We start from the raw sequence: 140479 nt of genomic DNA on the forward strand, positions 1-140479 counted from the left end.
CACAAGTCCTTGTTAGTTTGATGCCATGATTATTAGCCATATTCTGTTTGTGATCTTTTTGTCTTTAACAATGATTGTGTCTCCTCAGGTGAACAGGGAGATAGTTTCAGGTCTGAAGTATGTGCAGCAGACGTACAGGAAAGGAATGAAGAGTAAGTGAACTCTTTCTGCCTCTGAACACTAAGGTCAACAAAGTACTCTTCTTTGCTTCCCCCCCATCTGATCGTTGCCCAGTAAGAATATTATTTACTGTCCATATGAACTGTCGACATGGGGCTATTTAGTTTGACAAATTCCAAGTCTGATGAAATATGATTATTTTGAGTCCAGTTAATGCCACTGAATAATCTGCAGGATGAAATGGAGCATCCCTGTACAAAGACTTTAGCCCTCGAAGCAGCAGGCTCTCAGTCATTTAAAGAGGTCATATTCTGCCCTTTTTGGGGTTCATATATTTAATCTATGAACTTCTAAAGTATGTTCACAATAGCTAAAGTTTAAAAAAAGTCTCTGTTTTCATGTACTGCCGCTCCATGCACCGGCTCTCTTCTGACTCTCTCTCTAAGGCTCTGAAGTGCCCACGTTCAGAGTCCCCATGTTTGCCAAGTCTGATCTGATTGGTTGGCCTGTCGGCTCTGCCGTAATTGGTCAGTCGCTCAGCCACTCTGGCTCCGAGGGGAGTAAAAACATTAGCACCTTAGCACTACTGTGCTACCACAGGCTACAGCATATCGTGGGCGTGCTACAGAAGTTAACGGGCGTGCAACATGAGCTGCAGGGCTTGCTACAACGAGCCAATGGGCTTAGATCAGTGATCTCACACTGACAAGACGTCACACTAACAGTTTTTCAAGGGGGGCTAGAACCGAGCGTTACATGTGGCTAATGCTGCAGCTAACAGGAGGAGGTAGGAGAAGCCGCGTTTCCGCGGACTTTGAATTTTTTCACATAGATGTACCTAAACATGCACAGGACATTTGGAAAACACACTAAAGAGCATATAAAACCAGAAAAAGCAGAATATGACCCCTTTAACACATGTCTTCTTCCCACTCTGTTCTCCCCGTCTCTGACTCTCACTGTTGTGTCCTCTACATAAAGGCTTGTAGAATGTAAAATGTAGCACATTCTTCCTATAAAGAAAATGTAACATCATTATATATATGCATAGAAACATTAGGACTATCTACACATACTAGTCCCCTATTCTCCCTAACTGTTAATGTCCGCTTTCATATTTGAACAGTTGATAAATCGGACTACATGGTGGGCAGCTACGGGCCTCGTCCTGCTGAATACGACTTCCTGACCACGGTCGAGGAGGCTCCTAAAGGTGTGCTCGCCCGAGGCAACTATGTCATCAAATCCAAGTTTACTGACGACGACAAGCACGACCACCTGTCCTGGGAGTGGAACCTCAATATCAAGAAAGACTGGAAAGACTAATAGAGGCCTTTTTGTTTGTGGGGGAGGGGGGGCGAGGGAAAGTCCCCCATCATTCCTCAGCCGCTGCCTCCCCCGCCCTGTCCCCTCCACCATTTCTGCCTTCTCTGTTTTTACTTTGTCCTTCATTTCATGCCTTATCACCCTGACGTCCTCCACTCCTCTCTGTCAGCAGCAGTAGCATCAGCAGTAGCAGCAGTCTCCCTCACCCCCCCCATCTGTCCGTCCACTCATCACCTTCCCACTGTTCTCCCACCTCTGTCCTCACTCACTCCACACCGCCTCGTCCACCGAGCTGTGCCGTGTAGCACCTTATTTCCTCACACCCAGCCCTCTTTTCATCACTTCTCACAGATTTCCTCGCTGCTTGAAGAGATTAACCCCGCCTTCCACCTCTCCTCCAGAATTGTCTTCCTCTCTCAGTATGACTTACATGTGGGAAAAGCAACTGTACAATCAACTTTTGTTTGCCTTTTTTTTATATAATTGTATCAATGGTTGTGTCATGTGGCTATATTCACATCACTGTTAATCAACTGTTCATTTAAGGCCCCACCACGTCCAACTGCACCCCCTACACACACACACACACACACACACACACACACACACACAACCTTTTGCTACAGCATTCCTTTGATCACCTACATGCTTACTGTCTTTTGATATGATTACCAATACCTGCCTTGGAAAAACAATCCATTCAGATCTGCTCTGCGGCACCTCACTCCCTTCCCTAAATGTATTCACCCACTCCCCTTCTGAATGGGGACTGGGGGCCCAAAGTAAACAAGGGAGTAAAGAATATAAGGGTAAGAAAAAGCTGCCTTATGTTTTGAATAATGTCTAAAAATGTTCCTTCTGCATGCCTTGTGTGTAAGAGCAGCACTATCAGGAAGCCTGTATATCAAGGGCTTACTCTCGCTACCAACTCACCTGTAGCACTTACTCACCTGCAGCCCTATTCTGGTAGAGACTGTTTATACAGGTGACTCAGATACAGCTCTGCACACACCCACTGCCCCCCAAAATAAACGTACCTTGTAATGGAAGGGGGCTGAATGTTCATAATCTGAGAAAAGGTACTAAACAAAGTATTGATGAATCTGGGCACTCTTTGTTCCTCTGAGCCATGAGGCCTTAGCACTAACTATGAGAAAATCAGACATTTCTTTTGCCTTTTTTTTTTAATTTGTTGTCCCTGTTTGCCTTAACATAAACCACCCCCCCCCCCCCCCAACAAAAATCTCCTTGACTTCGCTCGTTCAGAACTCTAAGCCAGCCAGTCACAAGAGTCTCCCTGTGGAGGAGTAGTACCAGAGAGAGGAGGAGGCTGAGCCGGACACCATCTGCTGCTGCCAGAGACCTCGGTGGTGTCTGGTCTCACCCTCTGAACAAACACTGAAAGTAGAGAAAGGAAAAGTGACCAGGCACTCTCCCTTTAGCCTCACAGAAAGAAAGCAGTGAAAGGAAAGGTCAGGTGACACTACAGGCGAAAACACATGCTCAATTCTTAATGAGAGGCGAATGAGAGTTTAAACACAACTGACCGTATCGTATCGTACCGATCGTAACAACAACTCTAAATCGACTCGTACTGTACCAGAACATATGGATGTAAAACCTTTTTTTTTGTTTGTTTCTTCTGATAATGATGTACTTCCTGCTCCATACATTCCTTCACATTGTACAGTTTCTATGAAAACGCTGGCATGCTGGTGGGGTTGTATATTCTATCATCATTTGTGATTGCTCTTCTCGGTCAATAAAGATTTTGCTCAACCTGGCCTCCAACACTTTGCTGTTTTTGCAAATAATTTAGTTTTTTTCCTGCAAATTATAGGGGTCCAATATGTTAGCTGATATTTAGTTTTAAAGACAATACATCTTTAACTTAACGCTCAGCATGAGTATGCTTGTGAATTTGGTTGTATTATATCTGACTGAGGAGGAAGATGACTAAAATTCAGTCTTAGAGACTAAATACTAAACACAAAGCATCCATCCATTGTCTGTGCTGCTTTTTCTCTGTTCGGGCTCTTGTGGAGCTGATCCCAGCTGTCATGGTGCCAGAAGCGGGGTACACCCTGGACTGTCCACCTGTCAATCACAGGACTGACATAAAGAGACAGACAGCCAGCCACACTCACATTCACACCTTCAGGCAATGTAGTCACCTTATAACCAACGAGCATGTCTATGGACTATGTGTGAAACCGTTTTGGTGCCGTAGGCAAGATTTCAGCCGTTGCCCCTTAAATTATAGCCAGTTTGACCACCAAAGACTATATTCATCCAATTCATCCACTTAAAGAAAACTGTCATTCAGCTTTATATTTAACAGAATGTCTTTATTATAGAGCCTTTTTAAATATGTGATAGTTGTGTTTTCGTGGCTTCTTTTGGATCATTATTAAATAGCATGAAAATGATATTATATAAATCATATTTAGTGATATTTAAACGCATTTTCCTTCTATTTCTTCTTCTTATCATCAACTTTTCTGCCTCACTCATTTGGGGTGCCAGCAGCGCCCTCTATAGAGGCTGGCGCCTCTAGCATTTGCCTATACTGCCCCTATGGCACGGGCCGGCCCTGCTCACAACATACAGCAGTCAGTATGTTTCGGTGTGTCGGTCCATCTGTCATTAACAATCTGTCTCTCTGTTTGTAGAGTCTTGGAGTGATTCTCTTTATTCTGTGTTTAGGTTGCGACAAAACAAGAGGTTTATGTCCTCACCACTAGCCTGAATTATTTGACACCTTGACCATATAAAGGTCAAAAACTCAAGCAAGACAGAGACGTGGTTCTAAAAGAAAATTAAAATGAATTGATAATTAGTTAGTTCACCTGGAGATGTCGAATTGCAATAAAAAAGTTATGGATTTATAGTCAAGTGGGAGATTACGCAGTGATAGATCTCTCGATATCAGGCAAGCAGACATTGTTGTTATTTTTGAATATTGCACAGATCGAATATTTCTAGTTTTTCACATGGTCTTACATTAAATGCAATCAGCCGTTAGTACAGTTTTATCATATTAATGGTAGCCTATGTAGCCTATAAAGTATACTAAATAGTTAGATTCTGATATTGATTCAGTGAAATTAAGGTTTACCTGAAATTGATTCAACGATGTTTCAATAATCTTTTATAAAAACGTATTGTGTGAAACAATAGGGCCTCGTCTTTTCATTTGACATGAGGACAGTTGATGTGAGGCATGGTTTATGTTCCCAAAACTCAAGAAGTTACAGACAATTTGCAAAACTTGCAATCTTGCAATATTACTTTTTTCAAAGATAACAAATAAAGTTTAGTCATTTATGATCCAGTCAAAAGAGGGCTTGCTATCTCTCACTTGTAATAAGTCACCTGCCCTCCTCCTCCACAACCAGCAGGTAAACGAGCAGGTAAGGAGCAGCTGTGTTGTGATGTGAGGTCAAGCAGGAGGCAAGAAAATATAAATATGTGAAGTAGCCTTGTTGTGTTTTCATGGCTTCTTTTGTGTCATTACTAAATAATAGCATGAAAATTATATTAGATAAATAACATTTAAATGCATTTTTCCTTCTATTTCTTCAACTTTTCTGCCTCACTCATTTGGTGTGGAGGCTGGCGCCCCTGATGTGTGGAGTACCTGGAGTGAACCCCACACATGCATGGGGTGAACATGCAAGCATCACACAGAGAGGCTCTGTGTCCGATACGGATTTGAACCAGGAACCACTCCACCACCGCAATGTGAATCGCAGTCTGACAAATGAGGGCTTGAATATGACAGGGACATCCCTCCCCATATTGAATATTGCATTCACTATTTTTTTTTTTTTAAATCAATAGCTTCTAATAATTACATTTTATAGAACTGTTCAGGGTACCCAAGAACACTACACTTCCAGCCATCCATACCAGGAAAGCACTTCTTCTTCTAACTGCATTAATGACTCCACTTTTAACAAATTCTAAAGGGTTAGCAGCTTTAACTTTTGAAAATAGTGCACGATATGTAATCATTTTCTCTATGCAAATGTAGTGGTTTCAAACTCAAATATTGCATATTTTATGTATGTCTGGTGCAATTAAGATCAGTCATACCTGATCAAATTTAAAAAAAGACATGCATGGGTTTTTTTTTTTTTAAAGTAAAAGTAAATACACCATGAGGTGTTTTGTGTTGGTGAAGGTGGACCGTTTTCTTTTAACCCACTGCCTGGACATTTTAGGATTTTATTGGGAATTGTTAAATCAAGAGTTAAATCGATCACCTCAGTGTCTTAAAGTATATCCAAGTAATTCACAAGAGGGACACTTTCATTGATGCATCCAATGATGGGATCATGGGATGACTATGGATTAGTGCTCGATCGAGTCGTCTTCTAAGATTTCCAGATTCAGCACCTGCAGTCCAGTCATACCTACTAGTGTATGAATATGTTTAACTATGTAAAGATAGGCAGTTTGGTACATGCATAGCAGCCTCTAAAGCAGTGTGTGAAAGTGTGTGTGTGAAAAGGTGACACAGGGTTGAAAGGCTCTTAAAAAAATTAACCATCTTCTAGGTAATGGTAACACATTCTCTCACCTACCTTGCAAATATTTTTGACACTTATTTGCCAATGTGACAATTTCATCAAACCAAACTATACTGCTTTCTTATACCGTTGTACCGTGCTTTTAAAACAAACGTCAAAGACCACTAAAGAAGTCACAGAGGCTTTATCATTTATGCCCATACTGTATTCTATACTTTACAGTGTTTGTTTACCAAAGCAAAATAGAAATATCACTTAGAAATGTATACTGAAAGGCACAGCATCAAAAAGACAATTTGACATGCAGGTTGTTTGCTTTAAAACTGGAGTAAACATTCAAGAGTTGACCCCTCTGGCCTGTCTGTTGAAAAATCTACAGCTAGCCGTCACAGGGAGAATACTTAGCTTAGGGTTCACTGCTTTCAGAAGTGTCCAGTCAACATGGCAAAGTGAAATAACTACTGATTTACGGTACTGAAGGATAGAGCATGCGTTCTCCTAAACCCCTTGAAAGACATATCTTGTTTGTAACGAACAATTTCTGTAAAATCCCCTCTGAATATGACCTTACGTCCTTGATTTAGCACCCGAAAAATCAACATAGTTTTTTTTTTTACAACACAAACCAAGAAAACACCTTTACATCACTGTCAGGACAGATGGCCCCTGTACATAAATATACATCTTAAATATACATTCGGAGGAGCGGGGAGCGGAGTGAGCATGCAAAATTTGGTCCACCTTTTCAGAAGCCAGCCAGAACAGAAAGCATCGACCCGTCACTCATCCTGAGAAACAACACTGACCACTGCGTTATCCCCGAAGGACATGCAAAACTAGAGTTGGTTTTTTTGGCACATTTAATTTTTTGTCCCCCCCCCCCCGGGTAACCAAGCCTTACACCTGACTGGCATTTTTTGTTGACCTCTGAAGAGGTCACATCACCGTTAGCTGGCACTGTGCATGGCTTTAAGACTCTTAATACAGATTCTATACAAAGCATCAAAGGAGCGAAGCACATTAAAATATTCCAGTTAAAAAAATACAACAATAAAAACTTAATATCAAAGTGGATGTTGAACAGGAAACGCCCTGTCAGTCCACAGGAGGTGCAGTCCAGCTTGTTTTACAGTAGATCTGCCAAAACATGAAGACCCAAACACAGGTGAATAACCCTGAAATCTATCAACTGTTCCAGTTACTGTTGAATGTGCTGTGCTGTGTTCAAGGCTGTCGTCTCCCTTCCTGGTCTGTGGTGTCTGAGTTGGGCAATAGAAGAATGTAATACTTTTATCTCCATACTGGTTGTTTTGTTTTTTTATCGACAGCTCATCTTGAGAGTTTGCTGATGACTCGGATTAGGGCGGCGTTCTCATCCTTGAGCCTCTGGTTGTCTGCTTTGAGATCCCCCACAACCTGCAGAAACATCATCAAACATTTGTTTTAGCTTCAGTTCTGACAGCCTACTGCAGCTCCTTGAAGCTGTCCTGAAGATAGTTCAGTTTAGAAACTCTGTAAGGCTGTTGAATTTAGCTCATTCTATTTCTTTCTGGTAATAATTACAACTGCAGTTTAGGCCTCTACATGTAAAGATTCACGAGGTAAGAGTGGTTTAATTCCCACCTTTATGAATCAACACATTGTATTGTTGCTGTCTCACTCAGCATCACTCATGCTTAGTTGCAGATAAGAATGGGTTTGTCTAAACTGCAGCTTAAATGTATTTATGATGAGATTACAAGATTATAAAGTGAATAATGAAGTCCAAGGTGTAAAACCTCTTTGGTTCCTCAAACAAAGTTTCATTAGGTTTGACAAATTATTTTACTGCACCAATTTGCAGGATAACATTTGATCAATTTGATGCAGAAGAAAAAAAAAGAAAAAAAGAAAAGAAAAATACCCAAATTTAGTCCGTCTCAAATGAGTGATTCAGAGCAGATAATTCAGCCTCATTTAGGCAGAGAGAGAGTGGTGAAGGACATGCAGGATTCAAAACCAGGCTGTCGCTCAGAGGACTAAGGCCTCTGCACATGGGGCGTGCACACTAACCAGTAGGTTACCAGCGCCCCGCTTCTAAAATGAGTAAAAGCGAAGCACCTCTTACATGCTACCTGATGAGTAAATTCTACAATAATTATTTTAGGCTAATGATTTTAGCTGCTCCAGTCAGTCAGTGATCTGTGTTGAAATGAACATCCGTACCTTCAGCTCGTCCTCCAGTTCCACAGCTTTCCTCTGGAGGGCCAACTTCTCCTGTTAACAAAAGATTGAACATCACAAACTGACTGAGAACAAACGTTTCCCTGCTGCTATTTAAAGAACGATGAGTGGCAAGCCCTGCAGATATATTTGATACGTCTGCCTCATGCTCTGCTGAACCGGCTCTGCTAAAAGGTGCTAAAATGCAGACACTCTCACATTGCATTTGATCTAGTTCCACTTCAAACTTCACGGGTTGAACTCAAGAACAGGAAATGAAAGTTCCATTTGAGACAAAGTCAGTTATCCCCCATCTTTGTCGTTATAACCTACAAAACAAATCTTGATTTGAACAGCCACTTTTTCAAAACCAAAATCAGTCTAGTCCCACCTGAGAAACAGGATTTCATGTGTTTATAATTTTATATTGTAATGTTGCCTTTACAGGTTTCAGGGTAAAAAGCATGCTAACAGGAAACATTTTGTAATCCTACAGCTTGTCAATAAAGCATTAAATGGTCTTGAATAAATGCCTGATTTTACGTATGCGTCATGAATTGAACAGACCCTTCAGGATAGCTGGGACAGGTTTCCTCATTGTTCTCAAGATGAAAACAAGGCACAGTGAAGTAGCCTTTAGTTTCTATGCCCCCCTCCTGTGAATCAAGCTGTGGATTCTATTGCCTTTACAAATAAACTTGCCTAATAAAAAAGGTCTACACTCTTGAATGTACTGCACTTGTTGAAGTGATTTATAAATATATATATATATAAATAAACACAGGATCTGTTTCTGGAAAAACTGACACTTACAAATCGCTCCAGTTCCAGCAGGGCCGGCCTCTCCGTGCTGCTTTCTTGACTCTGCAACAGAGAGAAGAATTAATTTACCAAGTTTTTGTTGAGGTGACTGTGGGGCCACTCAGCTGCTTAAGTCTAAATCAAGCACCAAAGACTTGTTTGCATAAGAAGAAAAGACATCCACATCCTTGAAAAAACTAAAATTAAACATCAAGCAGAATGTGTTTTTTTTTTAAACAAGATATTCACATTCTTAAAGTTGTTATGGCTGCCTCAGGCAAACGTCAGAAAACACACTTATGATTATGTCACACACACACACACACTTAAAAAAGGTCAAGTGCAGAACCAAACCTGCCCAACCTGTCGTAGTCGCTCCAGCTCCACTTTGTTTTGACTCAATAGTAGCTCCATCTCCTGCAGCTTGTCCTTCAAAGACAGGTTCTCCTGCAGCACCTTGAAGTACAGCTGGACACACACACGCACACACACACACACGCACGCACACACACACGCACGCACACACACACGCACACACACACACAGGTAAAAACAGCTGGGTAGATGCCACAGTTCAGCCCGCCGGGGATTTCTGTTCATGTTTCTTAAAGCCAGTTGTGTATCATTCCTGTTCTGATCTTGGCTTTAGGCCCTGACTTTTTTCAACAAGAGAAGGGTCGTACACATACCGTTCTGTAGCCAGTTGATGAGTCTCCCAGTTCACTCTCACTGCAGAGACACAAAAATAAAACTTCAAGCTAAAAACAATGTACTTTTAAAGCCTAAAAATAACACTGCTTTGATGTTGGCTACATGGCAAACCAGCAGGTACCCATAACAACAAGAAGTCTTCCCCTGCGGCTGTTTAATAAGAATTTAAGCCTTACACAAGTCATAACATGATACACCACAAATACAGACTTCCTCTTATTAAATGACAGAAAGGTAGGACTTACAGAGCTTCTGTCATCTTTGCTGAAGTGAATTTACACAAAATGTCAGAACAGAAGAAAAGTGAATGACTGAAAGAAAAAAGAAAGGACACTCACTTTGGAGTACTGTCACTGTTTGTGTCCTCCAAACGAGCATCATCATCTTCATTCTGAAAGATATCACTTCAGATTATCATCACTGCAGTCAGAACACACTTTATTTACCCGACTCATTCAAAGATGTGATACACACAACATGGCAGAAGAAATAAAAAGAGCTTGTTTCTTTCCTCAGTATGGTGCTTCTCTCTTATTTTACTTGTATTAAAGGTCACATGTTATACTCCTTTTCAACCAGTTTAAATACACCCCAGAGCTCCTCAAAGCATGTCTGTGAAGTTTCTTGATAAAAATCCACTCTGATCCTGTATTTGCTCATGTCTATAAACCCCTCCACTCAGAACAGGCTGTTTCTGTGTCTGTACCTTTAAATGCAAATGAGCTGTGTCTGACCACGCCCCCTCTCTGGAAGGGGATGTGACTTGGGCTTTCTCGCTTCATGCCTTATTGTTTACGGTGGGAAGGCAAGAGCAGACAGAGGGCAGAACAAACACCTTACTTGTTAGAGTGTCACCCACCTGGGGGAGGGGTTACTGCCCTTTGTGATGTCATGAAGTGAAAATCTCCAAATGGCCTGTTTGAGCACACGTTTATGAAAAGTGGAGCAGGCAAAAGATGGAGATGATGGACTTTTCTCATCATTGGGGGGTTTGTAGAAAGGAGGGACACACATGATAACATGGTAAAGTGGATGTTGCATAATATGTGACCTTTAAAATGTGCAGAAGCAAAAAAAAAAAACCTTACCACCAAAACTCAGGTGGGTTGCAAATGTTTACCAATTCTTTATCACATATTATCATAGTTTTGGCCCCCTTCAAAATCTCTCAATTCTAACTTCAGTCAAAATGATTGAATCATTTCTATCTTTAAGTCGTCTGCATCACGTCTTCTGCTCTTAAATCTTGAAATTTACAATTTATTCCATGAATTTAGTCAATTCCATACATGTCTTAAAAAAAAGCTGGGCCATCTGCTCCAAAACAAAGTCAGGATGATCTCCTGACTTCACTGATGGGAAATAGATGAGGACAGAAATCAGACCCTTTGGATAGCTAAGGTGTCTTTACTGAAGGTTTATAACTTGGATATATGTGCATACCTGACAACATACAGTGATGAACTTGAATTGTTTTAAAAGAATCAAGAGTTTTTATTTATTTATTGGATTCAGAGAATTATGAAAGTTCATTAGTGTGATTAGTCCCTGTGTGAAAAGGCTGTATGACTTACCCAATATACAAAGTGAAAGTTTGCACTGATTTTACAGCTTCAGAGTCTTTCAGTTCCCAAATCAAACATGTCACAAAGTTGTTTTTACAAATGTATTTCTCTGATACTTTGGCTGGATGGCTCTGCTCAACAACCTCTGAAGGTGTTTTGAGGTTTCTCAAGCAACATTTAGTCACCAAAACATTTGGCTCTAATCTTTTACCTCTCATGTTTTCAATATCAGGACAACAAAGTTTCATCTATAAAACACAAACAAGCAGTTTTCTCATCAAAACTCCAGTTTATCTATGACAAAGAGGAACTGGTTGAGCTATCCTTTCCCCTGCTTTCAGTACTCACGCAGCTCAATGAAAATGAAAGAATACTGAGCTGGTCTCTAGCGGTAAAGCAAACCTCTGTTCAGCAACAAAACCTCCTACCTAACTCCTGGTAAGGTATCTGCCTGGTCTGTGATGATGTTAAGTTTCTTACCTCTTCACCCGGCAGAACAATGCCAGTGGAGCGTCTCTCCCTCCTCCCTCTCCTTCTTTCCTTTACTCCCAAGCGCTTTTCACCCTCCGGCTCCGCTGGCTTCACCGGGTCTGTATCTGAAACAAATAGAGGTTGACAGAAAACTCTGTATGGACAGAGAAATCAACGTAACAACATCCCATACCAGTGTTTCCCCTATATGCATCTAGCAGTGGTGCTGAAATATGACCCCCTTAGAAACTAACATTATATTAATTTGAGCTATGGACTCAAATGTGACCACCGTTTTGAAACCTCTCGTCTTTTGCAATTATCCACGAGCCAGGTGATGACAATAGGGTGGCTGTTGGTTGATTATTATGTCCAATAAATGTTAATAATTCTTTAAAAGAAATTTAAAATTGCACGCAACTAAAACATTGTTCCACTTCACCTCCTGTGTTACACTGCATACTCAACATCCCATACTCAATGTTGAGATCCAAGTGCACATACTAAAGCTGTTTTGTAAAATGACCTGTAGTTATTTGGTTAACAAGTTGATGTATTTAAACATGCTGTCATTCAGACACATCAGATAGGAAATTAACTCAGTTACGCGAAAAAGTGGATTGTGTCAGTTGTTTACCGTCATGGTTCACTCAACAGCAATATGAGAATATGCATAGTAGCCACCCTGTGAGATGAACCACACCTAATATTCTTCACAGCAGTAGCCCTCGGAGCCAATGTGAGAAATACCTCATTTCCTTTTTGAACTCCAGAAGAGCACTCCACCCAAAATCCACATCATGTTTGTATTTAGCAGACCTTTACTTCAGTAAACGGTATCAAGACTCACATGATGTGACTGATGAACAGTTTACACCTCGCAGAGTTCTATTTATTTTTCTTGATAAGGGCCATTTTAATCTGGTGACTAAAGAAAGGTGGTTCAAATATGCAGTGAGAAAAGACATGTTGTTTTGAAATTAAACTTCTCCACCTGTAAATAAGCCATATTAATGTATTGTTTACTCGTGTTTTTTTAGTCTGTGCAGACTTTTTATTCCTGATACACAGGCACAATGATCAATACATTTTAGTACAGCTTCCTAAGAGATACTTTTTCATAACTTTTCTGACGGCTATATCACAAATAATGTGATGACGCCCAAAGATAAATTCACAAGATAATATCATCAGAGCTTTATTTGTGAATGTGGCCACTCGTTTTGTTCTCATGGCTAATAACAAGAGACTGTGCAGACATTTAACTCCCAAAAATCAGTCCAGCTGGTCAAACAACAGAAGTCGCTGCTGGTGCATTTCTCCCAACTTACCCCTTTCAGCTGGTGTGAGGGTAACAATGGGGCTGACAGGTTGGATGTTGCGAGGCTGTTGGTCTGTAGCTTCCTTCAGGTCTGTCAGAGTCACACCCTGCAGGCACAGAGCAAAAAGCAAAGCCACTTTGAAGCCTTTCTGCTGTACTCACCACAGTTACCCCTCCGGAATAATAAGATATTGGTAAAGTATTTCACCTGTGCGTTGTACAGTAAGAAAAGACCAAGCATCAGTATGAATAGAATAAAAGTACCTGTGTGGAGCGGCGAGACTGACGCATCATCCGAGAGCGGGCTTTCCTCTGAGACTCCGACTCTTCATCTCTGACTGGAGCCTGGAACCTAAACACACAAGACATCCATAAATCATGCTGCAATAAATACATTTTGTCAGTTGTTATGAGATTTATGAAATTACAGAAGAAAATATGAGAGATCTTTAAGATATACAGAACCAATTTGGTATGGCACAGAGAAAGAAATGAGTTAAGCAGAGGTCCATGTTTCTTACTTGCGCCTGTCAGCGTTGGGGGTATTTGGGCTCTCAGCTGCAGCATCCCTTGTCTGTGGAGTGGGTTGGACTCTGGCAGTGCGGCTTGCTTTGTCCTGCTCCTTCTCCTCCTCGTCCTTCTCCTCTGGTGTCTGAACCACATTAGTCACGGGGGGGAAACAGGTGAATTTAACTGTAATCAACTGTGTCCGAGTAAAGTTAGGATTTATTTCCTCAGAGGGGAAATTCTTCTTAGAAGATGTGTTTTTATCTAGACCAAAAGCCTTCATCACATGTCCACATGTATGCTGGGTAATGTGGGTTCAAACTCTCGGATGAAACGGGCTCATTACAAACCTATTTTGACTGAAAAACTTCTGCATTGGGGAATATGTATTATTGCCATTGTTCTGAAAGAGCAAGACACAACCACACTTCGTCTTTCTCATGGTTACTTGACTTGAAAAATGTTGTTCTCCGTCATACTTTGTTCTTTAGACGATATTTGTAAGAAAATGTAGATGTCATATATAGATTTTATAGACACGGGAATACATTTAAATTTAAACAAAAGCTATATTTTCATTCATCTGCTGCTAAATACTCAAACTTTTGTTACTGTCATTGAGCCAACAGACCGTGCTATGCTTAAAATCAAGAGCTATTAATGCACTCTTCTGGTTAACACCAGTCAGTTGTTTCTGGTTTTACATCTGTGTAGAAAATAGGTTGTTTATCATATGCATGGCTGCAGGGAAGCAGATGATCCATGCAAGTTTTCTTTTTAACAACATCGTAAAACATCTTAAATTGTTTAAGCCTTTTAAGGATGTTTCATCACATTTGACCTCTTCTATTTCAGCTTATCTACATGCACTTAGTATTGTGCATGACAAAACTTGGTTGAGAGAGAGCTACTTCTTGGCATACAGGATCATGAAGGGTGATTTATACCTTGTCAGCAGGGCTGACTGTGGATGTGGTCACACTCTCAGTGTCTGGACTGGACACGGTGGAGCTTTCTGTAAAAACAGAACCAACATCTTTTGTAATCAGAACAACCACTAACATTAAAAAGAGTATTTCCTGCTCTCTGTGAAACTGTAAAGACTGCGCCTAGTTTACCTGGACTGCTGTCTTTCTCCTCACTCAGCTCCAGACCTCCTGAAACTCCCCTCTCTTTAGACTGGTCCTGAACGTTCATCTTTTCTTTACTGCTCATCCTGCACACGGAGCTCCTGGGAGACGAGTAAGGACAGATAATGGCAGTGAGGGATCTCATAGGTTGACAATGCTCAAAGAGACTCTTAAGGAACTCTTTATTATTCTGTGTCTGACTTTTGTTTAAAAAAAAAAAAAAAGGCAGTGGCTGTTTATATGAATGAGCTTTCAAAACATTTGAATTAGCATGAACATATTTTTACTCAGGATAGATACTGACCTCCGCCGTTTGTTTTGTGAATTTGCTGTGTTGGAACCTGGTGGGTTTTGCTTCTCAGATATGGACTGCTCATTACGCCACTAAGAGGCAGAGAAAGGGCAGCTGTAAGTTTGCTCAAGAATCACATTTAATGAATACATACGATACCAGACAATAACCACTTTCTCACATTGGCTTGCTTCTGTGACAACTCCTCCAGAAGCTCCCCAACACTCTCATCAGCTACATCGAAAGGTGTCTGACCCTGAAAAGTTCAATCATAGAGAGGAAGTTACATGATCAAATTAAACAGGAAATAAAGAAATATATTTCCACAATTCATCTTTCTCTTCAGTGTTAATGCACACTGTTTTAGTAATAATCTAGTCTAAATGTTATGGGAAATGCTCTTTCCTGTATATGAAGTAACAGAATAAAACACAGAACTATGCTGCCATTAGGAGTGTTTTCATTATTTATGTGTACTTACTGCGTTGCTGCGGGCCTCCATATTGCACAGCTGTTCAGTCAGAACACGACAGGCCTCCCCCTGCCCCCAATGTGCTGCTGCATGGAGAGGCGTCCAGCCATCAAAGTCCACGGCTGACACATCCAGCCCACACTGACACAATATCCTGGACAACAACAGTGTGACTGCATGAGACAATGTATTGACATCCCCCAGAAGAAAATATGGTAAAAGTATATCAAAGTAAATCCATTATGAAAATAATAAGGATATGATTACTTGAGTGCCTCCAGGTATCCTTTGGCGGCAGCAACATGCAGGGGTGTGGCTCCGGTCTTGGGGTTCCTCAGATCAGTGGGTGGACCATCATTTAGCCAAGCTCTGGCATCTTTCATTATCTGCTCCTCCTCCAGCCGCTTGGCTGCCTCCAAGTCAACACCTAGACACCAAAAATGAAGTCAAATATATTCATCCTTTGAGTGGTCTTTGTCTACAGTATGAGGCACACACACATTCACATTGCATGACATTTCCCTAATTATTTCAGACGGTATCTGTTGCCAACTCTTTATTGGTCAATAAACAAGGATATTATGGTACTGTTATTGTTCCAATATTTGATTTTAAATTGATGGTCAGTCATATTAATACAGCACGTTGTTGGCGTTGGTGGGATTCAAAATGTTACCCAGATCTACATGGGTATTCTAAACTCTCTCCATTTGTTGCTCTCTGTGTTGATCCCTGTTTGCATAACTGTGCCGCTGAATATATCTAGTTACATTTTGAAAAACTTTGAGGCTGGAACCAAACAGCTCCTTCTTTCCACAAGTCGAGCTAATAGTTAAACCATTCGGTTGTCCAACAGAATGTTAAATTATTTTCTTCTGATTTTTGTACTCCTTTACAAACAAAGAGATTAGGTTTGGCATTAATATATCTATATCAGCAAATAAACACATTTTAACCCAAACAACTGTTTTTATGACAGAGTGTTTTACAGCAAAGCTACCTTAAAAGTATTTATCATCATTTATGTCAAACTGAGTACAACAATATCAATGCCTGGAAACGTTGTGAAGATATGGTAATAACCTGCAGATTTATCCCCATATATCGACATGTGTATGTCTCCTCACAGTTTAATGAGAGAGGCCTTTAAGTGTGGGAAAAAAAACCTTTTGCCTTCTGACATGATCCAACATTTCATCAAACCAACTTATTGTCTTGCCTTCAATCTTGTCCTTTAATCTGTGAACAGCAAATCAAGCAAATCACCAGGGACCATTAACAGGCTGGTTGAACGCAGCTCAGTTTGAATATGCAAATTACAGTATGTGCTGTTGATTTAGCAGAATGTACTTTGAAACAAACACATTTCAAACCAGATTAAGTCCAAAATCCTTTTCAAAAGGAGTGTGCAGAGTTTTGGCCAGTGCATTTCAAGACTGAGAGCCGGCCAGGCCTAAGTTGACCCATGTCCATCCTGGGCTTTGGGGATTTACAAAAAAAAATGTGTGTATGATATTTTACAGTTACAGTAAGGACGCTCAGTTGCTCACATAGATACAATGGATGGAAGGCTGTGAGCCCTCATCAATAAACACTTTTTTTTTTACTTGTAAGAACAGCACTCACCCTGTCTTAGAGTGTAATCCTGAAGGAGGGACTCAGTGGTCTCATCCAGAACAATGTCCAGAGGAACATCGCCATCACAGTTCACTGCAGAAAGAGAGGCCCCTTGCTGCAAAAGAAATCTGACGAAAAACGAGGGAAGTGAGAAAATCTATGTAGCTGCATAAATGTTTACAAAGCCAAAACAAGATTTACAACTCAAATTTGGGAAGACGTAATAATATCACATTATCTGTTTTTGGGTTGCCAATACATTTGATCTTAATTGACACAAAAGATATGACAGACAAGAAAAGATTGACTGTAAAAAAAGAGGTATCCATTTAAAAAAAAAAAAACATAGAGCATTTAAGTGCCTGGCAAGTCCGCTGAAGCTTAAGCTGCGTTATTGTCCAGCCAAATGCGACAACAATGTTAGTATTGTTAAATACAAAAATACCCCGGCACCCACACTGCATTCTGATGTCCCCAAAGCAGCACAGATTTAAGTATTATACAGCAGAAATGCTGTTTTTTTTTTTGTTAACTGTTGAGACATTTAATACACACTCTGCAATGTCAGGGTGACCACAGGAAGCAGCAACATGTAGTGAAGTCCATCCTTCACTGTCAACCTGGTTCACGTTGGCACCACGCTCCAACAGGAAGGACACAATCTCCATGCTGCCATCTATGCAGGCCTTGTAGAAGACAGAAAACAAAAAGGGAAAAATGATGCATCACAGCATCAATAAATAATCATCATCAACTGAACCTTTGATGGAGAAGCTCCCTCACCTGGTGGAGAGCAGTGATTCCATCTGCGTTAGCACAGTTTATTATTTCTGTAACATCCTCCCCGTTCCTCAGTTTGGTTTCTTTGGCTTCATTCAGCATCACCTGGGCCTCCTCAGTGTCCCCGCTGGCACAGGCAGCCAGGAACTCTGCAGCACTGTCGAATCTCACCCGTTTCCTAAGCCGGAGGATACAAGGAGCTATTTTACTTCAGTAGTTTGCCGCATTTTGTCTATGCACAGAGAAGAACTGTGCCTTGTTAGGTGTTACATCAGATTCAGTGAACCAGTGATTATTCAGGGCAGCAGGACAGAGTGTGTGGGAACAACCCAAAATAAACCAGTGTTCATGTTGCTGAAGGAACATGTCCTCCATAGCGATACTGTGTGAATCAATGTTTGATTTAGTTTTTTAGTTTTTAGAAAACAACAGCCAACAAAAGCAAAATGAGGTTGTGAAAAAATAGCTAATAATGTCTGCATACACAGCTCATTGATGATTTGGGTCTTTAAGGTCTCCTTAACCATTATGTTGTCATGAATATCCAACATTATTAGTGTTAATACATAAATGTCCCTCTAAATATATATCAGTCACTGTTGGTAAGGGTTTATTCGTGACCACTACATTCAAACACAGGTGATGTCATCATAACTTTAGATATATAAGGAACTGTTTGACAACACCTGTAGCAAAGCTCTACATGAATGATCATTCCCCACTTAACATATTGTATGACGAGCTGGACCCAGGTGAATAGCACAACATTAAGGCCTATCTTATCACTTCACAAACAAGCGCTTAACGTTTTGGACAGAAAACCCAAGCTTTACCACCACTGTTACATTTTTGACAAATATAACTTGCTCAGCTGGGAAAATATTTTAAAACACATTGACGCATGCCTCATTTTTAAGATTATCAATGGCAAGGCTCCCCCACCACTCTGCACTTTTATACAGCAGAAAAAATCCAACAGCAGAACCACATGGTCTGCCCTAAGAGGAGACTGTGTAGTCCCTCTTAGGTCCAGCTCCTTTGGTCAATTATATTTCTCTGAGAGCCTCTAAATTATGGAACCAATTGCCAGTGGAGATTAGAAATTGCACCTCCCACCATACATTCACTCACCGTCTTAAGGACTGGCTTTTAGGCAATCAAAAATGTGAACACCTTTGATAGTATTTAATCTGAGTGCATGTTTGTCTGTTGTTATGTATTGTTGTAGCTGTGCTGTCTAATCCATGGTGCTTTGTATGAATGGTTGTATGGTTATATGTTTTAATGGAGTCAGTATATTGGCATCATGTTATACTGTTGTTATCTGTTGCTTGTTTTCCTTGACATGTTTTTATTTTTTAGCCTCCCTGTGCCTAGCTTAACATCTTGCCAAAGGACTACAGTTGAAAATTAGCCTGCTGGCTAACACTGGCACATTTACAGAAATGTTGATTAATGTGCACTGTCCTTTAAATAATGAAATGAAATTAAACTGTTGACTTTTTATCAACACTAATCCCTGTTGAAGTATGTGTGACAGATACTGTAATACAAGATTCTATATAAAACTATTAGCAGTGGGCTTAAAGGAAATGGTCAATGTTTATATTGTGGTTACACTGGTTGACAAAAAAAAAAAACACCAAAAAATGTAAATTGTATGCCATAGCAGGATATTGGTATATGAATAGGTCAGGGATGGGCAACTTTGGTCACAGCAAGGGCCACATTCATCTAATTCTCACTGCTAGAGGGCTAAATTGTAGAATACAAAAACAATTAAGTCTCAAATTTAACTCAACATATACCAGTGATCAAATATTATTATTGACATATTTTTCTGGTTTTCATGATTTCATGGCAGATTTTTACATGTTTTCTTCATGTTTCCAATTAATTGATATGTAAAAATTGACCTGAGGGGCCACGTTGAGGGTTGATGGGGGCCCGCATGTGGCCCCCGGGCCGCCAGTTGCGCCCACCCCTGGAATAGGTGATAATAATCAAAATGAACAAAGACCCTGCAGCAGATCCTCACAAGACTGACAGGATCTTTGTAAGCTAGCTCAGACAGCTAACACAAAACAATAGCACACTACAGATTGTGTGGCCCCAGAAAATGACTATTTTCGACTAAAGACTGGACAATAGGAGATTTCTTTAACTGTTAACATTGTTTGGCAGATGGAGAGTTGGTGCAGTATAATGTATTTTTGTACTTCTGTCCATCATCTGACCACCTACGCACCTTCCTCCTTCAGCATATCTGTAGATGTCTATGCTAAGCTAAGCTAGCTGTAAGCTGGACGTTATTGTAAAACTGAGATGTTTTCCTACCGCCGTTTTAGGAGGGGGCTTGTTTCGGATCCTTGCTGGTCCCTGGGCGGGTCGCTGAGCTCGGCGTCGTCCGGATCCCCTGCTCCATTCTCGGCGTCGCCCCTCCACCTCCGCCTCGGCACGTCCGACGCTTTGTTGGTGCAGGACTCGGCCCAGCGCTTCAGCTGCTCCCGCCGCTTGGTCCTCGCCGAGTCCCCCATGATTTATCCGAGGAGGACGGGGTTTTTAAAAATAAAACATTCGCTGCTGGCAGGGGAAGACACACCCTCCATGTGTACACTTTCACTTCCTGGTTCTTTGCTGTTACTCTCTGGATGTGGAGGAAGAAGCCTCCTCTGCTTCTGCGCGCAAAGCTGCTCAGGGCAGGCTTGTCAGTATGACGTCACCACGCTGAAGTAGCTGCATGCCTGGGCATTGTGCAGACAGTAACCACTATACTTCCTGTTATTGTGCTTCTTCGGGGGCCAGCTCTATGTTTAATACAACTGAGAAGGCAAAAATCTGTCTATTTGTCTGAAAATATGTATTTTTTAATTCTCTTTTAGCTTCAGGACAGAGTCCAATAGAAAAGTAATTTGGGTGACAACTATATCTTTATATATTATACTATATAATATATATACTATTATTCCTTTTAAAAGTATTTAGTGACATTACTGTAACACCCGCAATGTGACTACTGGCCTAATGTTTTCGAAGAAGGCTCCCTTTAATTAATTAATTAATTAATCCTTTATTAAAAAAAATATATATATCCTATGGACATGCATTAATGGAGAGGTCTCAGAGTGAGGGGGCTGCCCACAGCGAGCGCTACAGAGCAGTTTTGGGGTTCGGTGCCTTGCTCAAGGGCACCTCGGTAGTGCTCAGGAGGTGGACTGGCACCTCTCCAGCTACCAGACTGGCTTCCGGACTTGGTCCATGCTGGGACTTGAGCCGGTGACCCTCCGATTCCCAACCCAGGTCCCTACAGACTGAGCTACTGCTGCCCCTTATGCTTTAATAATGCTTTAATATCAATTGCATCCTAATAAACTAAAGCAGTGATTCAAAAGCAGGTATGTGTAACACTTGTGCTATGAAGATGAACTTTATTAATAAATTAGACCGACACATTTCTGCTTGTGACCTTCATCAGGGTCATCATCAGGGATTAACCTGGGACTTGGGTCTGGAACCAGAGGGTTGCTGGTTGAAGTCCCAGTACAGAGCAGAGTATGAAAATTGGACTGGTTGCTGAAGAGGTGCCAATTCACTTTCTGAGCAAGTCACCAAACCTCCAATGTTCTTGGGCACTCTTTTGCATGCAGCCCCTCCCTTACTCTGACATCGCTTCACAAGTGCATAGGACCGTGTTAGTACATGTGTGTGTAGCATGTTCAATAACAGAGTGAAAAAAATTTATATTCCCTCTGGGATTGATAAAGTATGTCATCTTCTTAACAAAAGCTTAAAAAATCAAGCTACCAGTTACTATTTTAAACCTTTTAAGTGACTGGACTGAACTGAATGGGTCTAATTATCAAATGTGAAGCCACGGTTTTTAGACGTATTTGAACATTTCCTCTACCAGGTTTATGAAAACAGCAGAGCAATGCAGAAATGATAGTTCACATAATCTTCTTTAAAGGGGAAATATGCTTCTTTAGGCCTTAAGGCAGCAAGTATGGAGCACGTCTAACCACTTTACTGGGCCTGTCTCCATCCTGTACTGCTCATCCTGATGAGCTGTCTACCTCGCAGAGGCTGCTAGCCTGAGGCTGAGAAAACTGCCGCCCATAAAGTCAGCACATGTGTTTAAAAAGTTTGAGCTAGTAAAACCAATGCTGATGATAATGTTATCAGCTGCAGGTTGAGTTGTTTTTACTGTGTTCACTCTGGTTAATGTTGTAATCACTTCCTTGTGTGATTACAACATTAAGTGAGCACACTGCAGGTCACCACACCCTTAATTGGGACACAAAGGGAAAGCAAGAGATGACCAAAATTGCCAGGAGTGTGTCATAAATGAAATCAATTCTAAATTAAATACCTGATTTATCTCCTGTGTAATACAAATTGTAAAACTATTCTAAAGTAAGATATTTATTCAGTTATAGAACTTAAAACTTCAAATCCACCTCAGTTAATTTTCGTAATGCACTCTGTTTCTGGCCTTTGCATCAGCCTTGGTTAAAACAATCAATATTAAGCAGAAAATGCTTACTCTTAGATAGCTTGTAAACATTCCAACATGGACACAGGGTCAAATTCCACATTACATTTTTCCTGTGGCTATGTGTGCTCAGAACCACAACTCTGCCGTCTGAGACCAACAGAAGTGGAGCCTTTAAAGAAAGTAAGTTAATATCTTATTCGCATTTACTTTTGCTCGTCTTGAACTAAAAATACTATGAAGTTGTCCATGTTGTTATATATTGCATTACAATAAATAAGCGTTATGCTCACCCTTTTGAGGTTTTTTTTGCCACTTTGACTGAAGGAAAAATTAAACAGAAACAGTCAAGTACACGTCTCTACTGGAATGATTAATATAGTCTCTTTAAATGACTTTCACCCAAAAATGTTAATGATGAAGAATGTTTTCTCACTTAATGGGTGTTCAACTGGTTTCTTATTTCTGGTTTCTGGTGTCTTTATTATCCCTGCTAGAGGGCAATTTGTTTTGCAGTCAGCAGTAAAACACACACATAAATACAGCCATGAGCAAACAACATAGAAAGGACAGTAAATAAATACAATAGATCAGAAACAGAAGCAACACAAATAGTGGTTTAAAAAGGTGATGGCAACAGGAACAAATGAGTTTCTCGTCCTCTTCGTCCTACATGCTGGCAGACTGACTCTGCGGCCTGATGGCAGCAACTTAAAGTCCTTGGACAAAGGATGACTTTGATCTGCCACGATTGACTGAGCTTTCTTAAGACACTTTGTTTTATATAAATAAGAAAGGTCAGAAAGGGACGATCCTGAGATTCTGACACACAGTTTGACAATGCGGCACCATGCAGAATGTTAAAACTGATTCAATAAAACAGGAATAAAACATCTTCATAAAAGTGCTGTCAACATTAAAATTCCTAAGCTTCCTCAGAAAGTGCACACGCTGATGAGCTTCTTTGCAGACAGCTTCAGTTTGGAGCTCGAAGGTGAGTTTTTCATCGATGATAGTCCCCAGGTACTTGCATTGGTGCACCACCTCAACAGCCTGGTTGTTAATAAAAACAGGGGAAATGACAGAGGGATTTTTCCTAAAATCCACTGTCATTTCTTTAGTCTTCAGGACATTAATGTCCAGGAAGGATGACCTACACCAGTCTGTGAATTCACTCACGACTGGGCCGTGATCTGGGTCAACAGTGCTCAGGAGGGAAACGATCACCGAGTCATCTGCAAACTTGATGATGTGCTGGTTCTCATGTCTGCTTTGACACTCATTTGTATATAGTACAAATAAAAGGGGAGAAAGGACACATCCCTGGGGTGATCCAGTAGAGGAATAAAGAACATCTGATACGATGCCAAATCTGTGACCTTCTTGTCAAAAATTCCATCAGCCAGCACATAAGACCACTGTCAATGTTGTGGATGGTCTTGAGCCTATCTGCTAAGATGTGTGGTTGTATGCAATTAAAAGCTGAGGAAAAATCAATAAAAACTAGGCATGTGAGGGTCTTAGCCCCCTTAAGGTGTGTCAGGACTGTGTCTAACAAAGTGCCCATTGCGTCCTCAATACCCCTGCCTGACCTATATGCAAATTGTAATGGGTCTACATTTGCTTCCACAGTTTTTAAAAGTGTTACGGCTGTATGTGTCCCTGTACTGTTTGTCCCTTCTCCCTTTCTGTTCTCCAGCCCAGGTGAAGCCACTAATTGAACAACGAGGCACACCTGGCCTCAGAGCTTAAAAGGCTAGTGCTGGTGGCAGGAGGTATTTGGAGTTGGGACTGCTGTGCCTCTCAGTTAGGGAGTGGCTGTTGTCTTTGTGGTCTCATTTGATCTTTGTTATCATTTAGTGTCATATTGTAATAAATCCCTTTGTTCTGACTTTAGTCTAGGTGTTTAGTGTCTTTTATTGGGTCAGTGTATGGTTTGTTGTTAGCCCCATAGGGCAGCCTTACGGTGGGGCGTAACAAAATGGGGGCTCGTCCGGGATCGAACAACCATGAGGTTTGTTTTGTGTAACTTGTGGCCTTCGTTGGGTTTTCTTGTTTGGTCACGATTGTGTTTCCTGGCGAGTATCAGTTGAGTTTAGTGTCTTAAGTGCTTTGAATCTCCCTGGTTAGTGAGGGAGTGGGCCAGCTGGGCTGATTTATTTGTCCTTCCAACGGTCCACAATTTGTTGTTTTGCCTTTTTAATTTCTGGAGGTAATCCTAGGTGGAGACCTGTTCTCTGTTGGGGGTAGGCGTGTCAGACCTTTCAGTTACGACTGAAACTCTGATGTTTGTCTCGAGCCCGGCAAGCCTCTGAAGAAAGTCAGGATTTAGTTAACAGTACCAGGTGAGATTACTTTTTGTTGCAGCACTCAGGGGCTTGCTCACTGGTGGAAGCTGTTGTACATTTGTTAGCTGCAGTAAGTGCTTTGTGCGCAGTAACTTTTGTTTACTGTGACATTTTGGTGGTAACTGTACTCCGCATTCGTTGGGCCACTCTCGAGTTGCTACTGTGGTGTAAGTATGCAACATTATTGTGGTGTGACTACAGGGTGGCCATTGGGTGTGGTGGTGTTGCAGTCCATATTTAGATGTGGTCACTTGTGTGTTACTGTTTTGTACGTTACTGTGGCAAATTTAGTGTGTGACCTTTCATGTTCCATGATGGCACGCCACAGATCAGTGGATCTTCGAGTGGTGGGTGTGGCCTCCTGGATTGTTGAATTGTTTGTGACTCCTTGCCTATATTTTACTATTAGTTAAAAGTTTAAAATTGATGTTATTTTGTAGTGTTTTTATAACAAACTATATACTCATTGTTGTAAGAGTGGGGGTGTTATGGCTGTATGTGTCACTGTACTGTTTGTCCCTTCTCCACTTCCTGTTGTCTCCAGCTCAGGTGAAGCCACTAATTGAACAACGAGGCACACCTGGCCTTAGAGCTTAAAAGGCCAGTTCTGGCTGCAGAAGAAGAGACATTTGTGGTTGGGACTACTGTGCCTCTTAGTCAGGGATTGTCTGTTGTCTTTTCTTTCTCATTTGATCTTCGTTATCATTTAGTGTGTCATATTGTAATAAATCCCTTTGTTTTGACTTTTAAGGTGTTTAGTGTCTTTTAATGGGTCAATGTATGGTTTGTTGTTAGCCCCATAGGGCAGCCTTATGGTGGGGCGTAACAAAAGTGAGTCCTTGAAAATTTTCTCAAATGACTTCATTACAAGAGAGGTAAGCGCTAAGGTCTAAAGTCATTGAGTGCTTTAGGAAAATGATTTTTGGGCACAGGTACAATTATGGAATCTTTCCATAAACAAGGAACTCTGTGGATGTGGAGAGACAATTTAAAGATAAAACAGAAAATCCCTGCCAGCTCTACAGAACAGTTCTTAAGGATGCACTCTAATTCCATCAGGTCCTGGACTTTTCCTTTCTAGTTTTACGTAAAGTTTTTTTTTTTTTTTTTTTTGGGGTGGAGGGGTGCTCAAAAGTGATTTTGTCACTGTCTTCATTGATATTTTGCTAACAAGAGCAGTAACTGCTTTCAGTTTGCACTTACATTTACTCTCTCTGTCTCACGCCCCTCTTGCTCTCTCTTGTATCAAGTAATTATTGAGTTATACCAGTGTTTTTGGTGTTGAATTGTTAACTTTGAATCATTTTTTTTTTAAATTTGTGTCAGTGTGATGGAACTAGGAAATGTTTCCTATAAACGTTTCTCAATAATCTCATAAGATATGGGCTGTGTTGAGCAGCCAGACACAGAGATAAACATTCATTCATGTTAACTGGAAAAATAAAAAACAAGTTCACTCCTTTCTCACATGCGTTACAGAATGTCTCCATCCTCACAATCAGCAGCACACACAATTCCACCTCACACTCTGACAAGGCTGGCTCGAGAGTGGCTGGCAGAGGACACACCAAACTTTGACCCAGCAGGATTGTGTGTGGGGTCCCAGGAAGTGGAAGCCAGGTTGCTGTGTAAAACACCACGCAGCATCCTGGCAGGGAGCCCCTTCTTCACAGCAGTGTTCACTGAGGTCGGCTGCACTGTGGACTGGATTCATCAAGAGGGAGCTGCGATTGGTATGCACTTCACAGTTACATCACTGCACCAACAAATCAAACATTTAAGAGAGGAAACCACATGAGTCGGCCATCTCTCAATCAGAGGGTTGGGGCTTCCATTTCCAACTCCTGTAGTCCTTGGGGAAGACAGTGAACCCTGAACTGGAGCAGCCTCTGCCATCAGTGTGAATATGGGGTTAAATGTGACATGTATTGTAAATATGAAGAAATGAAAGAAATGCCACAGCTCTTTGTGTAGCCAAAAAGCCAAAGCTATTAAACAAAAAAGCCAAACATAGGCTCTCTAAAATGAGACCAGAAAAAAAAGACATTACATAGACAAATAAAAGCAGAAAATTAAGTAATCATGTCTTTCATATTATTCTGTTGGCACAAAATACCCAGTACACATTAGACATAAAATGTTTTGCCTGCCATTTTAATGTAAATGTTAAATTTACTGGGAAGCTTATGGAAACTTTGTAAACCCTTATTGAGGTTTGAATCTGATTATCAAATAATCAATTTAGTTTAGGAGCTACTGTATATTGTCTAGGTCAAGAATTATTTATTAATGCTTATTAGCATTAGATTAGAAAAAACAATGATACAGACAGAGCTCAACGGCTGGTTTAAATGTTAACAATATATTTTAAAGGCAACTGCATGGGACATAAATACAGGTTTATTAACAACCATGTTAATAGGGGCTTTAATACATCATTCTCAAAACATTTTTTGACATATGATCCAAGGGTTGTAATAATCATTTTAATCATATCACCATTAAGATTAAAATGAACATTCTTTATTTAATCCGTATAATACATTTCTATGTATTGATTAGAAAATGTACTTATCTTAAAACATATCTTCTCTAAACTACCAGTGGCAGATTGGTTACTTTCTATTTGATGTAGATAATCTGAATACGTTTTTTTCACCTCCACAGGCCCAGATGCCATCACCCTAACCGCTGTGGTGAGAGGCCCAGCAAGGTGCCTCCTCCTGGGTGAAAGGCCCGCTCTCAACTGCCTTGCCCGGGCATCAGGGATCGCCACTCGCTGCTCTCAGCTCCGGGCAATAGCAACAGATGGAGTCTGGCATGGAGAAGTGGCTGGCACACGCAAAACCACCCCGGGCTTCCGTCTGGTGGAGAAGTATGCCATGCTGGTTGGCGGTGTGTCAATGCACAGGCAGGATCTGAGTGGAATGGTGATGCTGAAGGACAACCATGTGTGGGCATCAGGGAGCATCACACAGGTGACAGTTAAATAGCTGCCACAATGTATGGCCATACAATTTATTGAGGAAAAAATAAAAAATTAAAACATGAATTAATTTCAAACTACATGTCTACATTGCACTGGCGGACTCAGGATGCTTGAGGTGCAGGGGTAAAAATAATACAAAGGGCACCTGCTCTATGCAGTAGGGCACCAGTGCACAAAAAGTCATCATATTGCGTTTTCTCCACTAAAGGAGCACACGACCGGAAATTCCTTAAAGATCGAGGTCAATTTTTAAATATAAATACCTCTCATTGACATCCATTGGGTTCTCATTTCAACCGTTCCATCTAAAGGCCAGTATGAGAACGCACGCTTTACACAAAATGTTTTTACATAAAAAATGAACAACTAAATGTTGTTCATTACATTTTCCAAGTTATTGCGGTTGTGACTTGTCAATCACAAGGTAGCTTTTCCATAAAGCGTACCCTGATTAATAGTTTTAGTACTCTACATGAGCTGTATTTTGAGATGATCTCAAATAAAGGATTGGGATGAGTTTTTTTATGTTGCTAACAAATCGAGTCAGAAGTGGGCCCTTTTTCTAAACTTATATACACTAATACTTCCTTTTGCAACCAGTGGAGTATCTAGAAAGAATCCAGGTTTAGGGCTCTTCTACATTAGTTCACTTTTAGACCCACTTCTTATGAACAGTCTATGATACTAATTTGTTTAGCTCTTCACAAAGTGCAGTAAAAGCTGATTATATTATATGATTATACTGTCATTGGAAGTCTTTGATAATAAACCAAAGGATTGGACAAACTGAGATTTTAACTTCATAGAACGGTTGTTCAAAATCCTCACTTAAAATCAGTTATGTCAAAGGAAAAGTCAACACATTTCTGAGATACTGGGACATTGCCATTCCTAGAGCCCTACAGCTTTAGCATGCCTCACAGAAACTAGATTGAAGTTGCTAAAAAATAGTGCTTTATTTTTGTTTCAAAGTCAGATACCTTGTAGAAATGAAAAAAAAAGTTTAGTTTAGGTTAAATTTAAGTATGTAATCTGTAAAATAATCTTAATTATTAATTAAAAAACTAGTGGTCGTATTTGGAATTACAATCTTTATCTAATATTAAGTATTGGTTAAATTTAATATTTTGAAGTTCGAAGTCTTCGGTTGGCATAAAAAGAAATTCTCCCCAACAAAATACATAGCAGTTATATGATAATTACATAATTATAAAAGTTACAAACCATTAAGGGAACTGATCGTTAGGGTGTGGGCTGAAACTATGTCCACCCTTTTTAAATGTTTTGCAGCTCTTTTAACTACACAAAAAATGTTCTAAAGGATTCATACACCCAGTACTTTCTCCCATAGTCCAAAGACATGCCTGTTAGGTTTACTGGCTCGAAAGATTTCCCCTGAATGTGAATGTTATATTGCCTCCATATGTCAGCCCTGTGTCTGATTGGTGATCAGTCCACAGTGACAGCTGGATCAGCTCTAGCCCCCCAGCAACCTTTAATTGGGTAAGCAGTGTAGATAATGGATGGATGTCTGAGAGCTGAACGCTTCAAAATAACCAATAAGAGGTCAAAGGTCACATATACTTGTTCTGTTTATTTTTTACAATGTATTTATCTAAGTTATCATTAATTGGGTTATATGTTGCAATCATTTTTTTCTGGATTTGCCACACATAGACAGAGGCCTGCTGAGGTAGGAGCTTACTTAAAGGAATACTTCACCCATTAGCATTAATCTTTGTATCATTAGAAACCTGGTAGTATTTTTGAATGGTCATGCATCCCGCCCTCATTTTCCCCTGAGATGGGAAATCTTTGTATTTCTGAGTCTGAAAAGGAGCTTCCAGTGACGCAAAATGATGATTTAGAGTCTGTTTTCTGCCAGGAATTTCCAAGATACCAATTCCTTCTGGAAGAAATCTCTGAATCAGTTGAGGAAACGGCCTTATGTGTTGAAGTAAATATGTCTGTAAATGTTTTTATTATTATATTTCTACTGCTATACTGTATATTTTGGAGAAACTGTATCGATCGAATTTCCCTCTGGGATTAATAAAGTATTTGTGATTCTGATTCTGAACTAGAGGACCTTGAGTGGCCTGCAGTGCTGTGCATTCTGGGATTTGGTGTCTTTCATCCACATGAGCCAAAAAGACATTTTCTGCCTTTTCTCGGCCAAGAAGGCACCAACTTCAAAATGTATTTCACATTTCTACTACATATATGACCCAATGTCAATACAGATTCATGTTTCAACAGGTGAAGTATCCCTTTAACTGACTTGAACAAGGCCTGATAGAGAAGACTGATATCTGTCACAAAGACAACATACATTGTTTTCTCTCTATAGGCTGTGAAAGCCGTGCGGTCAGTGTGTGGCTTCAGCAGCAAGATTGAGGTGGAGTGCCGCTCTGCAGAGGAGGGCAGACAGGCGGCCCAAGCAGGAGCGGACATCGTCATGCTGGACAACTTTGTACCTCAGGTAGAGAAAATTAAAATAATCACAATGCAACTTCTTATTTTCATTGCCTGATATGCACACACTTATTAAACCATCCTCCACCCTGTCTTTCACCTACAGGAGCTCCATGTCGCAGCGTTTGCACTGAAGGAGGACTTCCCAACTTTACTGGTTGAAGCAAGTGGAGGAGTGACCCCAGAAAACTTAGCTTCTTATTTCTCCCCACACGTGGACATAATTTCCCTTGGCTGCATAACACAGGGATGCCCAGTGGTGGACTTTTCTCTCAAAGTTAAAAAGCCTTGACTCTCTAGTCTCCAAGAATGATGAGCATCACAGATATCCTGATCAGACATATCCGCACTGAGTAAATGAGAACAATTTTTGAATCTTGTTTCAATTAAAATGTAGATACTTATTTCGAGATGTGTCGATTTATTTTTGACAGCAACTGTGACAGCGCTCTATTGTTACTTAGGATTGTGAAATATTTGAGGTTCTGTTTTTGCCCTGTCATATGATAGATAAGGAATAAAGGGGAATAGAAAGTAGACAAAAGTAGATTTTCTTCCAGCCCTATGTAGGCCAAATGACAATGTCAAGAAAAGAAGAAAGGCAGTTTTAAGTTTTAAAGGTCACGTTATATCTTTTCAACAAGTTTAAATAAATCCCAGAGCTCCCCAAAACATGTGTGTGAAGTTTCTTGGTAAAAATCCACTCTGATTCTGTATTTAATCATGTCTATAAACCCCTCTATTTCAACCCTGCTCAGAATAGACTGTTTCTGTGTCTGTACCTTTAAATGTAAATGATCTGTGTCTGACCACGCCCCCTCTCTGGAAGGGGATGTGGCTTGGGCTTTCTCACTTCATGCCTTATTGTTTATGATGAGAAGGCAGACTCAGAGGGCAGAACAAACACCTAGCTGTGGGAGCATCACCCACTTGGGGGAGGGGCTACTGCCCTTTGTGATGTCATGAAGGGAAAATCTCAAAATGACCTGTTTGAGCACACATTTATAAAAAGTGGAGCAGGCAGAAGACGGAGAGGATGGACTTTTCTCATCATTGGGTGCTTTGTAGACAGGCTAGGGACACATGTTAATGTAAGAAAAACATGGTAAAGTGTAGCTTGCATAATAAGTGATCATGATTAAGTGCCGTCAAGAGGGCACATATCTAATCATGTGCTCCTTTGGTGGAGAAAACGCAATATGATGACTTTTTGTGTGCTGGTGACCCACTGCATAGAACAGGTGCCCTTTGTATTATTTTCACCCCTGCATCTCAAACATCCTGAGTCCGCCAGTGCAATGTAGACATGTAGTTTGTAGTTCAGTCAGCAATAACACTTTCTCCCCACCAACAACATAAAAGGTATGAAAATTTGAAATAAATAAGAAAATACTAAATAAATGTGTAGGCAAAGTTTCCACCCATTACGTCAATCCTTTTTAACGTTTGACTGACTCAGCATTAAATGCATCATAACTTTTATACGGTACAGTTATTTGAAAGTTCAGTTTACCCTGCATGTCATGTTTGTTTTACATTTGACCAAATAAAGAAAACAACAAAAAAGGAGAAAATCCCAGTGATATAAACAATAAGCATGAATATGCATCACTGTGTGGATTACCCTCTTCTCTGTGTTTTGACTAGTTGAATTGTTTAGCACAAAAAGCAGTCTACAGCCTGAAACTGTGTTGTTTTTTTAATAATATTTCAGACTTCTGTTGTGCTAACAATACTTTTAATTCATTGATAAATCAGAGCGGGGCTGGCTTTCAATAACTACAACTTTCTTCATTCTGTGGCACCTCTTTTTCTTTTAGGAAAAAAAGGAAATCCCCCTCCACAAAAGTACAAAACAAAGGGTTCAGGAATTGAAAAATAAAAGGAGAAGCACAAGCGAAAAGACACTTTTTGGTGAGAGCATTTGCTGTAAGAGCAGAAGTGTCACAACCACCTGTTACGGAAACGCCTATATAGAGAGAGAAAAGAGCACACAGGAAATAGGTTCTTCTCAGGCAACAGCAGCAGATCTGTCAGTCAACAGAAGAGTGATGTGAAAGATGCATGGGCAGGGTCGCATCTTTCTGCTCACCTACATGGTGGCTGCTGGTAAGTTCTATGATTTAACTATTTAAAGTCATCGACTAAATTCCTCACTAAAACAATGATAAAGAACTTTTTGTTTTGAAAAAAATTAGTGAATAATAAGGATAATCCATGACTAATGGAAACAAGTGATGTTAAACATGTAGTGGCTCATTTCACTTTATTGTTCAGTATTTCCAAAAACTAGGGCGAAAGCTCAAGACGTCTATGACTGTGAGTTAAGTAGGCAGGGCTTGACCACAGGCTTTTCTTGCTTGTCATCATTTAGTTTCAAGTTGAGAAAGTAACTCTGATAGTTTTCATTGTAGCAACCTTTTTTTTTTTTACAGAAGTTACTCTGCTAATGTTACACTGCAATACAAGTGTGCAATATTAACCTTAAAAACAAAAAACAGTGTAATTATATAATGTGAAAAATATGTGTGCAATAAGCTCAGGTGTAATACGAGATGTAGAAAGTAGAGACAAGAAAACATATTTATATTTTCATTTCATTGTACAGTGTTTCCCATTTTTTTGTATTATATCTTTGAGTTAATACAGTGTATAGCTTCTGTACAGTTTATACAGAATCACTTAGCTGTTACTACAACTTATTTATTTATTTATTTGATTTGATTTGTACTTTTCTACTCTTTTTTTCTTTATAATGCTATTCTATTTTATATATAATTTAAACTTTTTTGTAGAAGCTGACTCAGGGAGAAACGCACAAAAATTCTAATGTACCTGTACTGTCCTGTACCTGTGCAAATGGCAATAAACATCTTTTCTATTCTATTCTAATAGAAACTAGAAGGTCTTTGGGTTGGAGCACCCAGAACACATTTTTTTAAGGAAACAGACTTCTCTTCTGCTGCTGATTATTGATCTTCCTTAAAGAGCTGATATTAGCGTGACACACCCAAACCTTTGACTAAATTGATAGCAATCGAGTTGATTTTAATGCCAGGATCAAGTTTTGCCCATGATCTTTTCTTTGATATATTTTATTATTAGTCGGATTTATCTTTATTTTTTTATATCTTCAAATTATCCAGAGTTTAAAAAATGTCATAGTAGTGTAATGCTTTGGTGGTAAGGAACTATGTCTACATTCACACTACAGTCACACCCTTGTGTGTTGTAATGTTTCTATCTATTTCTATCTGGTGTTTCAGTGATGACCTTAAGAGTCGACAGTTCAGTAGTACATTTATTTTTAATTTGTATGAAATTGTTTTTGCTCTCAGTTGTTCGACTTAACCTATACATTTTGAGGAGAGTGGCCTTCTTTGTTAGGAGTTGAGATAATTCAGAATTTATCCATGGTAATTTACTCTGCCTAGGTCGACCCTTGCTGGCAGTGGTATGTTTATTCTGTATTGTCTGAAGTTTAGTGTGGAGTTATGTTAGAATTTGTTCTGGATTTTCTAGCGACAGTTCATCATTCCACTCAATAGTACTAAATTCAGCATTGAATTTAAGTAGTTTTGAAATTGGTATTTTTGTAATATTATCAACTGTATAGAAGAAGTTAAAGAGCTCTATTATATAATAAGCGCAACCACAACGTATCAAAGATTTTTTCTCAATTTCACAAACCACAGCCATCCCCACCTTGCTGGCTTTCAACATGGATGTAAATGATGCCACTGTCTATAGTGGTGAACAAAAGGATTTCTTTGGATACAGAGTGCTTCAGTTCATGTCTGGCACAAACAAAGGGTGAGTTACAGAGTTCAGTTGATGTTGTATATTGCTCTCATTATCAATATCCATATTTCTCAGTTAAATGGCAGTTTCTAGACTGACATGTAGGGTCGTATCTGATTGGTCAGAATTTGCCTCTAGTCGATTGACCATCAAATGTCTTTTTTTTCGTTCTAAATGATCCATGTTCTTATTTGCAACAAAAAAGAAAACCTATGTAATTTCTATGAATATTTAAATGTACTAACTTTAACTGTTTTCCATCTAGACTTGAATCACAATTTCCACTATAAAGTGACAACATTTCAGGGATTCTCAACTAGTCTAGCTGAACATTTTTCACCAATCAGATGAAAAACTGTGCAGTTTGGACATCAGTGGGTACAAAACAAGGAATAAAAAAACAAACAGAATTAAAAAGTCTCTTTAAAGACTTTTTGACACAAGTCTTTTTTCAGACACACATTTGCGACCCACCAAAAAAACGCCTTCCTACGACCAAAGTCACTTTTTAACAACTAACCAAATGAAATGGGCTACACTGAAAAGTAAAGGAAGCCACCAGCGGCATGTAACACAGCAGAAATAGTGGGGCCCTGGCTCTGCTCCTGCCTCTAGATCTTAGCCTGGTATGAATGACACATGAATGTGAAGAGGAAAGATAAAAGTTGTTTCCTGTGTCAGAGGCTATGGCGAGTTACAGTTACTGTGTGGTTTTATCACTCTGAATTATACGTAGTATATCCTGTGTTAAATCTTTCAGTGTCATCAGAGAAAGATCACTTTCACATCCTGCAAAACGAGGAGCATTTTCTGTGTTTCTTCTGTCAGCTGACAACTTAAATTCTTACATTTGTTTTTAAATCTATTTATTCATTCATTTTTATTATCCACAGGATCATAGTTACTGCACCGCTGCAGCTAAATGGAACCGGGGGAATATGCACACATGTTGTTCAACACCAAACCCCCAAGTGCTTCAACCCCAAAGGTATAGAAATGTAGCTCAATAAGCAATATTACACAAAGGTTTCATGTACTCAAACAGGACTACAAGATGAACTCCATGTCATAATATAGCTGTGTGTATTTTTAAAAGCACTAATGGAATGATGTTGTTGATACTGTAGAAATCTCGCCGGAAAAGGCGACACTACCAGTCAAGCACTTTGGCTTGTCGATAGCTGAAGATTCAACAGGCTCCCATTTCACTGTAAGAGAGCAACACATTCATTAGTATAGGAAGAAATGCCTCTATTTCTTTGCAAACTAATCTTTTTTTTTAATTTTTTTTTAATTTTTATTTTTTTAAAGGTTTGCAGTCCAAGTGTCGTCCATGAATGTTATGGGAACTCCTATCTGAACAGTGTGTGTTACAATATGACAGATCAACTTCAGCAAGTCTCCTCATTCACACCGGCTTTTCAAGGTAAAAGATTTTTAAAGTTTACACTTCCACAAATTTACAGAAGAGGATTAGGGCCACTGAAAAAAATATTTTTTTGGTTCTGACTTCTTTTTTTTAGAATTCTGAATTTCAGAATTCTGAAAAAAAAAGTGAGAACCAGAATTGTTTTTTCCAGTGGCCCTAATCCTTTTCCGTACAAATTGACCTTACTACATTTTCTATACATTTTTAAACTGTGTATACTTTCAGAATGCACAAAAAAGACAGTGGACCTAGTCTTTCTTTTCGATGGATCCGGGAGTATGAAGGAAGAAGAGTTCTCCAAAAATAAACTTTTCATAGTGGATATAATGAAAACCCTTTCAAACACATCAATCAAGGTAACTGGACAGTTGCAATGTCAAAGCATTGATAGCATCTACCTGCAAACTTAAATATAAACACTGTAATATTTATTCTGTTTCATAACATCTGTTGCATCATGCTGTTTTTCTAGTTCGCAGCAGTCCAGTTCTCCTCAGACTACCGCAAAGTCTTTGACTTTAATGACTATGAAGCCGGCACTGCTCACGATAAACTTATGAAGGAAGAACATTTGAATACTCTCACCAACACCCACAGCGCCCTGAAATATGTGTTGTAAGTTCTGTTTCATTACACAAACTCTTTACAACTGAAAACATTTAAGAGGCAAAAGCTGAACACTGAAAGTAATGGAAGGTATAAATATAATATTATGAGCATCTCATGTTTGAAGTCATGTTCATTCATTTTACAGATCACATTTATTCTGAGCATTAAAACATTTGTTTCAGGGAAAAACTCTTCCAAAACCCAGGTGCAGGTGCCTCTAAAGATGCTACTCGAGTATTGGTGCTAATCACTGATGGAGATCCCAGTGACAAAGACAGACATAATATTATTAAAAGATACGATGAGAAAAACATCATTCGCTTTGTCATTGGGGTAAGCTGTGCAATGGTATCAAATGTCTCAATGTTCTTCTCTAATCAGTACAATAATACATCTTTGTAGCTCAATTGATTTTTTCATGTTTAAAGATGCAATATAGAGTATTGGAAAAAAAAAGAAAGTTGTAGAAATGTACAGATTTTGTGGTATATGTTCATAACTCTTTACACAAACTTTGTAACACTGTCTGAAGATAAAATGCTACATGAGAAGTTATGGTGGGGGGCCTGCAGCGGTGAAATCGTAACTCTCCTGGTCGCTTTTTAGCTCCAAACAGTGTTCAGGGATCAATTTTTTCCTTTGAATAAAGTTTGTGCATTTATTTCAGAAAAAACAGCATAGAATTGTTTCACCTCTCCAACTTTCAAATCTCACCACCAAATCTACATAGTGCACCTTTAACAACAACAACAACAACAACAACAACAACCCTGTATCATGATGTCATGTGCCACAAAATTATAATATATAGGCCGCTACATGGGCAGGATTTTTTCTCTTTTTTTACCATTTCTCTTTTTGGTATAGTTGACGTATCATATTAAGGCTGAGGGTCTCAATCAAACTGAACTTTTTGTGTCTTAACATTACCAAATGAAGACAGGTTTCTCACATCTACATGTCAAATGTAGGAAAAGGTCAGGACTGAAATAATAATCATCGAGCAGATGAAGAAAACCTTTTATAGGAAGCACCGCCACCCCAGATGCAATCAGATGCAATTTAATGACCTTGAAATGATAAGGGTGTTGCATGAACAATCATTTCCTTTTGAATAACATTTTGAAATTCATGCTGACTGCAGCACACAAAGTGAACGGTGTACATCTAAAGTATGTAACCACACACACATACATTTTATTTTCATGACTATTTGACAAACTATTGGGAGTAATATGTTGTCAATCTTAGTAATCAATCTGTGGGGATGTTCTGTTTACCGCTATGCAGATTATTTTTTATTAATAAAAGTGAAGTAATGATTAACAAGCATGGGAACATTTCAAATATTTATAAACCTAAAGCAAAAACGCTAACAATTAACACAGCTAATCCCCACATTAAACAACTTTCACTCATTTCACTGCCAAGTCCAGTATTGTGCAAAATGTATAATATGTTTGTGTCATGCATGCATAATCTCAAACAGGATTCTGGTTTTAGGTCAAAGATGCTAGTCTGGATAAATTCACAGCCATTGCTTCAGAACCGAAAGAGAAATATGCCTTCAAAATTGAGAACTATGACGGACTTAAAGGAGTGCTGGAAAACTTCCAAAAAAAGGTTTTTAGCTTGGAAGGTGATTTATTATTTTTTCAAACTCTTTTCACAATTGTTCTCAAATTGGATCTTGCATAGAATCTACAATAGTCATTTCAAACTATATTTGTTTGTGTTTTAGGCTCAAAGGTGGCTCGGGCGGGAAACATGATAAATGAGATGTCACAGAGTGGATTTAGCGCTGTCTTCCACAAGGTGAGGACAGTCAAAATCCATCGTTGCAAACATTGCATACAAGCAGATTCAGTTATAGATGCAGCCATTATATGACTATTCATTTCTTTTTGAATAAGTTTACACACAAATGACTATATTTCAAACTTTACACACGGCTCTTCTCAATGTAAGAAAAGTCACTAAACATGTCTTATCTCAGGGTTTTTTTTGAGCCTTACTTGTACTATGAATGCTTGGACATCACAACCAATGAACACAAGGCTCATAAAACCACAGAAGGAATGTGTCAACGTTTCACACTTGAGCAAGAAGATTCCACTGTGTGTGACAGTTTGATTTGTTGGATGTTGGTTAATTGTGATGGATGCCTCACTAAACAAACCAAGCCACAATTAAATAGTCCGACTGCAGCAAATGAGATTACAAAATGTTGTCTGCCAACACTATATTGTCCGTGGGTCCTTTTCTTTTCGTGCTTTGAACAGTCATTTCTGTCAACAGGACGCGTTGATTCTTGGATCAGTGGGAACTGACAGCTGGAGAGGTTCAATTCAAGAGTTTCATGGAGAAAGTGAAACAAATATTAAAGATTCAGAAATGCAGATGGACTCCTACATTGGTACCAAACATGAAGTATTTTTTCTTTTCAGATAACTTGACAAGCATCTCTTTGATTTTAATCATTTTTTATTCTGCTGAGGTAGCTACAGATGTTCTGATTTATCGAAGGCACTGCCACAGTAAATCATATTTATAAGTTTTTATAACGACTTAGAAGTGGCTTTGTGGTGAAAGTTGCAAAGCTGTGGGATCATAAGCTGCATAAATGTGTATCTACAACTACTTCATAACAATACACGATTATCAAGAAACGGAAAACTTCTGTCACTGTGTGATGATCATAATAGCTTTGACTGGAGTAAAAATGGAGCCCTTTGTCACATGTCTCACACTGTTACAGGCTACTCTGTCTCTGTTGGACAGAGGAGTAACGCTCCTCTATACTTCACGGGAGCACCCAGATTTCTGCACATCGGACAGGTTGTACTTTTCCAACATAATGGAAAGAAGTGGGACGCAGCACAAAGAGTACTCGGGGACAAGGTTGGTAAATGTTTCGAGGAAGTTTCCTGCTTCATCAGCCATATTCTGAAAATTCATATTTGTTTATTGTGTTCTTTAAAGTCTTTCTATTTTTCACACTTAAATATAATATAAATCAAGTATCTCCTCTGAAAATAACTCTGTGAGTCATGACTGTCTACAATGGGTGTAACACCTGAGTCCCACTGTCTGTGATGTTTTCAGAGTTTTCAGAGTCCTATCTTCACTTTGTTTACATCGCCGGGATGGCCAGCTGACTCCTCCCCTCGTGTATATAAGTTGTTTAATTGAGGGACTAGAGAAAAGAAGAATAACATACTGTACTCACTGCTTAACTGTGTTTCTAGATCACACTCATTTCAGGTAAATTTACATGCAGTGTGAAGATATGAGCATAATAAAGATCACTAGCATTAGCATGCTAACACAACAATGCAGCGCGAGTTGTTGTGGTTTCATGCTGGTGCTCAAGGGCGACATCTGCTGGATCAAAAAATCGCATATAAAGCCTTTAAGAAGTACTCTATCTGCCATTGCAAATGACAGAAGGACTTAATCTCTGTCAGAGCTGGTTCAGAGATTGCCTATGAATTTGGTTCTAAATTCAATGATGCGAGACTGCGAGGAATTTTAGTCATTAAAAAAACACCCACTTTTAAATCTGCTGCTTGATCAGATTGAACTTTTCAGAGTTGATCAGTAAGTTAACCATTTTCTTGCAAGCTGCAGCAATAGAAGAAGTCTATAAACCATGTTTTCAACAAAAGGAGAGATGGCTGCGGTTTCTCAAGAAACGACTTTGTGCCAGTGCAAGGAAGTTTGTCTGCTTCCTCCTTGTAACCACTGACACATGAGGCCTTTGGTAGTGCAGCATGTTTCATAAAGAACAGTATTCGAGCAAGCTGGAAAAAAATGTAGGAGATGGAAGTTTTTGTTTTGTTTTTTAATTTGTATTTTGGGGAAAAAGTTGAAGTCTTTTGTATACGTGCCCTGACATTAGAAAAAAAAAGTTACTTAGCGAAGGATTTTTTTTATGTGTGTGCAGAAAACAATGAAAATATAGTGAACAAAGTCGATCATTTTAAGTTTAAAGTCATTTGGTTCCAGACATTTATATTGCATTTAGAACTGCTGTTTTGTAAAGGTGCCACATATTGCACCTTAATAAACACAGACACAATATGTTGGTGGTTGGAAGGAAGACACCCACAGGTTGCTTTTGCAGATTAGGGTTGGGGTGCAGGTGTTTCTCTAAAATGATAAATGTAGTGCTACTTTTTTTTTTGTAACCATAGTGTTATTTGTTTTTTAGTTTGGTTCCTACTTTGGTGCGGAGCTGTGCTCAGTGGACGTCAACTCGGACGGGGACACTGATTTCCTTCTGGTGGGAGCTCCATTGTTTTACCAGCCTACGGAGAAGAGGGAAGGCCACATCTACGTCTACTCACTGACTGATGAGGTCGGCTCAGATTCTGTTTGAAAGTGAAGATGGTGAAGTGGGGAGATGATTCATTCATTGTTCTACTTTAATTGCTTAACATATATATTTGATTACAGAAGCAACTGGTAAAGGCACTTGATGTGAATGCACCTTCAACGGGGAGATTTGGCACCACTATAGCTAGTCTGGCAGACCTGAATGGAGATGCACTGCGGGATGTTGCTGTAGGAGCCCCCCTGGAGGACGAGAACAGGGGGGTTGTGTACATCTACCTTGGTGATAGACGCAGAGGGATGCGCAGCAGTTTCAGCCAGGTGAGACATTAGAGAAACTTGACTTCCTTTCTTTGCTTACCCAGCCCGCCCCATCCATCTTGGGAGTTGGCGCTGGGGGGGCTTTATGTGCGGGGGTGGGGCCTCTTGCCTGATTCTGCGGGGACCCTGTGGCCCCCTCTTCTCTGTTCTTCTTCTTTACGACATCTCTATGATCTTGGTACGCATGTATGTGTACACCTATGGATGTACGTGTGTATATTTATTATCATATATATATTTATTACCATCACCTCTCTTTTTATGATGGTCACATTACTACATTTATATAATTTTATCTTCTTTCATTTTTCATTTATTTATATTTTTGTTTGTTTTCTCGCTTCTCCCCACTAAGCTCTGCACTTTAATGCATCGCGCTGCCACGAACACATTTCACACCTTTCTATCACACTACCTGAACATAAAAATCATTGCTTGACTTTCATCTCATTTAAATGTATTTTGTCTGTATTGTTGCTCTCGTATCTTTGCTTATGTTTTGCTATTTTGTATCTATTTTTATTTTTTGTCTTTGTTTGTTTTTTCTCGCTTTAGTTGTCATGTCTATATATTCTTGTTTCATTTTGTTCACCTTATGAGCTGACCTGCAAAGCAAAGATTTAGACATTTTAATAATATGCATCATGATGTTGTGATTTGGGGAACCTTTGACTTGACATAATTGAAAGTTTTTAGGACCTTTCTAAGAACGGTTGATGTAAGGGTCTATATATACAACGTGTGTTTAAACAAATTGTCCTGCAATCAAGTTTGTCAGTAAAGCAGGGTGGTTTATTTTGATCCATCATCATGGTTTATCAGGTATATATATTGGTGCTAATTCTATATTTAATAGACTTTAATAGATGCTTTAGAGAAAAAGGACATGTGGGCAGAGAGACTGGGGGATGTCATGCATCAAATAGCATCAGGATCGGGGGTCGAACCTGCGCTTTCACTACCAACTGACCTAAACAGGCTCCCCGGCACTTACTATTCAAACTTGAATCTTTCCCACTGCTGTGAAACATGCACTCTTTGAATTGTGAAGTCTCTTTTTTTCAGAAAATCATGGGTAAGAACATACAGCCTGGTCTGAGATTCTTTGGACAGGCCATCGATGGAGCCATGGACCTTGGAGATGACGGGCTCCCAGATATTGTGGTCGGATCACAGGGCATGGCTGTTGTTTTAAGGTATGGATATTGTGTAAAAGTATGTCTATCAAGTGAACACTTATCCTATCAAACCAAACATTTCAAGTCAAATCGTACTTTTGAATGGATCTTATTAATGTCTTTCAGCTCCAGGCCTGTCTTTAATGTCATAGCAAGTCTGTCTTTTCAACCTGAGGAGATCAGCACTGAGAAAATTGACTGCCTGAGCAACAAAGATGAAATCATACCAATGGTTGACATAGCAGCCTGTTTTAAAAAAGTAGAAACCACAAAGAGCAAAACAGGTCAGTACACCCAAAAATATACTCAATGCAACCTCTATCCTGTGGTTTATTTTAACCCCGCTTTGTGCCTTTGAGCAGTGAGCCCTGGACTGAACATCACGTACACGCTCGACGTGGATCCGATGAGACAAACTTCTCGGGGTTTCTTCCAACATGACAGGAAAGTCAGGAAACTGAGCTTTACCCACGAGCTGGGGGATGAAGACACCTGCTTCAACTTCTCCATCAACATGACAGTATGGAAATGAAATGATGAAATTCACCCTCACTTTATTTTATCTGCATAAAAATTCATCTTTTTGTACATCTCTCAATATTCTTCATGTCACTGAATCTTTCCTATTTAACCTGTGCGAAGAAATTTAAATAAAAGAGTGAGAGAGCAAAGTATACTGATTTCTCCTACTGTACTTGGTAGGAAATATTAAAAATAATGAGTAGTAGCCCAAAACGTATGCTCTATGCATCGGCCTCAAATTGTGATCAAACATTTCTTCAAAAACAAGAAAATGCTACTATACTTTTACTTTCAATCTAACCTTTAATTCAGAATCTGACATTAAAGTTGCATTTTTTTTTATCAAGTATACAGCCATCGGCTATAGGTAACTTAATCCATACAGACCCACCTTCAGTGTAGCAACGCCTTTCAGTCTCAGTAAGAATCACTTACAACTCACATGAAGAAGAAGCACAGCACTCCTCTTCATTATTTACTATTTGAGTGAAATCTGCAAAACAAACTAATTCAAATGAAAAGTGTTTTTTGTCGACATTGTTTGAATCTCTCTTCAACAATATGCAGATTACTCATGTTTGTTTTTTCTTTTCAGAAATGTGTAGTAGACACGTTATCACCCATCAGTGTCAAACTACATTTTTCACAAGTCGACAGTGAGGGTGCAAAAGCTGTCCTGAACGTGGACAGCAAAAGGGAGTCTGTTGTGGAGGTAAGCACAGTCTTTTTTTTAAATTTATGTTGGATCTTTTTGCCTTTATTTGATAGGACAGGAGGAAACCAGAGAGAGAGAGAGTGTGGGGAATGACATGCGGGAAAGCAGCAGGTGTCAAGTCTTCATAAAAATGAAAAAAGTCTACTTGCAAATGTCATGCATGACTATATTACTTAGTGGGGACTGATCTTTGATTTACTCAGTGGGGACTGATCTTTGATTTACTCAGTGGGGACTGATCTTTGATTTACTCAGTGGGGACTGATCTTTGATACAGAAAGCAAGATTCTCCTCAGGACATAAATGTTACAAAAGAACTGACTGTGACATTTGACCTATTTTCCAGTATTTGTAGTCCTGATACACACTTTCTATTAGGGCATAACACATGTTTCAAAGTTTAAACAGAACAAACACAAACACAAAAATCTATAACATTTTTATTTATAATATTGTGAGGAAATGTTTCCATTAAAGATGCAGATAGTTTAAGACCAGTCACAAATAAAGACAAAATGTGACGCCAGGAACTGGGCTTTGAACAAACTTTGAATCAAAGATAGGCTTGTTGAGTCTTCCCTCTTCTTCTACAGTCACATCACCACAAACATATGCACTGTTTTTTTCTCAACTAACCTGGTCAACAAAAAAAAAACGGGCTGTCGCCATGTTTTACACAATCATCTCTGCATTGCTCAATTTGGAAGTGTGACACAAAACAGAATTTTTTTTTTTTTTTTTTTTTTTTTCAGATTCCCTTTGAAAAGCAATGTAGTGGAAACGACGTCTGTGTCGCTGAACTCGAGGTGGACTTCAACTTCACGTATGTATATTTGACTAACACTGCACAGGGACTGCTATATTGTATTGTATGTCTTTTAAAATGGACCTTGAGTCTAATAATAAAAGTTGATGATGATGTTGATGATGATGATGATATACTCACGTTGAATGCAAACATAAAAAGCACTTTCTTTCTTTTAGGACCCCGACACTACTGGTGACAGAAGATAATTCCTTCAACGTGCTTATACAACTGTCTAATCATGGGGATGACTCGTACAACACAAGCCTCACAATGCATTATCCCGTAGGCCTCTCCTTCTCCAGGATGACTCTGACAAAGGTGAGATAAAAAAACATACTTATTTTAGTGTTTCATTCCTTAAACCCCATCTGTAAAGTTGTCTGACACTAGAATATCAATTTAGCACATGGTGTACAAAGAACATGTGTCTGAACAGGAAATCTTTGGAGGGGTCAGTGGTGTAGTGGTGCCGTCCAGCGGAGGATAAACAGCCTCTGACTCCTCATGCATATTCATTTGTGTATACTAGCCAATCAGAGATAGAGTAGTCATCCCTTCACCATCCTATATATGGCTGATTTCATTTGTTGTATGACATTTATGTTATTTTGACTCCCTTAATGTTTCTGTGGCTTTCTATTTGTTTTGTTCACTGTGTATTAATGTGTTGTTTTTAATCGTGCATTACTCACACTTAAAGGTGGATTTATGATTCGAGTTCATTGTTACTTCATTATTGAATTCAAAGGAAATGCTTTTATCCTGAAGGATCTCACATCCACTTTTCTTTGAACAACAGTGGACCAGACCAACACTTCACGAGTGTCTTGATCTGGACGTGTTGGACAGAACCGTGTGTGGTGTCAGCCGCCCTGTGTATCGCAGCCATTCAGTTGTGAGTCATACTGCAAACCAGACAACCCCTCAACAAACAGAAATTAAAGTTTCAGAAACGAGAAGTGCCCTGATCTTTCACACTTACAAATCTCGGGTTACTTCCTACATGTAGACATGTATTTTGTATATACATGTATTTTCCTGTGACACTTTCTCTTTGAATCACGTCTAACACACTTGTCTTCTTTCTCTGTGAAGGCAACGTTTAAGTCCTCTTTCCGCATCTTGTCCGACTTCGAGTGGAATGACACAATTTCAATGAACATAACAGGAAATAGGTAGAGACCTTCTCAATGCAACACACAGAATAAAGCACTAACATTTTCTTTTTGTTATAAAATACTGGTTATAATGTTACATTGTCATGTTTAATATAAACAATTCATGCTTTTAAATCCTCAGTGATAACACAAACTACACCAGAACAACCTCCCTCATCAAAACTATCCCCGTACAGTATGAAGTTAAACTGGCAGTGACTGTGTAAGTGGTGCTACTCCAATAAATAACATTTTGTAACTAGTTAATATATGGATTTTTTTTCCAACTACCTACACATTGTAATCATCCTTTGTTCTTTCAGGGGAGAAGACTCAATAACCTATCTCAACTTCACAACAGACGAAAAGACTGCGCCCAAAAAACTGATCGCACTGTACAAGGTGAGGCAGATAATTCAACCATATAAAATGTGTATCTGATAAAGTTCAAAAACATTTCAAGAGGGGATTTAACCTCCTCTTTGGGGGCAGCTGAGAAGCACCAAATACCATAGACTGAATGTAAGACGTGGGAACAAACACTAAGAAGTCACTCTTTGGTCTGTGGACTAACTTTAGGATTTAAATTTAGCTTTGACCAAAGTAATCTTGTTATTTTTTAAGTGAGTCAGAAGTGTCTATATTGTCTTTGTCTATAAATGCTCAAAAAGATGCTGCAATCATCAAAACTCCAGTATCACTTGTTTTTAGCAGAAGTGGAGTCGCCCCCTGCTGGCAGTCATAAATAGCTGCAGGCACTCTCTATAGCTACCGTTTTAAACCAAGAGGTTACGTCCATGTTCTTACGTTCTTATGTTTTTCCACATAAGAAAATGCAATCACTTTAAATCTTCTCATCAAACTCCTTGCAAAAAAAAAAATGCACATGTTTTGGTGTGTTTTTTTAATAATGAAATAGGTCTTTTAAAGTTGACAAACTGTCTCTCACTCTTTGCAGATAAATAATCCTGGCTTTAAGGGATTTCCCATCACTGTGTCCCTGTTTTTCCCAACCACACTGGAACATGACTTTGAAATTACAAGCTATCGAGTCTTTGTCCCACAGGTAACCTTGACATCATTTAAAAATATTACCTAACCCCAAAGGTTGCCTGTGTTGCATCACTAATCATTTATCACTTTATCTTTCAGAATAAAACTGAATGTTCCAACGTTGTCGACATGAAAACTGAAGTAAGTTAATCATATTATTATTAACTTAAAACTAAACCTTAAAGGTGCACTATGGAGTTTTGGTAGTGAGATTTGAAAGTTGGAGAAGTGAAACAATTCTATGCTTTATTTTTATTTTTATTTTTTTATTATAGTAACACCCCATAGACAAACAAAAACACAAGAGGTACACTTCACCTCTCCATAAAGCCAGGACAAAACAAAACACAGTAAAACAAAGGAAAAACAGACAAAACAAACAAAAACAAACAAAAAATAAAAAAGCAAGACCCTTCCCACCTCCATCAACCATCAAACCAGTTCCTGCACTCCCCCATCCCACCCCAATCTTTATAAATGGAAGATAAAAAAGATAGTAAACAGAAGGAAGAGTCAGTTACTCAACATGTCAGCGAACATTTGTAACCGAACAGGTTTCATCTAACCGTAAACCAGGAAAGGTAAAACTAAGAATTGTATTAAAATAAGCGGTGGAAAAAGAAAAAGAGAATCACTATGCTCTATTTTCTGAACTGAATACACAACATTTATTCAAAGTTAAAAATGGGTCCCTGAACACTGTTTGGAGCTGAAAAGCGACCAGGAGAGTTACACTTTCACTGTTTCAGGCCCCACATCATAACTTCTATCCATCATTTTTTATCTTCAGACAGTGTTACAGAGACCAAATTTTCCTCTGAGGACAGTTTGTGTAAAGAGTTATGAACATATACCACAGAATCTGTACATCTCTACAACTTTCACCTTTATTACATGGTGCACCTTTAAATAAAGGTATGAATACATGTAATAAAATGCATTGGTGTTGTGTTACAGTACTGCTCTCCTGATAAACACTGCAAAATGGTCAAGTGCGACAGTTTCATCCTGGAAAAAGAATCTGCTGTTGAAATTGAATTATTGGGAGACGTACAATTTAGGAATCTTCAAGAGCATGCAGCGGTACGTGGCAACTAAAACACAAGCTCACATTGAAAAGACACACAAACACAGCTGCTGAGTTTAGTGAACGTGTTGTTGAAATTGACACGCTCTTGTTTTGCAGAACGTCAGCTTTCTCAAGCGATACATCGGGGATGGTGCAGAGGTTAAACTGAAAAGTTTTATACACGTTGACTTCGACAAGCAAAGATATGTGCTGAACTCAAATAAACAAGAGGTATGTTATCTTTGGAAATTATATTTCTGTACGGCTTCTCACTAAACTCCATTGATCATATTTATTCAACAATGAATTATGATAGAAAAAAAAAAGGTTGAAGCGAGTGCTGCACCAGGTCAAAACATGTCGATGAATCAGGTGCTCTTGGAGAACAGGGGTCAGAGGTCAAATAGCTAAGACATAAATGATAGTCCTGTTTATAAACAGAGTTCTTTGTGAAGAAAAGGCAGTCTGAAGTAGTATAAAAATCCTTTATTGAGCAGGGATGTGAATGAATTATAATGTTTTTCCACAGAAGTCTGATGAAACTGGCCTGAGGAAAGACAAAGATCCAACTGTGAAATGGGTATGTTCTCTAAATGTTTTCATCTAGAAGAAGTTTTAAATCTTTATTTTCAAAAAGTTTAAACATTTTTTTTCTTCCTGCCAAAAGATTGAAGTCCACATTGAGCTGATAATCCCTCCTCATCAACTCCAGATCATTTTAACGGGAGTAGGACTGGGACTCTTGCTTCTGATCATCATCACACTCATCATGTTTAAGGTGAATGAACAGTTCTCTTTCAAATAGACAAAGGACTAAGTTACCACTGAGAGCTGTAGCTTCAGTCTGAGTAACTGAATTATTATATCAGTACAATGTTTCTTCCAGCTGTTGTTTTTCTTGATCTGTGTTTGTATTTTTCCTGCCCCAGTTGGGTTGCTTTAGAAGGAAAACCGTCCAAGATTATCAAGCAGAAGATGATGCTTTCGAGGCTGACAACCCTACAAAGTTCACCCCACTTCCCACCAGCCAGACCGTGGACAAATCGGACCAACCTCCAGAGGAAAAAAAGCTTGTTGATGATGGTGAGGCAAACAGCAATTCTTTTGCTGCCTGATATATAGAGAGAAGAATTGATGCCTATATGAACCTGCCGAGTTATGAACGATTCAATTATTACTGAATGAAACTGGAAGGCAAGGCAAGTTTATTTATGTCGCACATTTCAACAACAAGGCGATTCAAAGTGCTTCACACAAGACATCAAAAGCATCATGACAGAGGAAAGAAAATAAACATTCAAATAGAACATTTAAAAAAAAATCACTGAAATTATTCAATCCTAACATATGTTCAAATAAAAATAATTCAAATGAAATAAATAAAGTAAAAATATAAAAAGAGTTAAAAGTTACAGTGCAGACTTAAAGTTTAAAATCTTATTAAAGCTGTTTGATTAAAGGCAGCTGTAAACAGGTGTGTCTTCAACCTGGATTTAAAAGAGCTGAGAGTTTCAGCAGACCTGCAGTTTTCTGGGAGTTTGTTCCAGATATAAGAAGCATAGAAACTGAACGCTGCTTCTCTGTGTTTGGTTCTGACTCTGGGGACAGAGAGCAGACCTGTCCCAGACGACCTGAGCGGTCTGGATGGTTCATAATTAATCAGGAGGTCACTCATGTATTTTGGCCCTAAACCTTTAAGCGCTTTATAAACCAGCAGCAGGATTTTAAAGTCTATTCTCTGACAGACTGGGAGCCAGTGTAAAAACCTAAGAACTGGACTGATGTGATCCATTTTCTTGGTTTTGGTGAGGACTCTAGCAGCAGCGTTCTGGATCAGCTGCAGTTGTCTGACTGATGTTTTAGGCAGACCTGTAAAGACACTGTTGCAGTAATCAAGACAACAGATTGACTGACAAAGCTTAAGAGTATCCAACAATGAGGTCCATCCAAAGCATGCTCTTTTTAAATTACAAGTCATACTTGTTTGTTTTTTTTACAAGTTTTTCAAAAATATGTAAAAAAAAACAACCTGATTAGCGTATAAAGTATATCAGCTCTGCCAGGCTTCGTCCAGTGTTTCTGTATCTCTAAACCTAATTCACATTCACATTAGATAAATACAGGTTGATGACGATGGTGAAACAGTTACTTAGTGTTCTGTCCTTTGCATTGCAAGTGTACTAAAGAGAAATGTGAAGTATTCAGAAAGATCTCTTGAAAAGCAGCACAGATGAAGTTCAAACGTTTTAAAGTAAACATGTATCAGAAAGAGAAGAACTGAAATCACTTAATCAAATCAGAATGTTTAATAATTTAACTCTGCAACGAGCATGTTGCTGCTCAGAACTGTTTGAGTTTCCTAAATGATACTGTACACAGACACTTACAATTTAAACTTGAGTGTAATGCTTCTGATTGAATACCCTTCATACCTTACTTTTACTCACCCCTCTCACAAGCTGAGGCTGCTTTCTTTTTTATAGCATCTGATCGTGTTAATAAGTCATAGAAACATGTACTGTAAATGTATATCTTTAATGTTCATGGGAATAAAATCTCTATACAGACTATAGAATTTGTGATGTGTTGATAAAATGTCTCATTTGTCATTGTCCAACTTCTATCTTCTGTAAAAGATGGCATTGAAAGAAAACCTTGAGTTGAGTCCTTTTTTGTTTTACTCTAGAGACCAGCACACATCTCAAACCTGGCCTGTGACTATTGCAGGAGATTTTCCTCATTGGAGATCGGATATTAAAGAAGGAGTGCACAATGTTTGATGCACCTCTAAATGTAGAGACACACACCACAGTGCAGGTTTAAATTAGGCAGAACATATTACGAGTGTTTTGCTCTCTCTTGCATTGATACACACATCTGTGTACAGACAGTTTTCTTCTCTGATGACAGAAAACAAACAAAATGTTCATGTTCTATAATAAACAAAAAACAATTCACAAGATACAATCCTGGTGGCTCATACAGTTTGTTGATTTTAAATAAACATAGTGAAGTTTTATTATGCCTGTGCATGTTTTCATGATTCAATATAATATTCATCAGTACTTTTGTTTGATTTTACACCAAAAACTCCCGGAGTTTAATAACTTTGGTGTCTAAAGTCTTAAAAAGCTCCATGAGTGGTTAGGTCACCATGTTCTCATTCGCCCGTCCTTCCTCTGATGTCATCCGATGTGATGCTGCGTCAGCGTTTTCAATGGGAAGTTGTGCTTTCCAGAGTCTCTCAACTGATATAATCCTGGAGTGCTGAGGGTGGACACACCTGCTGCCTGCGGGGAGATGTGATGAGAGGACTGCTGTTCTGTTGTCTCAGTGGTCTGTGGTGTCTGAGGAGCAGAGGACAAACATCATAGAAGATAAAAAATAAATCAGCTTGCTCTTCAAGTTCTAATGCAATCTTTTATCCAATGTTTGATTCCCTCTAAAACTAAAAAGGCATTTATTCTTTGTCATCAAACATGAAAGCAGAGCTGAGCAACACATTTCAGAATGACTAAAAAAATAAACCCTTTGTCTGTTGCACAAATATAACCAACTCCTCTTTGTCTACGTCCAAAGACTGCAGCAGTGGATTTCACACAATATTTTACTCTCAAATTGACAACCACAAGCTCAACAAAGAAGTCTGCAAAGTAACCGAGAAGTCATTTAAATGACTCCGTCTTATTGTTACTGTAACAGACGGTGATGTCCTACAAGAAAAGGTTTGTTTACAAAACAGCAAAATATGTCTGAATGATGGCTAGTCAGCTGCCAACTTTTATTTTTGAAGCAAGCGATGAGTAATCTGACTGAAGCAGGGTGAAACCTGAGTAGCTCACAGATCTACTAGTTTAGTGTTGCAGTAAAGCTAAGTGAGCAAGAAGCAGACATTTCTCACACTTCCACTCGGATAGGTTGCTGTGCTCTTTCCCAGCTGATGGCCTACCATCTCCTGCCCTTTGCCTTTCTCTTCTTCTGTTGCTTCTCCAAGACCTCTATATTCATTTTGTCCTTAGTTTCATTTCCTGAAACACATGAAAACAATAACAGATGAGTGTTCACGTCTTCCAGGATGACATCGTATACCGTGTATAGATATTAATACAAATGCTGGTGGCATACCGATCTGAACACTGTCCTGTTGCTCTTCATTCTGGTGGTACGGGCTCAAGTGCAGAAACAGAGTCTTCAGAATTGAACTTGCAGGGACATCTTCAGAACCAACAACATAAGAAAAAAAAAACAACACATTTAACAAACTTACAGTGCAAACCAGCATTTCACCCTTGTATTTCCTGAACGTCTTGTGTCATGTCCCCTTACCTTTACCGAGTGACATTTCAGGCATTTGATGATCAGCACGGGTTGTAGTTTCACTCGTAATACAAGGAGTTGGACTGGAAGACCACTCGCTGACGGAACCAGGTACAAGGCCACAGGCGGGATTCATAATCAGATTTTTACGTTCAGCTGAAGTGCCTTCATTTTCTATTTTAGGTTTCGAGGAGATTTTAAGGAATTTTGGCTTACGAGAGATTTCTTTCAAATCATCGACCGTCTGGACTGTCTTTTCTGAAGCAGAGGAAGTCTTTGGATAATTTGGTGTGGATACTCCTGGGAGAGGAGCGTCATTGAGAGGCGCTTCAAAAAGGCTGACAAAGGACAGAGTGGGGGCTTTGTCAGGGTTAACCACAGTAAGAAGAGGATTACTTTTCAAACATGCCGACTTTAGATCAGGACCAGGAGATTGAATCGAGCCTTTAGGAGAAGTGGAAGTTGTTACAGAATCACTTTTAGGCTTCATGGAGTCAGTGATCGGGCTTGCAAAGAGGTTATGAAAGGATGTTCTCAGGGCCGGTTTACATCCACCTGCCAGACGACCAACCTGCGGCCCGTTACTGCTGCAGCGTGCCGGGTCGCTCGCGGGGGGTCGTTTGGCTGCGAGGTGACTGGCAGGGTCGGCAGATTCACTTGACTTGACAGAGATGGAGACTGGTTTGGTATGAACAGCAGCTCTACTTGAGAACTTTGTGAAACCTGTGGGAAAACCATACGGCTTAAAAGAAGCTCCCGAGTCAGACGTGAGAGCAAAGAGATTTGGCTTCATCTGATTTTCAGAAGATAGACTAGAGGCACTTGGAAAAACTGTTCTGGGCTTATCGGGTGCCACTTGAAAAATACTTTTACAGTTTACAGAGGGTTTGTTTTCTGTAGATAGATGCACACTTTCTTTGACGTCTCCTTTGCTATTGGAGAAAAAAAACTTCTGAGAATGAAACGACTCAGATTTGACTTCATGAACAGGTTTCGGGGATTCTTGCATATTCAAAACTTGTGTCTTGTGATCCTCAGAGTCCAGAATAAGATCAGGAAGTGCCTTTGAAGTCAGACCTGTGTGTGTTTGGAGGGATGGCAGGCTCTTGAACACTTTGTCCTGGGATTTGTTTCCTTCATTTACTGAATACCAGACCTTCTTATTTTGTATATCCGAGATTAACGGAGAATAAGCGCTTTCTGCCAAGTTGGCTTTTGGTGTATAGGATAAAGTTTGTGCAGGAGGAGGATTGGGTGTTTCGACTGATTTGAAAGACTTGAGAACAGCTTCAACAGAGTAGGGAATCAAGCTTTGGTATGCGGACACCGGGGTGCTGTCAGAAGGAGGCTGGGGAGCAGATTCTTGACTTCTTGTAGATGTGAAGAAACGAGAGAAAGGTTTTGATAGTTGAGGTCCGAGCACCGCTTCAACTGAATAAGAAACTGGCTCCTTGTGATCGGAGTAAGTTGATGGAGAACTGGGAGGTTGGGCAACGTCTGACGAATGTGATTTTTCTTCTTCCTTTACGTTTTCAGTTGGTTCTTTTTCCGATTGCGTCGACGAGGATTCATTCTCAGCGTTTGTCTCTACATGCTGATAAAAGTTAGGCCTGAAATTAAAAGGAGATGTCATAAATGAGGATGAACTTTTATTAAAGTAGAACATCCAATATATTGGACAGAATAGCAGGAAAAGGTTTAATTTTCTACCTCAGTGGTTGAGAGAGTATATCAGGGGGTTCATCTGCATCTATATTTTTGGACTCGTCTGTATTCACTGGCTGCTCCAACGACTCTCGTTCAGCTTTCTTTGCCAGTTCATAAAGTTCCTGTTCTCGTTTTAGTGCCTGCAACAGAAGAAGTAAAGTACATTAAATCATGTTCACACACACGTTTAAATAATTTAAACAACATTTTCATAACCTGGACTTTTTACAAACACACCTCATCCAACAGTCTCTTGGTGAGGTCACTCAGAGGCTCATGGGAAAATTTGCAATCTTCTCCCTGCAAACATTTTCCTCTTCTGTGGAAGAACTTGCAAGGGAAGGACTGTGCAGTTTAGTAAAGGAAAAACATTAGGTGTTCAACAGGCTGCGGTGTGAAGCAAAACGCAGGAATAGGTCTATTAAAATATAAAGAAATGAGTTTGTAGATGAAGGAAGCCGATCAGATAGCTGCCATCCATCTATCCGTCAGGTTGGGTGCAGTGGCAGCAGGCTGAGCCAGTCGATCATCCCTCACTACAGCAACATTTTTCTAGCTCTTTCTAGGGGCATTTCAAGGCCTTACCAAGCCAAATGGTAACAACAGTACAGTACAGTACAGTATACACAGTACACCCCGGGGTCCCCTCCTGGTTGAATGTGCCCAGAAAATCTCCGAAGAGCAGCAACCTGGAGACATTATCTCTGATACCTGAACCATGTAAACGTGCTACTTTTGATGCAAACGAGTATTTAAGCCAAAGGATATTGTGCATGTAGGGGCAGCTCTCTCCTTTAAAGCAGGCTCCTTGGATGTAAAACTTGCACGCTTCCTTAAAGAGATCGTTGTAACCCTGAATATGTTCCAGCTGGCAGTCGCCATCCTGCACACAGGAGAGGAATGACATCACACTACTCTCCTAAAACTCACTTTGACAATTGCACTAATTTGAGTTTCATATCAAGAGATTTTTTCTTTTAATAGATATTGTAAACTTCACCTGCCTTAATGCACTTTCCCAAAAGGAAATGTTTACAGAGTAGGCGACCATCCACACACAACGCATTCTGCTCCTTGAACTCCTCTGACATGAATCTTGTGCGTTTCACCTCGGAGTCCTGAGAGGAAAACAAGATCATGACTGTTACATTCACATCTTTTTTGGGGGAAAACAAAAAACAAATTAACATTTAGATTGTGCTTTGTTTTTTGATGCAGAAACTTAAATTTGAAAACTCAAATTCAGGGAAATTATTTGTAATATCATGTGATAACCTTTGTCAACACACAAAATCTTTCAGCTATAAATGGTAGGCACATAGATATTCATCTTCACTTACAGACAAGGCCGTCCATAAGGGGGGATAAAGGGGAAAGCTTGTTGGGGCCCAGTCACATGGGGAGGGCCCATGGAAAAAAAACATCAATCCTAATTTTAAGCAACTATGACCAAATTTTATTTAACACCTTAACACTCATTACAGAAATGACTGAGAGAAACAAAAACACATTAGATTTATTGTTGCTTCAGTAAACCCCTACTTCCTGAATTGATATGAGCCTTTTTTTTTGGTAATGTCACCAACGTAAGCGTGTGCAGCAAACCTAAGTCGGAATCCGCATAGCACTTCAAGGACCTGCACAAAGTTAGGATGACAGAAAAGACAGAAGAAGAAAAGGAGGCAGCTGGCTAGGGCATTTGACCCCAACAAGATCTAGTTAACAAACTTTTTCAGTCAGCTCCAAAGGCTGAATGGAGCCAGGCAGAGGGAGCTAATGTTAGCCAGGAGGCTAGCACTAACAGCACTGATCGAATGCGCACATATCTATATATAGATTCTATCACACAGGTGCAGCAACATATACAGGAGGACATTTCTCAACTGGCACAAAACGTTTATAATATCACTTTATCATCGTTGGTGCAAGTGATCTGCTTATTCTTAAGTTTGTTTCTTCTCTTAGGCAATGTGGCACGTCTGACTGTTTAATACCTCATTTCATCTGCAGCTCTGACCATTTGTTTGTTCATTTGGATCCCTGTTAGTTTCAGCATAAGTGACAGCATTAGCTAGAAGCTCTTCATCCTGGAGCCTACACTCATCTCTGTTGCTCTTGAAGTTCAGATCAAGCCATCTATCTTGATCATGGCTTTCAGCACAGTATCTTCCTGTGCGCTTTATCATCATGAAGCCACAATGTCATGTCTCCTTAATAATGGAAAAACTTTCAGCCTCATGTCTGTTTATATAGAACTCAACCCCATTTAAAAAAAATAAACACTGTCTTGACTGTCAGAGAGGAAATGTATGAATAGCAAGAAAATGTGGGATAACATGAATAAAGCATCACAGGTCAGATCTTAAAATGAATTCATCTGAAAGCCTCTGCTGCCACAACACTAGCTGAGCTTTATTTATCATCTTGAACTGTAAGATAAATAAAATGATAAATTATATTCAACCAGACAGGCAAAGCCAAGTGTCTTCCATACCTGCTTTTCCTTCGCTTTGCCCCGTCCACCTTTTCTTGAAGTATGTCTGCCCCCTCTGTACGCAGGTCTCCACCCATCCCTCTGACGATGTTGATTGTTCTGCCACTCCGTCCTCTCCTTTTGCTCATGTTGCATGTTCCAGTTATGATTATTGTTGGTTCTGTTATTGTGAACATTGGGAGACGTGTTATGGTGGCCAGCTTTACCCCTGTGGTTGTGTCTTCCTCGTTTGCCTGCATTAGTATGTTGACTGTTCTGCATATAGTAGTGTTTGGCTTTAAGGTCGTCATCTCTGAAGGATGCGGCTTCATAGCTTCTGGCGCTCTGGGTCTGGTTGCATGGCCTCTGTGGGGAGAAAATCCTTACAATTTAAATGTCAGGGAAAGTCAGATGTCAATTTGTAAAGGATTTATTTTAAAGAAAGTCAATAAATACAAATGATTAGTTTTTCCCAAAAGCATCATTAACATCAAACTACTTAACTTTAACTACTTAACTTTAGTTGCATAAAATGTATTCTGTAGGTACTGACTCAACTTCAACTGCTTCGTATTTGAGTATGACTTCATTTTCAAGTCCTTATGTGTGCTGTGGACAAAACTCAAATTTAACAAACAAAAAACCAAACATCATAAACGTCATCCAGTTAGCCTTAGTCCATCATACAGTCAGTCACAGACCAAAAAGGCTTTTTTTTTTTTTTTATTATTATTTTAAAATCGCATGACAAAGGGAGATACATCTTAATGGAGGAAGGAAAAACACTGCCTGGCTCACACACTCTAAGATCACACACTCTAATATTTTGTTGGAGCGCCTTTAGCTTTGATTACGCCACGCATTCGCTGTGGCATTTTTTCGATAAGCTTCTGCAAAGTCACAAGATTTATTTCCGTCCAGTGTTGCATACATTTTTCACCAATAAACTGTATTGATGATGGGAGAGTCGGACCACTGCGCAAAGTCTTCTCCAGGACATCCCAAAGATTCTCAATGGGGTTAAGGTCTGGACTCTGTGGTGGACAATCCATGTGTGAAAATGATGTCTCATGCTCCCTGAACCCCTCTTTCACAATTTGAGCCCGATGAATCCTGATGAATCATCTTGGATCAGCCCGTGCCATCAGGGAAGAAAAAATCCATTGATGGAATAACCTGGTCATTCAGTATATTCAGGTAGTCAGCTGACCTCATTCTTTGGGCACACAATGTTGCTGAACCTGACCAACTGCAGCAACCCCAGATCACAGCAGTGCCCCCACAGGCTTGTACAGTAGGCACTAGGCATGACAGGTGCATCTGCCTCTCACTCTGGAACACGGTAAATCTTCCTTCCAGTTTCTAATAATGCGTTGGACAGTTCTTAACCCAATTTCAGTAGTTTCTGTAATCTCCTGAGATGTTTTCTCTGCTTGATGCATGCCAATGATTTGACCCTTCTCAAACAGACATAACATCTTTTCACAGGATGGGTCTTTCAACATAGTAGTTTAAGAAATGAGAAGCTACTCATTGCATCAGTTTGGGTTAAACAACTTGTTACCAGCTGAAAGATAATCGCCCATGCAGTTATTATCCAATGGGAGGCTCTTACCTATTTGCTTAGTTAAATCCAGGTGGTGACTTCTTTTTGGACAGGCAGTGTATATTGTTGAGGTGTTTTTGATATAATAAACCATTTAATTCAACTGACCTTTTCCAAACAGCCCATCTGCTCACCCTGAGGTTTCCTCTTTCTTGCATTGCCTCTTTTGCCATTACCAGTCTCGTTCCTTTAAAACAAACATGTGTTAGTAATGACTTTGTAGATGAAGCCAACACAATAGAAACGCTCATCAAGGCTATGGATATTCATTTTTAAGATACCTGTGTGCCAACAAGTCTGGTTGAAAAGGACTCTTCACGTCTACTTCAGCAGCAGACAGACGAGAGAAAAGGTTTGTGAAAGCCATTTCTTGTTAGTTTTTTTTCTTTTGGAGAGAATAACACCCAGATATTTAACTTTAGTTCAAATATAAAAACTTGTATCACTGGAGATACTCACGATGCTACCATGTAATAAAAAAAACGCTGCATTAGTCTTCTACTGGTATAACAATTGTTTGAAATGTAGTCGAGCAAACTGTAATTCACATGGCTCTGCATTCATCACCCCTTCGTTTCCATCTTCTTCCGTGTTTGAGACTGACGTCACAGAACTTTCTTCTTCTTCGGCTTTATAGTGGCTGTAGAGGAACCAGCTAACAAAAAAAGGGCCATTACCGCCATCTACAGGTCTGGACAAACAAAAACAAACAAAACACAGACTATTCTTTTCCTTATTATGCATGTATAAAGGTCATAGACTGTACATGCTATCTGTCAGGTTAAAGCAGTGTACTTAGCTATTATTCACACACACAAAAAACACTCGACAATCACTACAGACAATAGAATAGAAAAGATTATAATAGAATAGAATTACTTTATTGATCCCAAACTGGGAAATTGAAGGTAATGCAAACACACAATATTAGCAAATAAACACAATATAATATTAAATACAAAGTAAATAAGCACTAAAAATATCAAAACTAAGAACGAGAATATATACAACCAGGATTTAACTTAGCATTACTAGTCTTAAATATGAAAAGATTAAAAACAAATACATAATAATAATACAAATACATAATAATAAATACAAACATTAAAATAAATGTTAAAAATTAAAAACTAAAATATTAATCATTTGGATACAGTCTATGTGTTTATGGTTAAACCCAATAGCAGAGACAAAAAATTAAATGAAAATAAATATTTTAAACATGTTGATGGAAATATTCCTCATCCATAAACACAAGTTCATTAATAAAATTGGATTACATAGTGTTAAACTACCTTCAAATTCAACTTACAGAAAGCTAAGATGCAAAAAAAAAAAAGAGGGCGACACTGACTCATGCACCAACAGGAAAGGTTTGTATAAACTGGTTTAATTCAGTTCGGTGGCCTTAAACAGGTAAAAAAATGGAAAACAAAGGTTTAAGTTTCAGAGCAAATCAACTTAGTATAAAACATTTTAATCACCCTATCTGACCCAGTTTCACATGTTCTAAGTGTGTGCAGTTTGGACAGATGTATATTCTGAGAAGTGACCAGAACCTGTTTGAAGCCTTGAAGAATAGTATGATATTATGTGGCCTGGACTGACTCACTTAAAGTCTTCCAAACAAATCTTTGTGGAAAATGCACTAACAATTAAATTCATATACAGATAAATAAATAACTGGTATGATGAAATTAAGTCAATTCATCAATCAGTATAATAAACACTTAAGCAAACAGACTCAAGCCTGTGCAGCAGTTAGGATTACAAATCTATACAGATGTGATTTTATCATGAGAATAAAAAACACATTTGGACACACAAACACACATTTGAGGAGTGTTTAGATTTGGTTCTCCTCAGTCTGGTTATTTACATGAAATCACTTTGTAACAATGTCAGAAAAAAAACTCCTTAATGCAGTTTTGCCTGAAATACAGTAGATGTGTTGAGTTGTGAATTATAGAATAATAGAATGGGTAATACATGTTGGTGGTATGATAAATCATTTGCATTAATTTTATTACATTCAAAGACCAATTTTAAGTTAAAAAGCTGCGCAGCTGGGCAACATTAACTCAAATCTTCTTGTATCCCCTTGGCTGAATGTGTTTAAAAAAAAACATGCTCTGCCTAATCAATCAGGGAGAATGATAAAAGCTCAGACATTTCAAAAAGATGAGATAGAAGCTGAACTTTGTTCCTCCACATATGAGGCTGTCCCTGCGTCTGGATCAAAGTCCATGGCACGCAGGCAGTTTCAGTATTGCCTCTGTGAGTGTGTCAGTGTTTCTCTTCAGTCTCTAAAATCTGTGTTCATACTGGGAAACAAGATGTCCCGTTGGGCCCTTCTTGCTCCCCTCCTGCTCCTGCTGGGGCTCTTCATCATCAGTGCTGTCAGTGAGGAGGCCGACGACCCAGCAGCGGTACCACCAGCACCAGGCCCGGCTTCTGATGGCACGCAGGCAGAGGCTGAGGACGAAGAGTGGGGTCTTCACTCCCTGAGAGGAGGCTTTGAGTCAGCCGGCAGTTATTTTGACTCCATGCTTGAGTTTATGGGCGGACGTGATGGAGTGTGCCAATACCGCTGTCGTTATGGTAAGTCTGGTCTATGGTTACAATGATATCGACCCCATTGACCCTTTTACCAGTAAGTTTGCTGCACAGACACACCTTTTTTTTCTACCTTTCTTTACATTACAAGTATGGTATAAAATGTGATTTTCTATGAACGTGTATCAGTTTCAAGTATTATTTTTTGGCTTTTTATGCCTTTATTATAGACATAGGACAGTGGATATTGTCAGAAATCAGGAGAGAGACTGATGACTGATGCCTCTGTGCATGGGGCACGCACACTCATCACTAGGCTACCAGTGCCCCAAGTCGGCTCTTATTTTAATGTGTGTTTTTAAACAGTAGTTTGATTTTTTTTTTTTTAAGTTTCAGCAAGATTTCTATTTAGGAAATTCTGTCATTTTTATCCAAAATAGAAAGTTCATTATCTTTTAATTTCAATTAACAATTTGTTTAAGTATTGACATTTTATCCAGATCCAGACAAGATGTAACTGCATTACTAGTATAAAAAAGGGGGGGGGAAAGTAGGCTATCACTTATGCCCAAGACAGGCACTTCATAAACAGAGTATGCCATAAATATTATATCTCAGTGATGTCTTGTTGTTTAAAAAAGAAACCAGGCATATAACAGAGAGTTTGCAATGTAGCCTACCTTTAAAAAAACACAATAATTCAAGTTGTATCAGTTCTGTAAATTGCCTGATTGGAACTTAATGAACACTTCAGAGTCAACAACAAGAGCACTCAGATCCTTACCACATGATGGGATTTACTTACTTAATGTACTTATCTTCTTTGTTATCATCTGGAAGAGGGCCTGGACTCGGACTGTGACCTCAGCACCAGGTTTAGATTAGAAAACGTTATTATTCCCCAGCAGGGAAACTCATTTACCACCCGGTCAATTCATACACACAACAAAACAAGTTATCGACATGCTGCGACTGTGTGAATGTGTAGTATCTTTCTGTATGGATATGAATATCGCGAGTAATCTTTGTGTGTAATCATGATTTAAACTCTCATGGATGTCAAACAGAGTGCAGCACAGTTGTGAAACATGACGTCTGATACGTTGCTTTTCCTCATCTCTTAGGTAAAGATCCTATTCCTCGTACGGGCTACGAGATGCCACAACCAAATGGATGTAGCTCCTATTTCTTTGGCCTTCCTGTTCCAGAGGGGGTAAGTTTCAAAGAGATTTATCACTTGTTACTTTGTCACTTCCTAAATTATATCTATAGTTATGTTCTAAGAGATTCAACCAAAAACTATAAGAGTGTTTAAGAGGGCCAAAACCCACAGAAACCCTGCCCATAACTCTTTAGATCAGCCCTTGACTCAGACACCCTTTCACCAAATATCTTAATGACTTTATTTGATGGAAGCAAAGCAACAGTTCTGTGTTGCTGTTTAGGAAGGTGTGGATTGAAGGACAGATTTTCTTTTCTTTTGAATTGTTTGAATAAAGCTGAACTTTAAATGTTATGCTAGATGTAAGAAAAAATACATCCGAAAAGGAAGACTTTTCAGTCGCGATTTCTCTTTTGCCTGACCTTTTGCCATTTTATTCTCAGTGAAAATGACAAATTTCATCACGCATTTACTCTCACTCCTGGCCTAGTTCTAATGTTTTATCATCTTGAACACTGCGGTAAGAGATGGCAGTGTCAGTTAAATTAGTTTTTAACACTGACTCAGCAAAATTTCAGGACTGGTTTTAGCTCTGTAAATCTTGACTTCAGACATCAGACCAACATGTTTTTTTTCTTTTTGACAAACTATTCAAGCATCCATCTCATTTTAGTTTTCAACCTTCTGCAGAGGAAAAGATTCGACTCACTATAAATCTTTTACCCTCTCAAATGTCTAAAAAAGTCCACAAGTGTTTTAAGTTTTTAATATAAACCCCACAAGCACCTTAATCACCTTTTTTATGCGCATCAGATGGACATGGGAATCCCCGCCATGACCAAGTGCTGCAATCAGCTGGATATGTGTTACGACACCTGTGGCTCCAACAAGTACCGCTGCGACTCCAAGTTTCGCTGGTGCCTCCACAGCATCTGCTCCGACCTCAAGAAGAGTCTCGGCTTTGTTTCCAAAGTTGAAGGTCCGTAGCCTTTTTCATTTTCAGCACCGTTCATCCTCTGCTTTTACCTTTGATCATTTTACTAAATTAAATTAAAGAACAAATTAATTAATTAATAAATAGGCCTACATGAAATAATCAAACTGATTTAGGGAGCTGCTCTACTACTCTACATGAACTACTGTGAAAATGACCTGGTTTTATGCACATTGTAAACTGAAGAGAATCAAACAGGTCTAATGAGGCTTATATTGAAAGAACCTAAAAGCTCAACATTAAAAAATGTAATTCTAAAAAGCTGTCAAGAACTAAACATTTTTTAATATTGAAGGGAATGTTCAATATTAAAACATTTCAATAGTGTTTTTTTTAATCTAAACTACTTTTATTGTAATTGTTTAGTGTACTTTTAGAAGTGATTTGAAGAGACTTTTTAGGAACATTTATATGCAACATCTTTTCTGTCACACTGATGGGGCTGTGGGAATGTCTGTTGGATGGATGCAGATAAATTATTGAAATGACAAACAGAATCTTAAATGAACTGCAGGCTGAGTATAATCTCAGATTGAAGGAAAACGTCTTTTCTGATCTGTACTGACACTCTTTTCCTCTCCTCAGCATGTGAAACAGTTGCAGACACCTTGTTCAACACAGTGTGGACTCTGGGCTGCAGACCTTACATGAACAGCCAGAGAGCAGCGTGCTACTGCCAAGGAGAAGAGAGAGATGAACTCTAGATCGACACATGAACAACTCGCCTATTTATAACTGTACGACCTGGCCAACATGTCAGATGATGGAGCGCTGAGTCGTGCTGTGGCAAACACTGCTGTGTGACTGCTTGAGTAATTTATTTGGAAGTTTTTTTGTTTTTTTCAACATCATTATTTGACTTTGCATCACTTTTTGAATGTTTATGTAAGTTTGCACTCTGTGTTGATTTAAATCTAGACATGCATCAGTGCTCTGTACTTTGACCACCTTTACAGTTCATTTAATAAAAAAACCTGAGGCTTGACTTAGACTTTACAGGGAGCAGACAACCTCCTGTGTTTGTATTTAGAAGGTGTTATCATGGAAAGTCTTATATGAATGTAATTCATTAATTTCATGTTAAACTGAGTCCTCAGGAGATCAGTGACCTCACTTCATTTGGCCTTTCCACTTTCAGCAAGTAAACTGAATACTCCTCCATTCATTGAGCAGGAATTTGAGAGCTGAGAAACATCCAGATCATGTTTTCCTGTGTCCAAGTCTGAACCTCAGCTCTAACACGGCCAACAGAAAACACAAGTGATGCCACAGGGTTTATTTTCTCGACATGGACCACTTAATTCTGTGCTCTGGGCCAGAAATGACCATATACTACACATTACTACTCCTTATCCAGATTATAGCGGGGTGCAGCTAAACCAGCAACAGCAATGAAACAGCCATAAACATGTAACAATACAACATGAGTCACTGTTGTCATTTGAAAGCCTAGATGACTGATTGTAATTGTTTTTTATGTCCAATCAATTGTAGTTGCAGAAATTTAAAATGAGGGTGCAATGCAACCTATTGCACCTTCGTAGAACCAGAACCTGCCTGATCAACAAGTTGAAGTGGTAATGACTTGTCCTCATATAAGAACATACAATGCTTAATCATTGATTTGACTCTAAATTGGATCATGATGTATAAACTGGAGATCTTGCTTGAACTGTTTTTCAGGTACCAACTCAAAAGGAAAATGCTCGCTGAGGTAGCAAATGAAGTAATAAGTGGGCTCATTTTCTGGTTTAACTTCTATTCAACTGGATTCTTTTTGTGACCTTCGGAGCTACCAGCTGGTCGCCATTGTAACTGGGCCTAAATTATCCAGCTCAAACAGGAAGTGTTATACTGCTAGAGGCAATTGTAGCCTCAGGCAGTGATGAGGAGCCCGCAGCAGAACTCAACACCACAAACTGTATTAAATGTAGTAGAAAGTTTTCTCTACAGGCTGTAGCAAGACTTTGATGTCTATTCAATGCTGATTCTAATTCAGAGCTAATTTTAGAATAGTGCCTCAGATCTCACTGCGGGCATACTTTTAAGGACCCCACTTCTGAATTGAAACGATTACAGATAAATCTTTTTTTTTTTTAAGTTTTAAAACCAGACACCAGGGAAAAAAAAAAAAAAAAAAAAATCAGACAACCAAGAGAAGTCATTAAGATTCCTCCTCTAATAGATGAATATTTTAAAGTGTAGAGGAAGAAATGAAAATCCAATCCTTTTTTTTTAATCAAAGACTTCTTTACTCGGTTTGGAAACAACCATTATCAGGTGAAGCCAAAAAGCTCAACCCTTCATGATGAAAAATGTATAATTTAATAAATGATGACAGATCCTACAAAGCATAGTTCTGCTGATGAAATGTGTAGAAGTAAAAAAAACAAAAACAAAGCAGTGACATCCACTTAAATATAACAATGGTTTGATTAACAACCTGTACTAATGTAAACTGGCATTAACTGCACAGACATAATCTTTTAAAGGAGATTTCATCTACTCACAGAGTTTGAGAATAATTCAGTAGAAATACAGTCATGTGACTAAAAAAGGAGTGGTCCCGTTACATGATCAGATGTAAACTTAACTAGATAAATGTAAAACATGAAGTTCACATGGTCTCTCTGGGCTCACAGCAGGTTCAAATAAAAGACACCGGTAATGACACTCCTTCCAGTCTGCAGGGGAAAAAAGAGGAATAAGAGGAAAGAGATAACATTTGCTCTCTGCTGCTTTACATTTATAATAATCCATCAATTCACAAAGAAGTGAACTCAAAAACAACTTCAAATTGTTCTGATGTGGAAACATAATTACATGTTATTACGGCAATAAAATATCAGTTAGGAAGAGAATAATATTGTGTATTGTTTTGTTGTGTCGCTAATATTGTTTTTTGCAACTTTTTTTAAATAATGTTAAACAAAACAATAATAGAATTCAGGAGAATAAAACAACATGGTTATAATAAAATCTTAGTTTGCCCAATTTCTTTTGTAATAGAGAAAAATAAAACAACAAAAAACAAGCAGCCCACATAAAATAAAAACCCACACACACACCCAAAACAAGACAGAACAAAACAAAAAAGTGACACACACATCACCAATGACATAACCATGATTTAATTTCAGTTTTTGCAACCAAAATTCAGTATTCAGTATATATTTTAATAAATTATGTACCACTAATATTTATCGAGTATGCATACAGCTATTATTCATGAGTAGTAGTCTTAGTCGAAGATTAGCAAACAATTCATTTGATGTGAGAGTAAAAGAAACTAAAATATTTCCTGTACTCACCTTAATCAGTCTCAAAAGGCACTGAGGTGTACGGCTGTATGACATTTGGCTTCGGCTTCTGGTTAAATGCATCGAGCTAGAAAAAGAAAAACAAAAAGGATCAATACTCGTTGAACTGTGAGAAAATGTCTCTCAAGAATTATTCATAGAAAATGATCTTAGGACCTAAAAATGCCTGAGAACAAGTGGTGAAACAGATCACAGCTGATCTGTGATCATGTTGGGATCACACCTCACAGAATCATCAGTGTGAAACAAATGTCCTGTCACTAAATCCCTCTCAGTGAGAAGATAGCTGCGTTTAAGTAGCGTATGTATTATAGTGCCCAAGTGTGTACTGTGATGGACTTTTGTATCTCTTGAGTTGTACAGACATCTCTGCTCTTGACGACAGCCAGAGCTGATAGGGTTAGCCGTAACCGTGCCAACCAAGGTCACTTTGTGTCTCCCCTCATATCTGGATTGTCTGCTCCCTGTTGTCTTAGACATCACATTCAAGTTTAGGTCGGGTAACATGGCCCTGACTTTAGTATTATCTTTAGGATATAAACAAAGCCTATGAGATGGTCTGACAGAACTGGCTGTACCACACGGTGTGCTTAATTCATTTCTCCTGGCGAGTATTATATAAACGTATTCTTACGTATTCTTATTCTACTTAAGCCAATCGGAGTCTCCAATCTGTCTTGTATCAAGTTCTTACATATATGTTACAGACTGCTGTAGGCGCTTACTGTTAACTTAGACTAACAAACTGTGTCACAGAGCCATGTGTTCATCTTCAAAACAGAAGACAAACACTCCCCGTCTGCTTTGTCCGACTTGTGCAGCCAGTGCATATACACACACACATCAACTAAGAGAATGATGTGTGTGTGTGTGTGTCATGTGTTTAACACTGCAAGATCACAGAAAAGATTTCTGTAGAATACAGAAATCTTATTACTGAGAGAAAGATTTTCATTTAGTGTTTGTAACGTTGATGTCCCTGATGGGAGGTTAAATAAACTGTAAGTGAAATGATGCAGCTTTTTCTATTATAGTCTCAGAGTTTTAAAAGCACCTCTAGAGTTCAGGTGTATCTCAGTGCCTCTATTATTATGAAGAAAACTGTGAATGTGATCAACTATTAAAATGCCTGAAGATGCATTTCTTCACAGCTAGCTACTGAGGAGAAGAAAAGTTATATTATAAATAGCCTTTGTTTGTTCTTTGTTGTTTTTTTAGCCGATCTGATACTCTCTGTGTACAAACTTAGGTAAATAAAAGTTGTCTATATAATATTATGCCAACACTAATAGATGAATGTAGATACACTGCCACATGAAAACATGGCTTTTTAAAACGGACAAATGAGTGGTAATCTAAAAAACAACAATTTTGTAAATTTCCCCATTGTGGGATAAATAAAGGATTATCTTATCTTATCAATGTGAATGTTTAAACATGTATCTGAGACATCTGGAATATGATTCTTGGAATACCTGATCATTCATAACTGTCCTCTGTGTTTAAACAGGTTTAGCCCTGACGTTAACTGCACTGAACGCCCTGGGCAGGGACGTCACACACACAGGAAACAAATCTGTCTTTAAAAAATAATGTGTTTTACTAAAACACTGAATGATAGTACAGGAGGTTTAAAATCAAATGATATAGATTAGCTGTTTTATTTATTTACTAGGGTTTCATCTATATTGCGTTAATTATTTACAAGAGTATCTTTAAGTTTCCAAAGTTCAGATTTAAAACCATGTGCTTTGTGGGGGATAGTGAGACTTACTCGCCATTGAAACACTTCCTATTACATAGGTGACTGTCTAGGTTAGTAGTGGTGGTAGTAGTGGTGGTTTAAAAGGGTTTTGTGAAAAAAATTGATGAAGGTCAGATATTGAGGCACAAATAATCTGTAATGAAACAAAGTTTGTGATCATGTGGCAGTATTAACGACTCTGAGTCACTAATGAAATGCATTTACTGCTGCTTGCTCAGATCTCCAGAACATTAAATCCAACTTGGTCTTTACTACAGCATAACTTGTAAACAAATGTAGATATTATTATTATTATATTATTAGATGAAAAGGACTAAAAGATGTCTTAACTCTGCCTTCTAAGATGAATTATGAATCACTCCACTAACCATTTTCCTTAGGTTCTTCTTCACTTCCTCTTCTGTGGGCACCTGTTTTTCCTCTTCTGACAAACAATCCTTTTCATTTTTCTGTGGGGCCTCCTCCCTCTTCTCCCTCTCCTCCCTCTTCTTCGTCTCCTCCGTCATCTCCATCACATCAAACTTTGCCATCTGTGCTAATTTTAGTTTGTTTCTGTATTTTCTTCTTTGACGTTGATTCCTAAATTTAGGTTTTCTATTCATCATTTGGCCTCCTGCCAGTACCTTTAAATAGCCTGAAGAAGTTGGCTGCTGAGTGGTGAGAACATGCAGGCACCGAGTGCCAGAAGCTGGCCCGACTTGTCCTTCACTTCTCGACAGATCTGGATTCACAAGTAAGTTAATGTCAAGTCTGCAATGACGGACCTTTGTAGGTGCTGCTACAGGGCCAGGGAAGTGATGGAAGGAGTGTTGAGGATTAGGATACCTGGTAGTATAAAAGGGTGCAGGGTAGGCATCCTGAGGATCCACCCAGCAAGACTCAGTGGCAGTAAGGGAAGTGTTGCTGGGATAGGCATCACAGTCGGAGTACTGAGGAAAATTGTTATTCTGGAATTCAGGAAAACCAGGAGGGTAGGAATTTTGACAAACAGGGATTGGTTGATGTGTATGTGGATTATCATATACGGAGGTTTCTTCACACAGTTTTCTATCTTTGTCTCTATCCCACTGCCTCTTCCCCTTTTTACTGTCCTGACGGCCGTCTTGGTTCATCAGTCTATCTCTGCTTCTGTCTCTTGAGCGGCTGCGTTCAGACCTTCTCTTTTGTTTTGAGTCTCTGTCGTAGGACGGGCGGCGTGCAGGGCTGGGATTTGAGCTTCTAGATGTTGACCTTGAGTAAGACGAGGAGGAGGAGGAGGAGGAGGAGGAGGAAGAAGGGGAGAAGTTCCTGTGATGTTTGTGAGAGACTATCTGCTGACTCTGCTGCTCCCCTCTGCTCTCAACCCTCTTCTTTCCATACAGCCTCTCCTGAGTCCGGTCTGCTAGTTTGCTCATCTCCTCCATTTCCAGACTAAACCCCAAAGTTTTAAGAATGTTCTGGAGATGCTCTTGATGCTCCTTCAACTTTGGTGTTTCTTCCTTTTTCTTCTTCTTCACTACAGGGGGAGACTTGGATCGACTACTCGAGGCAAAGCAGTGGTTTCCTCTGTCTTTTCTGTGATCAGCCTGGGAGAGCCCCTGAATGATTGAGCTCTCTCGACCTATTGGCTTGGTCTTTGTCGCTCCACTGCTGATGGGACTGTGGTTCTCCAGCGAGGCTCCACTGTTGGATCGTTTGGAACAACTACTCGAGGCAAAGCAACACTCTCCTCTGTCGTTCTTCTTCTTATCATCAGATAGGAAGGTCGACTCACTGCTGGATCTCTCATGACCTTGTGAGTCGGTCTTTCTCTCTCTACTGCTGCTGGGACTGTGGTTCTCCAGTGAGGCTCCACTGGTGGATCGCTGACTGTCATTTTTAAAAGGCAGATTTAACCTGTTCTCTAAAGGAGGGGGCTGAATGTTTAGTACCTCCTCACCTAACGGAAGAACCTCGCTATCAGCATTGACAATCCTACTGAGCACGTCCATGTCAACTCCTTTGTTGAGCACACTGAGGAAGCGCTGGAATCCCAGGTCCACACTGTTTGCCTCATTTTTTCCTGAAGTTTCCTTGAGGCCTTTGGGAGGCATTTCTCTTTTATTGAGTACACTGGGGAACTGCTGGACACTGAGGTTCACACTGTTTGCCTCCTTTTTTCCTAAAGTTTCCTCGAGGCCTTTGGGAGGCATTTCTCTTTTATTGAGTACACTGGGGAACTGCTGGACCTTTTCTGCTCTTTGTACTCGAGGAGGTATTTTTCTCTTGTCAAACAGATTGAGGATGTTCTGGAATCCCAGGTGATTGTTGATTGCCTCCTTCTCTTTTGAAGACTCTGCGTGGTCTGGAGGAAGCATTTCTCCCTTGTTGAGCACACTGAGGAAGCGTTGGAATCCCAGGTCCACGCTGGTCACCTCCTTTTCGGTTGAAGATTCCTTAAGGCCTGGAAGAAGCTTTTCTCTTTTATGGAGTACAGCGGGGAAGCGCTGGAGATCAAGATCCACGCTGGTCACCTCCTTCTCTGCTGCATACTTCCTTTGGCCTGGAGGAGGCACTGGGATATCAGCCACCTAGGAAAGATAACATACATTGTGCAATGTCCAACATAAAAATCAAACTTTTCACAATCTCACTGGATATGTTTTCATACACTTAGTACTTTTATTTATGGGAATACCAAAAGGTTAAAAAGTATCAAGAGGCCACTGTCTGTGAATAAATCTTGACTACAATATTAACTTTATTCAGAGAGGAGATCAACAACCATCAGGTGGACTGTCATGCACGTCATAAAGTAGCTCAAATGTTCTGTTACTTACTGGCTGATGTGAACGCTAATATCAGTACAACTGCAGCTTCATTATATCTGCCAGCAGATTTACCTTTCTAGCAAAAAAATAAGTTACACCAATTTTGATATCGCCAGTTTTAGAATAATTACTCATAGTATCTCAACGTTAGATGTTTGATACATTTATAAAGTCATGTTAAAAAATAAAAATGTAGTTATGAAGAAAAATGCGTTCTAACATAAAAGCCTACATCTCCCCAAAAAGAAATGGGAATTACAGTTAAATATCGTAATTAAAGATACTGTGTTGAAAGATGGATGTGCCAACAGCCATGAGAGAATGGAAATAACTATGGAAATAACGTGTTGAAATTAAGAATGACATATTTGAACACGCCTTGTGTCGTTTCTTTGTATGTTTTTGAACCTACAGGTGCATTATGGTAGAGAAAGTCATACACTTTGTCATCTTTTGGGATTGCCCACTAAATCCGGGAAAACTATGTCAAAGAACTATGTTTGTCATTTTTCAGGGGTTTACATTAAAAAAAATCCATACCATAGCTCTTACCCGGTTAACAGAATGATACATACATAGACTGTAAATAATAATAGTAGACAACGCCTGACTTACATCACCCTTTGGTTACTGAAGGGGGCCTTGGCAGCCTGTTGATAGCGGTTGCCATGCTGGAAATTCTGTCTTTACCTAACTTCAGTCAACCTAACAACAGAGAAAGAGCTGGAGCTGAGGCGGGTCTTAAGCCTGCTGACTAACAGCCACAGATGCCCATCAGTCAGCTACGAACCTTATAAGCAATAATTCTTACGTGCATTAAATCAAAATGGATGAGTTATCATCTTTCTGATTCTGAGTTATAATAAAATTCACCCTCAATACATTGTGTGTCAATAAAGAGATGAGCTATAAAGAACAGGCTGTAAACATGTTGATTTCTGCTTTAAAAACGGGCATTCTTGAATGGTTATGTATGTGACTTTTGGTGCTTCTGCAGCCACACTCAGGCAAGCACTTGATGAACTGCAGGTTTGAGCACTTTCTCTTTGGCTTCATTCTTCATCACTGGAGGTTGCCGCTTGAATGCGTATTACAATCTCTACCTACTTCTGTTAATTGACCCGACATAATAATTTTACATTTGATGCATTAAAATGCAATGGTATCCGATTGAATGGCACTCAATCGTGAATGTTAAGATTTATCATAACCCTATTGCGACCAGTTCAGTGTGCACCTTCTCTCTAAACGGGTTAATGCTTGGAAACATATCAGCTCTTGAGCAACTGTACGGGATGCATAGTTAAATAATATTAATGAATTAAATTTCACTTGTAGTCCTCTTTAAGACGAAACACAATCTTTTCAGGGGTAAAAATCACATTCCAAACCTCTCTGTATGTTGGCAGAACAACGGGATCAGTATGTTTCTGCTTCATTATTGCCTTCACTCTGAGCTTCAAGGGATGTCGGTCCCTCTGCAGGCTGGATGAGTTCGGTCCCTCTTTAGGCGCGTGGACCTGAGAAGCAAAAGAGAAGGCATTACACAAGTGAATGTATTAAACGGAAAGCACAGACGTGATGATGATACTATCAGATGAATCATTTACTCACCATTGACAGAAAGCTGTGAGAATGTCGTTGCTGCAAAATTGCATTCACCCTGCCTTTAAGAGTTGGACCCTCACATCCATCTGATTCACCATTACAAGAAAAGCCGTGACTTGCCTTGTTCACTACATGCACAACTTTTTTCAGAGCAATCGAAACCCTCTTTTGTTGAATCCGCTCCTCTATTTCTCTGAGCTCGTTCCGCTTTCTTGCAATCTCTGGATCCTCATCTTCCTCCAAAAGTGGCGCTCCATCTGGGTCCTCGGCTTCTGACTCCTTGTTGTAAAAGTCACATGATGCAGGAGTGGGTTCCTCCCATCCCACATTCACTCCAACAATGCTTTGTGGTCTATCATTGGTGCATCTTGAGTATTCACAGTAAGTTTCCTGGGTATTATTATTACTTTCTGAGGCATTGTCCATGCTGTTATTTGCATCACTCTGGTGTTTAGGGTCCCGCCCTCTCCGCAGACTTTGAACAGCATCCCAGAGAAGTGAATCCATCCTTCAGCCAGTCTTTTAACAGTCTATGAAGTCACTCTGAAAAATACAGGTAAAATGACTGTGGGTGAATACAGCACATGACTGCATGCAGACTGCTACTTGACTTACAACACAGTAAATGCCTCCCTGCTTAATAGAAAATGACAGCTACTTTTTAGATAATAACTCGTATCTTCCAGTAGGGCTGGAAATATATCGTAAGATATATTGATATATTTTCAAACAAGATATAGGGTAAGACAATATCGTTAATATGGATATAGTTTATGTTGCATTAAAAAAACGGTCTCCTTTTTCTCATCTCACTGATGACTGACTGTCTGTCCCTCTTAACCCTGCTCCTCCTCTTTCTCTCTTTTATTGTATTTAAAGAACATTTTTATTTTATAATATTACTTTTTAAATTCACAAACAGGTAGTTTATTTTCCATGTGTTTTCACTGTTTTTTTTTTAAACCATCTCTTTATTGTCATTTATAGTAAAGCATAAACAGTGTATAGCAAAACAGTACACACAATACAAAAACAAAAAAAGAGAAATAAAAGTAAAGGAAAAAAATAAAAATAAAAATAGTAATAAAAACAAAAACATAGCAGCCCTGTGTTTTCACTGTCAATAAAATACATATCGATATATATCGAGTATCGTCATTCAGGTAAACAATATCAAGATATGAGTTTTGGTGGTTTTGGTCCATATCTTCCAGTAGCCCACGAAAAGCATGGACGAAGTTAGCAGACACTCAACTAAAAGCTTTGCTTGATAAATGTACCTCCATGATTAGTAAATGTGTAGTATATTGTTGCGGCACATTAAGAACTAAAAAAAACTAAAAAACATTATTCAGTACTAGGATAGTCTTGCAGTTCACACACTGTTTACTTACTAGTGCTGCTCAGACGACCCTTTCTTCGGTCGCGTAACGGAAGTGTCATTGTAAAGCCGTTATTTTAAATGATTTTATAGTGAAATGTCAAGCCGAGCTTTGCTTAGCAGGTTCTCAAGTTTTCCAAACAAATGTTCACACCCATAAATATCCAAAAACCGAGGAAAAAGGATTGAAACGCTAGACTGCTCTCACAGCTTCGGTGGTGTGGAAACCTTTTTGATAGCGCCACCTGCTGGACGGAGTACCGACACTGCAGGGAGCATTCTGAATAAAACAATAGTCACCTGACAAAACAGAGGGGACATGTTGGGTTTGCCAAGAAAAAATAGAAGCCGTTTTTTCTTATAATAACTAAGATAATGCTTGTTGTTGTTATTTTGTTTTTTTTACACAATTTGTAGTTTATGAATAATCAGGTTACATGACACATTCTGTATTTTTATTATAAGCCACCAAAGACAGTGTTTACAATTGGATGTGATCTGCATAGATTTGCAGGTGGCAGACAAAAAGCCAAACCACACTGGATTGTGAAAGAAAACACAATTTCAGCCAGTTATACAATGTATATATATATCTATTGTGTTACTCCATATTATAGACTTATACACTCATTTGCCACTTTATGGTACACCTTACCAGAACCGGGTTGGACCCCCTTTTGCCTTCAGAACATGGCATAGATGGCGCTGGAAACATTCTTTAGAGATTTTGGTCCATATTAACATGATGGCTTCACACAGTTGCTGCAGAGTTGTCGGCTGCATATCCATGAGATGAATCTCCCGTACCACCTCATCCCAAAGGTGCTCTACTGGATTGAGATCTGGTGACTGTGCAGGCCATTTGAGTACAGTCAACTCATTGTCATGTTAAAAAACCCAGTTTGACATGACATGAGCTTTGCGACATGGCATGTTTATCCTGCTGGAAGTAGCCATCAGAATATGGGTACACTGTGGTCGTAAGTGGATGGACAAGGTCAGCAGCAAAACTGGACGTGTTGTGCGTTCAGAGATACTCGTCTGCATACCACGGTTGCAACAAGTGGTTGTTTAATTGTTGACCTTCTTTCAGCAAAAACCAGTGTGACCATTTTCCTCTGACCTCTGGCATCAACAAGCGGTTCCGCAAAAAGAAAGGCCGATCACTGGATAATTTCTATTAATAAAGGATATGTTCTACTCATTTATTTGGGGTCTGCTTTCTCCACTATACCATCATTTAGAACAAAAGATGAAATGTGATATTGACAAGATCATTTTATTGTTCACACAGGTTAATATCTTGTGTGCACAAGTTATCATCCAACTTGTGGGCAACTGTTGGCCTAGTGGTCAGCGTGTGCGACCAATATGGCGGGCAGCCTGTGTTTGAATCCTATCGGTGGCTCCTTTCCCGCTTTCATCTATTATTTTAGCTTCTCTAAAAAAATGATTCAAAAAATGACCAAAATAATCAGTACATTTATCAGTAATGTCAGATACACGAGTCCATATGTGTCATTGTCAACCTTTCCCAACACTGGTCAGAATGTGTGTAGGAGCTACAGAGTAATCCCTATATGCAGAAACAATTCGTAAGGTAGCAGGGGCCCTGTACTACTGAAGCACTTCAGTGCCTTCAGGTGATATTTTTCCATTGATGCAAGATGCAAAGGATTAGTTCAATTAAACAGCTCTTCCACATTAACCTCAATTAAATGTGTTTTAATAATATGCAATTCAAATTATTTACACAATACATTTATACATTTGTACACAAAAACAATGCAAGTCAACCTATAAACCAATAGCTTCAGTAAAGAGCAGGTTTAGTAATCATAGGTTGAACAAAGCCAGAGACTGAACACCAGACTACGCTGATTTATTAGGTTTAAGTCCTCTGTTCCCTTCAAGACCTCCTCTCTAGACAAAGATTACTCAAACAGCATCTCTAATGTACCAAGTCGTGGTTATTTTGAAAAACAAAATAAAGAAAGCAAAGTTTTGAAAAATCAGAAGACACTATCTGAACGTTTTTCAGTAATTCTTTAACATGACAATGAGTTATACATATAGGAGCTCAAACATCCTGAATAGTGTTCTCAATTAGCTTGAGGTCCTTTACATTTTGGGGAACAAAAGTAATTGATTGGATTTTCTGTTTTTGTTGTATTTGGCCTAGTTTTTAATACTGCACGACAGGTTGCTTCTGAATGTTTTAGATCTTTGCTAAATAGCAGTTCAGTGCCACTACAGACTTCAAAACAGCCTATGTGACACACGTTTTAAGCATAAGACAATCATTAATCAGGGTTTTCTTATGAGCTGTCAAATACCTTCAAAACATTTCCGAACGGATATACTTTCTTTGTGGTGTAAGTTGAGATCCTCATTGTATTTATTTTATGACTAATGATCAGCTCCCATTTTGCGTTACATGAAATATCGATATCCATTTTTGTAATGGTTTTAAATCACTCAGCCCATTTCTTTTGAAGAGGAAGAGACCTGTGCAAACCATTCAGCTCATGGTTAAAACCGCTTACACCCTGAACAACAATGGGGTCCTAACCCTAGAAGCAGAGCACACACAAACAAGCTAGCAGCAGCTCAGTTTGCAGCCCCTCCTGATGATCTGTATCTGCAGCATGGAGAGCTTTAGACAGACACTGAATATTTATGTGGAAACATTTTAAGCAGAATTTCCTCTCTTGGGGAAGAGGAGACTTCTACAGATAATTTAGAAGAAAGAAAAAACTTATGATGACCATCAAAGGATCATTTTGGACTATTGTTGTTTTCATCCTGCCATCATCTAAGTCCTGCATTGCTCTGTTACAATGACACAACTAAACAATGACAAAGGGTCAGATATTTGATTGACAAAATGCAAGTTGACTCAGGTATATTTGGACTAAATGCTTCATTTAGGGTAACACAAATTTATTTGAAATAATGTTCCAAGTTGTGTTTTGGGATCATAACTGGACCGGCTGAAGCCAAAACTGTTCACTTCATGAAAACCTAATAGCGTGTCTTGTTCTGCAGGGGACAGACATTTTTATCAACTTAATCAGTCAGTTTTAAATTCAGATTTTAAACCTATTCAACTGTCTTCATCAAGCCTGTTTTGTTTCAATGACCTGCAAACAGCGAGGCCTCTGTGGTTTTTTATTCTGTGTGTTGTTTATAGGCGGAATTGGGCTCACATGTGGAAGGTTAAAAAATGGTGGAGGATTACTAATGTGTGGTGGGTATAGGGGTCTCATTGGAGGAAGTAGAGCCGGAAATAGGTTCAAATTTGGGACACGGGGCCCAGGAGGAAGGGGAAACTGGCGAGGAAATAAAAACGTGGGTCCAACATGGGGCATATAAGGAGGCAGAGCAGGTGGGAGGGCTGGGGGCGGAACGGGTGGAAAAGGAGGAGGTAGAGGCGGGGGAGGAGCTGGAGGCAGAGTGGGGGGCAGGGCTGGGAAGGGCAGGGGTGAACTGTTTACTGGAGAGTACACTGGCAGCACAGGTGGAGGAGACGGCTCTGACAAATTGTATGTGTGATTTTGAGAAAATGCTTGAGACACAGCACTCATTTCCTGAGAGTGTGTTTCACAATCCTCCCTGTCATGAAATGTGTTAGAGCTGGAGTTTGTCTCATATTCAGCCGACTGAAGTATCTGTATTTGTTGCATGTCTGTTAGATCCCTCGGAGTACTAGCTGCATCCCTTTTCATGTCACTTTCCTGAGGTGGCGGACTAACACTTGATCTGCTTGATGACGACCTGCTATGCAGTCTTGGTGAATACGTACGTCTTGTGTCCCTTTCTCTGCTTTTTCTGCGATGGCCTTCCCTGTCACTGTCCCTCTTTCCATACAAACGCTCCTGGATCCGATGTGACATTTGACCTAGTTCTTCAAATCCTAAATTCATGCCAATAGCCTGCAAAACGTCTTGCATTTGACGGCGCTTGTGCTCCTCTTCAGGTGTCAGCGTTGTCTTTTCCACCACTGACGGAGACCTGGATCTACTGCTGGAGCTCAGGCAGTTGCGTTCTCCTTCCCCCCTTTGCAGAGGTCTTTCATCAGGCAGGAAGTTCCTCTTTGGGCTGAAAGACCTGTGATGAGGAGAAGCGCCTCTCTGAGGTCCCACACTTTCACTCCAATGGCAGTTTTTTTTGTCACGTCCCTGTTGCCCTCTAACACAACTAGGGGACAATGGTCGGTCTGCAGACTGCACGAATGAAGGTGGAGACTGTGCTCGATCATCCTCTCCGTCACAGTTTTGAGTCACTATCTTGGTGAGCATGTCAACATTCACACCCTTGTTGAGCACATCTAGGAAGCGTTGGAAACCCTTGGCCTTCTTCTGCTCAGGAGCAGCAGAACTTTGGTTGAAGACATTGCTATTGAAAGACTGATGGGAAACACACAGAAGCAAAATTAACACAAAATTAACTGGCAGTTTTTGGTGAATAAAAACGTAGGACATGGAACAAAATGTGCAACATTTGTAGTGATTCTCCGATTTAATCTGTATAAAATACATCTCTTTTTGTGGCATATGACGTCGGGACCCTAACTGTAAGCCATCGAGCTAATTAAGCTTCTGTAAGAAACATTCAGGTGGTATAGATTTAAGCTCCATGATAAGTCAATAGTAAAACTCAATTAACTGTGACTGGTCAGCTGGAGTTCCAGTATTTATTATTGATACTTGAACTGAAGAAAGATTAGCAAATATTTTAGATTGTGATTGTGGAATTTTGTAATTAAGTGCTAAGGGAATGCTCACAGTCACACATCTCTTTAGGGATGTCATGAACAGACAGCTCAATAACTACCACTATTAAACAGAAAAACAAAGATGTCATATTTCCAGTTACATACTTCAGACAGCTTGTCTGCCCATTAAGAAACTATAACTTTACTGACAGATTTCTTTTGATAGCTACCTTCAACGTTTTCAAAGCCTTTTATATGTATGTGTGCCGTACAGAGTGTCCATCGAGTGAGGAAAAGCAGAACAGGTCTGATGTGGCAGTAAGGTCAGAATATAGATATGTGAGGGAATAAATCAATACATTTTTCTAATCAATCTTCTTCCTCTAAGGAGAAACATGACAGCAGACTTCTCTCCATATCTCTGATCACCTAAAGAGCACAGAGGCTACAGTCACAACACTTAAACAGGCAACAGAGAGTGAGGGGAGATTGTCCGCTTGCTTATCTTTTTTAGATGGTAATTTTATATTAAATTCATAAACTGTCAGAAAATATACTTATGTGGCTGTAATATATGTGCAGCCTGCTGAAACACTTTCATGTATGATGTAAGTCTACTGGGTTATCATTTCAGGTAAAAAAATAAAATAAAAATAAAAAAGAAATTCCGGATTGATCCAGAAGAATCACGTCCCTGTATAGTATTTTATTGGGACAATAATATTAATAAACAAATTTGTTGTTGCAGCTGCAGGCAGTTCCCAAACCTCCCAACCCAATGTAGGTACAAAGAATTCAACTGGAATAATAATTAAAATAATGCAAACAACTTTATTTGTATACCCAAAGCAGATTTCCATCACCTCTCATTCCTGATAAAGATAGCACATTGTTGCAACATAATAAACTCACCTGTCCACCAGATCCATTCAAAGAAGTCCTTGCTCTATTATGACGATGATCCTCATAGCCTGTGGAAGGGCTGTCATTCCTATCTCTGGGTTTGGCATATTTCTGTTTGATTTGGAGGAAAACGTAAAATTTTACAAATAAAATCATCGTAACGATCCTTACACGGAATCAAAACAGTGTAAGTTGTGACCCACCTTGGTAGTGTAATCTTGTGATTGTTTCCTTTCTCGGGAACGGTCCCAGCTTCTTTCGCGGCTATCTCTATCTTTTTCATATCCAGATGATGCTCTGCAAGCTAAATCATCTTGTTGTTGCCTGTAGTTGAATTCCTCATGTCGATATTTGTGTCTTGAGTCTTGTGCTGTTTTACTGTATTTGAAATCTTCATCCTGTGGTCGTGAGTGTTTAAAATCCTTGGTTGTACGTGAGCGTGAGAAATTGTCTGGAGAAAATCTATTTGATCTATCCTCAGTCTCACGTCGGTATTTGTAATCATCCTCATCATCCTCTGTACACCTCCGCCTTTTCTTTTCAGAGGATCCCCAGTCAGATGAAGACATGTGTCTTCTTACAGGGCTCTTTCTACTCCAGTCTCTGTTCAGTGAATCTCTACTGTGCATCCTCTTAGGTGAGTCCCCATACTCTCTACTTCTGCTCGTCCTCTCTGCACTTCTGTGTCTGTCCCCGCCATGTTTATGATAAGAATCCTGCAGTTGATCTCCATGAGATTCACATCTTTCTTTCCATCTGTCATCATAGCCATCCCCCTGCCTTGAACTTCTCTCATTGTACTGCCCCCTCTGACTGTGCTCAGACCTGCTGGAGTACATTATCTCATCTCAGCAGATCCAGCAGGTGGATGGATGTGGACGTCAAAAACTGTAGAAAAAGGAGAGATACTAGGTATTAATAAGAAGAGCTTAATCGTGTGCAAGGATTGGTTGAGCAAACTAAGCCCAAGGACAGGATGCACTTGAACAAATCACATTTATGAAATAAATGAAGTTTGAAGAGAAAGTAAAGTAATGTAGCTAAAAACATGACATTCTGCTGTCGTGGACTAAAAGTGAACAGTTAAATCCAAATAACAGAAGATAGAAAGATAGATAGATAGATAGATAGATAGATAGATAGATAGATACTTTATTGATCCCGAGGGAAATTCAAAGCATCCAGTAGCAGGTTACAAAGACGTACATGACATGAAACATTTGTTACAAGTTAAACCACAAAACCGACACCTCCCCCTCCCATACATATATCTTAACCTCCCCAAAAGATGTAAAGAATACCCCTAGATGCAATTAAAAATAGACTTATACAAGAAATGTACATAACCCGTGCAGGGATAAAAATATATGTGAAATTTAAACAAGAAACTATAAACAGTTGAGGAAAAAGCTCTGTAATTAGACCTGAATATAAAAAAAAAGTGCTGACCTTCTGAAGTTGTGTTGTTTATATATGTACAGCAATGTTTAAAAAAAGCAGATAGTGCAGAGTTATCAAAAACAGACATTAAATATAAACATTAAATTAAAGGTGCTATTTAAGTAATTGAGGTGATCATTAAGTGGAAACACCATTTGTTTTCAAACAGAGATTAATTATTCAGAAAAGTTTCTTGCTGTAGGAAGCACTGTACATATTTGTTCATACCATATAGTTAGCAGTGAGCTCTGACAGCTTCAGGATCCTTTTACAGACTAATTCAATGTTGCATTGCTTATCCAGATCTACCCTGCAACGTAGCATGATAGCTTTTAAGCTTAGCTTCAGCTAGTATACGAAAAGTAAACCCACGAAGCTTGACAATTATCAACGTAAGTGCTGTTTGGGAGTTTCTTAAACTAATAATGATAAACCAAATCAATAATTAAACCTACAGTTCTTAACATTTAGCCATAACAACGCCCTGTCTGCACAGGACAGCTTAATGCTAACCTGTTAGCCAACAACCCCACAGAGCACTGAGCAGAACATAACGGTACAAACCTTCTGTTTGGACGGAAGGAACAAGGTGCAAATGATAAAACTATGATTGTGAATTTGTAATAACCCGTACAACAACAACTTGCAGAATACTCTGCTAACGATACAGTGTAAATATTTCTATGAGGTGGTTGTACCCGCGACTGGTTACTGACCCTCCTGGCAGCAATTACATTTTTTATTACCGCCACCTACTGGATGGAGTGTGAACTGGCTTCTTTGGGTTTTATTAGTTGTTATAATAATAATAATTATATATATATATATATATATATATATATATATATATATATATATATATATATATATATATATATATATGTGTATATGTATGTATGTGTATGTATGTATATATATAATATTTACAGTCTATGGTTGTTACCGTTGTTACACCGCCTATAGATGTTTAAGCGCTACCTATTGGGCTAAATTGCAGCAAAGATTAACTGAATAATTAACATACATTTAACTTACATTTAAATAGGTTCTAGCTTTAAATTTCACATATATTTTTTATCCCTGCACGGGTTATGTACATTTCTTGTATACGTCTATTTTTAATTGCATCTAGGGGTATTCTTTACATCTTTTGGGGAGGTTAAGATATATGTATGGGAGGGGGAGGTGTCGGTTTTGCGGTTTAACTTGTAACAAATGTTTCATGTCATGTACGTCTTTGTAACCTGCTACTGGATGCTTTGAATTTCCCTCGGAATCAATAAAGTATCTATCTATCTATCTATCTATATAAAAGGCTACAGCAAGGGTCAAGGTAAATTCTTAAATTCCACTGATACGTTTTGAGGGCTCAAGTTGTTTCAGCGTTGTTTTCACAATAAAAGGACAGACCAAAACTACATTTCATGTGGATATAAAGTGTGACACTAGGCGCATCAAAGGATTTATGTATGGCTGGTGGTGATTTCAAGTTCATGTTGAATCATACTCTAGAATCAACATGCTGGTCTCCCAAAATATGCAAATGATGTTAAAAAAAATAAATTAAAATGAATAAACTGCTCTTTCCTTGCTGCCACACTTCAAATAATAATCATATTATGTTATCCAGGGAGACAAATAAAGTATATTCTTAACAATCCACATCACACCTTGAGATTTGTGACCTGTTTACCCTAATTAAAGACCTTGAATTAATAAATTGTAGCAACACAAAAACTTGAACTCTGCATCACACTTAGTTTGCCTGTTTGGTAATCTCCCAAAGAGAAACCAAAAACGTCAGTATCAAGAAAAGAGATACTGGTTAAACTGGAGAAAGGGATTTGTGAATGCTAACCAATACATTGCAAAAAAAGCTACAAATCGGAAATTCATCAGGCCAGAAATGTGTTCTTCACAACAATCTTTGCTCTAACGAAGCAGAGGCAGCAATGGCAAGGACAAAATACTAAATGCATATTCAAACGGAGGAGGATGAGCATAACAACTATATGGATAATATATATATATATATTATATATACCAGTGATGATTTTTTTAAATAAATAAAATCATAGTGCCTACAGGTGTCACTTTAAAAATCTTGGTTTTAAGGGACAGTCATTTTGGTATTACTTCTGGTGATTTCAAATGGTATTCTCAAACAGTGATTGGACAGCAAACACTGAATCATGTGGGAGTGTCAAAGAGCAAACACAAAGGTTAACTATCACCAAGCTGGAGGAACAACTTGACTTTAGATAGTTGAATAATTAGACTATACAGCATGCATCTTAAACAGACTGTGAAGAGAAATTAGCAACACAATCAAAATTCCCAGGAGATATGTGACCTGATGTTGCCGGGGAATGGTTGGATTTATGTCAACAGAAGCAGTGCTGCGTGTTTCCTTATACAATACTTATGTGTGACTTCTGAACTCGAGCACTAAGTTCATGCAGTCCACGCCCCAAACACCTGGCTGACATTTTTAAGATTCACACATTCTGGAGGCATTTAATAAATCTTTATTTTTGGGCATAGAAGAAATCCATTTAACCTGAAAGGAGTTTGCAAAATATTTATTTATGAGTTTGGAAAGATTAATGTGTAAATCCTCAAACATAGCCCACAGAAGCAATACTAAAGTGTCACATAAAGCTTACAACACACTCAAGAAAGACTATGCTTATTGTTTATTAGATCTTCCCCCGACTTCATCAAATGGCAACCCATTAATTTCCAACAAACACAAAACATTAGCTGTACTCACAGTATTTGTGCAACCTCCTCTACATAGGCTCCTGTTTCTCTACATCATTATTCTCACTACTGAGGTGCAGTCATTGCTCCCTGGGTGATACAGATGATACATTTGCTCCTATCACATGTGTATTATAGACACAGAGTCTGTGTTAATCATGGAATGGTGTCAGGGATGTATGTTATGTGAGCGTGGCGGAGACCCATCAGACGTGGAACACAGTTCATATCAGTCCCAGGAGCCCTGTCCTGCAACCGAGCCAGCACTAGGGATCTCCACCTGAGGGTGCTGTAACAAAGGACAGTTGTATTACCATTTTGTTAATCTATGCTGGGAACACATCCACATTTACACTTCCACACAGAGGGATTATATATGTTTGCTAAGAATTAAACAAAACAACAGAAAATATAAACATGTTGTTAGAACAACAGCTTCCAGTTCTTTATCTCACCACTCACACTATCTGATGTTTGTTTTAAGGCTTCCTGGCTGATGCCAAAAACAACATCCTGAATGTTTAAAGTTGGTGGTCCCCCCCCCCCCCCCCTTCTCCCTATCCCTCTTCCTGCATTTTATCCCATCTCTCCCCCTATCCCCTTCCAAGCCCGGTGCAGTCTAGGCCTGTGAAGGCTGTTTCGTCATGAGCAGGGGATCCAGCCGAAGATTTCTGCCTTTTAATAAGACAGTTTTTTCTTACCAATGTAACTTTTGCTGCTTTGCTAAAGTGCTCATGATGGATTAAGCCAGGTCTTTGTAACATAACAATAAGTAAGGTCTTTTACCTGCTTTTTGTAACATAACAATGAGTAAGGTCTTTTACCTGCTTTTTGTAACAATGAGTAAGGTCTTTTACCTGCTTTTTGTAACATAACAATGAGTAAGGTCTTTTACCTGCTTTTTGTAAAGTGTCTCGAGATAACACTTGTTATGAGTTGACGCTATACAAATAAAAATTGATTGATTGATTGATTGATTGATTCCTTATTTGACTAATAAAACATCTCTGTGATAGCTCTGGCTGGCATGCTATTTTCATGCTCTGAATGTACGACTACTTTGAAGTCTGTTCCTCTCGCCTTACAAATGAAAACTCTTAATCTTTAAGATCATTATCAACCTGGGTCTGATTCAGATATTATACTTAAAGCTATGCAAGGATCCCATAGACTGTGTATACAAAATACAGACAGAGCCCTTTCGATTAAAAAAATGAAGCCTGTATTAAAGTGCAGAGTGCTTTCTAACAACCAGCACAGAGTAACTCTACAAGTTATTAAAAAAAAAGGTTGATTATTAGATTGTATCAAATAATACCAGCAAATTAAATTAATTAAGTAAACAAATATGAAAAATTTAAACTACTTAGAAATGTTAACTGATGTATAGAACTTTGCTTTTTCTAATAACAGGGTACTATGTTGTAGGTTGTTGCCCTGATTGTACATCAATTCACCCCCAGCAAGGTTTCTCAGATGGCTGCTGTCATGAACACACTGCTCAACTAAACTAAATCAAACATTAGAATACGTTCTCAATGAATTTGAGTGTGGCCCACTGCTCAGCCGGGATGCTCAGCTACTATTTCTGCTCCACAAACTGCATCTCAGTTCTCTTACATGATGTCTCCTTGCTCCTTTCTCCTCTTTCCTCCTTAGACCTGCCATCTCAAGGAATTCAAGGATCAAAGCTCTTGCTACTGCTTTGAAGCGAGAGAATCGAGGAGGGACATTTTAGGATCAATGAGCGAGGATACACAAGAGCAGAGTTTAACTGACAGACACGCCCCTTTATCGGATACCAGTCAATGATTGGATGCTGCAGCGGATTGGACTTAATGAAACTTCACATGATAAAGAGTTTAAAAACGAAGAATAAGTCAGACCATGAGACAGACAATTAACGACCAGACAGACCTAGAAACAGACTATAAACATATGTCAGTTTGTAAAGATGAGCTGGTTTAAAGTGTCTGACATGAGAATTAACGACGAAATATTGAACAAAACTTTTTTTAAATCAATACAATGGAGTGTATCAATCCAAAGTTTTACATTTGATTCATTTTCTGATTCTTCATCAAACTAAAAACTGTTAACTTCTGGTATTATAATTCAAATGTTTTTTTCATTATTACAACAGAAATGTTTTCTTTTCATGATCAGTTATTCTGCTTGTTTAGAGAAAGAGAAAGCAAGCCTGAGAGAGTAGGAGTCTGTCTGTCAGTAAGAAACACTTTGTACATTTATTGTCATATCAATAAAGTTTGATTTAAGACTGAACATTACTGAGCATCAGGTTTAGTAAACTATTTTGTCTAAAAACTAATAAACTGATCAATAATTTACAGTTTCCCTGATTCATCATAGAAGTATTTGTGTTAATAAAATTCAGAGCTCAAAATAAGATGATCAGCAAATAAGAATCTAATAATGACTGAGCCATTTAATACTTAAGTATTTTGCCGGTACAAATGGTCCTTTTGGTTTAAAGCAGGACACAGTTCAGAGAATAAAAAGACTGCATGTCGTTCTTTATGTGCAAATGTTATCAGGTTGCAAAAAGAGATTAAACCAATCCATTAGAATTCATGAAGAGAAACAGCTGTTAAAGCCGAGTGACAGCTGACTCGGTTATCAGAAACAGAGGTACAAACGTCTTGTGTTTTTAAAATTATATTTCCTTTGTGCTTTCTTTCCCTTTCTTAAGGAAAGGATGCAAGTATGGGATGCATGTATGCAACTAAAGAGAAGTGAGACGCAGCTATAGTGTTAGCAACCTGTCCTGTATGATCTACACCATAACAGTCTGTAGATCACCTGAAGCGTTGTTTTCTGCATTACACATCGACTTCTTACTGCACTATATATTTCATTACTAGTATTTTTACCCAAGTCATTGTATTATTAAAGTCACTCTCTATAAAAAATAATTTATCTGTGTGAGTTTTTCAGTTCCCTCTTTGCAGTTTGAAGCTTTCCTTCAACAGGAACACATTCATACATAATAAATCAAGTCAACACAGCTGTTGAAGCCACCCACCTGCTCACTGGTAGAACTTAATCTCTGTGTCCACGCAATCAAAAAATAAGCCCCCCAGTTCCTCTCCTGGTATCTCTCCGTTAAGCATGGCTGAAATCTCACTCAGACACTGCGACTCCAGGTCCATCAGGATCTCATAGATGGCTAAACCCTCGTCCTGAGATAGAGAGAGACAGACAGACACATGTCAAACTAACAGTCACACCAGTGAAGAAAAGTACATGACTATTGTATATGTTTAAACCTGCTTAAGCCATGAAGGCATTACAAGTCCTACACTGTGGTGCGTCTGATTCCACCAGGTGTTTATGGAAAATGTGCACACCTGCTATCACAAACCTCCATTTCTTCTACAGGCTATTGTTAAAATTTCATAAATATATTATTTATTCAATAAGCTAATTCCCAGAGTATTTTGTTTTCTAAAAAACATGCAATTTCCTTTTTTTTTCTTCAGAATTTTACTTTTTTGTTTTAAGTTTCAAAGATTTTACATCCAATTGACTTTCACAACAGTAAGAAAAAGACAGACATAACAAAAAGCTTAAACATATGTGATTGGAGATTTTGATATTGGGTTGTTTCCTCAGACTCTTTTTATATTACAGTTCATAACTTTTATGTTCATTTAAAGTCAACTGAGAAAAGTTCAACGGATGCCATGAATGAAACTATAAAATAAAGCTAAAAGTCATAGAAAAAAGCTTGCATGGTAACTGGGAATGCTTTTTTAAAACCAAAGTCAACAACAATGTATGCCAAAGTATCTCTCTACGTATCCAATATTAATCTAATGTTGTTTCACCACTATCGTTACACTATCATTCAGTAAACATAACATTAAGTTCTTCTGCTTAGTAGTAAAGAGTAGAAGTTGTGAGTGAAATAAAACACCATCACAACAGTATCACCTTCTCCCACCATACTGTGCTATTATTGTCTATGATGCCGATACAGTAGGTCAACTGCAAGACTTTTACCCAGGAGATCACTGTTCTTGATCTTTGTTAAAAACAAACTGTCAGAGTTATAATCCTAATATGATCACAATGTTTTCTTCAGTTTGTTCAAAAATCATCCCGAGAAGACCTCAGGTCGAAACACTGTGATGAATTTCAAACTTTTTGTGGCATTAGAGCAAATGTGCGGACACATCATCTTCCTCAGTCTGCTGATTTTGCACCGCCCTGCACCTCTGTGATGTGAGTTTAACTACCTTCTTTTTCATAATCCTAATACAAACCACAATCTTTTCATAAACCTAACCCTGACATATTTTGTTACGGTTAGACACTTGGTTAGATTGTGAATTGATTATGGTTTAGATTAGAAGAATAAATCAGTGGGAATAAGCACAGAACAAGAATAGCGTTCTCCTGTTACTGTAGAGAAAAAAAATAAAGTGAGTTAATACCTAAGCTAATTTCTTAACTTAATTACACTTCACAACTTATGCTATTTTTACACTGTGCTATATCTTTTTTTTTTTAACCCTAATGCAATTTATACTGGATGCATCACTGGCTGCTGTTACACTGCAGACCTATCATTACACGGTGCATTGTGGGAGAATAGTTAACAATTATACCACTCTCGAAAAGACATGCATGCTGACATTATACTTTTCAGAAGTGTCGTACAAAATTCAGAATTTGCTCAAATCTCTCCTCTCTGCATTTTTAAAAAAGCTCAATTGGCTTCCTTTAAGTCACAATTTACCTTATGATATGCACATTTCTTTATGAAAGGCTAAAGGAAAGTTCAAATGTTAATAATATCTGATACTGATTCCACAAAACAACCCGTTCTCTCTCTGTCTGGATTGCCAGACAAAGTGCTACGATGTTGTTGTTGTTTGGAAGTAACAATACCTCTCAGCATCATCACCTTGTTCTTTGGTTGCGACGAGATTTAAACCCTGCTCTTTGGAGTTCAATGTGTACTTGTGGTGTGTTTTTGTTTAGTCTACACTCACCCCACGAGTCTAGCTAGACACTGTGAGTGTCACTTCTGTTCTTCTGAGCTTTTTTAATAACACACGACTGAGTTCAGCTATCTGTGAATAGGGTTTAAATGTGGATGTATAAATGAAATGAATGAGAACTTTCAGCTGCGCCAGGCTCAGCGCACGACTATCATTGACCTAGGTCATCCATCTGTGCCCACCGAGTTGGTCTCCATGGAGCTGAGCGCCACCTGGTGGGCCTTGTAAAGGTCATGTCTGCGGTCCACCCGGCTCTGAAAACGAGGCTGCTTCCTGACGGGGTCGTCTGGCCCAAACTGTGGGGAGACCACCCTCGGCACTGGGGTGGCACCGTCCGAAAAGACAAAAGGCTTGAATACAGACCTACCAGGGTGCGGGAGGGGTGGATGGACAGGGAGAGGAAAAGGAAAAAGGAAAGAGTGAAACCCAGACTCAGAAACTCCCTCTGACCCAAAGTGAAGACAGGAAAAGTAAAGATTAGGAGGAAGAGAATATTAAGGTGTGAAAAACTCCTTTGTAGCTAATGTTGTTTTTGCTTTTAAGCTCTCAACAGAAGATCTCACACACCCAGAAACATTTCTGCACTAAAGTCAGATGTTCCTGTTGATTTGAACAGAATACTACTGAATTCAAATTAAAAATAAGGATGCAGAGACGAACAATAGGACGTTAGTGGGGAAAGTGGGTTAAAACATTTAAACATTTAATAGGTGATTCTTTTATTATGAAGCTTTTATTTCCTTATAATGTTTTTTGAAGTTTTCTGGAAATAACTGTGTACGTATTCAATCTTTCTCACACAAAATATATATTAAAAGTTGTTTTTTGTACAGCAGTACACTAGTGGTCAGTGCACACAGTGCCACATGTAGAGAAACTGTCGTCCTCTAAGCGGGCGGCCCGGGTTCAAATCCAACATGTTGCTCCTTTTCTGCATGCCATTCCTCTCTCTCTCTCGCTCTCTCTCTCTCTCTCTGATTTCTGTCTCTATCCACTGACCTCAAAATAAACAGCCAACAGATGCACATGGTTGAAAGAGCACACCATGAAAAATAAATCTAAACTCTGTGGCACACTGAAAATAACTTTACTGTAATTTTTTTTGGTTCACTCACAATAAGATACAGTTTAGTTATTTTCATTGTGCCATAGAGTTTTGATTTATATTTCCCAAAAATAAACCTTTAAAAAAAACTGTCTTGAGAGGAATGATTCACTTTCAAACGTTTATTATTTCCTCGAGTTCATTCCATTAAAGACTCGCCACAAAGTCACTAAAGTGTACAAATATGTATAATAAATCTTGTGTTGAATTGTATGCTTTACTGGAGTCTCATTTCACTTTTGCTTAATATTCATCATGCAAGATTGTACTAGCTTAGCATGTGGAATTAATTTGAATTATAACATATAGACGACTTCTCCTGTGCATTGAAATAGTACCAACTTCTCCTCAGGACAGAAAGAACTAATTACATTATTGGTAATCATTATAGAATGCATGGAGACAATGAGTAGAGCATTAACATCCTTAAAAACACACAAATTAAATACATTAAGAGTCAGTAAGGTGCCCTTGCAGTAAGAATACTTTCCATTTGAAGTGATTATTACAGTATTGGGTTTACAGCAGTTTGCTACAGAGTGAAGCAGGATACTAGTCATAATTGATGCTTTTAATCAAGATGATTTATTAGTTTGGTTAAAGACTAACCTGGAGGGGTCTGGGGTGGCAGTGAAGAAGTGGACGCATGGCAGGCTGCAGTCTCTAGGCAGGATAGACACCATGCTGCCTGTGGTGCAGAAACCTCCAGAGTTCATGCAGATGCCACTGGGCTTGTCCCTCAAAATGGATATCATCACCTCTGCTGTCACTGAGCCTGGGAGCAGAACAAAGCGCATGCTCTCTTCATTAATGTGTGCAGCATGTGCATGCTTGTGCTCTGTTACTGTTAAAAGTTGGTCAGGCCATTAAAGCCTGAATTAATTTTGCTGGTAGATGAGACTAATGCAAGTCACACAGATTCCCCAAAAAGGGAACTTGTTTTTTAACTCTAAAATGTTTCCACCCTTATGCTCACTATGCTGCCACACTGCACCAAATGATGAAATACTTCAAAAACATGGCTCTTTCTTTGTGGTTTATAAAGCTGTGATCACATTGTTTGTCACTTTTGCATGTGTTGTTGACACCTACCTCTGTCTTTTAATGATTTCTGACATGATTGCAATATGTTCTATATTTGTATTCTTTCTTACATTCCTCACTGAGTTTTCTTCAAAAAGTAGTTCATACTTTTAAATTCCTTCAGAGGGGAAATATTATATGCAAAGGATGAATTAGGACATCTTGGACATTCTGATTTGGAGTCAGATCTAACCTACAGTCAAAGTCTTTGCAGCATTGAAACTCGTGGTAATGAAAGCCGACCCCCCCTCACCGTCATGTTGCCGGAGTAGCTCCGTGCCTCCTTTGTAGCGCTGTTTGGCCAGCTCCATCCTGGCAGGGGGGTCCTCTGGGCTGAACACCTGGGAGAAGTTGAACTCTCCCTCTCCGTCCCACCAGCCCTCTGCCTGAGCCACGCTGCGCAGCTCCGGGTGCTCTGCAGAGACCTCGGCACCGATCGTCAGTTGGTTGGAGATGTTCTTCACACCCTCTGAGATAAAAAAAAACAAAAACAAGTGTTACAATGTGGATAGAGTTCTGTCTTTGAAATGCACGAGAAAATCCTTTGTTTAGGACTGCGACACTTTTTGAATTTTAACACCCTTTCCTTTTTTTTACTTGACAATGATTTTGTCCTGAATCTAATCTTTTTTTTTTAATTACTTTATTGCAGGCTGTTTTACTACATTCAAGTTGTCATATTTCATCACAAATTTTGTTCATCCTGGCACATTTTTCTATATAATTCTTTAAACATACAAGAATACATACAACATGAAATAAAATAAAAATAAATAAAAATCCAAAGAAAAGGTACGAAGAGAAAAAAGATAATTAAATTAAGGTTTAGAAAGAAAAAATAATACTAATAATATAATCTGAATCTAATCTTGAGCTGTCATACAGTATATTAGAAGTATGGGTGGCTGTGGCTCAGTTGGCAGAGTCCGTCATCTCTCCTGTTGCTTCGTCTGTGGTGTATGAGTGTGTATGAATGGGATTAGTTACTTCTGATGGTCACTTTACATAACAACCTCTGCCACCAGTGTGAATGTGTAGGTGTGACATGTGCTTCGAGTAGTCAGAAGACTAGAAAAGCACTATGCAAGCTCAAGTCCAATTACCATTATTTAGCTTGGTCTTAGCAAAGTAGCTTGCACAGTTTATCTCCAGCTGACAGAGGGATCCAGACATGATGAATGAGGAACGCTTTATCACAATTTCAGGATTTCCTGAATTGTAATAACACATCTTTATAATCTGTGGACTCATGTCGAGAAATGACTTGTGAACAAAGAGATCTGAAAACGTTTTATTTACTTTGTTATTAAAGTTTGCCACATTAAAGAGCAGATATGAGTCATGCAGGTACTTCAATATTTTAACACTCTGGAGCATTTCAGTGTTGCTCAAATTTATTGAGAACTAAAGCACGTTAAATACAGTTTCCTACCCTAAAAAACTAATCAGTGATAATACACCTCAGTGTACACCTTTGTGTTTAGTGCTTGTAAGTAAAGGATCGATTAACCTTTTTGAAGTGAGATATTGAGATTGACATTACAAGTGCTGAACAGCAACATGTTAGCAAAGGCGTTGTGAGCATGTTAGCCATCCAATGCTAGTATATTACTTAAAGCTTCACTGGGTTTAATCCTGCGATCATGTGCAGTCGAAATCATCCAAAGTCCAGAGAAAGCCTTTGAGGTTGAAACATCAAGCAGAGCGGGATTTTCTGGAACAACTTCACCAAATAACACGGGTGCATGAAGAGGTCAAAAAAGCTCTGGCAACACTTACAGAAGATCAACATTGTTAACAAATTAGACCGACGCGTTTCAGGTTGAAACATCAGGTCAGAGAGATGCAGAGTTGACAGCCTACAAGGAATACTACGCAGAATAATGGATGTAGGATTAAAATTGAGTAGTTACTGATTAATGTGAGTAGTTACACACATTAAGATTTTTTTTCTCATAGTCCACTGCACAGCGCCTACATTGCACCTTTTGTACATTTTGTGTTTTTTATCTTTATTTTTTATATTTAATATTTTACATTTTTAAATTCTATTTTATATATTGTAATATCTTCGTATACTGTATTATACCAAGTCAAATTCCTTGTGTGTGTAAATGTGTGTGTAAAATGTGTAAATGTGTAAATGTACTAAATAAACCCCGATTCTGATTCTGATTCTAATGAGCTTCTCAGCAGAAGGTGGTGTACATGCAATATAATCATCCTGGTATGGTCAGTAACTCTTTATTCCTACTACTTTTTTTTAACTGCAGCCAAAGCACACTGCATTTTAATGAAGGCTGACAGATGGTTATCAAAACATCTTCAGAAAAGTACAGACCACATAGGTTTGTTCAAAGTAAGCAGGACAACAATCTGAGGTGTTAAAAAGCCATGTAATGAGCAATAGGCTTTGTCATTTTAAATAAAGTTCTGTTGATGTGTTAGTGGTGACGCCAAATATCAACATCCCAGCATCAATTGTGAGAAAATAAGATTGTCTTTTGATGCCTTGGTAAAATAGTTTCCTTAAAGTTGATGCAAATAGAGCTTTTGAATTTCATTAAAAGAGTATTTGTATTCTACACTTTTGTCTACATATGGTGGGCTGGAAGCTTTTTTTATTTTTTTATTTATTTTTTCTGAATTCATATGATACATTTATGTTATTGTAGTTGTTTTTTAATATAAGTCTGATATATCTTTTATTATTGTTCTTATTATTTCATTTTGTGTATATACATGTATATGTGCAAGAGTGTAAGAGCATGTAAATTTACATATATATAGGTTTTTTTAGTTTTAGTTTCTTTTTTACATTGCTTTAATTTTTTTTATTATTACTATTCATTTGTTTCCTATATTATTCTGTAATTCTTTCTGTTTAGTTGAATATACTGTCTGGTCACTTGGGGTGGGGGGGTATTGTGTGTTGTATTGAAATTCTCAATAAAGAGTATAAAAAAAAAAGAAAGTAAAATAAAAGAGTATATGTCTAAACTACACATGCACCCTGTTTCACCTTGTTCCCTTCTGCATCCTCACCTGTTACCCTCTGTGCCACCCACAGTTTTCCAGCAGTTTCCAGGACCCAGGCCTCCTGGCGGTCCACCAGGAGGAAGGTGTTGTGGTAGCTGAAGGGCTCAGGATCCTCCCTGCACTGCCCTCCCTGGCCGTACTGCTCCAGGAGGCCGGTGATCACAGTGAGCGCCGCCCAGGCACTGTCACCGCGCTCCAGCCCCAGTCTGTCCATTAAAGACAGATGATTTGATTACCTTTAACTTTTATAGTCAGGCAACAGTCATGTGGTTATAAATGTAAGAAAGTCAATGACTCTCCTTTCATTAACAGAGAGAACCGGTTGAGCCTGTGAGTTTACATGCGCCTCTTCATTTTGTGATTTGGAGGAAATGCTACTGCGGTACTTAAACATTTGTCATAACATGTTTCTGACAATGTACACACCCTAACAAGAGGATTAGGTTAATACTAAATACACAATATCCGAACTGTAATTAATAAGAAATAAAACGTTTCTCCCGTCAGCTGAAGATTATTGTTTCATTATTGCTGAAATTGGATAAGCTGATTTATATCCATAAGGATTGTAAGTATGTATTGTCATGAATTCATTCATCTTGATCATTTTGTGGATATATCATTTACTTCTGTCAACCATCTAAGGGTAATTCTTCTTCTGGGTCTTTTGGGTTTGGAAAGGAATTTGTGGGCTGTACTTTCTAGCAGAATATAAGCAACACATTGGTGAGCGATGGTCAGATCTTGGTCATCATTGGTCAGCATGGGTCAGCACGGGTCAGCATTTTGTCAGCCATGTGTGTAACGTTTCTGTGTATGAATAAATCCTAAGATGATCCACAGTCTGTTTCACGATTTCATCATTGAAACCTTTACTACAGAAACAAACCCCACCTAGAAAATGATTTATTTTATTTTTTTGGGAACACAGTACCAAAGTTTTTAGGTGCTCACCGAACAAAGTCCATGCCCAGCAGAGCCTCTCCGGAGGCGACAGGCTCTCTTGTCCAGACAGCCTCATTCCCAATACAGACTCCCTGATCATTAGCTCCCATTTCAGCGCCCCACATCCAGGCGGGCTTACTGAGGACGACAGCGTGCGTCTGCTCCACCTGAGGGATCTGGATGTATGTGCACTGCAGAAAAAAAAGGAAGTGAGCAAGACACAGGTCATATTAGGGTCACAATGCACCAACATATTTGTGAGAAGTCTAACTTGTTTTGGACAAGAATCAGCTTCAGGTATTCTAAAGATGAACACCCAAGGCCATAACAACAATTTCATTATTTCCATCGTCAGTGAAACTAAAAGAGAAAGTGCAACTTCTTACCATACATCAATTATTGTTATAATGCTTCTCAACACATTTGTATCATGCGTTGCAATGCTTTAAAGCAGAATTCCCATCAGTGAAACATGTCTTTTTCTAAGATACATTTCATCAAGTTGTTCCAATCACAACGAGAGCAAGAGAAGTTATATGACATTTTACAAACGGATCTTTTTAGATGTTTGGGAAGAAACATTACATTTATTTTATAGTTATGCAGGTGCATGTGTGACTATATTAAATAAATAAAGACTGAGATGTTCATCAGCATTGTGTCCCTTTATTGTATGATTTTTGAAAATGTTAATTTACCCCAAAAAGAAAATATTTCCTGTTTTTCAGTCTTGGTTTACTTCTCTATCATGTACTTATTTTGCTATAAAAATTATTTTGATGGGAAATGATGCGATCAGATTGTTTGAACACTGTATTTTTAATGAATGCAAACATAGAAAAGTTAGTTTGACAAGTATAGTTTGGGTCTGGGGGGGAAATAAACACTAATAAAGTTCATCTTTAAAAGAAGCTGTTTATAAAAACTATTTTCTAGGTTAAAAGCATTTATTATCAAACATGTTTATGTGTAACAAGCACCAAGTTTCAGAAATAACCTATGGTCACGTTTCCACTGCAGGAACTTCCTCGTCTTTTATTTCATCCACCATTATTAGAAGTCTGCAGAAAGAAATGACTTTGTTTTTGTTTTGTTCAACAAGCTTCAGCACTGCAATGTGGTTACAGAAGAAAAGCATGCAACAGATGGACCAACAATGTTTGGACAACGATCTATAGTTCTCTTTCTTTAATACATCAGACTAGTTTGCCTTAAATTCCCAGTTGAAGTAACTTTTTAGTTTCTTTGAGAAGTTCCTGGGACTACATGCTTCAGGCTGGACAAGAAATTTTAATACATGAAAAACTTTGATGCCTTGAACAGCACATACATTCAATCATTCACCCCAAATGTATTTACATGAAGGCAGATTAGGGAGAGCGAAAACCTTAACTTCATGACGAGAGGTGAAAGAGAGAAAAGATTCAATCAGCAGGTTTAAACTTTGACTTTGTTTCCTTTAAAAATTAACAGGAAAGAATATTTCCATGTAAATATTTCACCACAGTTTCACATTAGAGTCGATCATTGTGAAAACTATCGCATCAATATGAATCTCTGCAAATTTCCATATGCTGTTTTTTTTTTGTTGTTAAAATTACACATTAAAATGAATCGGGATCATGTGCAATGGAGTATAAAGTATGAGGGGAACTATTACATGGTACACTATTTGTTAGGGCTTTGCTGTGAAACCCTCAGAAAAAAAGAGGATGTGCAACTAGTGGCCTCAGGTTTGACTTCTGCATCGAACCGATGTCTTTTTTTGTACTGCTTTTTCTGTTAAAGGGAAAAGTATTTGAATCCAATGAGTACCACTAAAAAATGGTGGAAAGTCCAATGTGGTTAATACTTTTACATGAATGTATTTGTCTGTGCACTACTTGTGTGTTTCAGGGCTGCTTTACCTCCAGCGTGGAGCCTGGAGGGTGTGATGCTGCAGGGTAGTGGGCCACCTCCTGCACCTCATCCCGGGGTCGGTCTGAGTTCTTCCCAAAAATCACATGGTCATCGCGAGATCCAGGTGGCAAGGAAACAAAACAATCACATGACATGGGAGGCTCTGCCATCCTGCAACAAAGAGACAACAACAACAAAATGAACGGGTGGGGGGGAAACTGTAAGAAAGTCTGGGGAGAAATGATAAGTGATGATGTGTAAATTAAGCTGTTCCTTCAGCCATATAACTAGCCGACACCATGTAAACAATCTGATTTTTAAACTCCTCGTAAGAGTCTGACAATGTGTTTGACATCCAGCACACCCTGTTGGTCCATAACACATGTGTGGAGTGAAGAGGGAAGAGTCTGCTTCTGTTCCCCCACCCAGCTTTTTGCAGAAAGTCGGATCTAGCCGGTGCACTGCCCATCCCTTTCACACAGGGATTAGGAGGCAGTCTTGTGCAGAGAGACTTTATTGACTGTAATCTTCTCAAATCCCACCGCCACGTTGCTCTATTAACACTGTCGTCTCGACTTCACGACCATGTATCGCGATCGATCCGGAAATAATGTGCGTAAAAGTCTGCTGATAGAAGCGGTGTCGAGCAGCGGAGCTCGGTTTGTTTTTCAGTGTTTCTATCAGATTGAAGGCCTGCCTGGGCTCACTGACAGCCCCGGTGTCTTTCCGGAGCAGCGACGCGCCTGGTGCGTCATGTCATTCCGCTTTTTCATGGGGGGTTTAGAAAGGGGAGAATGTAGGCGCTTAATAATCTGCAATAAGTAGTGCTAGTCTGTGAATACTGGAAAAAATGGTTACCTTCTTTTTGCAATGGTGGGAGCGTGCAGCCGACTGGAGGAAGGCAGGTTGTAGAAACCCGGTCACATGACCGAGAAATCCAAAGGTATGTACTTAAAGGTCTCGTCTCGTCTGGCCACAAGCACAGCTCACCGTCTCACACGACCGGCCAGTCCACACCTGTGAAAAGCTGCACAGCAGGCCTGATGATGTAGACTCCCCTCCGTCTGTTTATCAGACTGAAAAACCCCACACCCATTATAATGCTGAACCCCACTCACAGGAAGAAGTAAACTTATGATACCCTACATAACTACAAAACAAGTTTTCAATAAATAAATAATTTTATGACACCACACTCATTGTAAATATAGGCTTAGTGTGTACCAATAAAACTTTAATTATATGCAAACTATTTGTTCATCACAGTTACTGATTATCAGCTTCACCAAGTCATGAGTTCATGTCTGTGTGAGTCAAAATGATGAGCTGGACAAACGTCTCACCATGTATTCACCAATGTAAACAAGTTTTTCATCAGGAGCATAAGTGCCACAGAGTGGAGGGGCACTCCACCCATTTACACACCAGGTTTCATTTACTCCACACGTAGTGGAGTGTGACTCAGCCTGTGGATAGTTGTAGGATATATTGTCTTTTGTTGCTCTAGATGCGTGTTGAAACTCTTAAAACAACTATCCACATGACGTCACCAGGGTTAAGCTTGCATTATAGGAAATGTGGGATTTAGTGTGCTACTCATATTTAATTTAAGTCTGTCTGTATATCTAGTCTGTCCTACAGTCTGAGCATGCACATGGAAGATGTCACCAAGAAAATGATCTCTTCAACGATATTAAAAAATGTTGCTACTGATTGCGACAGATCTAAACGTAGAAGAGTCAAATTTAAGGTGACAAATAAGTGTGTCCATGTATTCAGGATGCAAAGCATTTTACAGGAGCAGTCTCAGAATGTACTTTACTAAAAGCTTTAGGATTTAAAATAAAAAGTTAGAGCCTTCCCAAAGAAATTTGATTTTTTTCCCCTTTTCGAAATCTTTCCAAAGAACCAAAGAAGAATTAAACTACGGAATGGCCTTTCACTTTAGGATATTTTACTTTTTGTGGTATTGAAAGTGTTTGATACGCAACGTTGTATTTGATTTTTCCACATGCAATGAAGCAGCATCTGATGTTCTGCACTGGAAGTACTTTATATACTTTTAGTTCATTACAATGTATCATACATTTAAAAAAAAAAAAAAATGCATTTGGCATACATTTAGAGCATTAGTTGTTTTTTTTCAATCTTTATATGTGAAATGTAATCAGGATAACTATTAAGTGGCATTGAACAATCTAATAAAGCATTTAAAAATGAACATAAGTACTTACATTATCATAATTATGCTAACTGGAAGAAATAGGATGACAAGATATTTACTGCTTATATTTGCAATAATAATGCAGCCAAATTGTTTTGCGAATTTAAAATGTAACTAACTACCAAAACTTTCCAAAAACTATATTTTAACCATTCTAATTTACAACCCCATGTAGTAAAATGTTGGTAGGTTGTGTAAAATGAAAATAAAAACGTCGTAACCCCATATTTGATTTAAGTAGCAAAAATATTGAATGTCTGTTGTGTCTGTTTTTAATGTTGTTCCGTCTGAAGGGGAGATCATTGACATCCAACCTTTGTTTTTGACCTTGTCCTCTGAGATTCATTTAGATTCATTCATGTTACTAACCTGATGTCAGATAACCTTTATCAATTGTGAGATTTTCCATCAGGTCTTTTTCTTAAGCATTTCACAACTCTTGCTGTCTTTTGTTGAAGTTGTGCCAGCTTTTATGATGTCACATCAAATTCAAATTGGGGCATATAATCATCAGCATCATGAGTTTCAACATTTTATTGTTGTCTTTGTGCTATTTTAAATTGGGTTTAAATCTTTGCAAATTTCCACATCCTTTTTTTATTTTACACAACACGCTAAGAATGTAGGAAACTGAAACGGTTGTACAAAGTCAAAACTTTTAACTGTAAACGAAAATAAATGTATTTCAAAACGTCCTTAAAGTTTCCTCTTTTCTGTTACTTTGAATCCTTAAGATGTACCGGTGCCTTTTACCAGCCACTGAATCTCATGTTGACTTATCAGTGTAATTAAAGTTTGGAAAATGACCTGTGTGTGTCAGTGTGTTTATGTCTCCCATTCATGTTTGATTAGATGACTTAGCTGACACTTCCTGTCAGTGGGCTCACTCTTTCACTTCCTAACGCCTTCCACCTTTTCTTTGCATTTATCTAACTTCATCCTGTGGTGTTTATAAGGGGTCAAATCACCAAAATCATTTTATAGGTTAAAGTTTCTTGCAATGCAAATAGAACCCAAAACAGTGGAAGGGAAAACAATTTCTTTTGTGGTGCTATTTCAGACCTTTAACTGAAGTTTTTTAAGTTAAAAAAAAATGTAATAGCAACACGTCGTCTATCAGCTTTGTCCCTGCGACTCTGAATAGTTTTCATAGATGTACCTTCAATGGAAAAAAAAATACAGTTTCTGGGAGGACACTTTTAATTCTTGAAACCTTCTGGTGCAGCCTTTTTTTCTACAATTGCTTCTTGTTTTTCTTTTTTTTATCAATGAACAAACATTTTGTCCTGTCACTGTGCATGAGCAAGATAAATAGTAACAGAAAATTTGGTGACAAATTGAAAAAATGGATAGTGCTAAACATAACAAGTATAAAAGCTACATTAGTCAAACTTCTATACAAAAGTGAATCCAATAATCAAATCAAATGTCTAATGTGAAGAAAAAAAACACCTTTGTGGTAATGATGAAACAACTGATAATCACTTCCCAACCACACGTCTTTACCCTTCTTCAACCAGACCCAGCAGTACGTATAGGATCACTGGATATGTGGGACATTTGATTATATGGTGTGGCACAATAAATCTCAGCTCTATCCTCCACATTAGAAATATATAGCTGTGGTCTAAATCAAAGAACGCGATGGCCAAAATATTTCAGTGATTTTAAGATTGTATGGGCAAATCTGAGATGTCACTTTTTTTCTTGAAAGGAAATGAGCACAGCTAGTGTGTTCAATTTGACAAGCTATGGACACACACAGACCAGTTTAGTAATACCTTTAGATAAATATAAAATAAAATAAGCACATCATCAGGCAAGATCAGGCAAGATCAGGCAACCATTTTTAACTCTTGAATAAAAACACAAACTGTTGAACTCTTTCCATACAGCTTTATCTTCTACGTTAAGTTATTGTTGTCCTGGGACTTCACACAGATTTGTTCTATACACCTTTCATAAAACATTGATACATAAAACACAGAACTTGTTACTTAGTACTTATTGGGACAAACCACTTTCCAAGAGAATGAAGATCACAGAAACATTATGTCTGAGTGAATAATGACTTAAACACAAATGCACATTGATTATCAGGCTTACTTTGTAACAACTAACTTTTCTTTCTTTACAATATAGTTTTGAAAATTGAACATTCAGTCTATAACATGACGATTGAGAAGTTGTGGAACTACAACGTCACCTGTGTTAACAATGGATTGTAAAGCATGTGGTTACTGTATGTTTTAACTCCAATAATGCAAAACCTGCCCAACCACATTGTGGTGACTGACGGTGTTGTTGGTGATTAATTCAGAACATCCAACCCAGACTTTTGTCCTGTCAATAATACTGCTCATCAAAATGCATGCCAGGAGGCCTCATCGTTAAAACTGACTGTGATGCAATCAGTTTACAGCAGTTAACCAATGAGAGGTTAACATGCAAACAAGGAGCACACACACCTAGCTACTCCAAGTGTTCAACTAATAGTTGTGTTTGGAGATTGAGCACCTGGAACCTATCGGTGTTCAGTTATGCCCACAGATTTTGTATGAGGTGTTGAGTTATTTTTCGAAAGCAGCTTGTGGTGAGTGGGGCTCACTTGTGGCTCAATAGGAATGCTGAAGGCAACAGGACTGAATTCTTGAGAGATTTCTGAACAGACAACCTGTTACCTGAACGGCACTTGGCTACTTCCACACCCTCACCTTCCTTTCATCTCTTGGGAGCGTGCTGACATGCACCGCATATCCTGTCTGCTCTTACACACAAACACAGTAAGAACGCTATGAGAGGTAAACACCCACCTGAGCAGCAACAAGGCAGACACACCCAAGTGAGACCTTGCACACACACACACACACACACACACGCACACACGCACACACACACGCACACACACGCACATGCACAAACACACACACACACACACACACACACACACACACACACACACGCACACACACGCACACACACACACATGCACAAACACACACATTCAGATACAGAAACAAGTGCAGACATAGGGAAAAACAAACCTTGTAAATAAACCAACATATCAAATCATGTTGAAAACAATGATGAAGTGATGAAGGTGATTTAGAAATGATTCTGCCGAGTAAAGCCAAAAAACTAATTTAACTTTATTGGATTTTCTTACCTTTTAAAAATCCATACAAGTGTAGGGAAATGGCTGCACTGTTAGCAAAACACAGTAAGAAAATAAATCCAGATAAAATTACATCTGTCTGTGTCTGTCTTTCTTGGAGTGGGTGTAAATAAGATGGTGTAAACCACTGCTCAGATATTCCATCAATCTATCAACACTGTGTCTCAGCACTGTGATATTTTTGTTTCTAGTTTACGTGGACAAGAGATTTGCCATTTTGCTGGTTTGGAGAACTCACATGTTGAAACACACATGCACAGTGCTAAGCCAAAGACGTGTCTTTAGAGCCACGCAGGCATTGTTGCCCAGTTTTAAAAACGCAGCATGTGAAGCAGAGGGCCAGCCGGTGGAAGATGAGGGGTGTTAAGGGACGGAAACAGCTGGTGAGAAGCCCAGAGGATATTAATCTGAGGAGGGGGGGCGGGGGGACAGGATGGCAGGAGAGGGCTGTCTAATAAAGCATGGTATTACTGCTGCAAAGGTGTGTGTGTGTCTGTCTGTCTATGTGTCTTCCTGGAGGATTACCTGTGAGCTAGAAAAAAAATGCTTGGTGTCTGTGTCCATCTGGCTACTAAAAACTTTTAAAAAATTTAAAAGTTTCCATTTTAAACAAATCTGAGGACTTTTTTTTTTAATTTGGTTGAGTGCTCTGATTTTTATTGGTGGAAAATCTGTGATTCATTTGATGATCCAGGAAAGCATATTTCAAAAATGTCTTCACACAAGCAAAAAAAAAGGGCTTTTTAAAATTAGATAAGATAAAACAATTCAAATTTTTCTGAGCAATTAAAGTTCTGGTTTAAAGGCAGAGGAGGAAGATGGGAGGGGAAGCTAGGCGGCATCAGTCGCACAGACAGTAATGACGGCGCCACTGCTGTTTAACAATCAAAGATGGGAGGCGGGGGCTCACAAGGAAGTCTCTCCTTGAAAAATACAGGTGTTTGGTACAATCAAAGCGCAGCTTGCAGAAATGACTGGGTTTGAAGTTGAAAGGGGAGGCAGGAGGAGAGGGGGGCCGCTGTGGTGAGTGAGTGCCTGTATGAGGGAAAAAAAAGTGACTCAGAAGACAACTGTGGGCCGGTCTCTCCTCCGGGATTTTGAATAATTAACAAGGATAAGGAAGTTGTCTACTAGGTGCTTACTTTGTTTGGATTTTTTTCAGCCTCTGGAGGGGAAGTGAGGCTTTAGTAGGCCTAGCTCTCTGGAGGCTGGCGTGTTGGCAGGAGGATTTGTCTGGGACACCAACGTGGTTCCCGTGGGACAACAGGCAAGACAAGTCAGCCAGAGACCAGTGAATCAGAATCAGAACCAACTTTATATGGTGGGAAACTTGTATACAAAACACATGTCTTTTAAAGAAAGTCCCAAATAATACACAGAAATAAAATCCCACACAAAGCACAACTCATGTCTCACTTGTAAACTATTTTGACCTTCAGGGAAGCCAAAGCAAAAGCTCCAAAAACTTGTTCCTGACTAATTACTGTAATTAAAAATACAAAAGAAACACCAACCAATGCTGCACAATGTTTAGTATGTGTAAGACACTGATAGTTAGACACAGCAATGAACAATTCCTTATGTTCAATGCATTTATAGTCATTTAAAAAAGCTTTTTAATTCCTAGTAATAGCATTATTTACTCCCCTGCCAAAAGATTTATATCACTGTCATGTATGTTCATTAACTATTAAATTAAGGTCAAAGCTGCTTAGCTATGCTGAGCAAAAAGGCTGGAAATATGGGGAACAGCTAGCCTGGTGTGGCCCAGTAACAAAATTATTATATAGAATAAGCACCCTAGTAAAGTAAACCTCAATCATTAACCAATTAATCCTCATTTTCAACAATTACAAAACAATTAACACATGGTTGCTGTGTGCTGAACAATTTCTTGTCAGTTCATAGTCACATCACACATTCCACTAATCATATATAACCATTTTTTTTAACACTTAATTTGTTGAATGAAGACAAACCAGTTACCTTGTAGACAGATTCCATTACACCAGTAAAGAGCCAGGATTTTCCCTTTTGTAACTGGTTTCTGGCTGAATTTTCGTATTTAGCTATTTAGTGTAGCCTATAAAGATTCTTAATAACAAAAAAACATAATACAAGTTACACTAGGTATGGTATACACTTTCTGTCTCCTTAGTGGATGTTGTCTCTGTTTTAACCAACTAATACAGGAAAAAATATCAATAATAGCATTTTAAGCTCACTGTGGGTGTTTTGTGTGAACAGCTCCTTGGCTAGTCTCAGTTTCTTACTACAAAAACGTACTGTTATTTTTTAAAGGAATTATGTATATAAGATGTAACATCGCCCTGTAAGCCCACCACCTGCAGGGAGAGGCATGTGGGTTGGATGCATGAAAAGCCAGGTCGCAGGCAAAGGCAGGTGAAGCAGGGGCCTGGGCCTGCTAATCCCTAGCAATGGAGACATGGAACATAACCTCTCTGGCTGGAGATGAACCGGAGTTGGTGCAGGACGTGCAGCGCTACCAGCTAGATATAGTTGGGCTCCACACACAGCATCAGTTCTGAAACAATGCAGACTCCTGGAGAGGGGCTGGACTCCTATTCCGGAGTTGCCCAGGGTGAGAGGTGCTGAGTGGGATGTAGTAGGATGCTCACAAGCCCCCGGCTAAGTTCCACTGTGTTGGAGTTTTCCCTGGTGAACGAGAGGGTCGCCTTGGAGAGGGAGGTTCTGACTGTGGTGTGGTGTACACAGCCTACTTGGAGTCTCTTGGTGGGGTTCTGAAAGGTGTTCTGCCATAGGAACTCTATGGTTCTACTGGGAGACTCCAAGGCCAAAGATCACGGGTGACCTGAGAACGTCTGGCAGGGGCCCATGTCTGTGAGGTCTACAACACCCATCTCCGAGACAATTTCTCTTTAATCCCGGGGGAAGTTGGGGACTTTGGAGTATAAGTGGTCAATGTTTAAAGCCTCCATTGTGGAAGCGGCTGCTATAGGAGTTGCAGTCAGAAGACCCTCTGTGCCTTTCATGGCGGCAACCTTGGAACGTGAGAGGAAGCCGTTTGGCTGGAGAAGCAGGCTGGTTATCACAGGGGTCTCTGGAAGCAGCTGACAGGTAGTGGATGGCTCAGAGGAAGTTCTGGCAAACGGTCCGATGGCTCAGGAGGGGAAAGCAGAAGGGCTTGCCCCAGGCTGTTATCAGTAGTGGGGAAAACTGACAGAGCCAGATTTAGGATATCGTTGGGTGGTTCAGCAGGTTCAGCAGGTTCTCTGCCGGAAAACAGTGGAACTGTGGGGAGTGAGTCTTTGCCCCAAGTGAAGGAGTTTAAGAATTTCAGGGTCTTGTTCATAAGCGATGGTAAGATGGACCCTGTCCTCCGGAGGGTAGCCGGGCTCAGCCTTACAGATAGGGTGAGGAGCTCAGACATTGGGGGGTGGGGGGTGGGGGGGATAGGATGAATCCTGGACACCTCTGGAGGTTTTCTGGGCATGCCAAATTGGGATGAGACCACGGGGTAGATCCAGAAATCATTGGAGGCATTATATATCCCATATGGCCTGGGAATGCCCTGGAATCCCCCAGGAGTTGCTGGTTGTTGGTAGAGGGAGGAAAGTCCGGGTTGACTAACTTCACACAGTTGGCACCACGACCTGACCTTGGATAAGTCGAAGAAAATGGATGGATTGGTAGGTTTCCTGTCTTCAAGCCAGTCTAAGCTGACTGGTTTCTGGCGGTAGTTTATTTAGTGTAAGGACATGTAAGTGTTTGATTAATCTTATGAAACACTTTGCCGAAAGTGAGAAGTGAATTGTAGTTTATGTTTTGTTTGTTTCTGCCTAGATGATTGCTGGTTTTGAAAAAGGTTTCATTGAGTTGTTAACCAGATGTCAAGTTCAATTACTTGCTTTTCAAACTGCACTTCATTCCTCCAGGGCGCCCGTGGTGTAAAATGTCTAGAGGTAGTTCAGTTGACATCCATTTTTATTTTCACCATTGTGGTGTTGTTTGGTTGCAATGGCACACGCACATACAAATTCACACTTACAAATTCAACAATGTATACTCAATTTGTAATTATTTTTCCTACGATTTATTTTTAGGCTTTTGACTTTATTAAGATATCGCAGAGGGAGTGGGAATGGGGAGTGACATACGGGAAAGGAGCCACCCAGGAATTTGAACCCAGGCCAACCGCTTGTAGTACTACAACCTCCATACATGGTTATAGCACTACCGCTAGGACCTCAGCACCCAAACTAAGTTTTTTGTAGATTACCCTACTGTCCTGCAGGGCAAGTCACAGTGAAACTAAAGAGATTGGCTTTCAGAAATAAAAGTTTGATTGAAAGCAGCATCTCCAGCATCAGCTGCTCAATTAAATTGAAACGTGGCTCATTAGATCAAATAGAAAAATTATATTTGCATTTACATGCTGTTCAAACTTAAGCTTGGCAGTATGTTCAAAAATTGTGATTTGACTGACATTTACGACTGCAACTTGAATGCCAAACTACTACAGTAAACTGTTCACGTTGGTACAGTGTGTGTTATTACTAGGAAGGTGACTTGGATATAACCTGTATTGTAAGATTTTAATTGTTAGAGTTTTGTGACGACAACAAAATTAAAGGTCAAAGTTGTTGTCATCATTTAATGTCACTGCCAAGACATTGACATTTAAAAATGTTTTGGATCAATGAAAAGGATCAGGAAGAACCTCCTAGCCCATATATTTTAAGAACAACAAAATTTGCATGCATACAAGCATTCATTCCTTTACAAAAATGTGTGTAAGGCACTTTAATGGGTTGAACTCTAGGCAGAGGTCTGGTACCACTTTTGGTCAAGTAATGTGCTGATGTGTGAAATAAAAGTGTCTGATTACTGTGCCCACTTTTGAATCAGTACTTTCCTAATGCCTTTTGATTCTTTTATGTAATCAGTTGAAAAGTCTGCATACGTCAAGTACTGCTTCAGAGAAAGAAACCGAGGGGGTAGGAAGTCACATCCCGCCGGCCTGTCTGTGGTCTGTGTTTGTCAGTTGATTTGAAGCTGCTTCACCAACATGCTGTGACAGGAAAGGAATTAACTCAGCCAGGAGACAAAATTTAAAAAAAATACCTCAAAGGCAAAAGACGCGATAAACTATTACATTTGTGATACACGTTTAAAATGCAGTCCATTAAACTCTGACATCTTACAAGACTTACAAGCTGGGAGAAATTCATCATTTGACATGTAGTCTTTTATTAGCAGTTCGAAGTCAAATTATAATATTAAACTCAGTCATGTGAAATGGCTCATATCATTTGACAAGCATAATCGCTGTCTTTTTACGACAGGGAACGTCCTCAGATTTCTGTATTATTGTGCCTGTGTTCACCCCTGGCCAAACCACCTCTCAGGAGTGTCCACAATCAAAGGATTTCCAGGTCTCAACCATCTGATCCACAGGCTGCCGTCACAGCACTGACATGGAGGACTAGGGCTGTTCAAAGTCTAAGAGGGGACTTTCATCTACACATCACAACAACTATAAAAAGTTTGACATAAGGCAAAACAACGACGTGCCAAATCATTTTTATTAGTTAGATTATTAACAAGAGAGGAGTGCTTTATCAATGAATAATAATTAAGTCATGGGTAAAATATTACCTTCTTGCATATAAAAAAAAACATATAAAAAAACATATCTTACTGGAAAACATCTAGGGTTAGGGGGTTGGGGGCAGGGGTTTTCAAAGCAGCTGTTTAAATTAAACAACTCTAACAGCCTTTTACAGCTTTATTTTACTTGCAAAATCTGAAAGATATATGCATAGACAAATGTTATCAGTATTGCTTTGATAATGTATTTTGATTTAATTTAAACTGTATAATTGCTTGATATGCTTTTATTTGCATGCAGTAACATTGTCCTTTTTTGATTGTAACATGTACAGGCTCTTTCTATGGTGGAGGCATAAATATAACAAATATATCGAGCTGTGGTAACTCACCCTTTATAAGCAAAACCACACTATAAAAGCTATTCCTTTATAATTGAAAATTAAGCTACTTAATTTGACCTAAAAGTACAAAAACCTTTTCAGTACCTCATCTGCTTTATTTGTAAATTTTTACTGTGACATAAAAAGCAACATTTCAACACAACTGTAGTGGAACAAAATCAAACAAGTAAAGTAAGAGAAGTCTCCAAGGCAGCCTAAGTCTGAATAAGTTCACATTACTAAAAACTATAACCTAAAAAAACATATTGATGAGAACTTCTATCACTAATGAATGATGAATGCAAAGCTTATGAGACTAAATAAGAAATTCCACATCCATCTGCAAAGTATTTAAAACTTATAAAACTAGGCTATAAAAAATGTTTTATTATCATACAAAAGCAGCCTAAAATGAAAAACCCCTTTTGACAGGGATCACACTTTGAAACCAAATCTGGCTCACCTGCAGTCGAGGATGGCGCATCTTTCATATCCGGGGGGGGGGGGGGGGCGCTCTGCACACCGGCATGGAGGGGGCGGAGCCTGCAGGGGCTCAAGACGCACAGCCTATCGTAAAGTTTGTCACTTCTCACAATGCTGCTCACCTGTGCGCCGAAACGCCGACATCGCCTCACCTGGGCCGTCTGCGAGAGATGAAATATGATGAGGATATTCTTGTTCTGTGCATATTTTTCGACGAAGGGAAGAAGCAACAGAGCTGAGCTGAGAAGTTTCAGACAGAAAATAAAAGAAGCTCCAAGGACAAACAGGTAACTCATGAAATGTCATTTACCATACTGTGACCTAATCTCTTTATTTTAACTGTGTTTTAGATATTCTGATCTCCATTAACAACAGCTTTAAATGATTGCATGAATGTGACGTATTAAACAGTATCTTTGATTTTAGTCAGCTGTAAGGACCTAATACACCACATGAGAAAATCTAAGTCTAAAATCATTCATATTTAAGGCAGACAAAAGCAGCAAAGTGTCATTAAGCAGAACAATAATAACAACATGTACAACAAGAATAATTATCCTAATACTATTTAAAAAAAATAAAAATCTACAGTTTAAATTGGAAATAGTGGCCCATTGAAGAAATCTTTGTAAATGTAGGCTATAAGAACATCTATCTAGAGCTGCCTTAATGAAACATGTATGAATTGGAACATTGTAGAATATAAAGCTATGTTTTTAAGTCAAATAAAATCACAATATTAACATAACTTTTTTCAGATTCTGGTTTATGTCATTTTTCAAATTCTGTTTCTTGTGAAACCAGTTTTTAGTTCGTTATTTAAACCAAAGGAACAATTCTCATTACTGGATTTAAACTGGAGAATTATGATTTCTAAGAATAAAAAATGTACATCAATATCAAACAAGCTAAGAGAGCTTGAGACAAGATACAGAGATTTAATATTGTAGTTTGTATAAATAAGATGTATATATGAAGGGGTTTGTCTATATGAGGCAGTGAATAATCAGTGTTTTAAATTGAAGTGTATGTAAGATATATACATTTATAATACAAGGCAAGTTTATCTCAAGTAAAAGCGTAAATGTAGAAGCAACAAACTGAAAGACAGAATAATGACACCTGTCAGTTTTATAGTGTAAAAACATTATGATTTATTTTTTAGTACTAATAATGTATCTGTTTCATACCCTTCACTTTAGGGACGTTGACTTTTCAAACAATGCATCTCTTTTATGTTCATATGTTTTATATTTGAACTGTTAACTCAGAAGTGTAATGGCAATTCAAAGTGTCGTTCTACAACGTCTGATAAAGAGAAGCGTTCATGATAAAGTAAGTACGTCACTAACGTTAATGTTCTGTTTGTATTTTTGCGGCACACAATCTTACCTTCAGAGGTTTTATCTATCTACCAAATTTCTACACAAAAAAAATAATTCTCAAAATGTTTCTGATTTGACTGATCTGTGTGATCTATACTTTGTCACTGTTTCCATAAACATGAATACTGTAAGCGAAAAGCAAAAAAGGAACAAATACAATTTTAAATGTTTTAAATTACAGAAAAAAGAGAAAGGTCCGCACACTGTTCGGCAGTTCTCAGTGAGCAACTTTATGAAGGTTTCCATCCAAAGAATCTTCTTCTGTTTTTGAATGAGCCTAAATAAGTCAACTTAATTTATTTACTGAGTGTTGATACAATAATTATGTTCATCTCCATTTAATAAACTTTCTGTTGAACAATTTTCAGAATGTATATGTGTATGTAAACACGCTGCCAAATCAATAAAAAGTTGTTCACCAAAAAGTTCAACTTCATTTATAAAACACAATATGACAGGCGTAGGCTAAATGTGCTTCAAACAGAGGGATAACAGGTAAAGAACACAGATAATAAAAATCATACAAACCATGCAAGATATGAAGACGGTAATACAACAAGTAAAGTCAAAATACTAAACAATTTCAAAAGACAAAAAAACCCCATTAAAAATGGGATTGTAGGTTGTGCAATTTAATGAATGACTTACTGTACTTTAAACCAAACCAAAAGCTTGTAAGAGAAGAGACTTTTAGTCTCCTTTTGAAAGAGGAGGATTCTCGGTGCAGGTCTTGAGGAGACTTTTCGTATTACGGAAAAACCTTTATATAACATTAAAAAATGACATGCTTGTATTATGTTTACATATTATTTTGTTTACATAACTGGAGCATCCAGGGGAAAATATAATCATAATCCACGAAAAGTGTCTGGTAACCATGACTACCAATGTAAAAAAAAACAGTCCTTCAAATTTTTTGAGTAGTATTTTTTATCAATATTTTATCTTTTTTTTTGACTATGTCTTGAGTCTTGACTTTTATATAAAACCTGCTTGCAGTCACCGTATACCGTGGATGATAACGGCAGCTTTGAAAATGGAAAATATTTTCTCTGGTCTACTCATAAGAGACTGTTTGCAATAAAGATCTGTTTATTGTAACTATGTTGTGCAGATATTGTTGTAAAATATGTATAAGAAGAAAACATTTTTGTGCAATTGCATATCAGTCAATGTCACACAAACGCCCCTCAATAAGGATGTTAAGCTGTCATCCATATCCAAACTGCAATTAATCACACAGCTGAAGTGCAGAGCGACAGATTAGATGAGATTAACCCTCCATCTCAAGATCTGTATGTCATTAACTCAATCCATCACTAAGAAGGACATTTCAATTATATTCTAGTTATCCTATTTTACAATTATCGGAAGTAGAATTATAAATAATTTTTTTAAATAGGCTACGCAAGTGTTTTTCTTGTTTCTATGTGGCACCAACTAAAAACTTTTTGCAATTTTGGTGTCGGACTTTGATCACAACAGCATTTGTATTACATGTTTGATGCAGAACATGAAAACATAAGCACTAACAACAGACTTTAAACTCAAAATCTTTAAATTGAACAGTGCTACAGGGTTCCACTTCAGCCAACTTGTCTTCTGGCAGGATAAAACAAATTACTTGCAAATACCATTTGACCTTTTGTTTTACTTTTTTTAAATATCCTGTCTGGAAATTAGATATTACAGGAGAGTTGTTGTGGGTAGAATAAGTCGTTTTTGTGTGTTAAAAGCCTCATCATTAAGTTCTAACCTCAGAAAAATTGGATGATAAATAAAATTTGTGAAAATAATAAGTGTGAAAATGCACTCTTGAAAACCCCCCCTCACCCCTTCTCTGTACCTCTTTGCAGTGTCAGGCTTGTAAACCGTGGGGCTGTGCTGGGTCTTGGTCGGGCAAGTTTTATGACCAGAGCTCTGTCATTGCTCTGTACCATCCTGCCACCCCCTCCCCGGGGGCCCCCCTCCATGCCAGCTGTTTCCCTTGGGAGCTTGCGGTGCTTCCAGCACTTTAGCTAGCAGATGGGCAGGTTGCTGCTGTCTCTGTTTGTTTACGGTCATGTCAGTGAGAGATGGGGGCGACCAGTCCGCCATACGTTTGAGACGCATTCCCAAAAAATTACAGAGCAGTTCTGGCTCCAGGCCGACATGAAATAGATCAGCTTGACCTTTAACTCCAGACCTTTCATTAGGTGAATTCCAAACTAATTGTTTTACGATTTCATTGTGACTAGGAAGCATCTCTGGTGGGTTTACCTGAACCTTTGAGGCAAGTGTTATCCTGTTTGTTTGGTCTTATTGACTTAACAAATTGAGATCCACTGACGGGGATCTTTCTCTGTCAGTCAAAAAATGTGCACTCCTTCTACATCCCAGACATCTACCTCTTCTTCTGGAGTTTGACCTTCTTGTTTCAGGGCGACTTCTTGCAGTTTTGATGCGTCAGATATGGTATCACAACAAGTGATCTCAAGACTAAGAAGCTTCAGACTTTACTGTTTCCTGCTGTAAAGATAATTGTAGACGTTCCAGGATGGGGGTGTGGTGGAAGTCAACAAGATTGTTTGGGGCTAGGACATGTTTTGAGCCAAGCACAAGTCTCGCGGGCTGGTAGCTTCTTGTCATAAATTTCAACAGCCTTAGTTCGATTTTAACAAGCTTTGTGTCACCTCTGGAAATGAGAATCCCTCCCTCTGCTGACAGACTGAAGGTGTGCACAAGTGTACATACCTGCAGTGTGTTGAGGACTGTTTTTTTAGAGCGTGTGCCCATAATTATAAACATAAAGGTAATCGTTCTCATGTTATTCTCTGACTCCTATTCTCATGCTCCTGAAATCCGTCTGTGACTGTTGATACCCTCTGAAGCTGATGTGTAAGAGGCAGGGTGTTTTACGGGGCTCCTTTTGTACTTCGCCTGGAGGCCTGTTGTTGTAAATCATGTGTGATTTATAAAAAACAGGTTCTCCTGTCTGCCAGGTTTCATCTCCACAAACCTCAGAGACGTACAAATAGACTTTGGCCTGCAGCCATACCTCCCTGGAACTTCTTCCTTTACCAAACTGCTCTCCTGTCAACACTCCCCTTCACTCTCACCCCCCCCCCCCCCCCCCCCCACTACCTCAACCTCTGCACACGGCCGACCATGTTGTTTTCTTTGCACTTCTCCTTTGACTGTCCTCCATGGGAAGTACCTGGCAGCAGATGCATGTGGCAGGCTTCTGCCTGGACACGTCTTTCTCCCCCTCTTTTCTGTCTCCACGGCCACGCAGCGTGAGAACTGCAGTATCCATGGTGATGAAGGAGGTGTGCTCTGGTTGGTTACTTAAACGTTGTAGACAGGAGGATTTAGGCCTGAGTGCCTGCACTTCAAAAGTCCTGAAACCTTAGATCAGCAGAAGCTGAGTAATTTCAAAGCCTTGGAAAAAAATGACCTCAGAACTTTAAAGTCATTACAAGTGGTTTAGTGAAGTCATAGACTGATAACGGCTGAGTTAAAGACCTAACACTTTGCCTGTTCTTTCCTTCTGTAGGTGTCTTCACTGAATTGCCATCCCACCATGTTGTAATATTCGTGGGGTTACCCAGAAGATTGTGAACTACACTTTGAGCTGCTAACCTCCTCAACTATCTCGCACCTGCGGCAGCTGCTCTCATGGCCCATCCATATGAGCCTTGGTTACGGACAGCACCACCTAGTGGCAGCTCAGAAGACATGAACATCCCCTCCTGGTGGGACCTCCACAGAGACGTCCAACCAGGGAGCTGGATCGACCTGCAGACAGGCCAAGGGGTGGGCCTACCTTCAGTGAACCAGGGGAGCTCCATGGGGTTGCAGCCATCTTTAGGACCCTATGGCTCTGACCCTCAGCTATGCACTCTGCCCTCTGCGCAACACGCTCCACCCTCACACTCGTCTCACCTCTACCCTCATGACGGCTTTAAGATGGAGCCAATGGCCCCTGACATGCTGCAGCAAGAACCATACTCCCTAGAGGAACCGCAGGAAAACCCAGTCACCGCCCGCCCCAAGCCCCAGCGTCGCTCCTCCTCTAGGGGTGCGGGCCAGGCGGTGTGTCGCTGTCCCAACTGTGTCCACGCCGAGCAGATGGGCCAGAGCACAGAAGACAGCAGAAGGAAGCACATGCATAATTGCCACATACCTGGCTGTGGCAAAGCCTACGCCAAGACCTCCCATCTGAAGGCTCACCTCCGATGGCACAGTGGAGACCGGCCGTTTGTGTGCAACTGGCTCTTCTGTGGCAAAAGGTTTACACGGTCTGACGAATTGCAGCGCCACCTACAGACGCACACTGGAGCTAAAAAGTTCAGCTGCGCATTGTGCCCGAGAGTGTTTATGCGCAACGACCACCTGGCCAAACACATGCGCACACACGAGTCCCCTCCAGGACATGGAGAGGAGAGAGTGAACGGAGACGGGAGGTTGGAGAAGGGCTTTGAAGCTGCTGCACCTTCTCAGTCCTCTTCAAACGTGTCTGATGGCACAGAGCCTCCGCTGAAGCTTAAATGTGAGGCAGACCCCTCAGCCTCGAGTGTGACGGGGCAGTCCGGCTAATTTCAGCAGAATATTTTTGCAAATTAAAGGTTTCAACATTCATTGACCTCTCTTACATAGAGGTGCCATAGTTTTACAATAGAATAGAGAATAGCAAACAGGTGCGGAGGAACTTTTACTGATAAAAGTTGGATTGAGCAGAACGTGTTTGCTTGATGTCCTGTGAATCTATTAACTGGGTTAACTCAGTTGGCAACTAAATGTAATAGCTCACAGAAAAAAATACAAAAAAACATTTTACCGATTCTGTGGATAAAACTTTGAAAGGTGACTATACGGAGGCAACAATGCTGAAACTGCAGCATGTTGCAGGACTACCATTGCTGCTAGAGCCACCAAGTAGACGGAGAGACGAGTCCATGGTCACCTCAAGGTGACTTTTAATTTGTTTACAGTGGAATTAATTAAATATGTAACTGGAAGAGTTGGACAAATATTAGTCTTCTTCAATTTCAGGCAGCGTGCTTTTTAAATGGAGCCCGACTGAGTAGTCACCGTACGTGTGACCTGCACAAGTTGATGATGACGAGACACTGAATTACTAAAGAACATTGTGTCATTATAAAGGTCTGCAGCCCTTCGAATTGTTGTCGGTTCATGCCACAAAACTGGGTGTGTATCTAAGTTGGTATGTACTTCATTGAGATGGTAGATAGAAACAATGAAAGTGACAGTGAGGCTGTGCTTAAGGAAACATGATGACTAAAATGTGTAATGCTCACATTATAATATAATACAAAATAATATTCTATCAAATAAAAAAAATGGGATGCACTACTGATGCTAGTATTTACCAAACATGGAGTGTTTTAGTTTTGATTGCAAAACACGTCAAAGTTAATGTTCATACATCTGGAGAATGTGAACGCTGGTCTGTGTTACAAGCAATGCATAGTAGCATTAAGTGAAACAATGATGTGAAAAGGGTCAACTTACAGATCAAGAGCCATTAATACCAGCAATTGGTGTTCTCCACTTACACAAGCAGGTGACAGCAAGAACTTAAAACAGGGCAAACATGGAGAGCAAATGCTGCCTGGTCAACTGAATTCTGGTTTGTGCTGCTATGAATGATTAGATGATCAGGTGATTAGATTTGACATTTACACAACTCCACAAAGCCTCTGTGTCAACATTGCAGGCTCCTGGTGCTGAATGAAACGTCCAGAGAGGTAGTTTTCACCAGTGGCATTTTGCAGTGCAAACATTTAAAGCTGCAATAAAACTTTTTTTTAATTATTTGTATATGCATCGAATTACTTGCCAATTTAAGATTTTTATGGCCAGGCATCAAGAGATTAGGAGGAAGTTTTTTGTATTTTAAGAATAAATTTGAATTTTGTACTATAGGGTCCATAATTCTGCATAAGCACCAGCTAATACTTCATTTTCATGTCTCTGGCATTTAAAATGACAGTTAGACATTATTCTTGACTTTTCAAATGTTGCTATATTTAACTTGCAAAGTGATAATAATGCTGATAAGAATAATGATAAATTATCCCCTCCTTTATTTATGTCTTTGAAACTAATGCTGGAGTTGTCTCACTTTATTCTCGATATTTTAGCTCTATTTGTAACATTTCAACTTTATTCTCAAAATCATCTTCCTCCTCTAGTGTCTTTTATATGTCAGGTCTTAATGATGCCAAAGAATAATAACTGCAGCTCCTCTCAGCCCTCATGAGTATGCACAAAATGTCAAACAGGGTACCTTACCCACAAGTCGTTACAGTTTGCAGCAGATTGGCTATCACTCTACATATTTTTATTAACAATTTGTTAGTTTGCTTGCTGTTTTAAAGGTTCACTTACAAAGAAGAAACATGGAACAAAACACATTTTAAACATTACAACCATTTGGCTCTTTATTAGCGTGCAGATAAAGTTGAATAAAGTGCAGATGAGAAACAAAAATGTTTAGATTTCTGGTTTTGGAAAGTTGCTTTGAAAACTTTCATGATCAATATTACGTGTTCAGTAGTTTGTAGCCGGCAGTGAGAGGCTTTACAGTGAAAACACTATTAGGATGTATGTAAACCATCACACGCATTAGGCTAACATTGATATTTAGTAGGGAGCTTACATTATTGGAAGTTCACCATCGCTGTATTTGTGTATAGACATTAGTCAAGTAATGTGTGTTGACTATTTTTTAATTTGTGTTGTTATATCATAGATAGTCTTCTTAAATGTTGGTCAGTAGCACAACATGGTCGTTTTGTTTTGAAATTGGTTGCTGTAGTAAAATGCTTTTTGTTGACTGTAATAAAAAAGGTCTAAAACTTGTAATAAGTTAAATATCATAGAGTAATAATTTGTATTTAATCCATCATGTTGTTCTTTATTAAATAAAAAATATATTCCGTGTCCATGTTGAACCTTTGTTTCTTCTGTTGTGTTTCTTGTTTTTACTCATTTCCAACAGCAGACAGAACTATTGTAGCTCCAGTAGTAGTTGTCTATCCAAGTAGAATAAGTGGACGTTAATTGAATGTTTTAGAGCAAATTTTGTTTGTGTCGAATGTCAGATATTACCCTATCGTCATCAATGGACTTTTTAACACTATCATAAATTAGTATGTAATTTTAATTAAGGAAAATCATGTTTATTCAGGTGATACTGCCTCTGAAATTGTGTCCATTACTGAGGCCATAAAAACCTTCAAATGGGAAAGAAAGACAAGCTAGCCTACTTCGATTTGAAGTTATTAATTACTTTATACATGTTTAGATTAAGATTCAGACAATTTCATTAATCCTAGAAGGGCAATTCAGTTTCACATCTTAACGAGTCACTTAAAGAAGTCAAGACAGTAAAAAGGAAACAAACACAGTCACAGCAGCATTATGGGATACATTCACAGGCCAATTACAACAGATCATCAGACGAAAAGTTCACCAAATGAGCAACCAAATCTTAAAAAACAGTTATGAATAATAAATCAATTCAACGTCAGCAATAAACTATAAAAATCAATGAATAAACTTCACAGGTTTCTTAAGGAACTGACCATTATAACAGCCTGACAGAAATAAAAGAGTTGGCATATCTGTTGGTTCTCATTGGAGGAGAGGATAGCGCCGCCCAGAGGGCATTAAAGGAATCAGAGGTGAAAGAATATGTCCAGGTTGATTTATGATTTCTTTTTGCTTTGTGGACCACACGCTCCTTCCACAGGGAGCTCAGGTCTCTCAGCTGGACTCCAGTGATCTTTGAGCAGACCAACAGATCAAATAAATTGTTAAAAGTTGACTTTTAAAAGAGAATGAAAAAAACTAGGCTACATAAAATGCATTCCCCTCTAATTAATCATCTTTTGACCCCTTTTAATTATTGATTCGATGTTTTCAGCAAACCTTTGGTCAGAATCATACACCGTTTCAAGGTTTTTGTATGAGTCAGTTATCTGAACACTCTCATTAAAGATAAGGCTGGCTTCAGGGTTACACCAGTTCTTCCTCAAATCAATTATCATCTCTGTGGTTTTAATGACATTGAGATCCAGGAAGTCGTCATCGCACCCTTTAACAAATTAAATGTTAGTTTTCAAGGGTCAAAAGTCGATAAAGGTAAATAAACATGGAAACTGTTGCGTTCAGGGTCAGGATGCTGTTTTTAAGATCTGCATGTTCTGCCCATGCAGAAAAAATATGTACATTTAACAAGATTCAATAAATTTATTTTTCACATGCTCAATGTGTATTTTACGACGGAGGATTAGGGCCACGTTAAATTATTATTATTATTATTATCATTTAATTTCGAGATTAATCTCTTTACTTTAATCTCGTAAATTTACGACTTTATTCTCGAAATGTATTATTATTATTTTTTAACATGGCCCTAATCCTCCGTCGTAGTATTTGTTTAATTTGTTTAAACCATTATTATTAATGATCCAAAAACAAGGACATCACTTTCATGTGTACTAAATGCGACCTAAATTGCAATTAATTCATGTTGAGTTATATATAAAATAGAATTCCCTTATATTTATATTTACAGTCTAAGGTTTTGTAACGATTTAAAGAAATGTACGTGAAGGCACCAGAAGGCTGAACCGGAAACAGAGCAGACGGAAACCGGAAGTGCTCTGAACACATCGTACACAAGCCTCGACTGTTGGGCTGCTCCATTTTCTAGCTAACGGCAAACTGTTGTTTCGTCTTTTATAGTTTTATTTTCTAATTCTGTTGGACTGAAACGACGATATTGTCAAGATGGGGGGAGGAGATCTTGTAAGTATGAACTCATTCATCCAAAAACCGAGTTTTTATTTTGTTTGGAGACTCTGTTGTGTTAAAAGCGTGTGTGTTTAAAATCAACCAAACAGCTGATGAAACACGGATCTTTATCCAGTTTTATCGAACAATACAATCTTTTATTGTCTTATTAAATTATTAATTATTATTATTAATATTATTGTCTTATTATTATTATTATTATTATTATTTATTTGTGTATTATAGCTCTGCTTTAATACAGTGTATAGCTTTTTTCCAGTTTTCTTATAATGCTATTCTATTTTATATATAATTTAAACTTTTTTGTAGAAGCTGACTCAGGGAGAAACGCACAAAAATTCTAATGTACCTGTACTGTCCTGTACCTGTACTGTCCTGTACTCTCCTGTACCTGTACTGTCCTGTACTCTCCTGTACCTGTACTGTCCTGTACCTGTACTCTCCTGTACCTGTACTGTCCTGTACCTGTACTGTCCTGTACCTGTACTGTCCTGTACTCTCCTGTACCTGTACTGTCCTGTACTCTCCTGTACCTGTACTGTCCTGTACCTGTACTGTCCTGTACCTGTACTGTCCTGTATCTGTACTCTCCTGTACCTGTACTGTCCTGTACCTGTACTGTCCTGTACCTGTACTGTCCTGTACTCTCCTGTACCTGTACTGTCCTGTACCTGTACTGTCCTGTACCTGTACTGTCCTGTACCTGTACTCTCCTGTACCTGTACTGTCCTGTACCTGTACTGTCCTGTACCTGTACTGTCCTGTACCTGTACTCTCCTGTACCTGTACTCTCCTGTACCTGTACTGTCCTGTACTCTCCTGTACCTGTACTGTCCTGTACCTGTACTCTCCTGTACCTGTACTGTCCTGTATCTGTACTCTCCTGTACCTGTACTCTCCTGTACCTGTACTGTCCTGTACCTGTACTGTCCTGTACCTGTACTCTCCTGTACCTGTGCAAATGGCAATAAACATCTCTTCTGTTCTAAAGGCTGTTAGCCAAAAGTAGTAACTAGCTAACGTTAGCTGAAAGTCTGGGGGATTTCATTAAAGGATCAAGAAAAGGACATTGTAATGTTTTGTTACAGCAGAAAAATAGTTTAAACTCCAAACGAACTACAAGATTTAATCGGTGTTTTAATAGATCAGTGAATTTGTATAGTAACCCAGTGAAATCAAAGGTACAGCAAATTAATTTCTTCAATCGTGTCTCATTTCAGAATTTGAAAAAGAGCTGGCATCCCCAGACTATGAAAAACATCGAGCGAGTTTGGAAAGCTGAACAGAAACATGAGGCTGAACGCAAGAAGATCGAGGAGCTCCAGAAGGAACTCAAAGACGAAAGAACCCGAGAAGAAATGACCAAATATGCAGAAGAATCCGGTGCAATCAAGTAAATGCTTTGATGTGATCTAAATATTTGTTTTTGTGATACCATACAAAGTATCTGAGTCATGTTGTATCTTTTTATGATTTCAGAAAGAAAGATGATCGTCTGGACTGGATGTACCAAGGTCCCGCTGGCCAGGTGTCCAGAGACGAGTATCTGATGGGACGTCCCATTGACAAGCAGATCACTGACCAGTATGAGGAGCCTGAGAGCGGTCCATCAGCTGAGACTGGCCTCCTTCCAGGGTCCATCTTCAACCCTGCCACCCCTGCTTCCAACCTGGACCTGGCTGCCAAGATCAGGGAAGACCCCCTTTTTGAAATCAGGTGAGCAAGACACTTTTCTCTAAATTGATCTGAAAATATTTTAAAAGTTGCCAATGGTTTAATTCAGTTTTGTTTTTGTTTTCTGAAGAAAACGTGAAGAAGAAAAGAAAAGAGAAGTCCTGAGTAACCCTGTGAAGATGAGGAAAATTAAAGAAATGGTAAAATTACTGTATTAATTACTTCATTTAATGACCTTTTTATGATTTTGTCTTTGGGTTTAATTAAGTTGCTTTACATGCTCACATCTTGTCACTTCACCATAATATTTGATTCCCTGTGGGAGACTATAAAGCATTCTTTCTGACACATGTCTTATCATGAATGATTTGGTTTTCTCACAGCTGCGCCAAAATCTTGGCAAGAAAGAAAAGAAGAAGAAGAGGAAGAAGGACAAAAAGGAGAAGAAAGGAGACAAAGAACGGAGAAAAGAGAAGAAGAACAAGAAAAGGAGTTCAAGTTCAGGCTCAGAGGAAGAGGAGAAGCACAGGTACACATATTAACAGATTGTTACATTATTAATCCGAAAACAAATATAGATGTCACATGTTTTACATTGTAACTGTTGTTTTTGCACACTAAACTTTTATTAGGTCACATTCAAGAGATGAATCTACTGCGGACACAAAGTCGCGTTCCCATCATGTCCCAGGCTATGGCCTTCAGGTAAGGAAGCAGCAGAGCTTTTTATATATATATATATATATATATATATATATATATATATATATATATAGACACACACACACACACACACACACACACACACACACACACATTTGTTTTTGTTTGTTGTTTATCTTTTGCTCATCCAAGTCTTAACAGTTCAGTCTTTCCTCTCAGTTCCCTGCTGGCAGACACCACCAGTCCTCAGCTCCCTCCAATCACTCTGGGCGCCGTGAGAGAAGCCGCTCCCGGTCACCTCACAGGAACAACGGTCACTCCTACTCTTCGTCTTCACAGAGCAGAGACAGGAAAGTTGAACCCAAGGCTCTCAGCCCACAGAGACAGCATTACCAACGACAGAGACATCCAGTGTCCAAGTAAGAGTTGCAGGTGATCCAGATCACCTGTATGTGATCTGGATGTTTTTCACATTAACACTGTTCTGGTTTAGACGGTGTGTATTTATTATTGGACGTTTAGAAGTATAAACTTAAATTCTGTGTTGGTAACGACTGAGATAAACCTTTCTGTAATACATCCCCACAATGTTGGGGTCTTCCCTTCAGTACTCAGTCTATAACCCTCTCATCCTCCTTTGTGTTTACCTGTTTCTTCTGCTGTTGTCAAAGTCGACTGAGAATCCTGTTCAGCAGAGAAACAGAGTAACGCTCTCTGCTACAATGTCCCTCCTGTTATTCATTGTGTTGCAACTTCTCCTGTGAAATGTGAAACTTCTTATATTGTTTGTTTCATTGTTTTTAGAGTGTTCTATTCTTTCAGTCATTTCAAAATACAAATGTCAATCACACTTGCTTGTAGTTCCACTTTTAGTTATTCTAGAGATTTTTCTGTGGAAAAAAATTCTGAATGCTTTCCAATTGTTTTAAGTCATTAGCAGCATTGTAACTACCCACTCTGACTCTGGTGACTTTTTTTCTTTCTGTCTTCTGTAGAAAACTTTCTGCAGAGGAGCTGGAGCGCAAGAGGCGGGAAATGATGGACCAGGCCAAGCAGAGGGAGGAGGACAGAGAGAATAATGTGAAGAAATACAAGAGACAAGATGAGCAGGAAAAACAGCGGGAACAAAATGTCAAGCATGAACGCCATGCTGGCTTCATTCAGTAAGTTATCCACACAGAGCTTGGAAAGACGAGCTTTTGGATTTGGTGTCCCAATGTCTCTTCATTTAAACCTACTTCGAGAGCTCCACTAACCCTCCCCTCTCTTCTTTTGCAGTAACATGAAGCTGGAGAGTGCTGCCAGCTCTTCATTAGAGGACAGAGTGAAGAGGAACATCCACTCCATTCAGAGGACGCCGGCCTCCCTGGACAACTTTATGAAGAGATAAACACACCACATTTATTGTACAGATAAATTTAAATGAACCGACTGTAAAGGCTCAGGCAAACTGTGTTCTAATGGATTTAGTATTAATGGTGGGGGGTGATGGGAGTCTGTGTGGCTTGATTACTACCCAGTGGCTTTTAATTTGGCTTTTTGGCCCACAAATATTCATGAGGTCCAAAAAATGTACAAAGTCTAGTCGTTGTTATTCCAGTATAATAGATCCTGTTTTTATCTTTAACATTTTTGTAAAATACTGTATATTTGTTACTTTCTGTGAGAATAAAAAAATCCTACACAATTTTTTTCTTTTTAAAACATTGAAAAAACAATTGTCAATGGGGGATATACATCTGTTAGATTAATCACCTTCAAACACAAACTTGGCCAAATGTTCACATAAACATCACCATTATAAATGTAACACATTGGGCTCTATTTAACTTTCCATGCCAACACTGATGTTAGAGCCTAAATTATTTTAATCCACAAAGACTTTTGATCAGGATGTATTGTGAGAATTTACTTGATTGAGCTCATTCTTAAATTATTTTTAATTATAAATATGTTTATTGGTCCGAAGTAAGAAAACTAATTGTTTTAAGGTGTTGGGAAACTTTTATCACGTGGTGGTAAATGTTTTCTTGCTTTTTCGACCCACTGGCTGAACAAATAGATGAAGTTGTATGAGATTTATTACCATTGGGGAAGCAATTTGAAGACAGGGCAGGCTTTATAACCTTTTTGAGCAATTTATTGTTAAGGAATTTAAGACATAAATCAATAAAATAATGGTTGTGAAGCTCACCCGTACATTCTCGGATCTGGACTTGACATGACAGTCAACTTTTGATTGCACCTGGCTGCAGCATTTTTTTTAAAAAGTCCCCGGTTATACTTTCATTTTAAATCGCCTCATGCAAACTATGCATACAACGCTCGCTTCAACCCATATTAGCCAATGGTAGCAGCTCTTAAAACTGAGGGCGGTTTCTTCAGCCAATCGCAATTTGCGAAAGCGATGACGTAGCTCAATCATGGTAGTCTGATCCTTGTGTTTCTAAATCGTGTAGTCACTCTGGGAAACGAGCATAGCACTAAACGAAGAGGAGATTGTAGTTTCTGGTTTGTCGGAATATAACAAAAAACTATCACAATGGTAAGAACATCATAGAGTATATCATTTATGAATGGTTTTGTATTTAAAATTGTGCGAATTTAGTTCATAAGGCTCAAAGTTTTACAGCTTGGCTAAGCTAACATACAGACAGTTAGCATGCCGACAAGCGTTACAGTCTTTAAACAAAGTACATTAGTGTTTGTTTTTTTAGGTTATCACAGTTTTATATAACCATTTATTATAAATATAACTCTGGATAACGATACAGAACACCAAATCACACATTTAGCCGGGTAATATCCGGAAAGCTAAATGAGTAGCTTAGCTGTAACCTAGCTCACATTTATTCTACAGATATGTTTTGTACAGCTCCGCGACCTTACTCATCTTTAAATTATTATTATTTTGTACCAGAGGTAAACAAACTGTACTGATCATGTTGTGTTAATATTAGATTACGTGTAATCACTTTATCAGCTTGATTAGCAGAAGCCTCAGTGTTATATGATGTGTAAAAAGTCAAGGTGTGTGTTTGGTCCGCAGTGAACTCATAAACAGATCAATGTTTCAATCCACTTTGGTCACAATGACTTTATTACGTCTTTTTTTTTTTTTTCAATATTTTATTTGTAGTTTTTATCTTTTGATAAAACACGGCTCAGACATGTATATTCAAAAAATTGGTGATAAAAAAAACAAGTGAAAAGTAAACAGAAATTTCTTGCATAGCTGCCAGTCACTCAGTAAACCCGAATAGGCTGTGTGTCAAGTCTCATGAGAACAGGTCCGTGGTGGTAACAAGGTGAGTTTTCAACCCACATCAGCTTTGTCCAAATGGACACGAAATGGGTCCCAGATTGCCAAGAATTACTTTATCAAACTTGTCCTCAGGAACCTGAGTTTTTCCACTCGTATGGCTGACATCATTTCAGAGATCTATTTTTGAAAAGAAGGTGGGGAAGACGACTTCCAGTCTGTCAGAATGAGTCTCTTAGGGATAATCATCCCCAGTGCTCGGGAGCATTGCAGGGAAGACATGTACATGTACATTCAGTTAACTGTGAGCAGCCAAAGATTGCAACTTCAGCATCTGGATAAAAGAGTTTGTTATAGGCCTTAGAGTACCAGTCAAATATTTTGGACCAAAATCCAGTGAGCAAAGGACAGGACCAGAAGGCATGAGTCAATGTGTCCTCTGAAACTTACTATATTATGTAATTATCATTAAATATAACAAACGTAAGACAGATATCAACTGATTAAACTGTTAATGTTTACCACTTCTGTGAAGTTCTTATTCCTGCCTTTTGATTATTTTAATGCCATTACTTACTTATTACATTACCTTATGCGTAATGGAAAAGCTTCTACTTGTAATCTTTTTTATTGATCATTATAACTTATATCAATCAATCGATTGTCTTGACAAGAGGGCAGTAATTAAAGTGGAAAAATAGTTATTCAAGCTGTTTCAAGTCTAAAAACACCCATTGAAAAAATGTTTGTTTTGCTCTGTGTAATTGCCTTAACAATATAGTGATAGTCGTTCTTAAGAACTATTGCTAATACATTCTGCCAGTTGTTAATCAATTGAACTGACTTACCTATCATCTCTCTTCTCATCCAGTCTATTATGTCCTATAATGGAGGGGCTGTCATGGCCATGCGGGGGAAAAACTGTGTGGCGATAGCTGCTGACCGGAGATTTGGCATTCAGGCTCAGATGGTCACCACAGACTTCCAGAAGATCTTCCCCATGGGAGACAGGCTGTTTATCGGCCTCGCCGGACTTGCCACTGATGTTCAGACAGTGTGAGTGTGGTTAACCCCCTTGAATTGATTTCTCTCATTAAATTACTAATACACATGTATACAGTAAAATAGAATATAATGTACAATTTAAAAAAAATATTATTTGAATATACAAAATATAGAATAATGGTGTCAATGTGCAGATGAAATGTGTGGTGTGTGTGCATCATGTAATCACAGTTCTGTTTTGTTTAGTTCTGTTTATGTTTTTAACTGAGGAGAGTGGAGTTAACAGTCCGAACACAATTCTTTCACTACTTGGGCAATGATGCATGCTTTAGTTGAGGCTCCACCAACTGACAACACATATTTTATTTATTATTTAGAAAACCTGGAAATCAAAACCACTTTAATGATATGCGTCTCTGATGACAACCAGTGTTGAGAACTTGAGTAGTACTATACTGCTTACTGTTATGGGGAACTGTTGTCTAAATCTACAATGTAAGTGTAAGCTAGGAAATAAATAATTTTGTATTCTGTGCTTTCTTTCTCTTTTTGGAAACTGGATGTCTTTGCCTTGCATGTAGATCCCAGAGGCTTAAATTCAGACTAAACCTGTATGAGCTGAAAGAGGGTCGTCAGATTAAGCCCAAGACCTTCATGAGCATGGTGTCCAACCTGCTGTATGAGAAGAGGTGCGTGCACTGAATTTAACTTTAAACCATGTGAATGTAAGCAACACCCATGTGTAACCTGAAAGTTGCATAAAGACAAAATAATGTAGGCAGGCTTAGATACTCATATGATTGTAAATAATGTTGTGGTTGATATGTGATCCTCTCCTTAGGTTTGGGCCATACTACATTGAGCCTGTGATCGCAGGACTAGATCCCAAAACCTTAGAGCCCTTCATCTGCTCCTTGGATCTGATTGGCTGCCCCATGGTCACAGAAGACTTTGTAGTGAGCGGCACCTGCTCAGAGCAGATGTACGGCATGTGCGAATCTTTGTGGGAACCAGACATGGTAAGTAGTGGTCGAAGCTTTTGATCAATCTTATACATGTACAGAAGTTTTTACACTGAATAAATGAAAATGTTTTGATCTGCAAATGAATAGTCCCCTACTTTTGCTTATCCTTTGTGTAATAAGCATTTATGTGCCTATAGAACACATGTTGTATCTGGAAAATGGTCAGATCTAAGTATGTATGGAAATACTTCAGACTATTGTCACTCTTCTTTATACAAGTCTAGCAATTTTTAGAAGAAATGTATAATTTAAGAGGATTATTTTCCACAAAGTCTGAAAAACTCCACAATAGCAGCCATGTGTAATGGATTGGACACGTACACCAAATTAGTTTCAAGGAAAAGGTGATGATCATAAAAGTGTTCTTATTTGATCAAAGACACCATGCCTGTATGGATGCATTTATTTCCCATGGGGAGTAAATAAACAAGGCTGAAATAGCAGCTTTTCATTTATTGTACATCTTTAAGTCATTTGAGTCTTTTTGTAGAGAAAGAATAACTAGATACAGAGGAAACCTTAACATAAATCCTTAGGGTAAATAATGTAAGTATAGTTGGCACAGATAAGTTACTTCCTCTTGGGGCAGAGATTTCAACAGGTTTAAACTAGGGCTGTCAAGCAGTTCAAAGTTTTAATTGGGATTACCGCAACATTTCAGGCTTTAGGCTTTTATTTAGAATTCAAACAGAGTGCTTTAATTGTTGTTTTAATTCATTCAAACTTGCTTTTATTTTTAAAAAGACATTAACTTAACCACGGAAAAATAACTTGTAGCAGATCTAAAACTAAAGTCAAACAGCTCAAAGGAATGGTAAAAAGTGAACTGTATGATGTCATGAGGTGTATATAACTCTTGACACATCAGCTGAGCCGTCTTAAAAGTTTTCTAAAGTGAAAAGAGACATTCAAAGATGCAGCAGTGTCGTTCTTTCCAGCACTGTGACTACACTGCAGAGGCTTAGCCACAGTGTGTCTAAAGGGACAACATAAAGGGATAACATGCAATTAGTCGCACTTTAAAAAAATGTATGCATTCATTTCAGACCTTCATTCATTTTGATTAACAAGTGAATGCTGACAGCCCTAGTTTAAACATCCTGCCAGTTGTAACCTGATGTCAAATGATCTGATATTACACAGAGTAGTTTGGACATTTGAGTGTGGAAAAGTATGTACAGTAGTTGTGACCTGGAAATGTTTGAAATCTGGACAGAGTTTAATGCAGTGTTCATAATCTGCCCCATTGTGATCCGCGAGCTCTGCTCAGCCTGTTTGTGGGTACAAACTAGAAATTAAAAACACACCTCCCTGTCACAGTTTCTGCCTAGGTTCTTGTTATTCTTGCTACTGGTACTCTTCACTTTAAAACTGATGACTGTGCATTTGTTCAATGTGTGACTGTGCAGGAACCAGAGGACCTGTTTGAGACCATCTCCCAGGCGATGCTGAATGCAGTTGATAGAGATGCCGTGTCTGGCATGGGAGTGGTGGTGCATGTCATGTAAGTACCTTGATAACAAGAACTGTGTGCACAGGTTAGAGGGAATGTGTTGGCACTAAATGACAGCCTACTCTTTTCTCTGGTAGTGAGAAAGACAAGATCACCACACGAACCCTGAAGGCCAGGATGGACTAGAGCGTCTGCTTCTCTCTGCACTTCACCATTACAAATGTTTTGTATAAAATAATAAACAATGCTTGTACCGTCTTCTTTTTCTTATTCAATAAATGAACCCAGGTTATGACCTTGACTGATTGTATTGCTGTCACTGCTTCACTGTACAGATCTCTACGTTGCACATTTTGTAAAGCCTACAAGTTAAGTTCTGCACCAAACCAAGATCCCGTTCTTTACAACTGACTAAAAGTGATAGGAAGGGCTGTCTAAATATAAAACACTTTAAATGTCCTGAGGATTATCTGGATTACAGAAACTGAAGTCCAGTGTGTCACACTGCAGAGAGAATCATTTCTCCTCCATTTGCCATGCTTTCATCCAAGATATGTTGTCAAATCTTGAAAAAAGGAAGATCATTATTCAAGTCAATTCACATTTAGCTTAAATTTCAAATGTAAAAAAAAAAAAAAGTAGAATGGTACTCTATTCATTCTACAAAATTGAATATGTTTATGGCAGTAGAGCCTGACCTTTCAGACCAGTGTTGAGGTGTTTTAAGAGGGGAAATTTGCAGCTAATATAAACTGGTAGCCAATATAGATTTTTACTAACACTGAATATTGCCTTTAATGGATTTTTTTTTGGGGGGGGCTTTTTGTGCCTTTAATGCAGAGATAGGACAGTGGATAGAGTCAGAAAACCAGGGAGAGAGTGGGGAATGACATGTGGAAAGGGGCCATGGCTGGAAGTGAACCTGGGCCTACTGCTTGAGATGAGAGTCTCAATGCATGGGACGCGTGCCCTAACCATTGCGCCACCAGCGCGCCCGCCTTTAATGGATTATTGGTCAGATTTGCACTGATTGGTCTAAGTAAAGGTACTTAATAAGTGCTTAAGGTGTAACTTTATTAAAGATTGATTTTATTGTGCGCTCTCAGTTTGATGGCAGAGTGCTGCTACATGTGCTGGACTGTTAGTAGTACTTTAAAGAACTTCTGGACCAACTACTTGATAACACATTTTTAAATAACCCCAAGCATTGATTTGTACGTGCTATGTTCTGTAATGGGGGTTTCCATTTGGGCTTATACTAGAAAACATTTGTTTATAAAGATATATCAATGATAGACCTTCTTTGATCTCTTGTCAGTCTGTGTTGTAATTGGTCCGTACAAATAGAATGTCTTGAGCGGCTCAGGGGAAGCTGTCAAGCCTCTTAAAAAATAAACCCGTTGATGTCATGAGGATTAGCCCAACTTGGGTTTGGGATGGATCATTTTTAAATCATTTTTTTTCAAAGCAACTTTTAGGAAGTTCTGATTTCAAAGAAATCAGAACTTCACAGACAACTCTTGAAATTCACTTTCAAGAGAGTCAGTCTGGACAATAACACCTCTGCAATTTGAATTTGTATTATTTATTTTATTGTAAAAACAATCAGCAAACTGAGTTAATGTGATAATAAATCTCTTAAATGTCCTTTTTATGAAACCTGAAACACACATTATTGTTCAGATTTTTGAGATAATGGCACAATCAGAAGTGTTTTGCTGTTTTATAAGAAACCCTTAGGGTCCATTTACTCTCTTTTTTTTGTTTGTTGCATCAACACGTCTATCTCGTGACTTTTGGGTCAGTTGTCACGGAGACAGCTTTGATGATATCACATGCCATAAAAAATAAAGTCACTTAATGAAACAATCAGAGTCCAACAACAAAAACAAGATAAAACTCCCTTTAATATGCAATGAATCATTTTCAAGTAACCTTTTTTTTTCTAATGTCTGTTGGTAACAAAACAATACTGTATACAAACACAAAATTGCTACATTAATGTAAACAAGATATAAAAATGATCCTTATGGTAATAAAACAAGTATTTGCTGCAGAATTCCCCTTTTTATGTGAATTTTTTTTTCTTAGACCAACCTCCACCAAGCTCACGGTTAAATTTAAAAAATATTCAAAAACAATATGGCAACGTAACATTCAAACACCAAGTTTTTTTTTCCTGTTTTTTTCTTTTCCGTTTGTTTTCTTTTTCAGTTTTAGTCAAAACAGTCAGACGCTAAGTTCAGTGGTTTTGATGTTTCAACGTACTGGTGGAGTCTCATGTACACATCAGCCATGCATTTTGATATTGCATTCATTTACGTAATACACCATTATATATGAATGTTTTATCCCCTGTTGTTCCAATTTGTCAGCAGTAGTTTGTATTTTTTTTCTGTTGTAACAGAGAGAGAGAGAGAGAGAGAGAAGTCTGAAGGCGACCGTCAAAGAGTTTGTCATGCAATCTGACCATTCAGCATCTGTGTGAGTTGTTTACATCCGCGTGTGTGTGTTTGTGTCTAATAGAAATCATAAGAACAACATCGACATGAACAGAAACCGAAGAGACTCTACTAACGAACTGGTAACTCGTTCAAGGCATTAGTGAGACAGTTTCCGTGCTGGCGTGAGGAGTAACAAGGTGGCTGAGGCGGGTCAGGAGGCAGACATTTTCTTTTTTTAAATAAAAGGGAGATTATCAGGATGTTCCAAACTAGCTGGGGGGGGGGTTCATAAGTTTTCCTTGCGGTGGATGAGGGAGGCAGGGAGATCTGTGTGGAGAAATTGTAACAGGCTCAATGCATCCTTCCTGCCAGACTCATGCTGGCACCGGGAAGATACTGATATTTAAAAAAAAAAAAAAGAACATTTAAAGGACATAGAGAGGCAGGGAGCGGGTGTGGGGGAAATAGACAAAGAGAAATAAGTGCGTGGCGTTTGACAGATCCATGACAGGAAGTGAAAGGCTGGACTTGGGGGAGGGGGAGATGATTCTATGATAGGATGTTGGACATGAACTCGTAGAATCGTTTAGAGTACTGCTCTGGGTTCACTGTCGAGATCTCGGCTCCCGCCTGAAAAAATAACATCACAGAAGACAATTAAAAAGATGGAGTGACACAAATGAAAAGTGTTATGTGCATTAAAATACTCCTCCAGTCCTGATTATTCAACCACACAGCTAAAAAAAAAAACCTTAAAGGGAACACTTAAATCACACATCTGATCATCTTGATAAATTAATTATTCAAGTTTTGAAAATTTTTACAGATGTATTTTGTATAATTTGAAGTCAATGGAAACCAAATTCATCAACCCACTGAGGGCTGGATTTAAATGTGACGTTCATCTGCTCAGTTTGAACCTGCTCTCATCTGTGTAATTATTTTTCTTTTCCTGTTCTCTTCTTCTTTTCCTCCCTCTTTTTATGATGGCCACATTAACACCAAACATTTTATTTTATTGTTTTTATATATATATAAATACATTCTTTCCATTAATGCTGACACATATATTTATTTTCTTTTGTTTCTGTTTATTTTTCTACTAATAAAACTCAGCCACTCACTTTAATTCAGCCACTCACTTTAATGCATTACACTGCCACACACACATTCACACTTTTCTTATACACTACCTCAATTTACTACTTGACTTTTATTATATCTACTTTAATTGTATTTGTCTTTGCTAATGTTTTGCGTATTTTGATTTTGTTTTGTTTTGCCTGTTTTGCCTGTTTTTGTTTATTTGCCGTCGCTTTAATTGTCATGTCTATGTGCACATTTTTGTTTTGTACTTGTTCACCGTATCACAATAAAAAAATAAAAATGGGCTGCCAATTTTGGTGTTTTTTAGGGTAATGCCAATCGAGCGACCCTGTGCTGGGCAGTGAGCAAAGGTTCTACAACTGAACATCAGGGCCTCATGCCACCCTCCAGTGCTTCCTCGCACAAAGGAGCAGATACCGGTCCTGCTGCGGGGTCGATGCCCTTCTAACGCCCTGACTACTTAGCTTTTCTTTGTGTAACTACTGGTCTCCTGGGGTCTCCCCCATGCTCTTGAGAATGTGCTGGGAGACACAGCAAACCTCGCCAATGGACGTGCCATGCTGGAGCAGCTGGACTACTTGTTGCCACCTGATTGGGCTGCAGGTACCACCTCATCCTACCAGCAGTGACAAGGACCGTGGCAGAATACAAAAACTAGAGAGGAAGAAGAAGGATAACGAAAGAGCAACACATGTGGCGGCCACATGTGTTGCTTTTGCCTCTCCACTGTACCTGTTGTCACTGTCATTTGAAGCAAAGCAGGAGGAACTGATTCACAATAACTTGAGCTTCACAAAATGGACAGATTGATATCCATGAAGTTTAAGCCTCAGTGTTATAATGTGACCATTAAGGGCTCCTTTAAAGTTTTTGAGCAGTGCATTTCAGGGCTTGTACATAAAAATAAATAAATAAAATATAAATAGATCATCATGAGAATATAAACTGATATATCAATTCATATTTTCATTTAGATATTTTATTTTCAACAGAATCTGTGAAAAATGATGATGAATTCACTGCCCTTTAATCTAAGAATGAACTAAATGACCTGAAGTTGTCAGAACTCACTACTGTCAAAGAACAAATGAAAAGGAACAAGATCAAAGTCATCTTGGTCATTGTGTTTACTGCTTACATTTGGATTAACAATTTTAATTAAGTTGTACCTGCTTGTCCTTGTTTTCATATTACAGTCTAGTTCTACGCTCAAAAAGAGACATTTAAGTATGTGATTTACTGAATTGGGAAATCAATTATAAAAAGAGTCAGTGAATAGGAATATTAATCCTTGGAGATAACAATTATATCAAATATGTTATAATCCCTTAATCCTTCATATATTAAATTGATCTTTTAATATTTTAATTATTGTAACTATTTAATGTAGACATGTTGAGCTTATAACCTTAATCAAACACATGCATCACAACATTTGTAGTCTTTGTTGTGTTTAAATCCCCCACCACTAGGTGGCAGTGTTGTCAACTAGCATCAGTCAATTAAATCTTCCACTTCCACATAACAACATTAACTTATGAAGAATTCAACACATATCAAACACAGGCTGAGTCATGAGGAGGGGAATAAATCCTCGTATCATAATGTAACCCCTTCATCATGATGATGATGACATAATGTATCACCAGAGTCGAGCAAATACATAATTCTCATTTTCTACTTCTATAGTCATCATGTTTTTTTTGGTAAAGACCATTTTGGGGGCCACTCTATTGTCCCCTCTTTTCCCACATAGCCCCCAAGTGTGAAGGAGACTGCTGCAGTCTTGACACTCACCCCGTGTTTCACAGTTTTGGCAGCATGTGCAGCTTTTTTCTTAGCGTCATAGTGCGTGAGGATGTCAATGATAGCCATGAAGTATACCTCCTTCTTCACAGCACCTAGGAAAAGAAGAGCACATCACAAAGCATTACCTACCACCTGAAAGTCAAAGTGACCTGCCGTCATGGCCTCATTTCTTTGGCGTGGCTCTGTGACAAAGACATTTCTATTATTATTATTATTATTGTATGACAAGATTTGACCACTCCTTGTCTGTTCCACTCCTTAGTTTGAGGTTTCTTTAGTCTGCCTGGTGTAAATATTTCAGCTTAACTGTCTTCGCTTGCAAAAGTTAAAGGGTTAGGGTTTATTAATCTACAAACAAAGACAGGTGGTCATGTAATCAGCTCTCAGTGTGTAATATATAAAGCTACAGCTAAAATCAGTAAGTCAGAAAGTCAAAGACCACCCTCACTGTCGTGGCTCTTGATTGCGTAAACGTCCACAGAAGGGTCGAACTCCCCGGGGCCGAAGAATCCTCCACAGTTGAGAGGGTTCCCGGGGCTGTCGGGAGGTGTGCCGAAGGAGCCGGTGAGCACCCCTCCTCCCATCCCGTCGTTCTCGTACTCCTCCTCCTCTCCTGTGCCCTCCACGTCCATCTCCTCCTGCTCTGCCCGGTCTACATCATGGATGCCTACCAGAAGACTGTAGTCCATGATCTTAAGGGTGGCCAGGAACTGAAACATACACACAATAATACACAGAAAGCATCAAATGGAAGGCTTTGTTGTCTCTGATAAGGTTTTCACACAAGAAAAAAACTCCTGAACAACTCCAGATATTTCCCGAATGTGTGAACGCAAACAGCATTTTTTTTTCTTTTTCTCTCACACTGGTCTTGGAATCAATAAACTTTATCTTTACTAGTATGGACGTAGCCTTAGTGTAACGCCTTCCATTGTCAGAAATAAAATTCATCTTTTACATGTTAATGTAGAAGACAACAATGAAAGAAACACCCAAAATATTGTGGAAAACTGATTCTCGGTTGCTCATATTTATTATTTTATTAAGTGTGTTCTGATTGGAGCCTGGTTGTTTTTTATTAGAGAGAAAGTGTCCACATTGCGCTTTGAGGCTTAGCGATACTGAAGCAGTTATGATGAACTGGACGTGTCTCTAACCTCTACATCCCGTTTTAGCTTCTCCAAAAAGTACTTCTTGTTCTCATCTCCAATCTGAAGCTTCTGGCCTTCATTCAGGAAGTCGTTGTCTTTAAAAGTGGGGAGTTCTTTAGCCTAAAGAGAGGGATATTAAATAGGTATAAATAATGGTTATCAACATCAACTGTAGACATGTGGGGTATAAATATTACAAATAACAATTCAAACAGTCATGCAAACAAAGACAAAGAGACATGTTCAAAATCAAACAGTTCTTATCTTTTTTTTTTTTTATACATATTTTTATTCACATCCGATAATGACAGGCAGGTATTAAAGCATGCAGTTTTTTATTTTTTTAAACACAAAAACACACCAAATAAAACAGTACTGAAAGTAAAAGAAGACTATAATCCCCCCCACCCCAAACTGGAACACAGGGTACCACTCCTCCATTTACTATGTTAAAAAAAAGAAATAATAATAAAAATAAGAAGAAAACTTCTTTGATTTTCTCTTCTATGTAGTATCCGGTCAAGTTTGAAGTTTAGCTAAATACATTAATACTGGATCCCAGATGCTGTGAAATTTGTTTCTAGACCCTCTCAGTGAATATTTAATCTTTTCCAATTGTATGAAGTGCAATAAATCACTCAGGCACAGGGACGCCTTGGGTGGGCTCGATGACTTCCAATGCAGTAGTATTCAAAGAGTTCTTTTCTGACTGAAAAAGATGAAGTCTTATTCCATCAGAGACATTTCCTATTACACTATCAGAGTATGCTTACACACACAAACAGAGTGATGCTGGTGTAAAAAGGTACCACTAGAGAACATCTGCTTACTTAAGACAACTTAATTTAGTTTGCCTCTTACGGTGAGCTGAGGGCATTTATTTTGGTCCCATCATGTCAGCAGACATCATGCACAGAAATAAAACTCACCTTCTCCTTATCGCTGGCTTCTCTAGAGACCGTAGAACCCTTAACAAAAAAAACAAAGAGAGAAAATAAGATTAAAAATAGAATCAATTGAAAGCAGCTAGAGATACATCAGAAGCACATTACCCAGTGTTACTCAGACAGTTTCTCTTTGAATTGTCAATATTGGATGGGTAAGGCTGTGTTCTCAGGAGAATACAGCGCAGGAGAAGAGGAGGCTTGTGCTATGAATGATTATTTTAGGAGAGAGTAAAAGAAGCAGTCAGAGGACCATTTGCCAAATCTACTGGTTTGGAAGTATTCAGCACAAACCCTGAATTCTTCTTTAATGAACAATATCTTTAATCTCTCCAGTGAATTTATAAAGTGGACTTTGAATTCTCAATTTCAAGTGACATGAGACGTCCATCTCGTCCTTCTCAGAAGATATCTGAAACTCAACAGATTATTTACATTTCAATGAGGTCACTATTCACTCAGTGTTCAGCGAATGCTATTTCAAAGATATTAAGTTGTTTACACAGAGCATTACTACGTCTTGATTTGAATGATTAATGAGGTTTTTCAGCTTCAGATGAAGAACAATGGGGGAAGTTTTACTTTTGAAATAAAGAGCAGGAGCTCCTGTTACACAAGTGTAAAAAAAAAAAAACCTAATAAAAACTGCCCAGAAATATTCCTCAAGGTAAAACAACACACTAACAAAACAAACAGTGAATACTATAACCCTCTGGGAGAAGATTCAGATTCCCTCAGACCAGACTGATGTCCGTTTAATATTCTGAATAACAGGCGATGAAGGATGATGTGCCAAGGGGCCGTGCAATATGTCAAGATGTCGCTGCTGCAGGAAGGTTTTTTTTATGTAAATGTGAAATTGTTACATTTTCATATGATCTCTATTTATTTACTTTTTAATTATCTTGCAACTGCTGGACAGCGTCCAAGACAAATGTCTCTTTAGGGACAATAAAGTATATCTGATCTTATAGGTTATAACACTACCTAAATCACACACGCCACATCCTTTAAAGCATCTAAATTACAGTATATCCTAATTTCTACAGAGGACCACCACAGATATGACTCTTTTCTCCCACACATTATTTTCACTTGACTGAAGCTGAAGCCTACATTACCCAGAATACCACTCAACCATTGACAGTTTGGTCAGAGAATTCGATATTGCATTGTCACCGACTGCCACAAATACCTGAAAAATGTTTCCCCTCACCGTTATAAAATAAACTTTTGTGAGGCTCCTCCACCTGCAAAGGTCGTGTGTATCTATTTCTATGAACACTTTTAAAACGGGGCGTTTATGTTTGTAAACCTTTTCTAAAAGCAGAAGTGCTGATTTAATATGAGTGACCTCATCGTAACCTAAGTCTAGCGTACTCACAAGCAGAACACCACTGCACATGTTCAGTGGGCCACGCTGCCAGAAATAAACCCTGAAGCAAGATGGCTTTTTTTTTTTGGCATATACACTCAGCTAATAATTCTAAGTGATGGCATATTTTAGTAGGGCATCCAGATCTTAATCATACGTCCCTTGACTTTGATTTCCCCTTATTGCCCCTTTTTTTAATTATAGCATCAGTTTCACTGACGCTAACAACACAGCTTCTAAAGCTGCTTCAGCTCATATGACTGAAAAGTCCAAGACAAAGAAAGACTCTTTTGTTTTTCTTTTGAATCAGGATTATACAACATTGTACACGTCTTAAAGAAATCCATAATGTATATAATGTACATGTTTTACATCAATAATGTGTGAACTTGGTGTGAAGTCATAGCTGTTGTGAGAGATGCCATCTAACTTCAAACACATCCTACCTTCAGGTCATATTTGCGGTGTACGGTGAGCCGATGGCTGAATACATTCCGGGTCACCACCATGTACGTCTCCACGCCGTCCACCGTTAGCCTGTACATGCCTAGGAACTGAGGGAGCAGCGTGTTGCCATGACACTCAACTATAAACTGGAGGCAATCAGGAGAGGAGAGCACAGAGTGAAACATTAAGTGTGGGAGTGAGGAATCAAATATACAGTATGAAAACTGATTAATACTGGAAACAACACTGCTCAACAGTCACAGTGTTTCTACACTCTCGCTTCATTTTCATGCATTTGTGACTTTGAATTCAAATGAAGGAACTGTAACCCTTTTCACAGAGCACAGGATCTATAAAACTGAGCATGTATTGATTACATGGTTAAGTCCAGTAGTTATAAACCTAGGCTCTTTTTCTCCTTCTACTTTGGGGTATATAATAATAGTAGGTAAGAACACTTCAGTAGATTGCTTTCACCTGCAGCCTTGAAAGGTGCAATCATTCTTGCCATTTAATCCTTGGGGATAAATGTGCCCATCAGAGTCCTTCCATTAAATATGTTTTGGGGTTTTTTTGCAAATGAAGTTGTTATTCCAAGTGTCTGACAATAATAACAGATACACTGTTTTGTTTTTTGTTTTAAAGTAAAGACCATATTTTTAAACACCACCAGACTCCATTGACAATAGAAGTTATTCTACCTCGCAGAACACAAGTCGTTGCTCCATGTCTGCTTCAATAACACAACATCTTAACTAACTGATGCAGCAGTATTCAAGCAAGTCGTGTATTCTTTAAGGGACAACTTTCTCAACTCATGGAGTCCTGGAGCCTCAGGTGAGAGCAATGTAATGGCTTTCTGATTAAAAAAACAAGAGTTTCACCTATAACAGAGAGATCCTTCTCTGACAGGATCCTTTATTTTTAGCTTTTATTTAATATTTTTTATTTTTATATTATTTATTGCATTGTTAAGGAGAGCTTGGAACACAAAAAAATAATTGGCAGCTATGACTGTTTTACCTGCTATGTTGTGCATTTGACGAATAAAGATAACTTGAACTTGAACTTATGTAATTAAATTAGGACACGTGAAGTCAAAGTATAAGCCTGTCATTTAGCTGAACAAGCACTTTTAGAGTATGGACTGTGTTTTCAAACATCATTAATCACATTACTGATTCAGAAATAATCTGCCTTCTCTCTGTGTCTCTGTGCAGAGGTGAGAAGGACTTCTACCTGGTGATATTTCTTTAAGATGTTGTGCATCTCGGCGATGTCCTCACTGGACACTGTTTTGATTACAAAGCGGTGGTCGTAGCTGGACAGGAAACGGTTGCCAAAGCGACCCTGCGTGTCACTGTTAAGTGGAGCACTCCTCGTCAGAGAGTTCTGCAAAAAAAAAAAAAAAAGAGACAGTCCAGATACATTCATATGGCCTTTTAATTCTTTTCACTTCACTCATAAACATGGGTTTGTATCTTTCATCCAGAAGTGATTCCTCACCTGGTAGTCCTGGTCATCGATGCAGAACCTCTCCCTCAGGTTTCTGAACACCATCGGACAGTACTCTTTGAACTTAAAGCGACTAGGCAGGTTTTCTCTGACAGGAGAGAGAGAGAGAGAGAGAGAGAGAGAGAGAGTTACACAAAGTCAGCTCAGACAAATTCAGGAAGAACTATGTATAAAAAAGGTTTGCTTGCTTCTCGTTTCTGATATTGCATGGCTCAAGCAAAAACACTGTAAGCTGAATTTGCTGCTGTCGGTTTTCTGGATGACACTTTTTTTCCAGCAGACAACAAACCAAAACATGAGGCATTTAAATCTACAAATTAACATTTAAACTTAGCATTTCAAACAAGTTTCATAGTAGTTAGTGCATCATTTTGAATCCTTCTTTCGGGGGAGTTTCTTCATGTAAGCTGGTTCTCAAAACAAAACTTTAAGCGTGTTTTTTTTATCCATTCGGATGATTATGTCCTTCTACTGTCATCCTGAATCCATGTGGAAAACAGTGCACATTGCTTTTATAAAACAAGAGCATCATTGCAAAGCAAATTATGGCACAAAAATCATTTGATCTTGATTATCTTGATTTTATAATCATGTAGGCCAGAAACTGTGATTGAAACTCAGTTTTGATTATTCATCGGGCTCTACCCTGCAGGAATATCTCACACATAACTTATGAGTGAAAAGAATTGTTAAAGGCAAGATGTCATGAAATAATTTCACATACATCCACGTATGAGGGAATTGTTGGAGCAGACATAAAAACATTTTGGAGAGACGGCTGGTGCCTCTAACTCGGGTGGTCAGTTGACCCATTTGTTTACACCCTGACTACAGATTGTGCACTTATTAGATAGAGCAGATACTGTATACGCTGTGATGTACCTACTTGTTAAATAGGTGGTTGTCCACTTTGATCTTACTGTAGGCTTTAAAGTCATCTGGCATCAGCATAACTGGTACAGGCACGTTACTTAACTCGTTCACCTGAAGGCGAAAAAACAAGAGAAGGAAAAATAGTTAAGATCAGACGAAGAAAACAGCCGATACATTCAATAACAAACGGTATATTTATTCAGGAAAATAAGAAACCAAAGCTGCAATATTGACTTTGTGATTTCAATATGGGAACAGTTTGCTTAAACAGACGCCTACGCAAAGTACTCCACTGTGCAGCTCCAGTCAAACATACGGAGATGTGCTTTACATGTTGTGCCGTCAGGATAGAATCCTGCACATGTTAACTCAACAGAATAGATCTATGAGTACACGCTGTACCTCAATGTGTACAAACAGTACGTTTTATCAGCCTCATGTAACCCACACACATCCTACCAAAAGCCTCCCAAAAATACAAGCACCAATTATTTTCTGCATCAAATGAGTTCTTCTTGCTACTGCTGCGAACAAAGTCCCTGATTCTGGTCTTATCTGCTGGGCATGCAGAGCAACAACAGCCCACACTAATGGTCTCTCTCTCTCTCTCTCTCTCTCAGTTAAACAGACATTGAGGGAAAACATTGAAGCGCTAACAAGACAGCAGAGAGAAAGTTGAGTCAAAAAGCCTTTAAGGAACAACAGACATATCAACTACAAATAGTAGTTTGGAATAGAGGAAGAACATACTTTCCTTTACATATGGTAAATGTTAAGCGGATTTGATCTTGTATAGCACTTCTCTAGTCTTCAGTTCTGACTACTCAAAGCGCTTTGACTTCTCACCAACCCATTCACACACTGATGGAAGAAGCTGTTGTGTAAAGTGACCATCAGCTGCAGGAGCTTGGGATCTAACCGCCTACCTTGAGAAAACGACCGACTCTGCCACTGAGCCACAGCTGCCTGTTGTGAAATATATTCTCGTTTTGAAGTATAACTCCAGTAATTATTTTTAATGTAATAAAAACATAACACCCTAACTTGTTCGTTTTTTGGACGATATTATTGTAAATATAAAGGCCTATCACAGATGCATTAGTATGTGTAGTATGTGTGTGTGTATGTTTCATATTCTGTTTGCAGACAACAATGCTTGAAGTACATTAGACATCGTGTCATTATGAAGCCAACGCCAAAACCTGTTAACAGATTTTTATCGCACATAAATAAGTATTGGGGTCAAAAACCCCACAACATGGCTCAAATGTTGAGTAAGCTAAGTAGCATATACACACACACACCATTGAGAAAATTAGCAGCCAATGAAAAAAAAGTGTATTTTATTCCACAAAGTTATTATTCATACATTTAGGATTTTATAAAGTTTTATGGGAAAAAGGTTTAAGTAAAGTCACATAGCCTCCTTAATGTGCCCGGGGAAGCCTACATTAACTCAAAGGAGTGCAGTGAAATGATTCAGTGAGAGCATGTCGTTATGTGTTTTAATGTTGAGCCTCTATAAAAACACAATCGGTCCTTAATTGTTAAGGCTTCTTTTAATCATGCTGAATGGACTCTGAAGTTGAAGCTTGAATAGACCTGGCAATTATTTACTGACATTAAAATAATCGGCCTCACTGAACTTTCAGCATCAAACGGGTGTTGTGTGGTACATCATGAAAACACCAGCAGACACTGTGTGGACGTGAAGTCCTCCAGCTATGAAGCTCAGGCACAATTAAATATGCATCCAACTTCTGACTGAGAGAAGAGGACTTTGATGAGGAGTCTGTTTGATGTCTTGAAACGGCTTCCCACCCACACCTCAAATCACAGGTTCTGAGCACTGCATCCACACACCCACTGCCAAAGTTCACCCACTGAATACTGCAGTGATAACCGTATCATTAG

General features: G+C 38.8%; 13 protein-coding genes across 21 annotated transcripts in view; 7 read left to right on the forward strand and 6 right to left on the reverse strand.

The window, feature by feature from the left end:
• Window positions 1-1580, forward strand: part of LOC109997666 (rho GDP-dissociation inhibitor 1) — a 10846-nt gene extending 9266 nt beyond the window's left edge. Inside the window, exons 5-6 of the mRNA XM_020652227.3 lie at window positions 89-152; window positions 1247-1580. Of these exons, the coding sequence (XP_020507883.1) occupies window positions 89-152; window positions 1247-1446 (264 nt within the window). The 3' untranslated portion in view covers window positions 1447-1580. The remainder of the gene's footprint in view (window positions 1-88; window positions 153-1246) is intronic.
• Window positions 1581-6150: 4570 nt separating this feature from the next.
• ppp1r12c (protein phosphatase 1, regulatory subunit 12C) lies at window positions 6151-20511 on the reverse strand. 2 transcript variants are annotated; one of them, XM_065963517.1, is made up of 20 exons: window positions 20188-20511; window positions 17854-18028; window positions 17626-17756; window positions 17080-17198; window positions 15721-15880; window positions 15463-15607; window positions 15163-15237; window positions 14994-15073; window positions 14678-14790; window positions 14507-14574; window positions 13574-13704; window positions 13317-13404; window positions 13063-13159; window positions 11741-11856; window positions 10034-10086; window positions 9674-9713; window positions 9348-9452; window positions 8997-9047; window positions 8187-8237; window positions 6151-7397 (listed from the first exon to the last, which is right to left on the reverse strand). In XM_065963517.1, the coding sequence occupies exons 1-20, from the start codon at window positions 20385-20387 to the stop codon at window positions 7311-7313; spliced, it is 2085 nt and encodes a 694-aa protein (XP_065819589.1). In that variant the 5' UTR covers window positions 20388-20511; the 3' UTR covers window positions 6151-7310. The 2 variants fall into 2 exon arrangements, with proteins under 2 accessions (XP_065819589.1, XP_065819558.1); XM_065963486.1 differs by having other exon boundaries at window positions 9339-9452.
• A 1756-nt stretch (window positions 20512-22267) lies between these two features.
• On the forward strand, window positions 22268-30558 carry LOC109997716 (nicotinate-nucleotide pyrophosphorylase [carboxylating]). Of its 3 annotated transcripts, none has more exons than XR_010668749.1 (6): window positions 22268-22525; window positions 26170-26423; window positions 27358-27668; window positions 29764-29938; window positions 30030-30161; window positions 30261-30398. XR_010668749.1 is itself a non-coding variant. In XM_065963573.1 (5 exons), exons 2-5 carry the CDS (start codon window positions 26171-26173, stop codon window positions 30444-30446), a joined length of 882 nt encoding a protein of 293 aa, XP_065819645.1. In that variant the 5' UTR covers window positions 22410-22525; window position 26170; the 3' UTR covers window positions 30447-30558. The 3 variants fall into 3 exon arrangements, 1 of the variants encoding a protein (XP_065819645.1); XR_010668751.1 differs by having other exon boundaries at window positions 22365-22525; window positions 29764-29878; XM_065963573.1 differs by lacking the exon at window positions 29764-29938 and having other exon boundaries at window positions 22410-22525; window positions 30261-30558.
• A 1561-nt stretch (window positions 30559-32119) lies between these two features.
• zmp:0000001082 (integrin alpha-D) lies at window positions 32120-49729 on the forward strand. The gene is made up of 31 exons (XM_020652287.3): window positions 32120-32263; window positions 33850-33967; window positions 34849-34943; window positions 35083-35165; window positions 35267-35381; window positions 35610-35740; window positions 35857-35999; window positions 36176-36326; window positions 37497-37632; window positions 37735-37808; window positions 38292-38409; window positions 38752-38894; window positions 40207-40353; window positions 40452-40649; window positions 41715-41845; window positions 41954-42111; window positions 42190-42347; window positions 42945-43061; window positions 43817-43887; window positions 44049-44190; window positions 44672-44767; window positions 44968-45047; window positions 45172-45252; window positions 45353-45431; window positions 45988-46095; window positions 46182-46223; window positions 47040-47165; window positions 47269-47382; window positions 47681-47731; window positions 47819-47929; window positions 48081-49729. Exons 1-31 carry the CDS (start codon window positions 32215-32217, stop codon window positions 48264-48266), a joined length of 3552 nt encoding a protein of 1183 aa, XP_020507943.1. The 5' UTR covers window positions 32120-32214; the 3' UTR covers window positions 48267-49729.
• LOC109997711 (uncharacterized) lies at window positions 49668-57840 on the reverse strand. 3 transcript variants are annotated; one of them, XM_065963873.1, is made up of 12 exons: window positions 57714-57835; window positions 57536-57575; window positions 57363-57441; window positions 55670-56014; window positions 54180-54293; window positions 53943-54058; window positions 53413-53521; window positions 53179-53315; window positions 51478-53078; window positions 51277-51366; window positions 51053-51179; window positions 49668-50498 (listed from the first exon to the last, which is right to left on the reverse strand). In XM_065963873.1, exons 3-11 carry the CDS (start codon window positions 57378-57380, stop codon window positions 51097-51099), a joined length of 2613 nt encoding a protein of 870 aa, XP_065819945.1. In that variant the 5' UTR covers window positions 57381-57441; window positions 57536-57575; window positions 57714-57835; the 3' UTR covers window positions 49668-50498; window positions 51053-51096. The 3 variants fall into 3 exon arrangements, with proteins under 3 accessions (XP_065819945.1, XP_065819902.1, XP_065819872.1); XM_065963830.1 differs by having other exon boundaries at window positions 51101-51179; window positions 57536-57840; XM_065963800.1 differs by having other exon boundaries at window positions 57536-57840.
• A 1671-nt stretch (window positions 57841-59511) lies between these two features.
• On the forward strand, window positions 59512-62951 carry LOC109997715 (group XIIB secretory phospholipase A2-like protein). The gene is made up of 4 exons (XM_020652291.3): window positions 59512-59855; window positions 60935-61023; window positions 61786-61951; window positions 62552-62951. Exons 1-4 carry the CDS (start codon window positions 59591-59593, stop codon window positions 62668-62670), a joined length of 639 nt encoding a protein of 212 aa, XP_020507947.1. The 5' UTR covers window positions 59512-59590; the 3' UTR covers window positions 62671-62951.
• Window positions 62952-64173: 1222 nt separating this feature from the next.
• LOC109997713 (uncharacterized) lies at window positions 64174-74392 on the reverse strand. Its single transcript, XM_020652290.3, has 6 exons — window positions 72843-74392; window positions 71455-71991; window positions 71232-71360; window positions 67420-69600; window positions 65278-65353; window positions 64174-64650 (listed from the first exon to the last, which is right to left on the reverse strand). Exons 2-5 carry the CDS (start codon window positions 71953-71955, stop codon window positions 65279-65281), a joined length of 2886 nt encoding a protein of 961 aa, XP_020507946.2. The 5' UTR covers window positions 71956-71991; window positions 72843-74392; the 3' UTR covers window positions 64174-64650; window position 65278.
• Window positions 74393-74538: 146 nt separating this feature from the next.
• On the reverse strand, window positions 74539-80620 carry LOC109997730 (uncharacterized). The gene is made up of 4 exons (XM_020652327.3): window positions 80454-80620; window positions 78653-79337; window positions 78459-78560; window positions 74539-77238 (listed from the first exon to the last, which is right to left on the reverse strand). The coding sequence occupies exons 2-4, from the start codon at window positions 79286-79288 to the stop codon at window positions 75949-75951; spliced, it is 2028 nt and encodes a 675-aa protein (XP_020507983.1). The 5' UTR covers window positions 79289-79337; window positions 80454-80620; the 3' UTR covers window positions 74539-75948.
• A 1781-nt stretch (window positions 80621-82401) lies between these two features.
• On the reverse strand, window positions 82402-96783 carry scrn2 (secernin 2). 3 transcript variants are annotated; one of them, XM_020652330.3, is made up of 9 exons: window positions 96609-96783; window positions 95759-95921; window positions 93861-94042; window positions 92913-93112; window positions 90121-90336; window positions 89394-89559; window positions 87862-88042; window positions 85696-85852; window positions 82402-82941 (listed from the first exon to the last, which is right to left on the reverse strand). In XM_020652330.3, exons 2-8 carry the CDS (start codon window positions 95918-95920, stop codon window positions 85700-85702), a joined length of 1260 nt encoding a protein of 419 aa, XP_020507986.1. In that variant the 5' UTR covers window position 95921; window positions 96609-96783; the 3' UTR covers window positions 82402-82941; window positions 85696-85699. The 3 variants fall into 3 exon arrangements, with proteins under 3 accessions (XP_020507986.1, XP_020507984.1, XP_065820179.1); XM_020652328.3 differs by lacking the exon at window positions 96609-96783 and adding an exon at window positions 96176-96464; XM_065964107.1 differs by lacking the exon at window positions 96609-96783 and adding an exon at window positions 96115-96149.
• Window positions 96784-107725: 10942 nt separating this feature from the next.
• On the forward strand, window positions 107726-115940 carry sp6 (Sp6 transcription factor). Its single transcript, XM_065964234.1, has 2 exons — window positions 107726-107894; window positions 112528-115940. Exon 2 carries the CDS (start codon window positions 112650-112652, stop codon window positions 113568-113570), a length of 921 nt encoding a protein of 306 aa, XP_065820306.1. The 5' UTR covers window positions 107726-107894; window positions 112528-112649; the 3' UTR covers window positions 113571-115940.
• Window positions 115941-117656: 1716 nt separating this feature from the next.
• Window positions 117657-121842, forward strand: cwc25 (CWC25 spliceosome associated protein homolog). The gene is made up of 9 exons (XM_020652303.3): window positions 117657-117812; window positions 119039-119211; window positions 119298-119534; window positions 119623-119692; window positions 119876-120021; window positions 120125-120197; window positions 120375-120574; window positions 121151-121318; window positions 121434-121842. Exons 1-9 carry the CDS (start codon window positions 117795-117797, stop codon window positions 121543-121545), a joined length of 1197 nt encoding a protein of 398 aa, XP_020507959.1. The 5' UTR covers window positions 117657-117794; the 3' UTR covers window positions 121546-121842.
• Window positions 121843-122541: 699 nt separating this feature from the next.
• psmb3 (proteasome 20S subunit beta 3) lies at window positions 122542-127201 on the forward strand. Its single transcript, XM_020652282.3, has 6 exons — window positions 122542-122700; window positions 124289-124473; window positions 125004-125111; window positions 125264-125441; window positions 126857-126951; window positions 127038-127201. The coding sequence occupies exons 1-6, from the start codon at window positions 122698-122700 to the stop codon at window positions 127084-127086; spliced, it is 618 nt and encodes a 205-aa protein (XP_020507938.1). The 5' UTR covers window positions 122542-122697; the 3' UTR covers window positions 127087-127201.
• A 1588-nt stretch (window positions 127202-128789) lies between these two features.
• The window catches only part of LOC109997706 (phosphatidylinositol 5-phosphate 4-kinase type-2 beta), a 14143-nt gene continuing 2453 nt past the window's right edge, over window positions 128790-140479 (reverse strand). The window contains exons 2-10 of one of the 2 annotated variants that reach the window (XM_029280866.2): window positions 138579-138676; window positions 137684-137780; window positions 137417-137569; window positions 136177-136323; window positions 134341-134379; window positions 133418-133531; window positions 132703-132970; window positions 132249-132352; window positions 128790-129974 (exon numbers count right to left, since the gene is read on the reverse strand). In XM_029280866.2, the coding sequence (XP_029136699.1) occupies window positions 129894-129974; window positions 132249-132352; window positions 132703-132970; window positions 133418-133531; window positions 134341-134379; window positions 136177-136323; window positions 137417-137569; window positions 137684-137780; window positions 138579-138676 (1101 nt within the window). In that variant the 3' untranslated portion in view covers window positions 128790-129893. The remainder of the gene's footprint in view (window positions 129975-132248; window positions 132353-132702; window positions 132971-133417; window positions 133532-134340; window positions 134380-136176; window positions 136324-137416; window positions 137570-137683; window positions 137781-138578; window positions 138677-140479) is intronic. The other variant, XM_020652281.3, reaches the window with a different exon arrangement.

Source organism: Labrus bergylta, chromosome 1 (genome assembly GCF_963930695.1).
Source record: "Labrus bergylta chromosome 1, fLabBer1.1, whole genome shotgun sequence".
Classification (NCBI taxonomy): domain Eukaryota; kingdom Metazoa; phylum Chordata; class Actinopteri; order Labriformes; family Labridae; genus Labrus; species Labrus bergylta.

What these genes read in the sequence shown, in the direction of transcription:
- ppp1r12c (XM_065963486.1), bottom strand. Translation starts at nt 20,387, where the DNA reads ATGGGGGACTCGGCGAGGACCAAGCGGCGGGAGCAGCTGAAGCGCTGG. An exon ending in AGCCCCCTCCTAAAACGGCG is followed by an intron (nt 18,029 to 20,187) that starts GTAGGAAAACAT and finishes CCTCCGGCTTAG; the next exon opens with GAAACGGGTGAGATTCGACA. An exon ending in CCTCACACCAGCTGAAAGGG is followed by an intron (nt 11,857 to 13,062) that starts GTAAGTTGGGAG and finishes TATTTGTTTCAG; the next exon opens with ATACAGACCCGGTGAAGCCA.
- LOC109997716 (XM_065963573.1), top strand. Translation starts at nt 26,171, where the DNA reads ATGTCTCCATCCTCACAATCAGCAGCACACACAATTCCACCTCACACT. An exon ending in TCAAGAGGGAGCTGCGATTG is followed by an intron (nt 26,424 to 27,357) that starts GTATGCACTTCA and finishes TCACCTCCACAG; the next exon opens with GCCCAGATGCCATCACCCTA. An exon ending in TGGACAACTTTGTACCTCAG is followed by an intron (nt 30,162 to 30,260) that starts GTAGAGAAAATT and finishes TTTCACCTACAG; the next exon opens with GAGCTCCATGTCGCAGCGTT.
- zmp:0000001082 (XM_020652287.3), top strand. Translation starts at nt 32,215, where the DNA reads ATGCATGGGCAGGGTCGCATCTTTCTGCTCACCTACATGGTGGCTGCT. An exon ending in ACTTCTCCATCAACATGACA is followed by an intron (nt 42,348 to 42,944) that starts GTATGGAAATGA and finishes TTTTCTTTTCAG; the next exon opens with AAATGTGTAGTAGACACGTT. An exon ending in ATGAACATAACAGGAAATAG is followed by an intron (nt 45,048 to 45,171) that starts GTAGAGACCTTC and finishes TTAAATCCTCAG; the next exon opens with TGATAACACAAACTACACCA.
- LOC109997711 (XM_065963800.1), bottom strand. Translation starts at nt 57,621, where the DNA reads ATGGCTTTCACAAACCTTTTCTCTCGTCTGTCTGCTGCTGAAGTAGAC. An exon ending in CCAGACTTGTTGGCACACAG is followed by an intron (nt 57,442 to 57,535) that starts GTATCTTAAAAA and finishes TTTGTTTTAAAG; the next exon opens with GAACGAGACTGGTAATGGCA. An exon ending in TTTTGGGAAAGTGCATTAAG is followed by an intron (nt 54,059 to 54,179) that starts GCAGGTGAAGTT and finishes TCCTGTGTGCAG; the next exon opens with GATGGCGACTGCCAGCTGGA.
- LOC109997715 (XM_020652291.3), top strand. Translation starts at nt 59,591, where the DNA reads ATGTCCCGTTGGGCCCTTCTTGCTCCCCTCCTGCTCCTGCTGGGGCTC. An exon ending in GCCTTCCTGTTCCAGAGGGG is followed by an intron (nt 61,024 to 61,785) that starts GTAAGTTTCAAA and finishes TATGCGCATCAG; the next exon opens with ATGGACATGGGAATCCCCGC. An exon ending in CTTTGTTTCCAAAGTTGAAG is followed by an intron (nt 61,952 to 62,551) that starts GTCCGTAGCCTT and finishes TCCTCTCCTCAG; the next exon opens with CATGTGAAACAGTTGCAGAC.
- LOC109997713 (XM_020652290.3), bottom strand. Translation starts at nt 71,955, where the DNA reads ATGGATTCACTTCTCTGGGATGCTGTTCAAAGTCTGCGGAGAGGGCGG. An exon ending in CTCACAGCTTTCTGTCAATG is followed by an intron (nt 71,361 to 71,454) that starts GTGAGTAAATGA and finishes TTTGCTTCTCAG; the next exon opens with GTCCACGCGCCTAAAGAGGG. An exon ending in TTCTGCCAACATACAGAGAG is followed by an intron (nt 69,601 to 71,231) that starts GTTTGGAATGTG and finishes TATCTTTCCTAG; the next exon opens with GTGGCTGATATCCCAGTGCC.
- LOC109997730 (XM_020652327.3), bottom strand. Translation starts at nt 79,288, where the DNA reads ATGTACTCCAGCAGGTCTGAGCACAGTCAGAGGGGGCAGTACAATGAG. An exon ending in CACAAGATTACACTACCAAG is followed by an intron (nt 78,561 to 78,652) that starts GTGGGTCACAAC and finishes CAAATCAAACAG; the next exon opens with AAATATGCCAAACCCAGAGA. An exon ending in TGAATGGATCTGGTGGACAG is followed by an intron (nt 77,239 to 78,458) that starts GTGAGTTTATTA and finishes GTTTCCCATCAG; the next exon opens with TCTTTCAATAGCAATGTCTT.
- scrn2 (XM_020652328.3), bottom strand. Translation starts at nt 96,219, where the DNA reads ATGGGCAGTGCACCGGCTAGATCCGACTTTCTGCAAAAAGCTGG. An exon ending in GGTGGCACAGAGGGTAACAG is followed by an intron (nt 90,337 to 92,912) that starts GTGAGGATGCAG and finishes TTTTTATCTCAG; the next exon opens with AGGGTGTGAAGAACATCTCC. An exon ending in GCTACTCCGGCAACATGACG is followed by an intron (nt 89,560 to 90,120) that starts GTGAGGGGGGGT and finishes TTCTGCTCCCAG; the next exon opens with GCTCAGTGACAGCAGAGGTG.
- sp6 (XM_065964234.1), top strand. Translation starts at nt 112,650, where the DNA reads ATGGCCCATCCATATGAGCCTTGGTTACGGACAGCACCACCTAGTGGC.
- cwc25 (XM_020652303.3), top strand. An exon ending in GACCCCCTTTTTGAAATCAG is followed by an intron (nt 119,535 to 119,622) that starts GTGAGCAAGACA and finishes TGTTTTCTGAAG; the next exon opens with AAAACGTGAAGAAGAAAAGA. An exon ending in TCCCAGGCTATGGCCTTCAG is followed by an intron (nt 120,198 to 120,374) that starts GTAAGGAAGCAG and finishes CTTTCCTCTCAG; the next exon opens with TTCCCTGCTGGCAGACACCA.
- psmb3 (XM_020652282.3), top strand. An exon ending in AACCTGCTGTATGAGAAGAG is followed by an intron (nt 125,112 to 125,263) that starts GTGCGTGCACTG and finishes TCCTCTCCTTAG; the next exon opens with GTTTGGGCCATACTACATTG. An exon ending in CTTTGTGGGAACCAGACATG is followed by an intron (nt 125,442 to 126,856) that starts GTAAGTAGTGGT and finishes GTGACTGTGCAG; the next exon opens with GAACCAGAGGACCTGTTTGA.